Source organism: Aythya marila, assembly GCF_965140915.1.
Source record: "Aythya marila genome assembly, chromosome: 15".
In the NCBI taxonomy this organism is placed as follows: domain Eukaryota; kingdom Metazoa; phylum Chordata; class Aves; order Anseriformes; family Anatidae; genus Aythya; species Aythya marila.
The window spans coordinates 790,247-912,142 of NC_139056.1; the positions used below are offsets into that span (position 1 = coordinate 790,247).

A 121,896-nucleotide genomic window follows, 5' to 3' on the forward strand; every position below is an offset into this window, starting at 1 on the left:
CTTCATTCTGGAACCTTCGTTTTGCAACGTCAGCCTCCCTCTAAAGTAGCATTTTCTCTGCAATATATTATGCTGTCTAAATAAAAGCATAGTTAGAAGACTATCTCAACATATTCACTATGTTTATTTAATTCATTTTGAAGTTTGTTCTCTGATTTATTTATTTTGTAAATGGAAGAAACAAGACAATTATTTAATGGGCCACCAGCCAGCCTTCCTCTGCCAGCTTGATGGCACTCCATGCTGGGGTGCGGGAAGGACAGCTTTGGCAACCCCTCTCCAGTAGCTCACCCAGAAGCCCCATAGATACTTGTTTTGCTTGAAAGAAGCTTATAACTCTGCTTGCACATTTCCCTTCCAAGAACCTGAACATTTTGGGTCAAATCAACGTTTGATATTAAAAGAAAAGCATTTTAGCGAGAGCAACAGCAGGTTTTAATTTTGCTGATCTAAGCAGGTACATGCTTTTCCACTCGGTCACCAGCCCTAAAAAGTTCCCTTACATTCTGTGTAAAGCGCTACACTTGCAATGGGATTCTGCAGTTGTAAATAACCCTGGCCTCACACTTCAGCTCAGTGATGCAGGATAAATATCCCACCTGCTGGGTAACAGCCCACAGTAGTGGTGCACAAACCAAATGCTGATGAGGACTAAACCATAGCTCTGAAGGCTCCCTTTAAACTGGAAGTTGATGAAGTAACCACAAACTGAATGATAAGTTTGCATTACAGAGGCAGCAGAAAGCAGCAGCAGCTGAGACCATAGCTCAGAGAAAGCATGTGCCTGGTGTACAGGGCCAGCATGTGCTGAGAGCTTTGAGCAAGATTTCATGGAAGCTGATGTGAACCTCAGCCAAGATGCTGTGGTCTTGTTGCCTGTCCCTTCCTCCCCATCTCTCTCTCATGCCAGCAGTAAAGTTCATGTGGCTCTATAGTAAAAAAATTTGGTGAAGAAAGAAAAAACACATTATTTTTTGTGTGTGTGTTTTTCTTCCAGTTAGAATTCAGGCAGATCAGCTCCCTGAACACATTCACTACAGTCAAGGAGAAACATTACCAATGCAAAGGAGAGGAGGAGCAGGGCTGGGCAGAAGGGGCTGCCAGGACCCACTGCAGACCGGACGAAGCTCATGTGGCATCATGCTGCTGTCACTTGATCCTGCTTTATTCACAGAATTGAGGTGTTAAACCTTTTTATCAATAAGAAAGTTCACTACGTCATTTCCTCAGTTATTTGCACAACAAAAAGACAAATCTTGAATGTTGCCAATCCCCAAAGGCTCAGGGTGGGTGGCATTCCCCTTATGGACTATGTCTTCAGACCCTCTAGGTTGAGGGCAGACAAACCTTTCCTCTGTGCTGTATCAGCAAGCTCTTGATACTAAATAGACAGTGATGTGAGGGGAGAAGAATTTCTGCTATGGGAAGATGACATCTAGCCAGAGAATGTCCAAAGCTTGGAAGCCAGTTCTTAGGAAACAGGCTGTGAGACATGGAAGAGGTCAAAAAAAGCTAGCTTGTCAAACACACATCAAGAAAGCAAAAAAATAAAAATGTGGTTGACAGAAAGTGGACATGTCTTGATACGCCACTCTTGAAAGTGGAAAATGATTGCTGGCTGGCCAGCCAGGTCCTAGATCATCAGCCAAAACAAGTGAAAGAGATTACCACTTTATAAAAGCTGAGACTGGGTGGAAATCTGCACAGCCACACCTGGAAAACCACACCTGGAAAAAGCAAGCTTCAGGCCTGCCATCCCACCAATGCAACTATGTCCACAGTCCCAACATATTTCAAGATTGTGACGTCTTCCTTGCTAAGTGTATTTCCCATCAGACACAAAACAAACAAACAAAAAACCTGTCTGAAGAGGAACAAATAGTAAAGGCAAGACAGCCTGTAACATACAGGTGAATTAGGGGGAGAAAACATCCTTCTCTACATGGTTTTCATGCACTGATCATCACACTCTGTCAATAACTGGTATTGTTGTAAGATATTCTGCAGTAAATCCAAACACTTCATGTTGCCTCCTTCGATTTGGTATTCTTCACTTCCCATTTTGTTGTCTCCACAGCATTATCAGCTGGAAACGGACATGCTTGATGATTTCTGAGACCTCAGATTCCATTATTCTGTCACAGCGCTTACTAATTATAAGTGCTTTGCCAAATATCTGATGTTTTCACTGGCTGAAAGCCCATGTTTAATGGGCTGATAAAGAACAAGTGCTGTGAGAGAATGGCATGTGATTGGTTACATGGGGCAACTGAAACTGTGCCCTCAGGAGGTGCCTGCCTGAGCAAATGGCATAAATGATCCTTTCCTGGGTGAGAAGCTGAATGAATGCTTCTCCAAGAAGAGATTTTCATGTTTAGCTATTCCAAATGCTACTAAGACTTCTCCTTCTAAGCTGAAAATTGAACATCTGTGCTTGTTGCTCTCCCACGACTGCCCTGACGTGTCTTCAGTGGCTAGAAGACAAGCCAGCAAACAGTCCAAATGAGTTAGGCTCCAAGATGAAACTGTGTTTGGCACAAAATCTGTTCTTCCCTTTACAAAAAAAGGGACAAAAGACAATGTGATGGTGTCCTTGAGCTTTGAGTACTTTTTGGTTTTAAAATTAAATCTTTTCTGGAATACCATGTCAAAGTACATTAGCTAAATGAGGGGTTAAAACGAGAGAGCAGAAGACAAAACAGCTCAAATAAAATGGTGAGCAGCAAGATAATTTAAGAGAGCAGCTCAAGGACTTCAGTGGTATCAAAGGGTTGTTCTCTGAAATAATTCAGCAGCTGTGCTGGTTTTAGCAATTTGTTGGCTTTCTTCACTTTGTTTCATTTTTCAAAAATCCTTGTGCTGGAGTAAAGGGGAGGATATTGAATGGACTTTAGTACATCTGGCTCCTAGATTTCCTGGGCCTTCATCCTCTGAACTCTTTCAATGGCTAAAAATGCCCTTTTCTCAGCTACTGTAGATTGCACAGATGTAATGGTTTTAATTTGACATAGCAGCTGAGTGGATGTTCATTCAGTAGTCTGATGGCAGGCATTTGTAGGAAGATTTCCAGAAGAACCGAATAACCTTTTTCCTTGAAATCAAGCAATGTCTTGTTCCTAATAAAAATCACTTATTTCTCAAACTTTCTTCCACAAAGTCTTCACTTCTGCTGCACTAAATTCAGAAAGTTAATACTGCAGAGATAGAATGGGGAGGAAGCAAGGCAAAAAACTATACCCAGTCCTGTCACTCAAGCTCACCAGAGGCTTCTAGGAACTGTGCAAGCGATCAGAGAACTGCAGCACAAGCAATAGTATGGGCGTGCTCTGGAAATGAATAAACACCAGAGCTGGGTTTCTAGACACAGTCAGTTCCTGACTTTTCCTGTTGTTGATTCTGTTCCTTAGACCTTTCAAGTTATTTATCGTTCATCTTACTTGCCATCTCACTCATCTTCTTTTTGTAGTGTCTTCTCAGAAATCTAGTGTTTTATTCTGTTCTGACGGGTGAGAAGGGGAACAGAAGCTACCACCACCTGGAGGTTGGTAAGTAATCTCTCTAAGGTAAGGTTATCAATCTGGGGGTTACAGACATTTTGTAGGCCTGTCCTAGTATTACACAGAATATTATCAACCCAATTCTGTTCATGATACTAAGGTTTAATCCTTTAACCTGTGACAAATATCACCACATCAGCATGCAGCATCACATAAATGTGGAAGTAACTTCTGTGAAGGCCATTTAATATAATCAGCCAAAGTGAGCACCAACATACATGTAACTCATCCAGACTAGCTAATAAAAAAAAAAGTCTCCACCTACTTTGTTTGGAATTGAAACACCACTTCGAAAAGGAACAAATATATGTTATAATACACTTTCAAAAATGGTTTAACAAAAAGTGCAACTACAAACTAAAATAACTTTGCCATGACATACCTATTGCAGTGGTGGGTATGCTAGAGCACGGTGCAGAGGGGCTCACCCCCTGCTGTGCCTGTGTATTAAGCCACTAGTATCAACAGGAAACTGAAGGGTGGGTGATCAGAATAACAACTTGTAGTGGAGTCAGCTCTAGGTTCAAACTCAGGTAACACTTCAAAATCAGTTTAACACTGACTTCAGTGAAATTGCTGAAGTGACAAAGTAGTTTCACTTTTCATTCTCCGGGTTCAGCTGTCATGCTCACTGCCTGGGAGGAGCTCAGTTTCTATTTCCCAGCAAGAGCCTCTTCGCACTTAGGTTTCCTGCACTCCATCAAGGATTGTTTCCCGAATGAAAGATTCTTAAACGTTTACACAAGCAGTCCCCAGCTCCTCCAGAAAAGCAGAGACAGGACATAAAACTGTTAGAGAGCATTCAAAGGAGGGCAACAAAGCTGTTAAAAGACCTGGAGGGCAAGGTGTATGAGGAGCAGCTGAGGTCCCTGCTTCAGCCCTGAGCAGAGCAGGCCGAGGGGAGGCCTCATGGCAGCCTGCAGCTCCCTCACAAGGGGAGCGGAGGGGCAGGTGCTGAGCTCTGCTCTCTGGGGACAGCGACAGAGCCCAAGGGTACAGCGTGGAGCTGGGACAGAGAAGGTGTTAGGGAAAAGTTATTTACCAAGAGGGTGATCGGGCACTGGAACAGGCTCCCAGGGCAGTGGGCATAGCACTGAGCCTGTCGGAAGTCAAGAAGCATTTGGACATCACTCTCAGACACACAGTCTGATTTTGGGGTGGTGATGAGAGATGAGGAAAAGGCTGAGGTGCTTAATACCTTCTTTGCTTCAGTCTTTAGCAGCAAAACCAGTTGCTAACTGGATACCCAGTACCCTGAGCTGGTGGAAGGGGATGGGGAGCAACCATTTCCTCATAATCCATGAGGAAATGGTTGGCGACATACTACAGCACTTGGATGTATGCAAGTCGATGGGGCCAGATGGGACCCACGCGAGGGTACAGAGAGAACTGGCAGAGGAGCTGGCCAAGCCACTTTCCATCATTTATCAGCAGTCCTGGCTATCAGGGGACGCCCCAGTCGACTGGCAGCTACCAAATGTGAAACCCATCTACGAGAAGGGCTGGAGGGTAGACCTGGGGAACTATAGGCCTGTCAGTTTGACCTCAGTGCCAGGAAAGCTCATGGAGCAGATTATCTTGAGTGTTATCATGCGGCACTTGCAGGGTAACCAGGCGATCAGGCCCAGTCAGCATGGGTTTAGGAAAGGCAGGTCCTGCTTCACAAACTTGATCTCCTCCTATGACAAAGTGACGTGCTTGGTGGATGAGGGAAAGGCTGTGCATGTGGTCTACCTTGACTTCAGTAAGGCCTTTGACACCATTTCCCACAGCATTCTCCTCAAGAAACTGGCTGCTCGTGTCTTGGACTGGCGTACGCTTTGTTGGGTTAAAAACTGGCTGGATAGCTGGGCCCAAAGAGTTGTGGTGAATGGAGTCAAAGCCAGTTGGAGGCCGGTCACTAGTGGCGTCCCCCAGGGCTCGGTACTGGGGCCAGTCCTCTTTAATATCTTTATCGATGATCTGGATGAGGGGATCGAGTGCAGCCTCAGTAAGTTCGCAGATGACACCAAGTTAGGGGTGTGTGTCGATCTGCGCGAGGGTAGGAAGGCTCTGCAGGAGGATCTGGATAGGCTGGACTGAGGGGCAGAGGCCAACTGTATGAAGTTCAACAAGGCCAATTGCCTGGTCCTGCACCTGGGGCGCAACAACCCCAAGCAGAGCTACAGGCTGGGAGATGAGTGGTTGGAAAGCTGCCTGGCAGAGAAGGACCTGGGAGTACTGGTGGATAGTTGGCTGAATATGAGCCAGCAGTGTGCTCAGGTGGCCAAGAAGGCCAACACCATCCTGGCTTGTATCAGAAACAGTGTGGCCAGCAGGGCTAGGGAAGTGATTGTCCCCATGTACTTGGCTCTGGCGAGGCCACACCTTGAGTACTGTGTTCAGTTTTGGGCCCGTCACTACAAGAAGGACATCACGGTGCTCAAGCGAGTCCAGAGAAGGGCAACGAAGCTGGTGAGGGGTCTGGAGAACAAGTCTTATGAGGAGCGGCTGAGGAAGCTGGGTTTGTTCAGCCTGCAGAAGAGGAGGCTCAGGGGTGATCTTATCGCACTCTACAGGTACCTTAAAGGAGGCTGTAGCAAGGTGGGGTTGGTCTATTCTCCCACATGCCTGGTGACAGGATGAGGGGGAATGAGCTAAAGTTGTGCCAGGAGTGTTTTATAATGGATATTAGGAAGAACTTTACTGAGAGGGTTGTTAGGCATTGGAATGGGCTGCCCAGGGAAGTGGTGGAGTCACCATCCCTGGAGGTCTTTAAAAGAAGTTTAGATGTAGAGCTTAGTGATATCATTTAGTGGAGAACTGGTTAGTGTTAGATCAGAGGTTGGACTAGGTGATCTTGGAGGTCTCTTCCAACCTAGATGGTTCTGTTATTATGTGAGCTTGGGTTTGATCCCTGTGGGTTTCTTCCAGATCAGGGTATCCTATGATCTGCATCTATTCTTGTTTACAGTGGACAAATGGCTGCAAGGGCATTCCTTCACAGCAGTTATTCAGACCAACACATCAGTTTTAAATGCTTACACACACACTCTGCACTTTTCTTAAACAGTGTAAAGTGCACAATTTGTGATGGGAAACCACAGAGTTTCATGACATAAGCCATGTGTCAAAAGACCACTGGCAGGGAACACATAAAACAGACTTTATTTTTCCCCTACCAACTGTATCCAGGATACTTCAAAATGCAGAAGTCTTGGTATTTTAGTGCTGGACACTGTATATTTAGGCTATTTTTTTTTTTTTGTTAACCTCACTGACGGACTAGGCCTGACAAAAATAGTACCAAGCATTCCATGCAAGCTACTTCTTCCTTTCCTTTTTTTTTTTTTTTTTTTTTTCCCTATGCTTTACTTTTCTGCACTTTCACATCCATCTCATGTCCACCAGAGTAGGTTGTAACACATCCTCATGACGAGTTGCATCAGTATGTATGAGGTTGTAGAAAACTGTAAGGTAAAGGCAGGAGCAAATGACATCTTAAACTTCTCTTTCTTTCCTTCTTTCCTTCTGGAAAGACATGTGAAGCTACATACCCCTGAATGCATTTTAAATGTAAGCTTCTGCCTGACTAACTTGACATTAAATATCCATGTCTGGAACACAAACAGAGGGACAGATATCCATAGGAGTAACTTGCAGTTTGTTCCACTGATGGACAAAAAAAGGATGATTAGCTACTTTTTCCATTAAAAAATGTTTTTTTTTTTTTTTTTTTTTTAACCAATTTATCTTGGCAGGACAAGGACTCTGTAGTGGGTATACTGTCTTTACTTTAAAAAAAAAACAAACGCTTTTTTTCTTTTCCTCATTTCCACAGAAAATCATATGAAGGATAAAAAAAAACCTTTTGCCTTTTTATCTAAGAAATGGCTATGGCCTAAACCAATAAGTGAGCTTAAAATTAGTACTTCTAATGTGACCACTGAGGCATTTCAGACTTAATTACATCTGAAGCAGACTTAACCACCCATTTCTATTGAGTTTCACACAAACGATAATAGCCCCTCTAGCCGCATGGCAACACTACAGTTAACCACATCCTAGAGGAGCTGGAAAAGAAAAAAGGCAGGGGAAAAGAATACCCAACTTCCTCACGCAGCTTCCCACTTCAGCTCTTGTTGGCTTACATGTAACAGAAGTCGGAGATGCAAAGAGAACATTCCTGAGGCTGTATGTACACATGTGCTTAGGATAACTCTTATTAGTCTTCTACTTAAACAGTATTTTTACTTTAAAAATCTGTGCAGATTTTACTGAGGACCAAAAAAACACCACCCCAAGGCAAAAATGGTGTTGTTAAACTTAGTGCACTGCTATAAATGCAAACGAATGACACCTGTTAATGAGAAGTATACATGGTGAAGTTAGTGGCCCTACAGAAATCTCGCCCCTGGACCTCCTGTTAGAGGCCAGCTACAGCAACATGGAAGTATTTGTGGCGTGGCTGCACCGCTCCAGGGATGCTGCTCTGGGACAGGGAACAAATCCTGTTCCTGCCTCCATCAGTTTCATCTTTCTTTGAGTGCATCAGTGAATGAGAAAGAGAAAAAAAATATATACTTTTTATACACTTAGATCCTGTAATCAGCAGGGCTATAAACAGACTTACTCATTAGACAAATAGCCAAGATACTCTGCAAACTCAAAGCCTTTGTGGTAAGTGAAAATTCCAGGACTTCCTTTGCGTGGTAGGTGGTACTTGATGCCCTTGCCTTGCTTCTCAGTACTAAGATACTCTCACACAGGCAGATAATTACCTCTCATTTTACAAACCATCTCCACTGCATAAAGTTCAAAGCACACAACTCCCAACCACCTTCCCACTAGTGTGTCTTCCAGACTGGCTCTGGCAGCAGCATGGAGCAACAAGCCACCCGGTTTGCTCCAGTATTGCAGAAAGTACACTAAAAGCCACATACTTATTTTATGCCTTGTAGATACTGCTTTTTTGTTTGTTTGTTTGTTTTCTGGGATTAAGCAGGCTGAATTACAGATTTCCAATCTGATCTGTTTCTTCACTGCCTGCTTTAACATAAAGAACAGGACTTCATAATGGATGCTGAGCTAAGGAACCATCCTCCCAGGTCTCTGGCACCGGAGGAAAGAAACTAGCAAAACATGGTGCAGCTGTTCCTTCTTGCCTGCCAGGTAAGAGTTGCTAGAGATCTTCTTGGTTCACTAAACAAGTGATTAGTGGATTTAACACCTAAAAATAAAACCAAAATATCCTGCAAGAACATGTTGCTGTGCAGACAGATCTGAAATTGCTCCAAAACAAAGCCTCTGCATGCTGAACTGAACACACCCACAGGGCTGGAGCTCTCACCTAGTCGCAGGGTGTTGGAGCAAAGGGTTACAGGTTTACAAGGTGGATGCAGCTGCAGATCTAACCCCCAGTGTAAGTTATCTTTACAAAGGCCCAGCTCAGAGTTGTAGAAGCATGTCCCAGCCTTCTGGTTTCAGGCTTTTATTTAATGATGAAATTAGAGGAAACAAACAAACAAACAAAACAAACAACAACAAAAAAAAACTCGACACACAACAGTCAACAACTGACCTAACTCAAGCCTGATCTGAATCTCCAACACCAATGGAGGTAGCATGTTTTGTTTGTACTGCAATATCTGAAAATTGCGTATTTGGAGAACAAACCCTATTTTAATTCTCGGGATTAAGAAATCCTGTGGTTTTCATTTCTATTGTTTCCTTAATCTACAAGTAATTCAGCAAAATGACTGCTCCATGTATATGCATGTGCCAACACTGACATGCCCTTGGCAGAAACAAATTGTACGTCTGCTTCTCTATTTCCTGACTCCCTACATGGTTTTCTTTGGAGAGCAGGTAGAGTCCACTGAACTCTGAAAGACACATACCTCTGCTCTGATTGGATAGCAGAACTAACTTCTTACAAGATTTCCAGCAGAGTATTTTTGGGCTAAGGAAGGTTTGTATGTAAAGTTACTCAATACGATTTGAATGAAATACTGCCTCATTAAAATAAATAAAAGATCAATTTCTCCATTTCTTCTATTCAAAGAGCTTGAAATTTTGTTCATCCAGTGCCCCCTATTTTTTTTTTTTTGATTTAGATACTTCATGTGCAACCAAACCATGAATTGTGTCTGAAACTCACCTGCAGCGCCCTTCAGGCACAGCAGCTCTCTCTGGGGGTAATGTACTGCCTAGCATTATCAGCACGTAGCCTGAGCAGGAAAGAAAAGAGAAACAATCCTAAAGGTATGAATGCTTCTCAGCTACTGCTCCCATGAGGCTCTGCAGAAGAGTAGCTGAGCTGATTAGGGATCGTTAGGGATGAGCTGATCATTTTGGGTCATCATCAATATTTTTCTGAATTTTGCCAATTACAGAGGAGATTTCTGGGGACAGGTAGCTGTTTTTCAATCAACTCTTGTTAACAGCTGATATTCCAGACCATCCTCATCCAGGCCATCTGAGCAGTCAATCTCAGTCTGCCCTATTGCTTTTGTCAAAATATTCATTTACTTATCAAAACTTGCTATTCTAATAGTACTACTTGGAAAATAGTACTACTTGGAAAAGCTTCCTCATATCCAATAGAGACTCATCAGGTATTATATATAATCTCTCTTACCACTGGAAACATGATACATTCATCAGTAAAGGATTTGCTTTCGGTTCAGTTCTTGACTCTTCCACAGACATTGCATACAATTTTGAGCAATCAGCATGTGATTTCCCCATATTCAATACAGAAACGATGACAGAGGCCTCCCTGCTGCAGGCCACCACTGCAGACCGTAAACTCTTTGTAACAGGGATTGTCTCTTAGTTCATGTCTGTGCAGCACCTAGCATAGCACCAGTTCAGCTTCAGGGTGAGATGCAACAGTAGGAAATGAGATTTTCTTGAATTAGCTTCTTGTCATCCAGCTCAGACTCAGTAAGGAATTAAGAAAGTACACAGCATTAAGTGTTTCAGGTCTTGAATTACACATGAATAAGGTCTGTCCAGAAATTACGGCTTCCAGAATTAATGGAACATTAGCAACCAGATGAAGAAATCCCGCCTACGCACAGGGGTGCAATCTAGCACCAGGCTATGGCAACTTGTTTGGTTTCTTGAAAGTACTAAAATCAACCGAGTAACATCCCTCGGTTATATGCACTTCATTCACTCAGGATAGTGTTAAAATTATTATTCTAAGCAATGCATAAGAAGTGAGTCTTGATTAAGTCTCATTGCTAGTAGTGCCTTACAGGACCTGGTCTGATGGCTGTTTCTGTTTCCTCCATTTGAGAATATCTGAAAACAACTCCACAAGGAATTCTCTATTTCCTTCTGAATCCAGACTTTCTCATCCCATTGCAGTTGTTCACAGCATTTTACTGAGCAATCTTTTTCTAGAGTACAAAACTCTATGTGAAAAGTTGTACAGCAACCAAGCTATCCATGAGCTTTGACAGCTATTCAGAGCTGACTGTCCAACTGGGGTTGTTCAGAGTTACTCCTATAAGCAGCTGGATCTTGTATTTGAACTGTGTTCAAATAGAAGCCAGGTTTCTTTTCAAACATCAAAATTGTTATCACAAATGAATCAGATTGAGCAATATTGAACCATTAGAAATTATCACCAAAACTTAAGTCAAACACTGTAGGAAGATTTTTTTTTCCTCTGACATTTTGAAGCTGTTCAGATGATTCAAAGCTGTGGCACAAATGAAGAAACACTAGTTTTATTGTGGTGACTTGGAAGTTACATCATTCACCGGGAACTAAATTACCTGCTGCATGCACCATGACTGGAATGGTAATTGTATTACCATTTCTTTTTTTTTTTTTTTTTTTTTTTTTTTTTGTCACAAAAGGAAAGTCTGCAGAGATTAACGCTTATGCTTAGCATCAACGTCAAAGCACCTTGCAAACACAAACTAAAATCCATGACTGCCCTGTTAATACTTAAGTTTGATATCAATGTATTTGTAAAAGGTAAACTAAGGAGCAGACAGGCTGAGTGACCTATCCAAAGCCCTGTTTTGCTAAAGCAAAGGTGAAGCCTGCTGAAGCCAGGATAACACATACACCATGCACTTCAAGAGAAGATCTAAATGCAGCTACAGAAAGTCAGCTCTGATTCCCTACAGCAGTTCTGATTTTCTTGTCTGAAACAATGGAAAAAAACAAAACAAAACAAAAACAAAAACAGAGGAAGCCTAGCTCCAAGCCTGTGGTTCAAAGACATCTGTGGTTTTAGAGAATTCAAGTTTCCCTCCTCCACAGAACATCTAATACAAGGATTTGTTCACAAAGAAACTTGCTAGACCTATTTTTACCAAATTTTAGCCAAGCAAGAGTATTTCCCTTCAAATCATTTTGGCAGCTATGTAAGAATTACAAGTTATCTAGCAGACAGTAGTTGCAAACAACGCTTTCGCAGGAAAAGCCTTGAAGCTGATAAACTGTGATAAGCAAATTCAAGTGAACTGCATGATGGAGAAGCAGTAAAGCAAAACTACTCAAGTTGTTCCCAGGAACTCTGGAATTAAGTTACACCCTCTCACATCAACAACTGAGTTTGCATAGGATAATATGCGCATGGTGTAGAAAGAGTATGACTTAAGTGCATGTATGGCTGCGAGCAGCTGAATCTGATTTTCTTACAGATGACTTTTTTTTCAGCGTCAGTGGAATAACTGATATCCTGAATAGCAGTCAAGATATACACATAAAATGCAATATACTGATGTTTTTCTCTTCAAATGCCTTGTCAAATTATTTTGGTTCTTTGTATAACTTAGAAGTCTTTTCCTTGAAAGCTTCACATCTTTACTTTTAATACCAGAAGCGAGACTGACATAGAACTAAACAAAAGGTTTCAACATTCTTACTGGAGAAAAGCCAAAATTAAACAGCAAAGTCTGTGACCATTCAGACAAAGCAAAGGGAATTTGTTCTGAGCTTTGACATGCTACTATAAAAAATGCACAGACTGGAGGTTCTGCCTGAGAGATGCCGTCAGTTCTGAATATTCAGAAGGTACAAGCATGTGAGCATTGTTACATGGCTGTCTTATTAAAAATTCTGAAGTGAAGAAAATAATCCAGTAGTTCCAAGTTTTTCTCTTAAAATATAAACCTTTTGAACTCTCATCTGCTAGAAATGCATATAAAATCTGAGGTGGTTATGCACAAAATAAGACCCCAATACCACTAACTTCAAAAATTTTTTTAGCTTTTTTTTTTTTTCCTTTTAACCAAAATTATCCATCAAGTATTCAAGATTTTTGGTGTAAATTCTTGAGTCATCCCAAAACAATTGACATGTATCACCGTCACCAATGAATGCTTAAGAGTCAATTTATGTTTTAAGTAAAGTATCTCTACTTTGCTGTCTTTAGGAAAAGTGCAGTCTGGAGATGGCCAGAAGGCAGAAACAGAATAACCACAGAGGTCAGCTTCTTGGGGCAACACTTGCCCCTTTACACCTTTGTCTTGTGAACACTGAGTGAGACTCTCATCTCTCAGGTTATCCCGATCTAAAAATTCCCATTTTGCTTGCTGGGACATTTTTGAGAAACAAGAATAAGGGTAGGAAAAGGCAGAGGTCATTTCACACGTGGTTATGTCTTGTTTTCCACGCCCAGGTTCTAACTAAAAGAGCTAGAAGCAAGCTGGTTGTCCTGCCTTTAGCCAACCCTCTGACCTCAGGTGTTCTCATCCTTACCAACAGTCGGCCACAACAACCCCATAGCGCACTACAGGCGTGGGGAAGAGAGGCTGGAAAGCTGTGCAGAGGAAAAGGATCTCGGGGTGCTGATTGATGCTCACCTGAACATGAGCCAGCAGTGTGCCCAGGTGGCCAAGAAGGCCAACAGCATCCTGGCTTGTATTAGGAATAGTGCAGGCAGCAGGACCAGCGAGGTGATTGTCCCCCATACTCTGCTCTGGTGAGGCCACACCTCGAGTACTGTTTTGGGCCTCTCACTACAAGAAGGACATCAAGGCCCTGGAACACAAGTCCTGTGAGGAGTGGCTGAGGGAACTGGGGGTGTTTGGTCTGGAGAAGAGGAGGCTCAGGGGAGACCTCATTGCTCTCTACAACTACCTGAAAGGAAGGTGTGGGGAGCTGAGGGTTGGCCTCTGCTCACAGCTAACTACTGATAGGACTAGAGGGAATGGCCTCAAGTTGTGCCAGGGGAGGTTCAGGTTGGAAATGAGAAATTTCTCCTCAGAAAGAGCAGTCAGGCATTGGAATGGGTTACCTAGGGAAATGTTGGCATCACCATCCCTGGGGGTGTTCAAGGAAAGGTTGGATGTGGTGCTTAGGGATGTGGTTCAGTGGGTGACATTGGTAGTAGGGAGATGGTTGGAATAGATGATCTTGAAGGTCTCCTCTAACCTTAGTGATTTCTATTCTATTCTACTGGGGAGGAATGTGTTAAGTTAACAAGCAAAAAGTAAATCTCACATTTGAAGAAAACCACAACATATCAGATTGATTTCATTTAACTTTAGACTAGACTGAAATCACAAGGTGGTACATAGGAAGTATGCCCAAATCATAACATGTCCCACATGGTATTCATGTAGATTAGCAGATGCAACAAATTGGTAACAAATTCCAGAAATTGTTATATGATTACTGGCCAAATAAATATTTTTACAATGCTTTGCCTTCAGTTATTTCTATTTTGTTCAATCTACACGTAAGTATCAATAGATAAAAATGAATTAAAACTAAAATCTAACTATTGTACTATGTAAAAATCCCTCCCCTGAGTAAGGCATTCAAGTTCATTTTAAACTACATGTGATTGCTTTGATGCTTTGTATACTTTAACAAGGGCCAGAGACCAATCTGCAGAGCACCGCAGCAGCACCGGGCCCTGCTGGAGACCCCCATTCACCCGCCTAACCCTCCTCTCCACTCTGCCTGAGCAGAAAGAGCTGCTGACTGAAACACTGGCAAGGTTTTGGTAGCAGGGGGCCATAGGGGTGGTTTCTGTGAGAAAGATCTAGAAGCTGCCCCATGTTTGGGAAGGGCCCCGTTGTTTTCCAGAGCTGAGCCAATAAGCGATGTTGTTTGCGCCTCTGTGAGAGCATATTTAAGACAGGGAAAAAAACGCTGTGCCACACAGCAGCCGGGAGAGTGAAGGGAGTGAGAAACAGCCTTGCAGGTGCCAAGGTCAGTGTAGAAGGAGGGGGAAAGGTGCTCCAGGCGCCGGAGCAGAAGTCCCCTGCAGCCTGTGGTGAGCACCGTGGTGAAGCAGGATGTCCCCCTGCAGCCCATGGAGTACCACGGTGGAGCAGGGTTCCATGCTGCAGCCCGTGGAGGAGACCACGGTGGAGCAGGTGGGCCTGCACCGACGGAGGCTGCCGCGTGTGGAAGACCCCTGCCGGAGCAGATTCCGGGCTGGACCTGTAGCCCGTGGAGAGGAGCCCACGCAGGAGCAGGTGACCTGGCAGGAGCTGCTGCCCGTAGGGGAGCCAGGTTGGAGCAGTTTTCTCCTGAGGGATGGACCCTGTGGTACGGACCCATATCTGGAGCAGTTCTGGAAGAGCTGCTGCCTGTGGGAAGCCCACGCTGGATCAGTTCATCAAGGACTGCATCCCGTTGGTGGGACCCCACAACACAGGGGACGAGAGTGACCGAGAAGGAGCGGCAGAGAAGAAGTGCTGTAGACTGACCATAACCCCCATTCCCCCGTTCCCCTGCGCCGCTCGGGGGGAGGAGGTGGAAGAGGGTGGATGGGGGAGGAAGGTGCTTTTGGTTTCTTTCCTTTGTTTCTCACTTCTCTAGCTTGTTAGTAATGAGCAATAAATCTTACTATCTCCTTATGCTGAATCTGTTTTGCCCGTTACAATAATTATTGTGTGATTTTCTCGTCCTTATCTCAACCCTTGAGCCCTTTTCACATATTTTCTCCCCATTCCTCTTTGAGGAGGGGGAGTGAGAGAGCGGCTGTGGTGGAACTCGGCTGCCCACTCGAGCGGAACCACGACAAACACCCACTTGGTTTTCAGAAAAACTCCACTGGTTTTCTGAAGTGATTGATATCATCAAGAACTTTGAGGCTCTCCAGCACTCTTCTCTATGAAGACCTGGGCAGGTTAGGGAAGGACAGCGGCTGCTTTATCTGATCCTAAGCCTCCCCCCTTAGGGCTAGAAACCAAATCTGAAACATTCTGGTGGCAGATCCACACAATTGTGAATCTGTTTTTCAGTCTTTTCATTGATGTTTTTGTTCTTACTCATTCCCAACCTCCCCTCACCAGAACAACCACCTGTTTCACTTCTCCTGTCCCACAATGGCTGCAGACACAAAGCCACAGCTAGCCTGCCCCACCAAGCAGCATGCAGGCCACGGGCACCTGAACAACAGCTACCTACACTGGTGTTGCTGCTCCATTAGTCCCCAGAGAAAGAGGAAAAAGACCTTCAATAGAAACCAACAGAAAAATGCCAAACCATTTTACGTGCTGGAACCAGCAGTGAGTCACAACACTGCTAGACTCTAACAAACCAGAGACAGAAGCAGCACTGCAAAGAAAAAGTCCTCTAAGAAATAATCACAGGGAATTTTCTGTTCAAGGATCAACTGCATTAGTGATTTATTTATTTTTACAACCCTTGAGCAAAAAAAACACACATGTGCTTCATAGATGTTTCCAAAAATTGTTGAAGTTCTCACCCTAACCATAATCCCCCGATTAGTATCCATCAGTAAGGGGTATCTACTGCTAAGACAGATGCTACCCTCCAAACAAGGATATATTCCTTAACACCTCCAGCTTGTGGCAGAAGGATTAGGATACTTATTCACTTTTAGCAACCTTACATTTAATATTCACCTTCAGGATATTATCCTAAATGAAGGAAAACTATCCAAACCTAGTCCATTTACTAGGGCCCTGAAAAGAGTGGGAAAATTTAGTGTCATTTCCACGTATTAAAAACAAAACAAAAATACCTAAGTCTTACAGAATGAAGTATGTTGGCATAAAAAAGTAGCTCTTCCTGAACTGCATGATTTAAAATTGTGACAGAAAGTCCCTGCTATGGTTTACATGAGAAAATTATAAAATTATTAGAAATTAGAAAATTATAAATAGAAATGAAACAAGAATATATATATATATATATATATATTTTAAACCAGCCTCCTACATGAAAGAATCATAGAATCATAGAATATCCTGAGTTGGAAGGGACCCTTAAGGATCATCAAGTCCAACTCTTGACACCGCACAGGTCTACCCAAAAGTTCAGACCATGTGCCTAAGTGCACAGTCCAATCTCTTCTTAAATTCAGACAGGCTCGGTGCAGTGACCACTTCCCTGGGGAGCCTGTTCCAGTGTGCAACCACCCTCTCTGTGAAGAACCCCCTCCTGACGTCCAGCCTAAATTTCTCCTGCCTCAGCTTAACCCCGTTCCCGCGGGTCCTGTCACTAGTGTTAATGGAGAAAAGGTCTCCTGCCTCTTGACACCCCCTTACGAGGAAGTTGTAGACTGTGATGAGGTCTCCCCTCAGCCTCCTCTTCTCCAGGCTGAACAGGCCCAGTGACCTCAGCCGTTCTTCGTACGTCTTCCCCTCCAGGCCTTTCACCATCTTCGTAGCCCTCCTCTGGACACTCTCCAACAGTTTCATGTCCTTTTTATACTGTGGTGCCCAGAACTGCACACAGTACTCGAGGTGAGTCCGCACCAGCGCAGAGTAGAGCGGGACAATCACCTCCCTTGACCTACTAGCAATGCCGTGCTTGATGCACCCCAGGACACGGTTGGCCCTCCTGGCTGCCAGGGCACACTGCTGGCTCATATTCAACTTGCTGTCTACCACGACCCCCAGATCCCTCTCTTCTAGGCTGCTCTCCAGCGTCTCATCGCCCAGTCTGTACGTGCAGCCAGGGTTTCCCCGTCCCAGGTGCAGGACCCGGCACTTGCTCTTATTGAACTTCATGCGGTTGGTGATCGCCCAGCTCTCCAACCTGTCCAGATCCCTCTGCAAGGCCTTTACGCCTTCATTTGAGTCCACAACTCCTCCAAGTTTGGTGTCATCAGCAAACTTGCTCAAAATACCTTCTATTCCTACATCCAGATCGTTTATAAAAATATTGAAAAGTACCGGCCCTAAAATGGAGCCTTGAGGGACCCCACTGGTGACCGCCCGCCAGCCTGACGCAGCCCCATTTACCATAACCCTTTGGGCCCTGCCCGTTAGCCAATTGCTCACCCATCGTATGATGTTTTTATTTAGCTGTATGGTGGACATTTTGTCCAGTAGGATCCTATGGGAAACCGTGTCAAAAGCCTTGCTGAAGTCCAAAAAAATCACATCAGCTGGTTTCCCTTGGTCCACCATACGGGTGATCTTATCATAAAAGGAAATCAGGTTAGTTAGGCAGGACCTACCCTTCACAAACCCATGCTGGCTGGGACCAATGACTGCTTTGTCCCCCAGGTGCGCCTCAATAAGTTCGAGAACCATCTTCTCCATGATTTTACCAGGCACTGACGTGAGACTGACAGGCCTGTAATTGCTAGGGTCTTCTTTCTGACCCTTCTTGAAAATCGGCACAACATTTGCCAGCTTCCAGTCTACCGGGACCTCTCCAAATTCCCAGGATCGTTGAAAAATAATTGAGAGAGGTTCCGCGATGACGTCCGCCAGCTCTATCAGCACCTGGTGATGAATCCCATCCGGACCCATGGGCTTGTAGGGATCCAGGTGGAGTAGCAAATCCTGCACACGTTCAGGGTCGGTTGGGAGTTTGTCATCCCCACCGTCCCGGTCCTCCAGCTCAGGGCACCCTGGGTCCCGAAGCCCATCATCGGCATTGAAGACAGAGGCAAAGAAGGCGTTAAGCGTCTCTGCTTTGCATATGTCATCGTCTGTGAGGAGACCTTCCCTATCAAGGAGCGGCCCTATGTATTCTTTAGTTCTCCTTTTTCCGTTCACATATCTAAAAAAACCCTTTTTATTTTCTCTCACAGACACAGACAGCTTCAACTCTAGGTGTGCTTTGGCCACACGAACTTTCTCCCTACAAACACGAACAGCATCCCTGTATTCTTTCCATGACGCCTGGCCCTCCTTCTAGTAGCGAAACACTCTCTGTTTCCGCCTAATCTCCATTAGAACGTTCCTGGTCAGCCACGCCGGCCTCCTGCCCCGCCTGCCTGACTTGCGATATTTAGGAATTGCCTGATCTTGTGCTTCTAGGAGGCATCGCTTAAAGAGTGACCAGCACTGGTGGACATCGAGGCCTTCAAGAGCAGTTTCCCAGGGGACCTTGCTGACTAGTTCTCTGAGCAGCCTGAAGTCTGCTTTCCCCATATCTAGGGATGAGGTTTTGGTGGCACTTTTCCTTCTGTCACCATAAATTTTGAACTCAACCACTTCATGGTCGCTATGACCAAGGCGGCCACAAATCACCACATCTCCCACCAGACCCTCTCTGTTTTCTAGCAACAGGTCTAGGAGGGCACCTTTCCTAGTTGGCTCTGTTAGCACCTGCACCAAGAAGTTATCGTCTAGGTGCTTCATGAACCTCCTGGACTTGCTCGTGTCAGCCGTGTGGCACTCCCACTTAACGTCCGGCAAGTTGAAGTCCCCCATAAGGACAAGGGGAGTTAATCTCGAGGCCTCTCTTAGTTCTGTAAAGAATAATTTATCGGCGCTATCGTCCTGGCCAGGCGATTTCCCTCTTGGGTTTTAAAGCCTTAAACAAAAATCAAACTTTCTTTCCAAAACCTATGTAAAAGCAAGGAGGATGAGGACAATAGGAAAATTAAGGAATCCCTTTAAAAAACTGTGAGATGAGCTAAAAGAGGCCAATACAGAAGTCCCCATTATTTCCACTTTGACCATTTTCACAGAATTCTCCATTATTTCCACTTTGACCTCAGAGAATATTTTCTCTCTGCTTCCTGGCCTGTGAGCTATTATGGGAAGGTCAGCTATTGAAACTGAAACGCTGAATGCTAGCCACCGAAACACCAATGAATGTATTCACTGTCACATAGTCAAAAAGCAAGTCTGATCTCCATAATTCACCGCTCCTACCCACTACTCAGCCTGTCCAACTCACGCTGTCTCTCTGCTGAGGAATTCACCTCCAAAGCTGGTTGTTTGGTACATGCCGCTGACTAGAATTTCCCATGCAGGTTATTACTCATCTCAGCCCGATGTGTGACAAAAACTGCAAGAGGAGTGACAAAACTTGCAAGAGGAACTCTGTTTTACTGAGTGTGTAAAACCTGTTGCAGTGAAAGCCGCACACAGTTGCATTCTTCCTACACCTGGCCTACAACAAGATGCAAAATAGTCAAAGGAGCACTAGTGGGATATGCAGTCTTGCAAATTCTTGTGATTTTATTATGACTCTTTTAATTATGAAAACTTTCTTAAAATCTGGTGGTAGTTGCACACTCACCTGCAAGCAACTTATCTCTGAACTATCAGAACTTGACAAGTACCTGTTACCACCCACTGAGATAATTTTGGCTTCTTCCTTCCCCTGCTCAGCAAAATGCAATTTTGTATATCTCATCTAATAGCCTTAATTAGTAAATTAACAATATTATAGTCTTATCTAATTAGTAGTCTAGCAGGATGCATCAGCATTAGAGCCTGTGGGTGTGTGCAAGCACAGTTATATACACACAAGCAACAGCCACGAGCAAGTCCTGGTTATTGCATGGTCTGCTGGCTTCTTTACTACTTTTGTTAGAGAGAGGGCACAGGGAAATGATTGCCCTCAATGTCAGGGGCTGGGCAGGGTTTTGCTATTCAGGCCAGGAGAGGTGTGTGCATGTGCATAATTATCACTACACCCAGGATTTCTTAGGAAAAGTGCCTGCTTCTGTCCTTTGTAGACCCTGCCTGTCTTTGCTGCCTTCAAGTTCTTGTCTCCGGGACATCAGTTGGCTTTCTGCCTGTCCCCCTCAGCAGCTCCTTTTTCTACTTCTGGCAGCCCTGACTGTTGAGGCAGAGCAGGCTCTGACCACCTCCAGCGATGAGCAGTAGCCAGCTGCCTCCTTGACTCACTCAACCTTCACCATGCAGTTCTAAACCACAGCTGGAAACGAGGAGCAAGCTGGCACAGCTGCGGCACTCACCACTCCATAACCCAACTCTGGTGACTGCCACCAGATCACCATGCCACTTCCCAGCCCTTTAGGAGCAGAGCAAAGTCGACCTACCCAAAGCGCTACTGCAATAAATCCAGATGTCTGAGGAGAGCCTGGGGGGAGGCTGCTACTAAGACATACCCTCAGGTAGCTCCGGTTTCAGTTAACTTCTTGATTTGGTGCTGACATTTGTTCCATTACTTCACCTTCACATAGCAGTCTCCCCAGTGCAGTCATGCTTACAAGCCCATTTAAATCATCAACAACAGCAATATCGTTGAAGTGAAGAGCAAAATGTTTCCAGGGAGTAAGTGACCCATTTTGGAAGAGCACATTTCATAGTGGCAGAGGTAGGAAGCCTTGGGAAACATGCTGCTATTAACAACCATATTAAAATACGCCTCCTCTCTGAATTTCGTAACAATTGATTTAATAAGTTTTTTGGCAAGAGGCTGGAATACATTATCATTCCTTGCTCCTGTGCCAATTGCATTAACTTTGCTCAAGACAATTGGGTCACTACAACCGCCCTTAGTACCCACTTCATGTAAGTTTTCAGCATAACTTCAAGTTTTAGACAGTTCTGTAAGACAGCTTCTCAGCAACCTAAAGCTGCTTAAAATAAATGATCCAAAAATGAGTGCAAATTTACACAAAGTTGTCTTTGTCCAATTAACCTAAAGTCAAAATTTGTTTCTGCAGTAAAGTAATAGCTTGTTTTCCCATCCTGCATCACAACATTTATTGCACACTGTAGATGAAAAAAAATGATGTGTTACTAGGAAACAGAGACTGCACATTCATCTGTCCTGATCACTCATCCAGACAGGCTAAATAAAATTAAACTGTGGCCTGTGTGAAATATAAACCCTTATTTGGGGCAAGATAGTGAGGATGGAATGATGAGATCAGTGTTTTCTGTCCCACAAGCTCAACATTACCCAACTTTGTAGAACAAGTCTCCGAGGACAGGCAAAAGCTTTCAACATATTTAAAAAAAAAATAAATCTCAATCTTATGCCTGAATAATAAGGCACTTGTCAATCTTGAGATTTCACCTCTAAAAATCAATTTTAGAGAACTGGCAGCCAAAGCACTCATTATTTCAGTATCTAGACATTTGCAGATAATCCTTGCACTAAAACCAGACACAACTGAATGCTGTCCAGGCAGGCTGAGCTAGCTGCTCCCCAACAGCTCAGCTGCCCTGACTCTGTGTGAACATTTGCCTGAAAAAAAATCATCTAATTTTGCCAGGGAAGAGTTGTAAACTCCCAGTGTTGCAACTCCCACCATCTTTCCTTACGCAAGAGAAAAAACATCAGCTTAAAATTCAACAGCCTTTTTAGGGAGTACTCACACAAATCATGAGCTTGCATTCCCGTCGACATTCAAAAATATATTTATAAAGAGCTGAACAGCTTTTGCCTACCCACAAGCTTTAAAGCTCTTACACAGGTTAGGGAACTAATTCTTCTGCCCCAAAGAGCCAGGTCCATGCAATGCCATTGAACTCTTGCTTTGATATGAAAACATTGACCAGCAGTTTGAGAGTCAAATAACAAAGACATCAACCTCCAACCCACCTTTACTTAGACAAAAGCTATTTGGATAAAGACAAAGTCACTTTGATAAAGACAGATTGTATGTTGACATGCTTTCAGTTTATTTATAAGGACTACGTTGGAATTAATTATCATAGTGATAGTGGTGTGGATTTACCTACTAAAGAACTGGTTGCACTTAGATATTCACAGGGAGCAAGATGAGATTGTGCAGATGCAGCATTGTGTTTTGTCAAGTTCATTTTACCCCAGTCAGGAGAAGAAAGTGCTTGGGGCTGTGCTCTTCATTCCAGCTCTGACCACTGGTAATACAGGGCGAGATACTGAACCTGACTCAACATCCAAATCTAAACAGATCTTGTACAGAAACAGGGGAAGCGTTACAAGACAAAAGGCTGCAAAAGTCCTGAGGTATCAGAAGGATACAGGAAGCACAAAACAGTTTCAAGCGGAAGGGAGGCCACAAATCCAAATGCTGGTATCCTCAAAGCAGAGCTAGTGGCACAATGTAGAGAGACCAACTGCCAGGAGGAGATTTGAGCCCTTTTTCCCCCCATGCACCATAGTTTAATATTTGCAACTTACAGGAAATTGCAATATTGTCTCCTGTCTACAATACCTCCATTGCTTATTTCATGGTACACGATTTAATTTCTTCCCAAGAAAGCTTCTGGACCAATGCCTAGTTTGAGAAATGACATTTCACAAGGAACATACATTGACTGTAATTAATTCCCATAGATGGAGAGTCTAATTAACAAGAACCCAACTAATAACTCCGCTGGATTTGATCCATGTATGGAACTGGCAACATGCACCAGAGAAAGAGGCAGAGGGTGTGAGGATGTATTTGTGGAAGAAATCACACATAACAGGCAAAGGGGCACTTTTCAAGTGGTTCACAACCACTTTAGACGTTGCCCAGCCACTCTTAACCCTTGGTCTTGTCTACTTTCCATCACCTATACAGGCTTCTTTTCTGCTCTCCCTCACATGCTGCCTTTCCTGCATACACAATGCAAAAATGCTTTGGCTATTTCAGTTTTCAGCTTAAAGATTAGAATGCCTAACACTCACATGCACCATTCTTCTTACGGGTACACTTCTGCAAATTGGGCATTTCACTGTTATTGGATGCGCATCAAATCCAGTGACACAACATGAAGGGGAAGTTCTCAGTAACACCATTTTTATTGCCAAGTTCCATTTACAAAGAAAGATCAATTGTTCATTCTTGCCCAGGTTTTCCATAGCCATGACATATGATTAATGCCAGCAAATACAAACTCAGCTATATAAATCTGGATTTCAGAGACATACAAGAATGCTTTCTAATTTCACTCCCTTCCCACTTATTTACATTTTTTCTTTAAATTAACATCATATATTGTCACATTTACTCCAAATTTCTAACATAACTTACATTAAATAATTAATACTTATTGCCTGTAGAAAAGACATTTCAGAATTCAATTCACCCCATGTTTGGGCTTTTTTCCTTTTAAATGTAAGTACATGTTCAGGACTTTTTTTTTTTTTTTTTTAATGAAGTACATTTCAGACATTTTTGAAATATATTTCATAAGAGGAAAGACCTTCATATTCATTAAATGCTTTACGTACTATTCAAAGCCCAGATACATTTATTCTAGAAAAATACATTTCCCTTTGCACTTAAAATAATCAAAACCAGCAAAACAATTCAAAATGAAGTAAAAAGTTTGCAACAAAATATCAACACACATTCACAAATGGAGATGCCTGAAGTTAAAGCTTAAAATGCTTCCAGCAGGTCCCCTGAACTTGTTGCATTTATTCTTGGTGCTATCACTGAGCAAACCAAAGCTCCTAGAAATTCTAAGGAATTGGCAAGCTTGAAGCTATTCTCAATCCTTTTCAAAATTAGCTTCATGTTTATTGTAACTATTCCTGCCACCATTAGTCTTAAACACACAAAAACTCAGACTCTCTCCTCATAGAGACTTAAGTATCAGATGGCCATTATGTCTTAAGCTCGCTTTACATTAGTGTGGGTACCCATAACCAAAGTAGCAGAAAAAAAAAGATGAAAAAGTCTATGTATCTTATGCTCTTAAAAGAATCCTGGGAACACTATGTACTAGCCTGAACTTCGTATCATCGAGTATTCTTAGTTGCTTGCTTCTTAAGCCCTTTTTAGTTACCTTTTTAAATAAACACACTCCACACATTCATTGAGGCTGAGACAGTCACAACAATGACAAGTTTTTCATATTCATTAAGAATTAACAAATTCTAGTTAGCAAAACAATAAACAGATACCGCCACAGTGCACGTTTATTAGACATGCAAAACTTAGCTTTACATTTTTAAAGACATTAGCAAACCTAAAATAAATTTTAGATCATCTTGCAAAACAAATCAAGTTTAAGCAATGTGCAGACCCTTAAAAATCTGGAGAGATCAAAATAGGGAAAATTCTGTACAAATGTAATATAAAAATATTTTTCCATATGAAAGAACCTTCTGTTTGAGACTCAATTCAGACTTGCATCTCCCATACCTCTTGCTGCTCAAATAACCCTGAACAGCAGAACCCCCCCGAGCATTTTCCCCTGCCCACCTCCTGCAAACCCCCACCCTGCACACCCTGCCTGGATCACCACCTGCTTTGCAGGAGGCAGTGAGGGTTGGTACGCATTTGGGATTCATGCTGCAAACATTGGGAAACAACAGAGCAGAGCAGGTGAATGCAGGAAAACCCCTCAAAGTGCAGTGGCCAGGTGAACAATACCAAGTTAAGCCAGACATGGGTAAACAGTGATGTACCCAAAGGCTCTTTCAAGAAGACAGACAGAAGAGCTCTGAACTTCCAAAATACATAGAAATGCCTAAGGTTTGGTTGTCTGAAAATGAGTAGGAAACTTAGCAAGGAGACATACTACTTTTGAGGCAAAATGCCCAGATCCCATTAATGTCCCGATTGGCTGTCTCTTCCCAAATCTCTGATTCAGCTGTAGGACCAAAAGACTCAATTTCCTAGCTGACAGCTACCTGTGCAATGCTCTTCTAAAAGCGACTCCCCATTTAACTCAAGCTGCTTAGTGAAGACAACATGTGAATACTTAGCAAGATTTTTTTTCTTGGAAGAGTAGGACATACACATCAACAAAACTTCATTAGGCTATGGTGTATTTACCTGCAATACCTGTGCAGAAAAGAGTGACACGTTACACGAGCACAGACACCCTGTGACTGAAGTGCTAAATGCCATGGAGTGGCTTCACACTTACAGTTTGACCTGGTTGGCTGATAGCTTACCCATGTCTTCAAGCATACAATTTTACATTTCATTTACTTCATGAGGAAAAATAAGTCCATTTCCTACCAGTAGCATGACAATCAGTTGCCAGGCAGGTTTTGAACTCCTATAGCTCAGTGGTAACCAGCTCATCGTAACCAGCCATGGCCTCTTGCTGCACGCATGGCAATTCTAGCTACTGGCATCTTACTGCAAAATAAGAAAAAAATCTCAGTAACTTCAATCCTAAGGATTGCTGATTTTGCTGGAAAGTACTTTAACCATCAATTTTAAAATTTTACCAACAAAAATACTTCAAATCCCCAGAAGAAAACATTATTTCCCCCTGTATTCTGTTGCTATGGGGGCAAAGAGCTGTATGACTGACCTAAACTTGTAGGACACTGACTTAAACTCTGAATAGTAATGAGTTTTAAATTCTGGAGAAGCAATAAAGGTCTTTAAATGCCACATACCTGTACTTTAGCAAGAGCATTTCAAGACAGTAAGTCAATTCTGGAAGATATTAACATTTTTTCTTCAAGTGACTTCAAGGAAAATTCCAGCTGTGTTGTAAAGCAAAGAACACTGAGGTGTCACTTTAACAGGTGTAATTTTATATTTTAAACCCAGCTTAATTTAAGGAACAAAATTCAGAACATTAGTTTATCATGAATTAGCTGCAAAGAGTACAAACAAGGTCAGTCTTTACAGTATAATTCACAATTTCACATGAAACAGTCTCCAGTATTAGTATACATATGACTACATTTCTAGTGAATTTCTTAATCCACATAGCTCATAAAAAATAGTGCAGGAAGATAAATGTTTGGTTTATTCCTGTACCAAAGAATTTCTGCAAAAGCCAATTCTTGCACACAAGTTTTGCACAGCAAACATTACTCACTAGCAAGGCGGACGTTAGAGCTGGCCACTAATGCTTCCTTCCCACTCTTTTCTTTACCAGATTGCCAAACAGACATCCCATGTGCCCTTCGCAAGGAAAAAGCACAAGTCTCATCCAGTGCTGTCCATGGGATGACAAAAACAGAAAGGCGACCTGCAAGAGGCAGACACCTCACAGTGACAGCAACACATAGCTAAACAAGTTAAACGAGTAACATCTTGGTAAAATTTAATAAAATGAGACTGCGCACAAAATAATGCGGTAACATTTATTATGCCCTGGTGTCTTTGGTGCATCTCCTCAAAAAAAAGGGAATAACAGAACTGTTTTATACGATAGAGTATGGCTGAAGGTAAGGCATAGCCTCTACAAACACGCTACGAATTCATCACACAAAATTCCAGCATTTTGCTCTGGACCATTAGTGAATTTATTTCAGAGCGATTCTTGTTTCCTTCCCTTCTCTCTGCAGCATTGCGCTGAATTAGTGAGCCTTCTGAATGGTCAGTCATTTAGCTGTTGTTCTCAGCTCTAACTTGGTATTTGGGTTTGGTTAAAAAGAAGGATGCTACCTTGACTCAAATTGACTTTTGTTTAGATAAGAAATTGTATTTGTGGCTGAGGTGCTGATGGTTGGTTAAGTTTCCTTTTTACAGTGAAAGGGGGATAAGGAAACAGCCCTTGAGTTTTTCTGATAAGAGACAGATTATGATACTCTTTGAGGAACTGTAGATTAATAACACCATACTTGCAGAGATAAGATTGTCAGATGACACATTTCAGTAACTTCCAAACTTTTACGTTATTAAGTCTCCTAATGCAGCATGGAGAATATAAGTTGTATAATACACATATGCCTTAATATTTTCCTACTAACAGCATCTCAGTTGCTTCCTGTGAAGCTCTTGGTAGACAACCGGTCATGGGACTTAAAAGCCACTCCAAGGCAATGAAAAACAGTCGGCTTTCTTTCCCTACATCCCTTTCTTGTGCAGTATGACTCAAGGGTGAAATTATGCATGCCCTTTAAAAAGCTGCTTTGTGCATACTCCTCATTTTGCTAGAACTGAATTTTACATTAGATAAAGATAGATCAAGGCTTTTCTGTCTAAAATTAATTTTAATTAAGGGAACTAGGCCTTTACAGTTTCATTTTCTGTAATCTAGGTGAAGAGTTAAAGTTAACAACTAACAAAATACTTTCAAATTAAGCAAGGAATCATTTTTTATAATGGTCTTTAGACTATTACTGTGGCTACAGAGCAATGCAGCAACATGCTAGAGAAAGTCTAGACCGCAATAAGTTAAGCTAATAAAACATATTTATGTGTTCCTTATGCCCAAATTGCTATTGATGTCTCAGCTTGTTCAGGTATGTGTACATTAGCCACAACAGTACCTCCAGTGAAAACTTACCCCAAGCACATGAAAAAAAATTAATAGTGGCCTCTTAATCCAGCAAGGCCGAATTCTCCCACACCCTTAACAGTGCTAAAGACTCAGATTTCATTTTAGAGTTTGAGCCATTCTGGAATGGTCAGAATAGTGGCTAGTTCAATTGAGATGAAGCAGAAGCCACAGAAAACCAGAAAAGAACAAAGCTGCATGCAAAAGCTGATAATGGAAGAAAAAATGCTGGCTTTCAATAGCTATATCCATGGTTTTCAAAGATTAAATCATTACACAGAGGAAAAGATGGAAAAACAAGCAAAGTGATACCTGCGTATTATTCAATCTCATATAAATATAATATTTAAAATCAATTCAAGCATTCCATCTGACAGCAAAGAAGAGATACGGAAGGACTGAAAAGTAGGTAAAAAAACCTCAGATTCACCTATTTGATATGAAATCAATATTCACAAAGACAATCAGGAAACAGATGGCACTGATGACTGGAATACAAAGTAAAGTAAATAGTAGACTTCAATCTTTGAGAGCCAGAGAGCATTCAGTGTTATGTGCAGACCAATAATGAAACACTGCTCATCTTACTGCTAGCTTAAATGAACACACGTGGAAATTGATCAGAAAGCTTGAACTCCATTAACTTTAAATTCCATATAAAGTCAGCATAGAGCTACAAACTTTACTCCACAATCTTCCTCTACTTACTGTCAACTCAGATTCAGGATCTAAAAGGTAAATTTGGTAAGGCAAGTATAAAGTCACAAACACTTTTATATTGTAATTTCATTTAACAGTGATAATCTCCCAGATGGGAAAAAAAATTCCTGTTCATTTTCAGACTTGCAAAGGAATTACTGGTTAGATGTGGGGACCTACTTCCTACAGGAATATGAAAAAACCCACATGCCAACAACAACAAAAAACTCTAGCCTCTTTAGAGTAAAACTGCTTCTGTCTGCTTCCAGTCGTCCTTCAGTAGAGAAGACATCATAACTCCTCAGAGGTGTAGCAATTTGACTGTCAGCAGTGAACACACAAGCTATGGCAATCTCTTAGAATACTTCTCATCCCTCTGTAGCTGGTTAAGCAAAGACTGGAAAAGTCTCAAAAATCCCTTACATTAATCTGCATAAGCAGTTGTCACATTAAATTTCAGAGTTTTACCTTAAAGCTTTTTTTTTTTTTTTTTTTTTTTTTTGAGATGTATCTTGCTTTGAATAAAACCTTGAAAAATATTACATGTGGAAAACACAATATTGAAGTTTGGAAACCTATGAATACAACATTTAAAGGGGCCAAGCCTGCTGGTATCATACAGGCCTACAAAAACTGAAAGAGATCAGGATTAAAAAAACATTCATGAATCAAATGAAAGTGGTATGTCTGTACTATAGTATATATATATATTTTTTTCCTTGTCAGTGGGTATGTCTCCAGTTTCAAAAAAGTAGCGGTACATCATCCTGAACCAGCTATCAAAAATTTTCTTCACTTTGCCATCATACTGTAGACCTTTTACAATTAATTTAGTTACTGCAGCTGGAGCTTTATTTTTATAATAAAGTAGGTGATCTGAAGTACATTCACATTCTTGTATATCAGAAATAAGTGTGGAGATACCCAATCCAGATTTGAAGATTTTTTCTCCAGTTTAAATATGCCAAACTTCTGATGCTTGTCCTAAAAACTGCCCACATGCTTCACCTGTGGGGCTCTTCTTGCAGACCATAGCCTCTGATGCTCCAAGAAGTATCTGCGCTCCCAATCAAGAATTTGATTCACCTTTTATCACAGTCTGCAGGTTGGCTTGAGTCACACCACTCTTCCTCTGTCTCTTTTACCATGTCAACTTCACTTTCAGATGGCAAAGGTGGCTGAGGAATGCAGGTGAATGTACGAATACTGTGTGGATCAACCGGTGGGACCAGTGTAAGTGACTCTACACTTAGTGCATCTGTGTTATCATCTGATATTAACGATATCGTGGGCTGCTGTGCAGGAATCAGGCTAGGGGACAGGTTTGCTGTTTCTATGTCACTGTTTCTTACAACATTCTTGCTAGACTTTGAGACAGCTGGAAGAGTTTCGTCAGACATCATCATCTGACCAGGAATGGTCATGTGAGGCTGCTCTGGAGCTGAAGGGTCATCTATTGAAAGAAAACACCAAGAAACAATCAATATTCCACTTAGTATAGACATTGCTCATTAAACCAGTGTACTTTGCTTATGAGTATTTAAGAATACTTGGGTGGAAAACTGTTCTATGAAGCACAATATTTAAATTATGCCAGCAATAATAAATAATGGTTCACGTTATGAACCAGAAAATCTACATCTTTAATACTGCAATATACAGCAGTATCATAAATATTCCTAGAGAAAGGAAACAGAGGGGAAGAAGAATAAGAAAGCCTCCCCAGAATTTAGTATAGACTAAAACAAATAACCACTCCATACCAGGCAGCTCTTGAGAAACAGAAAAGAAGTCCTATGTAACTAATTTTCCCAAGAGGAGACCTATTCTTACAAAGACTTGGAAGTGATTCTCTCATTCCATTCTCTGCATTCAGTTTGAAGTGACATCTTAGCCATAGAAAGTGGAACTATGTAACAACAGGAAGGAGAATTATGTGCATACTGTAACTGAAAGGTGCTGCAAAATAAACCTGTTTTTACACAGGCTTTTGTTTTATGAAATTTTGTGCTCATAAGTATGGAGCATACAACATGGAGAAAACTGGCAATAAGGCATTGCATATCACAGAAACCTGATATGCTGGTAGCCCTTCCCATACAGTGAAAAAAACATTAACAGCTACTTGTTTTGCCATTTTTTTTTCCTTAAAATCCTTGTAACTAGCGAGAGAACTGCTTATTTGGCTCAGATGGATAATAAACAGAAAGGATCAGGGGGTACCACCTCATATGAGCAAGTATGCCCACACAATTTTATTTTTTTTTCTTTTCAGGCTAGAGTAATAGATGCCATTCAAGTTAACAGGTATCCAGCTTCAAGGCATTTAGAGCTCTTGTTAAAAATCAGCATGTGTTCAAGTGTACAGGCATCTGCAGAAAAGTCTACAAGGCAATGTAGTGAATACAGAAGCTAAGATTGTTTTTTAATGCACAATGACAACCTTAGAATATTTCTGTTTCAATATGATTCCAATTATTCCTGTAAAACAAACAAACAAAAAAGCACATGAATATAAGGAAGAAGAAAAGAAAAACAGAGCTTAGAATGGAATGGATATCAGTAAGGTATCAACAGTAAGATATCAGTAAGATAACAGTGAGAGACAGTTGTGTGTTTTTTTTTTTTTTTTTTTTTTTAACCTTTCTGGTAAGATAACCCCAAACAAAGATGTATTCTCACTTCAGAAAATCACTTGATTTCATTTTTTGCTGAATCTGTGGCTAAAGCTTCTCCCTTTAAGGAAAAGGAAACTTAGATTTATTTATTTATTTTAAAGAAAGCAAACTCTTTAAACAAAAAGGACATCACTAGTTATTTTTGAAAATAAGGACAAATTCAAAGTAACTGCAGGGTTTTTTTTGGGCTATCAAGAAGTTTTAGTGAAAATGTGGTGATTGATAACAGGAATGTGATGCAAGGCTTGCACTGAGAAGCCCTTCCTTTTGGGAGGATGACTTCCTCATAACTTTCATTCATTGAAATTCTGACAGACATGCATGTTCTTCTGATATGATATATATGATATAAATTATATATATATATCATATATATCATATATCCTTCCACATAGGATATAAATGACTGTTAAAGTGGCTCCCTTCTCAATACAACAAAGCAAACAAATATTTGAAAAATGACTACATAAAAAAAAAAATCTGGTGTTGATAAAGTTTATATCTAAAAGTCTGAAAATGCATTCAGAAAAAAAGATAAAAACATATCAGAAAATGTAAAAGCAGAACAAACTGAGCATCTAGTATTTCAGCTACAGTATTTTATAAATAGAAAATACAAAAGCAGAGCTCTATGCTATTTTGTCTGTTTTATTTATTATTGATAGCAGTCTCTCTCTCTCTCCCCTACTTTCAATATTCCATTAGTTGCTGTCAGAGCTGCTCGTTAAACGGCAGCAGGGACAGATATGCTGTAACCCAGCACAGCGTTACTGCCAAAACAACCAGGGAGTAGCCAACTGCCACTTAGTCCTTGTAGGGGCAGAAAGCAAGTATCAATATAAAATGAGAGAAAAAAAATAATATTCTGGACAAGGTCAACAGCTCTTGCTACTGTTTTACAATATACTATCCCTTCTGGACTGTGAGAGTGGCACTTGCATCTTTGTGACCAGACTCTCAGGGATCAATGGGCACTTCAGGTGTATACTTAGCTTGAAACTGGAGCTATAAGCTTGCACTAGATGAGTTATCTCCCCTATCTTTTGGATATAATGACAGAAAGAAATAAATAATCAGACTATAGATGAAGGAAACTAAATGGAGTACAGAGATCTAGCATCTTAGAATGATAATTTGGAAAATAAAGAGGTATTAAAAAAAGAGCACCTTCTTGATGTAGTAAGGTTTCATGTACAACATCTCCCACTTAACTGAATACATCATTTCAGAGCAATGATTACCAATAAGGAAACCTTTGAGGCTCAAAATTTGAAAGCCTTTTGAACTCAGACAATTCAGAAAAGGATCCAAATAGATAAACACATTTATGTATGACCTGAATTCTCTGAGTCTTTGAAACTGGGATAAAGAATTGAAAAGAAGATGTGCCCTAGCTGGAAAAAAAGCTCAAGAAGGGCTTATTATAAAAACATCTGTCTCTAAAATCTGGATAGTTACCAAGCTACTAATTCAAAAAAGTTTCAAGACACCCAATATACTAGGAGATTAAGTTCCTTACCCATTATTTGGAACTTCTATCTATACTGGACATAAAAATACTACGTAGCTTTCAAAAAAACTTAGACCCCTAACGCTTGGTTCCATTCAAATTTCACTTTCCATTTCACTTTGAATAGAAGGAACAAAAAGAAATGTCATTTTCACTAATCACTAAGACATACTTTACTCTTAAATATCAAGGAGTTATCATCTAATATGGGAAAAAATATTTCTATTTACCTCTCCCCAACTCACATGCGTTTAAGCAGGAATGCTCAGGCACAAAAAAAAACAAAGCCAGATATGGAGTTTAAGTATCAAACAAGATTAAAAAACAGGGCATTATTTTGCAAGACACTGGACGTTACCAGCTATCTTTCAGGGCACTGTTTTGCAAGACACTGGACATTACCAGCTATCTTTGGTTGTGGTGGGCTCAGCAACCTTTTTTTTTTTTTCCTCCCAACACTCCTGTAAAAATAACCTTGGTAACACTATAGAAGAAAATCGCTCCACTTCTGTTATATTAACTTATGTTATGATGGTCATTAGGGAAAGAAGACAGAAAAGAAAAGAAAGAGGTAAGAATGAATACAGTCTACAGAAAAATGTCTTAAACCGTACAGCAATATACTGTGAAAGGATAACAAAAATATAAGTAACAGCACACTAAGGGAAAAGACACAAAATAAAGTCTAAAAATGAGAAAGGATGTTTACGTAGTATTAACAGAATAAAAACTGCTTATGCCATGGAAGTGAAAAATATAAACTAGATTCAAGTTAACACAGGTTATGTAAGTGACAATCTGGTATGAGGTCTATTTCCATCCTTTCTGTATCTACTTCCCCTCCCCACTCCTTCAGGCAGACAATTAAACAGTCCATAAAGCCATCTGCCCAAATGTGATGACAGAAAAAAAAGCTAGCTTGTATCATCACAGTCCAAGGACAGTCTTATGCTGAACACTTCTTCATTTTACCCGAGTTATAAATAGATTTCCTGCTGCCAGTCAGCTACCTGAATAACCATCCATTCTGAAGCCTGTGCTTGCTAAATTCCACTACAGCCATAACTGCCCCTGTGCAGATGAAGACATAGCTGCTTTGAAGCTGGAGGCTTGATAGATCATTTGGCAGTAAGCAGAATTTCAGTTTTTGGCAAGACAGCCAAGAAATATGGGAGAAGCTGTAAGTAGGACTTTCAGAAACAGCTAATTATTGCTGCACAATTCTCCCCAAAACCAGTACAGTCAAATATTTATGATGCTTTTCTTCAGTTTCCTACCTTGCTGTCACTGCTGCAAGCATGGAAACCAAGTATGCTCTATTAACTGTTATGGGCTTTTCAAATCTTAGGGAGGAACCTGCCTGATTTGATATTGCGTGAGTTTCGGTTGCAGCTGCTGCTTGAAGACCTAAACCCAGTGTCCACCGTGACTGTCAGCCTCCGACAGACTAAACACCCGCCGTCGTCCTTTCCTGCCAGACCTTACTAGAGGAAAACACATCAATATATCATACCAAGGTTTTAACAATGAAACAAGGAAGGGAAACTGGAATGAAGACAAAGGATAAATGTTAGAGTAGCAACAAGAATAAACGACAAGGACACATTCATAACTGCTGATATCTTGCACATAATTTGACACCTGAGTCTTTTTAAGTTTTGGAATTACTTTTGCAGCTGGAAGAATTAACTCATTCATTTATTTAGGAATAAGTGAGCTTACATGAAGTTATTTTTGCTTACCTATCTAGATATGTACATAATGCAGTTTGGATTACATCTGGCAATTCTGACAGCACTTACACTGACACAGGACTGGTATGCATTTGCATTATGATCTACTCACATCCTCTAAAAACCTTAGGAAAACCTCTCCATTGCACGTTCTGGTGATAGAGTATTTTTCTGATTCCAATTGGCAATACATTACATGAGGTGCTCTCCTGAGTAGGTGACTACTTCAGACTGCTCAGCACTACCAATCTAAGATGTGAAAGTGAAGTATTACACTTGGATTATAACAAAGCCAAATGCAGCACTTTAAAAGATAACAGCAGTTAAGATGATGATGCCTAGTATGTAGAAAGTTTTATAGAAAGAAACTTTCTAGAAACATAAATACTTCCTCAGCTAATTAGAAAATTACTCCCATTGGAGAACAGCTCACAACACGTTTACATTACTGATCACAGAGGAAATTGTGATGGTTTCAGTAAGATGACAGGCACTGTTCTCACAGGCTCTCTGTTCTTAAGCACTCTCTGGAATACATGTATTTTATTTTATAGACTGGTATCCAATTTATTTTCTGCAACAGGGGACAGCTCTTTGTGCTTATTTTAGACCATTTCCCATTAATATCTGCCAGAAGCATGAAATATGGCTTAAGTGACATAGAAGATCAATGCTTTCTCAAGTCCTCAATATCCATTGCTCCTGTGTAAACATTTTCTTAAGTATAGAAGCCAATTGCATTTTAAAGCTTTAGGCAACTTAAAAAGTGATGAAATAAATTGTGAATGACATTACATATATATAAGACTGCTAACTTACAGTAACAGCTTCTTTATCTTAATCCTTGGCTTATATAAAAATAAGTACTTTCCAGAAGTGCATGGTTCCAGCAAGTGCAGCCAAGGCAAGACCGTATCCTAAGCTTAGAAGCTTATAAAGTCTGCCTAGCAAGAGAACAGTTTTACCCTAGGCACAGCAACATTTCAAATGTATGTGTTCATTAAAAAGAGACTGTAAATACAACAAAAAATACCTAACAGGATAGCAGCATTTGCAAAACCTGGCAGTACTTTTTCTGTCATGCTAGAGACACTCTTTTCTTTGAGGGATGGCTTCTCCTTTTTCTATTTTAAGGAACAGAGGGCTAATTTTAACTGCCAGATACGCGGGAGCTGTCAGGCTTTAAAACTTCTGTGCTACAAGGTATTGTGGCAGTTACTATGTAGGATTCAGGAATTATAAAAGTTTATTTTACTTGTGACAAAGCAGTTGATGCAACTATTGTTCTCTTATAGCAAATGAAACATGCTCAGCCAAGTGGTCCTATGTTAGTTCAGTTACACTCCGTTCTTGCATTAAGACAGTGTGATATTGCTTGATGCAGGTCAGAGTGATAGCAAGGAAAATGTTTTTACAAAACACAAAATATTTTTTTTACAGTAATACATTTTCAAAAGCTCTTTTATTGTTCAATATATACTATTTTTAGTGTATATATATATATATACACACTAAATTTTATATTTTATATATATTATTTTTTTTCCTCAACTAACAAATATGCAACTTGTCTTTATTTTGTTCTCATCTATCACAGTTTTATGTAAAGTCACTCCATGCTCCAAATCTTGTTCCCTGGAAGATCTCTGTGAAGATTATAAGTACCATCTCAGATATATCAAACGTTGAACAGCCTAAATCTGTCAACAGACAGCAGCTTAGGACAGTAGCAGTAATTACAAGTTTACAGCAGAAGCAGCTGTCATGGTTTAAGATGTTGTCCTTAAGGAAGATAGTTGAGGTAGTTTCCACGACATTCAATTATCCATCTCTCCTTTTTTGTTAGTTGGCCTTCTTCACTGAAGTTCTTGAGAAACCTAGCATGTTCTTCACAGTCAGCAACCTGTTTAGCTGCTAGAAGAAACATGGGAGAAGGGAAGGCAGAAGGAATAGGAAATACCTGTGTTCATGTGCGTGTTTAGAATAGAATGGGAAATGAGAAGGGACTCTTACGTGACAGATGGTAGCAGCATTCAAGTGCTACCTCGGGGCATAAAACAAATCTTGGTAACTGCTTGCTGTTAATCAGCTACTTACTTCTTCCTCCTTGAAGGAGGTGACAATGTTTCTTGTCTTGTCACTTCATATTAAGAATCACAGAATCATTAGGTTGGAAAAGACCTTCATGCAAGCCTCCTCTACTACTTCACAGCAGAATAAGGCAAGTTAGGGGAAAAAGTCACCTAGTTTCACACTGAAGTAGAGAAATACAAACAATTATTTCAGTAACTCAGCTGAGTGGTCAGTAAGCACTCATATCAAGACACTGTCACTTATTTTTCAGCAGCATACTTCTGTTCAGGCACAAGCCTGCAGAACAGTTGTCTGGACAAACCAAACAGATTCCCTCTTTCATGCTTGTGCTCCTGGCAGCAGGTTATAGTATAGACCACAATTACATATAAATACTACAGAAGGGAGAATATTCATTACAAGTTTGCATTAAACTGGTCAAATTAGTTAATGTTGAAACAATTCTCAGGAATAGACCAGAATCAGCATAAATTGCTTTGATACTTAAGAGCAGCAAGAAGTGTCAAAGCACCTACACGGGTTAGAGACATCCCACTGCCCTGTCCCCCATCCCCAACACCCTGCACCAGAGCCTCGGCAATTTTGGCATCCTCTCTAGTCTGCACTAAGGACCTAGAGGCACTGTCAGCTACTCAGCTGTTACCTGTTTAAAACATTACTTGTTCAGTACTGGCTGCAACTACATTATTAGTTCAGTTCAGATGAACAGAGCAGTTTTGAAGAATCCAAGAGCTTAGCTCAAAATTCATCCCTGCATCAGGTTAATAAGAGTTGTTGACTTGGCATTAAAGTAGCTGAAGCACATTCTCACATTAATTTCCACTGACCTTGCTGAAGGTTACTACCTACCCCCACAGTGATATGGCACAGAACTGTATCATCACAACTAGTTTTCCTAAAGCATCTATCAATGTCCCCAGGTCCTGTGCCAAAAAAAAATAATACCAAAGACTGTCTTCCTGAATGACATGTGGCATTTTGAACATGCTTCATGATGAAGGTCACACTAAATGTGGACCATTCATGCAACTGAATTGGTAAAGTGCAGACTGGAACCAGGCATTTCAAAACTTTTATTTTAAATTAAAATATGCTAGATGAGGAATTGAATACTACGAATTTACTCAGCTCTTCACAGAAGTCAGATTACATGTACTTTAAAGACCTCTGTCTGAAGTATGTAATATACTCTTGCTGCATATTACATTCTATGAACTAACATGTTGCTTACAACAGCAGCTAGAATTTTAAAACTATTTTTATTTCCTTTACCACAGTTTTCTCTTCGAAAATTACAGACACCTTTCAGAGGATTGAAATACAGCGAAGAACATAGTAGCTGTGCCTTTCTTACACAGCTAGGGTGAAACGTGTAAGTGAAACAAGTACTTTCTGTCTTTAATGCCAACCTATATCGAGACTTCTGATAAATCATACCACTTCTCTGTGTAACGTCCACGTATCTAGTCTTCAGAGGGTCTGGATAACTGATCACTTGCCAGCAGAGAAAATAAAATGAGATCCCTCCAAAGTTTTCAATGGATTGCATTACAAAAATACCTTGAATTTCAATCTGGAGTTGCACATATTTCAAGAGTATTTTCACTATATGTTAGTCTATAACAGTAATTATTGTGTTTTATAACAACTGGATGCTGGAATGCTTTACAAACTGTTCATAAACTTGATAAGCAGCTTTTGCTTACCCTTTTCCAGTGGTACTTCTTGTAAGGATAGTCACTTCAGACATAAAATGTACACTGATCTCCTGACAGTGTTCAGTGAAACTAAGGCATTTCATGACCTACAAAACACTAAATGCCTAACAAAGATTGCATCATTTCCTGTAAAACTGCAAAAAAGCTTTATCAGCATAAAACTTCCAAATGAAGGCAAAATGGTACATCTTAATGGGGGAACCATAACAACCATTTCAAAGAGTGATCAACACTGCAAGTGACTGCCAAAGTGAAGGGGCTGTTTGAGAAGTTTTTGCGAATCTATTTTTAATAACCAAAAAGAGCTAGAGTAGGGTCAGCTCTAGACTGAAAGCATTTCAATATGCATCCTTCAGAATTTACTTCTTGCTTACCCTCCAGCTGGAGGTTCTCTACGTCACATACCATTTGTATTTAAAAACAAATACCATTACAGGATTCCCCAGAACCACTACAGGAAAAAAAAAAAAGAGTGAAGGCATTTCATTTCTCTGTGTAGTGTTAGAATCCTAAATAACTACAGCTATTTCAAAGTGTCTCATATTTGGCCTCTTGTTAAAAATTAACAGAAGTATCAGATAAGCATATGATTATACAACTGACTGAAAGCCAGTGTTGCCCAATTCATAAAGATGTTTTATGTGGAGATGAACTTATTCATTAGGGCAAACAAACAACAGCATGAGTTTATGCAAAAACAGTATTTCTGTTTAAACAAAAAACTGTTTCAAATCATATGTGCTGGGAGACAAATCAGACAACAGGATAAATTTCACCAGTATTTAAGTACACTTGATGTACACAGTGGATAAGGAGTTCCAAAAAGCTGAATAGATCATTAAAAATTGCACCACAATTTAACCAGTTTAGGTAAATGATCAGGTGATCTGAAAACAAACCCCTACCCTGTATTTAATTTGATAACACAGGAAGTTAATTTTTCAGTAACATTTAAAATACTCTACATCCCTTGGTGACTACGCTGAAAATTGTGATTTAATACCTGATGGGCTCTGTGCAGCAGAAGGAGTGGAAGCTGAGCTTGCAGTCACTGAATCACAGCGCTCCGTGCTCCCACTGCCACTGGAAGGTGATGATAGTGGTGATGGATTGTGCTGATTTATGCACTGGGCTACAGCAAAGCCTGCAAGATAGGACAATGATGTTCACCAGTTTGTAATTAGCTTCTAAGAGTTCACCTACATGAAAAAACTGAGAAATGGAAAGAGAGAATACTGCAAAGTGGTGTTAACTCCATCTGGTGGCCCAGAGGATGTACCTTCTTCATCTCAGATGCCTGATAATCTGAATGTGTCTTACTCAAAACACGCTAATTACAAGTGCTGATCAATGAACAAGGAAACACAGGTTAAATGATACAAAACATTTTACAACACAGTTTGCACAGTCAAAGCAAGTCAGTTTGGGGTATATACAACATATTACTCATGGATCACACACCTTACCATAAGGAAAACGTTTAGTTAAAAATGAACAAAAACTTTGAAGACAAAGCCTACACCAACTTTTTTACTGCAGTAGGAGCTTCACAAAATTTCAATAATCAAGTCTAATGCTGGTACTGGATTTCATCCACCTTCTCACAAACCTAACTTTCTCCAATCTGAAGACAGAACATTTATACAGTGTCTGAAAGCATTTATTCTAAAAGTGTTCTTTTGTCTTTCAGTCTAATATTTGCTCAAATCCTTTCATTGTAACATTCTCTTCTTTCCTAACAGTCTAGCATTCATTCCTTTCTCATTCCTCCACAACTCCCTCTCTCCAGCCAATTCAATCTTTGACTTTTGACTTTTTTGACTTTTGATTTTTATTAATTTCCTCACTTTATCTCCTTCCCTCTTCAGATATGATGATTTGTGTACTTTTCCCCCTTAAGACGCAATTTCAGAAAGTATTATGAACCTGCAGCACACTGACATCTGGGAAAGGAGTGCTAGCAAGGCACTTAGATCCCTGTTTTTTTGCACTAAAATCCAATTTGACCTCTTGCACGAAACTAGCTCTCCACAGTCTACCTGGTTATGTCTGCAGAGCACACTGCACTGTCTCCCTGTGTAAATGAATACTGATACTCTATCATGAAATTGACTGATCAAGTATAATCAGAGGGCAATGAAAATAGAAATTTTCCCTGATTCTTAGTTATTAAACACTAACATCTTCTCTTATCGAGAAAATACATAGCAAATGCTATTTTATAGGTTCCTAATTAAAAGGCCTGCACGTATACATATATTAACTCATTGTATTATATGTCCCACTATAGTTTTGCTATTGTGAAGCAGCCAAAGCTAGCAGATACAGTAGAACAAGAAAGGAGTGTGATCTTCGGCTCTCTTACTTCGTGCTCTGTCCATCCAATTTTTTATTTTTATTTTTTACAGTATCTTCTACAATCTGTAACTCAGATTTAAATCAGATCAGGCAATGGTGTTTTCCAACACTCATGATGTATCATCTAACATTTTCCCTCCTGCTCTTTTAAGTGGGCAACAGCCAGTTTTCAGGAATATTCATAATTCTAAAAATAATAATAATAATAATAATCATCACAACAGAACAACAAAGAATTCCCCAGAATACCACTGATTTCTGAGAAATCCAGAGCAGGAAGTAATCTGCATGGTACAGACTGCAGTGCTGAACTGTGAAGAGCACAGAGAAGTTTTGTCCAAGAAGTGCTTATATCAAAGCTAAAAAATAGAACGTGAAATGTGAGCTAGATCATTGCCCAACCTAGCTTTCTTACAGACTAAGATGTATCAGATCACTATAAATAACACACTGTGGTTAACAAAATCACTGAGAACCTGCAACCCTTTCACATGAGATTACAGGATTTTTTCCTTCAAGGCATGTAACAATTTAGGTTATTACTGTCATTTTCCACTTGTTTTTCCAAAAGAATTCCGTATCAGGTTTCAACATTTCTTCCGAGCACATTTTTCCCTTGGATGTGATTTTTCAGCTGACTTTAAGTTAAGAGTTTTCATAGTTTTGCTATTACAGAAGTCAATTATTATCTTGAATCACATCAGTATTAGGAAAACATACATGAATCGAGATTTTAAAGGTCTAGCATCTACTTAGAATACCATGGAACTACCTCCTAGAACTTTAACATGATTTTAGAGAGGAGTTCATGAACTGCCCTTCCCACACAATTCCAGCGAAGACAACCACCACTGCACTGCTCATACTTAGTTCATCTCGTGCTTTCTTTAGAAGATTACACTCCTCTTGTGGTTCACTCAGCAACTTTCCTCACAACAATGTGCTTAGAGCAACTCCTTTATGTTCAGCAAGGCTTTCCTTTGACTGACACATTCCTCCCAGCATTTGGAAGCTTTTGTTACCAAAACCTGAAGTGATGAATAAACAGCTCTTCAGAAGCAGACGTGCTTCTTGCAGTGACAGAAATATCTTCAACATGAGCTATGGGTCATTTGCTACCTAGGACACTTAGCTGCTTCTACAGCCCTCCTCGCTGCCCTGTGGAAATCATTAATGAGAAAGTTTACCTTTTACTGGCAGTTCCCTCAATTACTGACAGTAGCCACGACATGTACGTACACTAGGATTAACCTAACACCACATAGTGCTTGCCATCTTCACTGTATAGTGAACCCTGAAAAGGGAAGTACAATCTGACAGGTAGGAGAAAAATCAAATGCACCAAACAATACTTGATTCTTCTTTTAAACAGGGAATCTCTCAGAGTGCTGGATGGATGTTTCACCCTTTATAGCAAATGTTCAGTATGGGGTTTCAGTTCGCTGGTTCTGGGCAGGAGGCAGCCAGAAGTAGTTTTTTTTTTTTTTTTTTTTTTTTTTTTTTTTTTTTTTTTTTAACTACAAAAAGCATATGAAAGCTTTGAAACAGACATGGCAAATCAGGAAAATGATTTTAATAGCAACATGTACTGACAGGCTGTATTACAAGGAAAAACGTCAGAATGGATAGAGAAAGCAAGTCACGCAGACAAAAGCTGATATATACTAGTTAAGTTAGCAATATGACTTTCTTTGTGGTCCTACCGCTTACCTTCTACCACCCATCCTTGGATTCAAGATCTAGACTCAAAACCACGTGCAGAAACACAATGCTGTCTGAGCTGCTGTAGTCCTTGCATCATCATTCTAGATAGGTGAAGGCCACTTTCACCAGGCTTTTTCTCTTCTTTTAAGCTACTATTCCTCAAGACCAAGATAATCACCAATTGAAAGAATTACATAACCACTGTCCCAGGAGACATCTACTTTAGTTAAAAAACAGTTTGATAAGCACCTCATTCTTCCATAAATGTAAATAGTTCCATGCGTTATTCTTCTGCCAGAAACCAAGCCATCAATCTTCTACAACCATTGAGATAAATTAAATTGAGGTTATACACAGTAGCGCCTGATGATGTGCAAGAAGTTAGCCACAAATTAAACTACCTCAAACAAAGGACATCTATGGCACTTGGAGCCACTGATATATACATTTTTAAATAAACATGCATTGGGTTTCTTACACAATACTTTGTGTTTGGAAACAGCTGTTAGGGTGGGAAACAAGGAACAATCAATGGGCTTGTGATCACAAGGGAGACAGAAAGCCATCTGTTAAAGTGAAAGAAATGTTTTTGGAATAGCTACTAGTGCCTTTGGTAGAAAAGTGCTTACATCAATTTATTTTGTTTCGTTCCTGGGGCTGTACAAGATTGCACCCATGCAATGCATTCCAGATCCACAAAAGGTTTTCCCTGTTTTTATTTCAAAGGAGGAGAAGTTTCCATCCTCACCACAGTGGAGAAAGCAGACAGTGCTACTGTAACTATATAGGAGGAGCTGACCTGATTCAGCAAGACTACTTGTGCAAAGGTTCTGCAGAACAGAGCTCATGTTTTATGGATTTAATTCTTAAACCGAAGCATGTGTTTGCAAATTATCTTACAATTTCTCTCCCTTCTTCCCATGAAACAACTGTCATGACAGGGTTGCTTTTTCAGCTCCTCTTTGCAGACCCGTAAATCTAGTGCAAACTCTCAGGAAACCACCTCTGACAGCACAGCCGGTTTTCATGCCATAATGTTCCTTGCTACTAGAAACAGATTAAACTAGAGCAGGAATGGTAAATTCTACAACAGCAGTTTCTTATTGTATGTAGATAAACAAAAAAAAAAATGTAGCCCTCTCCTTCAAACAGAGTTTCACTTGGACAATTCCCTACAGCAAGAGGACGTCTATAAACACAAAGCAGAACTTTGTTCTCTTCTTTCCTATAAAGGCCAAACTGCTAAAAATATTACAAAAACCCTTTCCCTCCTTATTACTCCCCCAGTCCAAAGCAAGATCCATTGCTTGATGCACAACCAGGTCTAAGACAATCTTACAGCAACAGTCCTAGTGTGTTTTCATGCAAATGTTTCCTGAATGGAAATATTTAAGCACTACTTCTTTGGCCACCATATGTACAGACTCCTTCAGTCTGTGCAACTGCAGGTAACTCACGCTGTCTGAAAACATGACGTTTTCTGACCCAATAGCTGAAAATAACAGCCCTTGATAAAAGAGAATCCAGGAGGGACTCTTTGCAGTCCATACAGAAGTGACATTTAACAAAAGAACTTGTCAACTTGCGAGTCAAGAGGCGATGGCAGACAGATTTCCTGGGAAGCTAAAGAACAAGCTCATAAAGGCTCAAGATGTTCTCTAGTGCTGTCAAAATGTAAATATTTATTTCAAACTGCAGTAACTGCACATGGTAGAATAGGACATAAAATTGCATCATACAGGACTGGATGCAGAACTTTCCTAAAATATATCTAGACAACAGCTTGTGTCAGCCTCCAAACTTCTGTGTTTATGACTATATGAAATACAAGGTCACCTTTTTCCAGGGGCACTCTCCTCACTCAGTAAAATGACCAGAACTCAGAATGGCTAAACATTCAAAAGAAACTCATCTGCATGGCCCTAGAACTTGGAGTGCCCATAACCCTGCTCGTTTTGCTTGCACAAGATTATTAAGCTTCTTCCTCAAAGGCCACACTGAAACTCAATAGTTTTTTAAAGTTTTTAAAGTGCCATAAAAATGTGAAACGACTGAATCACTTGGAAGACATGAATAAAGATACACCTAAATAAGTATTATTTCTTCGACAGTTCACCCAGCTTAAGAGTTTCCCACTCCCTTTCTCTCCTGCCCCCATATAACACTTTTAGTTGCATTTGATGAACCATCTATGGTTCAGTTGTTCTGGTAAGCAGATCACCATGAAAATAGATCATTTCTTGCTGTAATTTATTTTAAGAGAGTACTGAAACTCAACCCACAACCAGTTACCAAAGTAACTGGTGGGATAGCAAACAACATTTGCATGACTGGCTGCTGTGCAGGACAGCTGAGCTGAAAATTGAAATTGAAATCTGCCCTCTTGCTGAAGATGGGGGAATCCCAAAATAGATTTCGCTTGTGCTAAATCTTTGTGCATTACATGAATATTAATTTTTCACAGTTGCAAGCACAAATACAGTTATTTTTGTCCTACACCTATGTCAACACGAAATGGCAGTTCATTACATTTTACCAATTTTGAGCTGAGGGAAAGATGTCAAGCCTAAAGTAGTTCCATTTTTGGTAGGGATTTAAGACAAGAATAGCTAGATATTTTTATAGCACACTGTCATTTCAGAGGAAACTGTCACTGATTTCACTTCCAGGTGATTGAACTCTATAGATCCAGCTCAAGCCCCAAAACACTACCTAGAAATTGGCAGCTTTTTCTGACCACCGTAAGAACTATTTACAGTCATTACACAGAAGTCTAAAAACTTACTGACTTTTAACACTGAAGGAATCAAACTATCCAAGCTGATAATCAATTTCTCTTCAGAAGATCACAGAACAAAATCACAGAATTGTTTATGTTGGAAACGACCTTCAATATCAGCAAGTCCAAACGCCAACCCAACCTTTCGAATCCCATTGCTACATCACATTCCTTAATGCCATGCCCCACATCTCTTAAATACCTCCAAGGATGGATGATTATATAAGAACTGGGATTCTAGAGGCATATCCTGGGTAGGGTGGATCCCTATTTGTTGCAGTTATTTTACGTCAGTAATTTAAAAGAGAAAAATTTACTCTAAGTAAGCACACCATGCCCATCTCCACATAGGTAATTTCTGAACGAAAAAAGTCCCATGCTGCTTATGAAAGCAGCATTCTAATCCTGCTCTGTTTTCAGAACTTTTTTTTTTTGCCAAGTTTTTGCAAGCATCAAATGCATGTTTAACTTTTTATTTTCAATGTCACATAATTTACTTCCTAAAAGCTGTAATTCTGAGGTCAGATCAGAATCAAGATAATAGTTTCTGGAAAAGTACAGTGTAGAGGCTCCCTGCATAAGGTACAAGAAACAAAAGGAACAAAAAAGACAAAACTTTGCCAACAGCAGAGTGAAATTAAGAATCAGAAAAGCATTTAAAAGTTTCATATACAAGGGATAATTATGTGTAAATGCACCAATCCTAAGGCATTCATCATGATTTTACATTTAGAGTTTGCACTAGCAAAAATGTTGAATAATACTAGGGAACAGAATGGAAAAAGCAATCAACAATACAACAATTGCAAGCAGTTGTTTCTGAGAACCTCTGTTTAGGTTTGACAGATTTTTCAGCAATGCCGTTATCCTTCTCTTCCTGTGTCCATTCAATCATTTCCCATAAAAGACACTTTGAAAAACTACTGAGTTTCAGTGTGGTCTTTCAGGAAGAATTTTAATAATAATCTTGTGGCAGACAAACAAGCAGCAAAACAAGTTAGTTCAAAAGACTTTGGTATTTTAGTACTATTTTAGAAACACTGCTTGCTTTCTTCAAATCATTTTGGAAGAGTTTAGCTGATAATTTCATATAAATTCCAGATTCACAGCACCCCTTACTCAGAATTATTCCCTTGCTGTAGCATCATGCATAATTGGAAAGGTGAAAAATAAAGCATGACTGTCATTCCATTGTGTTTTATAGCAAGTTAATGCTCATCACTTCTTTAGCACTCAAGGCAGAATAGACATCCCTTTTTCGTGTTTCCTTGGCTTACACCGACTCCCACATAAGGCTGTCTTAGAGAGTTTTCTTGGTATTTGCACGTATTCATCTTCAAATTCTCCAAAGAAAAAAACACATATACGTTGCATTTTTTTGTGTGTATATATTAGCCATAGCTACTTATAAACAGGATTTTGAACAGTTTGTAACGCTGGAATTTACATTATGACACCACTGTAATATAAACATACAGGGATATATTAATAGTAAATATAAGGAGTCAGGACTGCCGATCATGATTTCAAATTCCAGAATAATGAAATACTTAAATATTGCTGTCCAGCTGATTAGGGTAATACTATTATTATTTTGACAATATATTAATTGTAGTATATTTGTTAAAATAGCAAAATCACTCATAAAATATGTGGATAAATAAGTAAAAATCTATAATTAAAACTATCAAGAAAGCGTATGGATTCACAAAAATATAGTAGTTTTCAACCTTGCATTCTTCATCGCTGTTCTAAAGAACAGCTTCCTGTGTATGCAATACCCAGGTGGTTATTGTATTAGACTTCACTCTAAGTCAACATTTTGAACTCTGCACTGAACTGCAGAGCATTTCCATGATTCAGTTCACTTAATGTGAATATAAACAGGAGGGAAATGCTTTCAGCTGGTATACACAAATAAGATGAAGCTTCATAAAAATTCCATACATAAGAATTTAAATCGTTACAGCGAGTAAGAGTCAGTGAGCTCTCGAGTTCAGGTGGCAGCACACCTACCCATGTTAACATTTTACATCATTAGAACAGGACAAGCATACTCAGCTATATAATATAGAACACTTTTTAAAATAAAGGCATGTGCCAACCAGTAAGCTAGGTGTGAGGGGTGAATAATCAGAGGGAAGTATGCCTTCAATTTGAGTTTTGCCAATATCTCATGAGGGCATTCTGGATATTTTGCTGTAATCTGTCCAAATTTATCAAATTTTGTTTCTTTTATAAGCTACATAACGTTTTATTTCTTGCAGCACTCCTGTTCTTGAAGTACAAAGCTTCCAATGATCAGTTTGTGAGATAGAAGAGTTCCTTACTTTGTTCATTACAGGAAAGGAAAACACTAATGTCCAAGTACAAGTATCTCAACACAGGACGATGGGAAAAGGATACAGCAAAAATGAACACCCATTACAAAAAATTAAGATGAAACATGTCAAGAAATCACTGAATTTGCTAATGGGAAAATATTCAATTTTTTTTTTTTCTTTTAAAAAAGAACAATACAACTGCTGATGAGGGATTTTAAGTATGCTTGTAGAAGGTAATTGAGGGGAGGGAAAGGTAAGTCTTAATCACTCAAAATACTGTAAATGGAAACCATTGACCAAGAACAAATATTCTAACCAGGAAATTCTTCCAGGAAAAATCTGCAGAAGAAAGGTGAGCAGAATTAATCATGGCTACAGGAATTAAAACAATACCCAAGAGCTTCCAGAGGTGCCTTTGTCACTACTTTATGACTTCCAGTTGTAATAAAGCTTAGTTACAAACACAACTATTTCCTTTCCGATAGTCATGATTCTGCTCCAACAGAACTTGCTATTTATGACTAAGGTATTACTGTAAAGATGCACCTTCCCAGTTCCTTGCAGAAGATCTTATTTCCCTAATCACAACATTTCACAAGACAGTGTTTCCTTCATAAGCTATGTATCAACAGTCACCCTTTTGCTATGTTCTATGTAACAGCAAATTTCACACCAAACACCAGAATACTTCTGGTATTGCAATACTCTCCACCTTTACAAAGTGCTGTTCTGCCTCAGAAAAATGATGCACTTCAGTCTGAAGAGATTGTTTAAATCTAAGAAATCCACTTACAGCCTCATAGAGCTGAAGAATAACTATTAACAGTAAGAAGTTTTTCCATTAGGAAAAAAATATACAAAACAAATTGGTTACATGGAGCTCAATTGCCAGTAGCCACCGATACTTTAACCAGCATTAAAAAAAATGATAAAATGACATTCTTAGTCTCCCCATTTTGCCATGCAATGACAATACATGATGACTGTAGCTTTATTCACAATCCTTCTCATCAATTCAGTGTACTTAAGCAACTAGTTTCTAGAACAGTCATCAGGACTTGATTCTCTGCCCCAGCTGATACGCCTTGCCAGAACATCCTCACCACGAGTGATACTTCACTGAGACATTTATTTTAGCTGTCCCTTAATGTACAAAGGAACTCATTGGTTAAGTATGCCACAATTTCTTCCATCAAACTCTGAGAAATGGCAATAACTGCTGTAGTTCAAATGGCATACTGTTAAGATGAAAAGTTAATGAGTTAATTCAAAAAGCACATCAGCACTGTAATACAAGAGCCCAGAATTCTCAGTCTCTCTCAGAATATGGGGAGATATTATAAAGTGCTGATTTTTACTAAAATTAATCCTTGTAAATAGTAGATTTCCCAAACTGTAAATGGGAAAGATTCTGTTTCCACTCCTGTTTATCAAAAAAAAAAAAAAAAACTAGCACTCCTGCATATTTAACTCAGTGTCAATAGTATCTTCAATTCCTTGCACATGAATAGTAATTCGTATTAAATAAATCATGTTTGCTGTATCTTGTGTAATCTTAGTGCTGTCAAATTACCCTATTAGCCACTTCTGCTTGAATACCTCTGTACAGAAGTGATTTTGTTCCAGATCATTCTGATGATAGGAAGAATAGCATTTAGCTCATACCTCAAATCTGATGACCAGACAACGTAAGTAGATAGAAAAAAAAGGAAGTAGAGTTGGGTCATTTAAAGCAGCAGCCATAACTAAATATCAAACTTGGGATGGTTCACAGAATATTAATCAGAAAAAAACAAGCTGAGGTGATAAACAGTTAGCTCCCATTATTCTCGTAAAGGAATTATTAGTACAAAGGAATTTAAAAAATGGGAAACAAAAGCAACTACATCCCAGAATCCTGCTGCATGGGACACTTGAAACATCTCACACTAGTTCTCACGTTGAACTCCTTTGTTCCGTTTTGTTTACTGCTGTCACCTGGCTGCGCTTTGCTGAAAGCAAGGGCTGCTGCTGCTCCTTCAGATGGGGCTGGCTCCATCCCACAGGTCACGTAAGGTATCTGCCAGCCCCATGCAGGTGCCTTGTATATCTCAAGACATATTAACAGGCACTAAAACATAACTAATGAACCCACTTGCCTTGATGCAATAGACCACATTTCCAGCAAACCAACAAAAAGCAATACATCTGTCCCTTTGAAAAAAATTGAAAAAATTTAAAAAATTAAATAGTGACATAAAATGTTTCTAAAATGTTTCCATTCATTAGAAAATTAGAATTATTCAGAATCCAGTCCAGATGTTCCAAACTTCAGTTTAGTACTGAAGTAAAATACCCAAATCTGATGTTCCTGTGGTGGTTGTGGTTGATGACAAACGTGGAAGGGTTGATCAGTCCTATAACACAGTTCCAAAATAACTTGTATACAGCATTCAAATGTGCTGAGCAATTCATAAAATTAGTAAGAAGTGCAGATGCTCATCACCTGTGATCAAAAGAATCTGTTTCCTTAATGTGGATGGATACAGTGATTAAATTCTGAAGGGTTATAAACATGTCAAGAATGCCTTCCTATTAATTAAAAAAAAAATAATCTATGATCTTATGCCCACCTGTAGGGCTTGCCAAAGAAGAACATTTTTAGAGTGTATAATATGCTTCTAGTGAATTATAGGTAAAGAAAATTTTAGTTCGGCTATACATGTATATCCATATCCAAGCAATCTCAAACACTGCTTAAACAATACTTGGTATTTAAGCTTTCCTAGAACTATTTTCAGGAAGCAATGCAAACTTTACATAAACTCTCACCTACCTCCCCCCTCCTCATTTAAAGGGGGGATAAAGCTTTAAAAGGAGCCCATTTTTCTTCCTCCAGATTTTAAAACTGAAAGATAGTCATACTTTGTTTGTAACGGCTAATATTTACACTATTTTTTCTTGAACCTTTTTGCCTTGAATCTGAATATTTTCAGCATATTTTACAGTATTAACAAAGGAGAAAATAGAAAGAGACATCTATGGATTTAATTTGTTTTTTGAAAAACAGGTTCACAGCAGGAAAACAACCGTAGCTGTTAAAAATATTTAGATATGTTAATACAGGCTTTCACCACACACTGAGCATATAAATATCAGCATAGAACTTGTATTTGAAACTGATATTTGAGTTTGCCCGGAGAACAATCAATTTACTTTAAACATAAGACCTATGTTTACAGGAGACCTACCAATTCTACTTTTTTTCTTTGAAAACAATGTAATTGTTTACTTGAAGAGTGCTTCAAAAGCATCATATGAATACATAAGTAATATATGAGATGGTGACCAGCCAACTACGCTGTCTCTGAAGCACTCTAACATTCTGGCATGGGCATTAACCTAAAACAGACCCTGAAGTGTATACATAGCTATGGCTTCATGATAAAATTGATCAAGTGAAGGACTTTGCCTCTGTTCTTCTTTCATAATAACAGCCAAGCTTTTAAGGCCAGTCATTAGGGATGAGTAACAGCAATTGCATAACCCGTGATTTATAAAGGGTGTTAAGAAGGATGCACTGAGGCATGGTCTGTTATATGCCACTTTTCACCCAACTTCCACAAAACCCAGTTTTAAACTATTACCATTTCTCCCCACATCCACCCAAGTAACAGGAAGAACTTTAAAAACAGATTTTAACTTCAGACCTAAAAATTAAAAAGCAACGTCGAGCACAGTTTGACTGCAATGAGCTAACTGCATGCTCCCTGGAAAAGTACAGCACTATATATATATATATATACATGGTCTGTTCTGAAAGTAGTAGGACTGGCTTTTTCCTGGGCGAACGGGCTGGTGAGAGGCGGTCTGCGCGCGCAGGATCGGTGGAGGGGGATATTGGGAACGCTGGGAAAAATCGGCAGTCGGCTGTCGGCCATTGAAGAGAGCAGATCGCTTGTACTGTGAACACCTGTCAAAATGCCTCATCACGGAGAATCATGGAGCACTTACTGGAGCAGCGATACGCAATCAAATTTTGTGTAAAGCTTGATAAAATGGGCAAAGAGACTCACAACATGATTAAGGAGGCCTATGGTGATGTTGCCATGGGTAAATCGGGTGTTTTTCAGTGGCACAAGCTGTTCCGAGAAGGTAGGGAAAGAGTGGAAGAGTGGACTCCGGACGCCCTTCGACCAGCAAGACCAACAAAAATGTGTCGCAAGTGAAAAATTTACTGAACCGTGATCGCAGGATGAGTATCAGAATGATTGCTGATGACTTGAGCATTCCTCAAACCCAAGTTTTTGAGATGGTGAAAGAAAACTTAGCCATGAGGAAAGCGTGTGTGAAGTTTGTGCCGTGAGTGTTGTCAGAGGAGCAAAAGGCCAACCTGAAAGTGATCTGCCAGGATCTTCTTCATCATGTGAATGAGGAGCCCGACTTTTTAGACAATGTAGTGACCGATGACAAGACGTGGGTGTTTGAATACGACCCGGAGAGTAAGCGGCAGAGCACGGAATGGCACACCCCTGCTTCCCCATGCCCCAAGAAAGCAAGAATGAGCAAATCCAAGCAAAAGTCCATGCTCATTTGCTTTTTTGATCAACATGGAGTCATCCACAAAGAGTTTGTACCACCTGGACAAACAGTTAATGCATTTTTTTATGTGGAAGTCCTCACAAGACTGCAAAAACGTATTGCTCGTGTCCACCCAGCCATCGTCAACAATTGGCAGCTGCACCATGACAACGTGCCGAGCCACACAGAGTTCCGCGTAGTGGAGTATCTTGCCCAGCACAAGGTGGCAACGCAGCCTCAGGCCCCCTACAGCCCCGACTTGGCCCCACCAGACTTTTTTCTATTCCCGAGAATAAAATCGACACTCAAGGGGAAGCATCACGCATCAGTAGAGGTGCTTCAAGAGGCTGTGACGAGGGAGCTAAACAGAATTCTGGTCCAGGCGTTCCTGGAGGCATACGAAAACTGGAAAACTCGTTGGCAGCAGTGTGTAGGTGCAGAAGGGTGCTACTTTGAAAAATTCTAATCGTTTATTCTATTCTCATGAATAATTTTTATTTATTTATTTTTTTAAATGAGTCCTACTACTTTCAGAACAGACCATGTACATGTGTATGTACAGCACTACGTGCCATATGACACAGAAAATGTACCAGAGAGCACTGAAATAAGTGGTCTTAGAACTTTAAAAATCATTGAGAAGGGAAGTTTAGAGAATTCAATTAGTTACACTAAAATTCTCCAAACTGAGTGCCATTTGCAGGAGGAATTAAAACAATAATGTTGACAATTTCTTAGATCACTCTAGCTGCAAAGCTTTGACAGGTAACACTGTCCTACTCAAAAGAGATGATTAGTTTTCTAAAATTATTGCCAAAAACTCTCCTTTAAATCCACAAAAAAAAACAAACACACCATCACCAGGGAAAGCTTAACCTTTTTCTTACAAAGTATAATCAAATCAACTTTCTACTGCTGTTGCGTTTCTCATATACTATACGAGCTTTGCAAAAGTCAAACATCACTGAAAGTTGTAGCATTAAGAAACGAAAAAAGGAAGCTTGTACCTTAACTGAATTATAAAACTTTTCTCTTAAAGTAAAAATAATTCCGGGCCTGATTAAGGGATAAATATGAACGAATTCAAAGCAAAATCATGTGGAACTGGGAATCCTCATTCATTCATCAGCAAAATTGAGATGGTAGGGGTATTTGATATGCATTTTGTAATCGGATGTAAAACAATATATTAGCACATCTGTATGTTACTACTGGCTGCTACAAAATGCCTTCCAAAAATGTGGGATTTGAAAAACTTCATGTTGTTTGAGTGATTTGTCATAGCTGTTACCAAACGAAAGATTCAAAATACTTTTTTCTCTGGATTTGTATGTGCGTACTTTGAAAATCTTCAGTTCCTGGAGATCAAAGTAAGTATACAACTGTTTGAATCAACTGGCCTGTTGTCTCCCCACTCTCTCCCCTCCCCCCCCCAAATCAGCAGATGATGTCACTTGTTATGACTACACTCCTCTTACAGAAGGTTGATTCTGTAAAGCTGGCATCTTTCCAACCACACCTTTTCCATGAAAGTCTGAAGTCAAACAAGGAAATACATTCCCATCATACATGATGAACTCGACTTTTGAGATATACGACCAGCAATCTGAAAGCTTTTGATTTCTCTTCTCCATGCTCAGCACTCAGGCAAGTTGATCTCCGAGTCAGACATAAGGCACTAGAACATCTATTTTCTAAGTAGAGGATTTGGATTTTTTGATCTGTGAATCACATTAAAAGAGAAATGCTGAGTTTTGTCAAATGACTGGCAGCTAGTAGTAACAAGATTACGTTAATTTGTACTAATAGAGCAAAATTAAGCAGTTTCAAAGCGATACAACTTCAAAATGACTCAATCCCAAAGGAGAAAACTTCACCATCTGAATTAATAGCTTCTCAGAGATCAATTTTTGAAATAGAAAATAGGGAATTAAAACAGAAAAAAAAAAAAACAAAAAAAAACAGGACTGACTTAGAATCATCCCTTTAATCCCAATTCCAAGCTAATGTTTTAAGAGTAGTTGTGGCCCTTTTCTGTCTTGTTAGCTCTGAAGTAGATGAAGCAATGCACAGTATCCAAGCTGTCTTTACAGACTGGTGAGAAACTGCTGATAACTTTAAGATGGACCTATGCACAACTGACAGGTATGTTGCATAAATACTGAGTATTAGAAACATGATGATTCAAACTAATTCAGTTTGTAAATGATGACAAAGCATTAAGGCACTTCCAGTGTATTTGGAGAAGCTGCCATGGATATATTGCTCACAACACACCTGGAATACACACCCAGCTACTACTTGTCCTCCTAAGGCTAATTTTTTCCCAAAAGTCTCATTCTGGAGTTGTATGTTTAGTTCAGCTCTTGCAAATACAAATTACAAAATCTGTTGTAAGGGCAGTCTGAAAAAAAAAAAAAAAAAAGCAATTTTAGTATTTTCCAAACTTCTCCATGACTGAATAAAATTGAGCATCTTGGAAATCTGGAAGTTATTTGTCTTGTTCATGTTCACTAAATTTTCACAGAATTTAACAGAATTTTCTAGGTTGGAAGAGACCTCAAGATCATCGAGTCCAACCTCTGACCTAACGCTAACAGTCCCCACTAAACCATTTCCCTAAGCTCTACATCTAAACGTCTTTTAAAGACTTCCAGGGATGGTGACTCCACCACTTCCCTGGGCAGCCTGTTCCAATGCCTCACAACCCTTTCAGTAAAGAAGTTCTTCCTAACATCTAACCTAAAACTCCCCTGGCGCAACTTAAGCCCATTCCCCCTCGTCCTGTCACCAGGCACGTGGGAGAACAGGCCAACCCCCACCTTGCTACAGCCTCCCTTGAGGTACCTATAGAGAGCGATAAGGTCGCCCCTGAGCCTCCTCTTCTCCAGGCTGAACAAGCCCAGCTCCCTCAGCCGCTCCTCGTAGGACTTGTTCTCCAGGCCCCTCACCAGTTTCGTCGCCCTTCTCTGAACCCGCTCAAGCACCTCCATGTCCTTCTTGTAGCGAGGGGCCCAAAACTGAACACAGTACTCGAGGTGCGGCCTCACCAGAGCTGAGTACAGGGGGACGATCACCTCCCTAGCCCTGCTGGTCACACTGTTCCTGATACAAGCCAGGATGCCGTTGGCCTTCTTGGCCACCTGAGCACACTGATGGCTTATATTCAGCCGACTATCCACCATCACTCCCAGGTCCTTCTCTGCCTGGCAGCTCTCCAACCATTCCTCTCCCAGCCTGTAGCTCTGCTTGGGGTTATTGCGCCCCAGGTGCAGGACCCGGCACTTGGCCTTGTTGAACTTCATGCAGTCGACCTCAGCCCATCGGTGCAGCCTATCCAGATCCTCCTGTAGAGCTTTCCTACCCTCAAGCAGATCGACACACGCACCTAACTTGGTGTCATCTGCGAACTTACTGAGGGTGCACTCGATGCCCTCGTCCAGATCATCGATGAAGATATTAAAGAGGACCGGCCCCAGCACCAAGCCCTGGGGGACGCCACTAGTGACTGGCCTCCAACTGGACTTGGCTCCATTCACCATGACTCTTTGGGCCCGGCTATCCAGCCAGTTTCTAACCCAACGAAGCGTGCGCCAGTCCAAGCCAAGAGCAGCCAGTTTCTTGAGGAGAATGCTGTGGGAGACGGTGTCAAAAGCCTTGCTGAAGTCAAGGTAGACCACATCCACAGCCTCTCCCTCATCCACCCAGCGCGTCACTTTGTCATAGGAGGAGATCAGGTTCGTCAGGCATGACCTGCCTTTCATAAAGCCATGCTGACTGGGCCTGATCGCCTGCTTCCCCTGCAAGTGCTGCATGATGACTCTCAGGAGGATCTGCTCCATGAGCTTTCCTGGCACTGAGGTCAAACTGACAGGCCTGCAGTTTCCCGGGTCTGCCCTCCGGCCCTGCTTGTAGATAAATGCTTTATCAGCTATTAAATTTAATTTTAATTAAATTTTAAATTATTTTTTTTAATTAATTTTTTTAATAAAATTTAATTAAATTTTATTAAATTAAATGCTTTATCAGCTATTGATAAATGCTTTATCAGCTATTGCAAACTTGTGACCTTTAAAGCCTCAAAATTTGAGGTTTCAAACAACTGAACATAACAGGAAGAACCACTGAATTCACATCCAATAAACAATTTGTATGTATTAATGGCTTGTATTCAAGTCATAAATTGAATATGTACCTTCCTCCGTCTACACACACGCTGCAATATCTATACACGTCTCAACAGATCTGAACAGTTACACGCCTGTGGATGTAAAGCTTTGTGGATGGAAGCACCTTCTACAGACCTATTTTTTTTTCTTTCCAAGTACAGATGTCATCTCTACATTTTGGTAAACACCTAATATCATGGGTGCAGAAAACTTTATTGCATTTATCAACTATTCTTACAGAATCTTGATGTAAAGACTCAGGAAGCTTTCTGCTAAGACAAAGACTTCCCAGCCTTATTTAAGGTAAAATTCAAAGGTTGAACCATACTGAACCGTTTGACTGTACAACAGATCTGTTCTCAGTCCTTGCACTCAGAACACAAGTAGTCAACTATGACTAAATTGCTATTTCAGAAATAAAATAGTCAAGCTTAAAAACAAGCTTTTTAACATTGGACCAGCAGACTTTTAATAATAATATGAATTCTGAGAAAAACAAATTTAAGGCATATGATAAGGCCGTGACCATGAGTTACAAATGTGCTTGCATTCACATCTCTAAGGGAGAACTAGGACAAGGAGTCTGAGTTACGACCCCTGGCTACGCTAGTCATCCTGCAATAGACATGAGATAATCACTACTTAAGGGGTAGCTGTCAGAGCATTTCTAAACATTTGTTAATCTTTTTTAAAAAATAAGTATTGATATGATAAAAAGACAGATAAATTACAATCAAACTAATTTAAAAGGCATTTGCCACACTTCAGGGAGAAGACCTTCCACTAAACATGTAAACAAGCTGTTTTCATTCTTTGGTATACAGTTTATAGCAAACTCTTTTCTTCAAAAGGAGTCTAGTTAGAACTTTCAAAGCGAGCTTCTTTGATTTATTTGAAACACATCAGGAATTTCATGGTAATTAATGCTGATCTTACCTGGAACTTTATCAACAGATGCAAAAACAGAGCGTTGCACTGTAGGATCACTGCTACCACGTCGCGCCTGATCATAAAATCTAAATGGAAGGTGTTGGGATGCAGCTGCAGAGCTGTGTCCAAAACCCATAACTTCAGTTGAAGGCTGAACAGGAAGATCCAGGAGAGCTATGTTTAATTATAAGTGATAGTTGTTGTTACTCAAAAATACATAAAAGAACAAGTAGATCAAATAAAATCAATAGCTTGCCCAGAATCTCAAGACTACACCAGACTGTTTAACTTGCTTGCATTTACCTCTTAATTGCAGTTGCAATTGCACTGGAAAAGGAGAAAAGATTTCTGGCAACTTTTTCTATCATTGTTGTTCACACCATGGTAACACTAAGCTCCAGAATACAAGTGGGCAGAAACAAGGAAACAGTCAACTCCTAGTATAGTTTGTGGAATGCAAGGAGTTTTTTAAAAAACAAACCACCACCTTCCATTTTTCACCATATGGGTAAAACCATTCATAGTTATAAGTGAACATTGCAGAAAGCAATGGACAAAGGACAAACTGCTTTAAACTGGCAAAAAAAAATGCCTTTGCAAGGCACTTCAATCTAAAATTTTAGGTATCAAAATAGACTTGTATTACACTTGTATCAGACTCTTTGCTGATTACTTGAAGTAACTCTCTTTCATTTCTTCACATGTATTTCCTCTAAACACAGAAAATCTAGCTGCTGATACTCTTCTTAACATTTTAGAATGCTCGTCACTACAACACCCAAGCATTAATCATTATAATTAACACCATCATATGTGATCCCTTCCTTGGAAACTAGACACTGGTTTGCAGTTCTGTGCACATTTCTCAGTTTTCTAACATATTTTTTCTAACCTTACATCACAGGGTGACTTGCTATGACACGTAAGTTTCATTTCTCAGAATCATTTCAAAGTAACTGTTTACCTGCTATTCTCTGCATTTTCATACGCCGAGCTTGGATACGACCTTTTGCAAGACGTTGTTTTGCAATAATGCAGCGAATGTGATCAGAAAAAATAAAGGTTGCTTGAAGGATAGGAAAGGGCTTAGAATGAGGGCTTGAAGCAGGTTTATGAATTATTATGTTCAGAGCTCTACTGTCATCTTCCACTCCTGTCACCTGCATATCCTGAACAGAAAGAGAGGGCAAATAGCTAATGAAAAAAGTTAGCATTTTAAAACAGTTTCCAGGTTTTTAAAAATAACAACAATAAAAAAAAAAAAACTATGCAAGTTGTACAATCCTGAAATTCAGTTCTGCAGTAAATGGCACTCCTAAAGATTAAGTAATTTTAAAATGCAATTATTTGAGCATACAGAATTTTCAGGAGACATATGTCTCTTTAGCCAATGTTAACGACAAACTTTCTAAAGTTTTTAAAATCAATTAGATAAGCACAAATAATTCTGAAGTTGCAAACTGTCACCTTCTCTACCCTTGTACGATGTTCAGAACACTGAGAAGGTTCATTACTGTGACACTGAAGGAAAACATCTGGGACTCAATCCTAATTCTATATCATTTCAGTGTTCAAATGAACATACCCCAATGTATACTGGGGAAGTTACCACATTTTTAAGTGTGCCTCCAGTTGTCTATAAAAACATCTTCAGAAAAACAAGAATAGTTTAAAGGCAGGAACATAAAAAGACTAGTAAGAGAAGAAATAGGCAAGCAGGGCACGAACCTTAAATATATAAACTAATTTTGTTATTACTATTTATCCTACATAAATAGAGATTTTCAGCTAAGAAAATACAGTGCTAAGATTAAAGCCTCTTACCTGCAAAAGGCCTGCAAACTTAACTACTCCCCAGCCAAGTCTGGCAACATCTGGCTCAACCAAGCTCATCTGGTAAATATCCACAGCCAGGAATCTTTGAACTTGACCTCCATCTTTTGTTATGACTGTACAAGCAATTAGATCACTGTTATCTGAAAGAAGGAAAAAAGTTATATAGCTACATAATTTAATGATTCTGGGTTTTGGTGGTTTTATATGAAAACAACTTGAATACAAAAATCATGGAACGGTTGAGGTTGGAAGGACCTCTAGAGTTCATCTGGTCTAACCCTGCTGCTCAAGCAGGGCCACCTAGAGAAGGCTGCCCTGAACCACGTTCAGACAGTCCTGGGTCTGGACCATATAATATATACAAGTGCAATCATCTTTACAACACAAGCTAAGAGCTACTCATAAGATGTACATTACAACACACTTCTTTCATTATCTTTTAGTATAAAAGGTCACTTCACTTCAGCGGTAAAATTGCACCATGTTGATTTCTTTTACTTAACAGAAGTCTCGAGTCTTGTTGAAAGGCCACAGATACTGTCCAACATATCTGCAGGTAATTATATCTACTTCTTGATAAACTTAGGCTCCAATCTGAGGCAAGTTCCATTTCTAGAAGCCTGAAGAGTTACTCCTCTGACTGTTGGAAGCCTTCCAACTTCAAGACTACATGGACTTTCATGGTAAATTGCACTTTTTGCCATTAGTTAAATGAGGTTATATCTTTTCCTTTACCCACCCACATTGTACATTTACACTGAATAATCATATCCTCTTTTAACCATTACAGTGAAAGCCCCTTTAAACTACAGATCTCAAAAAAGAGTTCCCTCCCTTCCTTTCCAAACCTCCTCATTGTATGCATACCAGTTCAAACCCACAGTTCTTGAGAAGTGACTAAATCCTATTTTTTACACCCAAAGTCTTCTGAGTCCCACGAATTGCACTGTCACCTCTCCTAACAGACCTTTGCTAATCTATGTTAGGTTTTTATTTCATCAAGTTGATACTTTCATTCACATATTTAATATACACAGCTCTTTTTCTCCTCTCTCACCTCCAACTACTACTATTTATAGCAAGCAAATTCAGATCTTAAAAAACAAAACAACTGAAGACAAAGCACTACCGTAAAATTTAATCAAAGAACAGAAAGGAAAATCATTCATTTATTAGGCAACTGTTATGGGAATCGCTTGACTTTATACAAGCCAGTGTTCTCCATTTATGTTATTGTTTCTAGTTCACAGCTGCTGCAGGGTCATATGCTATAGTCATCCTATGACGAAAACAGAAGAGAACGTGGTTAAATACATTTCCAGTGAACTCATCTGAGAATACAGTATCACTTCTGTTATTATTAACAGCAATGCTTAATTTTGCCTCATGCAAGATGAGGCTTCCAACTGTTTGGACACTTTAGTGCCAAGATTCTGGGCCCTAAATGCAGCTCTCCAAGAAAAACACAAGTCTCAGGAAATACTGCCTAGCAAGGAGAGCTCAAAGTCTTCAGCTGTCTGCAGCAAGAAAGATGTATTTTCACACAAACTATTAGCCTTGAAAGACTGTTATCTGAAGTCTTGAAGAACATAACAGCTACTTTTAGGGGACTGTCTAAATAAGACCATCTTTAGGAGATGGTCTAAATATCAGTCTAAATATCTGAGTTGCCTCAGAGCTTGATGTTTAGTGATTCCATGATTTATAGTCATCACAACTCTAGAAATCCTCGGCAGGGATCAGAAACTTATAGAAAATATTAAGCACACTGTGTATTTAGCTGGCAGTCCAAGATGAGCTTTTACTCATCTGGCAAGCTACAGATAGTTACTGTACTGCCTCCGCACTTGACATAAAGAACTTTTTCCAAAAACATGCAGCCTTTTTGGTAAGAAATTCTGCTTTACTGCTTACTGGGCTAGACTCACTGCAAAGAACTTCAGAACTTCATACAAGGTCCTTGACAAAACTATAACATACTCCCCACACTCACCCCAAGAATTTACAAAGCAATTTCAGACTTTACATATGTCCTTTGAAACAGTTATATATACCATACTCTCTGGCCCAAGTGTTTTTGACAAGCTGTTTCAACCACATTTTTGAACAGTCTAAGACTACTTTTGTTTCTCTTTACAATAAACATCTCTTCCAGACAAGTTCAAAACTGTTCTATCGCTTATAACTGCCATCTCTAGTTTGTCCATCAGAATAAAATCTCAGTTCACGTATTAGTCCTCTTCATCAGGACTGGATACTACCAACCTTCCTAAGGAGGTGAGCACTGTTCTTCTTGAGGAGGTGAGCACTGTTCCCTTTAGGAATAGCAGGAAAGAACAAAAAGAACTGCTAAGAGTGAGTTGCCATCTGTTACTGCAAGAAATACTAACCACTTTAAAAGAAGAATTCATCTTTAAAGTGCTTCTCACCACCAGTTTCAGATAAAGAAATAGGTCTGAATGATATTACTAACGGTAAACGCATTTAAAAAAAAATGTCACAAGATTCACTGGAAATATAGGAAAAAGAAAAAAAGAGTTAAGATAACCTTGGAAAAAGGGAAAAATACAGAACTGTATACAGATGAATTGAGAAGATAAATGGAGGAGAATGCCAGGGAGCACATTTCAGAATGCAATCCAATAGCGAAGTAATTTGAAAGTTGTTTTTTTTTTCTTTCCAAGAACAATGTGAGATGAAAAATCTGAAAGATCTTTTTTTTTTTTTTTTTTTAAATCAGTTTTAAAGCTCTTTTTTGAAATAAAACTTGGAAAAACATTACTAACTTTGGAAAGAACACAATAATCTGACCAGGTCTGAGTATGCTTGAACAAAAATCTAGCTATCTAAAAATATGTTTACGAAAATAAAATTTGCTCTCGTCGTCAACACAATTTTAAGAGCTATTTTATTTATTTATTTATTTTTTACCATTACCATTGTTTTTCCTCTGAAGATTTATTTCTGAACACCTCAAAATAATTGAAAATAAGAGAACATACTATAAATGCTGATCATACTTGGAGTACTGCAATCAAGCAGAAGCAAGCTTGTTGCTAAACTTATTTACTGTGAATACAAGACTAGTGATTCCCAGGCAGAGGGACTCCATATTGTAGCGCTGTTTTCTGCAATTATCTTAAAACTGTTAAGCTGTACTTTTAATAATTATTTAAGCATCTTGATTTATTAATTACTGTTACATAATTTAAACACCTTGATTTCTACAGGCATAAAGTTGTAAAATACCAATCTAGCATTTGCTTGTAGTAAGGAGGCAGTTTAAGGTATTGTAAACCAAAGCTAAAAAAACAGCACAGAACACAGCACCGTCTTAAGTAAATCATTCTATAATTAACTATTAGTAAACCAGCAAAACTGTTCAGTTAAGCTCTTTCACATCACTAGCAATAAGCACAAATCTGGATGTCACATACACACTACAGATGAGTTATGCCAGGAAGTCCAGAAAAATCTCGCCTTTATGAGGATGTTAAGGAGTAACTGGATGTCCACATTTAAAAGGAAATCTTTTCTGGAATCACCTATAAAAGATACATTTTCCTCTCAGATGCGTGTCAAGTTTCAAATATATGGAAAAATAGTTTTCTTGTACAATGTGTGTTAGCACTCACCAACTTATTAGTATAGGCAAGTGAAAAAATTGAGTTTCCAGAGTATCTTGAAACCTTCACACTCAGTTCAGTGTTTCAAGGCCATCTGGAAAATACACAAGACTAGTGTTTATTAGCATCCATAGCGATGCAGGAAACCAAAAGCAGGTATGATATCTCTTCTGCAAAATGTACGCCTGCACTGTTAATGTTCATTAAATGGACCTGAAAGTAACTGGATATGTACTCAAAAGGTAAGCTCTTTCTTGGAAGATATTTGAATGGAAATATTATTATATGCTCTTCATAAACCCCTCGTCAGTATCTATAAATAAAAAACTATGATGTTGGGGTGGGAAATAAAGAAGATCACAGAATTATAGAACAGCTCAGGTTGGAAAGGACCTCAAAAATCACCTAATTCCAACCCCCCTGCCATAGGCAGGAATGCCACCCACTAGATCAAGTTGCTCAGGGCCTCATCTAACCTGGCCTTGAACACCTCCAGGGATGAATGATCCACAGCCTCTTTGGGCAACCTGTTCCAGTGCCTCACCACCCTCTGAGTGAACAATTTCCTCCTAACCTCTACTCTAAATCTCCCAAGATGAAGCCAGTGGTATCCAGTTCCAGGACAAGAAGCATTAAGCACAAATTGAAATACAAGAAATACCACCAAAGCAAGAAAAAAAAAAAAAAGTGTTTTTTTAATAATTGTGGAGGCAGTCAAACACTGAAACAGGTTGTCCGGAGTTGCTGAGAATCACAGAATCACAGAATTTCTAGGTTGGAAGAGACCTCAAGATCATCGAGTCCAACCTCTGACCTAACGCTAACAGTCCCCACTAAACCATATCCCTAAGCTCTACATCTAAACGTCTTTTGAAGACTTCCAGGGATGGTGGCTCCACCACTTCCCTGGGCAGCCTGTTCCAATGCCTCACAACCCTTTCAGTAAAGAAGTTCTTCCTAACATCTAACCTAAAACTCCCCTGGCACAACTTAAGCCCATTCCCCCTCGTCCTGTCACCAGGCACGTGGGAGAACAGACCAACCCCCACCTTGCTACAGCCTCCCTTGAGGTACCTGTAGAGAGCGATAAGGTCGCCCCTGAGCCTCCTCTTCTCCAGGCTGAACAAGCCCAGCTCCCTCAGCCGCTCCTCGTAGGACTTGTTCTCCAGGCCCCTCACCAGCTTCGTCGCCCTTCTCTGAACCCGCTCAAGCACCTCCATGTCCTTCTTGTAGCGAGGGGCCCAAAACTGAACACAGTACTCGAGGTGCGGCCTCACCAGAGCTGAGTACAGGGGGACGATCACCTCCCTAGCCCTGCTGGTCACACTGTTCCTGATACAAGCCAGGATGCCGTTGGCCTTCTTGGCCACCTGAGCACACTGATGGCTTATATTCAGCCGACTATCCACCATCACTCCCAGGTCCTTCTCTGCCTGGCAGCTCTCCAACCATTCCTCTCCCAGCCTGTAGCTCTGCTTGGGGTTATTGCGCCCCAGGTGCAGGACCCGGCACTTGGCCTTGTTGAACTTCATGCAGTCGACCTCAGCCCATCGGTGCAGCCTATCCAGATCCTCCTGTAGAGCTTTCCTACCCTCAAGCAGATCGACACACGCACCTAACTTGGTGTCATCTGCGAACTTACTGAGGGTGCACTCGATGCCCTCGTCCAGATCATCGATGAAGATATTAAAGAGGACCGACCCCAGCACCAAGCCCTGGGGGACGCCACTAGTGACTGGCCTCCAACTGGACTTGACTCCATTTACCATGACTCTTTGGGCCCGGCTATCCAGCCAGTTTCTAACCCAACGAAGCGTGCGCCAGTCCAAGCCAAGAGCAGCCAGTTTCTTGAGGAGAATGCTGTGGGAGACGGTGTCAAAAGCCTTGCTGAAGTCAAGGTAGACCACATCCACAGCCTCTCCCTCATCCACCCAGCGCGTCACTTTGTCATAGGAGGAGATCAGGTTCGTCAGGCATGACCTGCCTTTCATAAAGCCATGCTGACTGGGCCTGATCGCCTGCTTGCCCTGCAAGTGCTAAAGAAGTCTCCATCCTAGAAGACTCAAATTCCAAATGGTGAGGAACCTAAGCAACCTGCTCTAGCTAACCCTGCTCTGAGCAGGGGCATGGACTGGGTGACCCCCTGATGTCCTAGGATAAGGTTCCCCAAGTCTTTGTACACTTAATTAAAAAAAACAAAAACAAAAAACTTGAATACATAGCCTATATAAAGTCTGTATATATGGTAGAGAGAGTGAAGAAGGAGATTTCACCGTGTTAGCTTTCCAGTTTTAGTACAGAAATAACTTTAAACGTATCAGCATTTATCCCTCAGCCATGGCATTTCAAACATTTGTGACTAAGAGAATCAACTGTCTGAAACCAAGATCATAGCATCGAGGCTGCCGGTTGGAGCTGCCAGTGAACCTCACACAAGCGGTGAGCTCCTGAATAAGGTTAAAGAAGCCACCAATGTGAGGCACCTACAAGCTTCACATGCAGTCTAAGACGGGTAGTTACCACAGAATATGTAAACGCAAAAGCTAAATGCTTTAAAAATTGTTTACAGTAAAAAAAAAAAAAATGCTGAAAAGTAACACTATGTCATGCAAATGGCAGCATGCCCAGCAATATGAAGTGAATTTTTTGAATATGTGACTCATTCCTAAACGTACAGTCATATACTAGACCTAAGAACCTTGCTACTACACATAAAGGTTTACACCGAACATAAGTGCATTGAAATATTGAAATGCTTCTTATAGGGAACTTTAAACTATCTCATTAAGCTCCCCTAAAAACCTCAGCATCACATTCAAGCAAAACAAAACATCCAGGTTGATAAGGTGAGTTTTGCAAAATTCTTCAAAATCAATACCATTGCTGAAATTACTGGATCTTGTTAACCTCTATTCCTTCATGACACTAAATGTTGATGAATGAGAATAATTTCTAGAGATACCTACATGTTCAGAAAAGAATTGAAAAGCTTTGTAATAACAGACTGAGAATTTTTTAGATTGCTAATTATATCACCACCTTGAAGGTACCTAAGGCAAGCAATTTGAATTTTTGGGCTGTTTTGCCAATTGCTACATCTCTTCCTAAAATATGGCACCTATACAACATTTGTGTTGCACAAGTGCAACATTTACGTTGTTAAGACAGAAAGGATGAGAACTTCCTAAAATGAAGGTGTTATCAGATAAAATATAGAAAAAGAAAAGATTTTCCTATTAGGGTTTCTGCATGTTAATGTATGCAAATATACTCTGCTGATCTCTGTACTGCATTTTGTTTAAGTTTTCAGGTCTAGCAAAGCATATTTTTTTTTCCCCTTTTTTGTTCTTTTGTGCCTTGATACTTTGATGCCAATTCAGGTCTCAAAATGGTCTCTAGAACACCAGAATTCATGTTCCACAGATAGGGCAATGGAAACAATTTTTCTTCTCCAGGTAAATGCACGTGCATATACAAGCGAACGTATAAACAAATTTACAAATAACCACTTCAAGTACGTGCATACAAGCACCATGTAACAAGCAGTTCAAATACCATTATTGCTTTAGTCTGTTGGTGAATTCTGATTTTTTTGAGTTACAGTAGAGCTGAAGGCTATAAAATGCCTTAACAGAGCAAAGGAGTTTAAATCTACAAGGACTGATGTTCTAAATTAATGGTAGAATTTAAATCTTATAAAACTTCTTAAACTTCTTGCAATAGGCATTACATCTTTAAATTAAAGAGCATTTTATTCAAAATTAAGCTAAGTTTACAAGTAAACAGTTGTCATTGAATCCTTTCCATATAAACGCTTAACTAGTTGTATCCTACACTCAAAAAAGGAAATTTTGGATACCATTAAATACACAGAGTACGTAGCAATTAATAAGCAATTACAGACATGTAATTAGAATTGCAAGGACTTATATATAGCAGAATGAAGGATTAATAACATATGGTCTAGTTACAAGTTCCAATAAAAAGACAATTTGTATTCTGCATAAAAGCAACTGCCTTTGAAATGAGGTGTCATAAACAGAGAAACAGAGATACCTACAATGAACTGCACACAACACCTGCAGAGCAGTACACTGAATTTTATAACACACTTTGCTGGACTAACAGGCAAGCAAGGACAAAAGGTGTTTTTTTGTTGTTGTTGTTTTTTAGGGGGTGAGGGTAGGAAGGTGAACAAGTAACATTTGGAAAATAGTATTTCAATCAGATCTACCTTTTGTTCAGCATGTTGTTAGAAAACCTACTTCGTAATCACATTTCCAGTTAATTTAAGAAGAACAGTTTTTTCAGTAGAAGCTGAGTCACTATTTCACTTCACTCTCTGAGAGAGAGCCAACATTACAATAAATATGTAACTCATCTGAAACAGGAAACTCAGTTAATTCTATACTACTAAACCTTTAGCGAGTCAGCAGTAGCTTCATTATGGACAACTTTTTTTTTTTTAACCTCATAATTAATAATTGAGAACATGATAAACAATATCATGTGCTGCTCATTTTCCTCAGGAAAGTTTTTTTTAGGAATTTGTCTTCCTTTCAAAATAAGCAGCAATGAAAGGTTTCAAAACTAGAACTAAAACCTTCAGATAGAAAACAGATTTCAGAGCTTGTGTAATGGTAAAGGTTTCTAAGCCAACAGCTGAAATTAAAATAGAGAAAAAATGAATACCATTTTAACTTTTTTTTTTTTTAAGTACAGATATAATTTTTTTAAAAACCTGCTTCTGACAACGTTTTGTTTGTGGTAATGGTGGCAAATTACATGAACACTTTACATGTTGCTCTACCATTTTCTTGCTAAGCACATAGATCAGTTCCAATCTATTATTAAAAAAAAAAAAAAAAAAAAAAAAGCTGAATATACCTTAAACAGAAACCAAAAGGGATTAGTTTTCACTGGGGTCACTGCTTAATTCACCGAGCCAAAATAATACCAGTGAGAAGACAAAAAAGAATACAACTATAGAAGAGCACTTTAAAAATATTTCCCCTCTGTTTTTTCTTAAATCATTTAACTTGTATAGAAATTTAACAAATGGGAAATGACTCAACTATGAGCCTACCATACCACCAACCATGCATCTACCAAAAATGCAAACATTAGACTGACACCTTGATATCCTTTCACTTTTTGAAGCCTAATACCTATATTCACTTATTAAAAGCTTATCCAATAAGCTTGTACATTTCCATGTGATCGGGTAACTGCTTGCATTTAACAAATAAATGAATGTCCTCTGACATTCAGCGTTGCGGACAACTGCATTTTCATCATGTAAATTCAGTAAGTCTTAATATTTTTTAAAATGTAATTATAATATATATAACATATTATATAATAATATAATAAATATATATATTACATATATAGTATGCATATATATATGTGTATATATATATAGTTTAATCTTACTTTTGTCCATTAAGCTACTGCACAGCACCTCTGATTTCACAAAACTTTTGCTTCAGTAACTTTTTCAGCGTTTTTTCCCCTCACACAGATGATTAACATTCTTGATGGATGTGATGCACTGCACTGTTTCTGAGATACTGCACATAATTCTGTAACATCTATTAAGGTAGCTAGAGCAATTCTTTTTCTAGTCACAGCAGGATTAACAAACACTTAACAAACATACAGAGTCAAAAAAAGTCTGAAGTATCAAACTTTTCCCTTCTTTTGTAAGACACCTTCTAAAATTAAAGCCTGGCAGATACAAACACTATTTCCTCAATCACATGCTCTCTAAAGCTATGGATGCTGCAAGTTTTTAATCAGCTAACTGCCTGAACAAAAGTTAGCTGAGCACTTAAGCAATTGGCTAACACAAATATGTCAAACTCTTAAATCCTGATTACATAAAATAGGATTAATAGTGTTTAAATTAAGCACTACTTCCCCCCCAGCAAATTCCAGCCTAAAACACACTTTCCTGCATATTCTAAGCCTTTGAACAAAAGCAAGCATCTTGCACTATAGTAGGATTACCACAGAACAGGACAAGTTTCTGTTTCTCAAACAATGCCAGTGCTGGAGACAGTAAGACTACAGCTTTAGGATTCACGCCAAAGTTACTCCAGTACAGCACTATTCAGTAACACTTAAGGTCATCTAGAGCTGCCTGTTTTGACATTAAGTGAACACAGGTATGTTGAATTTGCAGACACACAGTATACTTCATGATTCTATTCCTTCCAACTTTTTTTTTTCCTTCAGTGTGGAGAATACAGTAGTTTCCCACGATACTGCAGAAGAAGGTATTTTGCCTTTACTTCATAGTATTACTTAACATCCCAAGGTCATTCTTGGCATTGCAGAGTGATTCCCCTGGGGAATAGCTCAGTGTGGAATGTAATTATGGGAGTGAAAGTTTCCATACAGCTTTTTAAGTGTCACAACAATTGTAAATAAAAAGAACTCCAGGGGGAAAACAAAAACCATGTCAGTAAACAACTCAGTGTAGCTGCTGGAAGTAATTACTTGCAGTCTTTTGAAGTTCACGCACGGTTTAAGAACACCTGTGCATTTTAAATAGGTGAAAGCAGAACAGAAGAAAATGCTTGTATTATCAGTTCATTTAGAAAACTAGTATTTGCACAAGGATGTCAGATGACTTACTCCAAATCCCTTATGTGATAATAAGTAACCCAGGGTTTAAATATTAACAGTCTCTTTAAAAACAAAACAAACAAAGCAAAAATAAAACTACAAAAAGTGTTCCAAAACCAGCAGAAGACAAACATAATGCAATCATCCTTCGTAATCAATTACATAACCAAGATTAACGATTGATGGTTTTTAACTTAGTGCAAAAAAAAAAAAAAAAAAAAAAAAAAAAAAAAAAAAAAAAAAAAAAAAAAAAAAAGCCAGCAGTTTTTCCATGCCATAGAATATTTGGGAAACTGGGGGACAACTTACTCAGGTCAAGAACATCATCTGTCTTTATCAGATCTTCCTCCCTTGTCAGTGGTAACTGAGTTTCTGGCTCGTCTCGCAAGTGCAGTGATAATGAACGGAGCATAAAGAAAACTCTAATTGCCTTGAGAAATTAAAAAAAAGAGAATAATAAAGCATTACTGCACTCAGTAGTACATATTTTAGCACAATCTTACAAAAATACCCACTTTTACAACCCTTAAATTTGTTGTCATGCAGTATGTCTTTTTAAATGAAGAAAACAACGTAATTTAAAAGTTTGCTAAAGATACAGAGAAGTTGAAGCACTTTATTTTCACTAAAGTAGAAGCAGCCAACCTTTTATCCCACTGGCACACTTAAACACACAGTGACTGACAGGCAAATGCTTACAAGAGACATTTAAGTGAAGACTAAAAAAAATGTCTTTTTAAATTGGCGTTTTGAGACTGATTTTATTTACATGACCTGTATTCTACAGACAACTAAAATCAACCTTCACAGACTCTCACGTTTTGAATTTAAAACAGTAGAATAACTAGAAGTAGTATGAAAAGTTACTATGTCTACAAATTTGAGAGGAAATAGTGGAGATTCACTAGTTTTAATTTTGCTGTATTCATCAACACTAACCACATCTAAGAGAACATTCTCAGAGACCTTCACTTATGCTCCCAAAAGGTCTACAACAGGGCAAAGCATACTGAAAGCTGTACGTAAGGACTTTCAACAGCTGCTCTGTGAAACTGATATTCTTGTTTTGATTCAGAAATTAATGACATAAGGTATTTAAAATATCAGATAAAGTGGCAAAGAACTTTATTAGTCACATTTATTAGTCACCACTTTATTAGCCACATTCTGAAAGGCACCATTTATAACCTGTTCTGCTAGAAGAACTGCATTTTCAGTATAGCAAATGAAAAATCCCTTTTTAATTCTACAAGGGTTTGGTGGCATATTTTTCATTTTTTAAAAATCAGCTTCCTACATAGGAATCCTGTGGCATACTGTGTTTGTTTTTAATTCAAACGGAAGTCATCACTCAGCCTTTCACTTTCTTTCCCTCAACCCTCTTTCCTTCCTACAGTGTTAATTTTCCTTGCATGTATTCCTTGTAAAACTATTATCACTCATCTCAAAATCTATTTACTGCAGAATACAAGAGCAGGAAATTAGCCTTTGCAAGAAAAAACAAGAATTCAAGAATGTCAGATGAAAAGGTAACTACACTGTGACTCCCACAACACTGATAGCCCTCAGTTTGCTAACAATATCAATTTAAACCAGGAAGCACGATATCCGTGACTTACTGTAACACCTTATTAGATCTCAATGTAGCAGCAGAGCAGTCCCATGGACTACAACTTTTTTTCAACCAACATCTGCTTTCTGGATCAAGTAGAAACAACTATAAAAGGCTACCTACTTTAAAGAACTACATGTAATAAGGTATACTTTGTGTCAATTCCTTCATTTAAACATGCATACCATATGCAAAGAAAGCACCAATGCACAGACAGACCTACCAATATTTCATTACATTCCCATGTAATAGCATCCTCAGATGCTATTGTTAAAAGCCTTTCTCAAAGTCTTTGCTTGCTATGTACTCCAAGATGCAGAGTTCAAGACCCATATTGTTCATTACTTCCCAAATAGGTACATAAATGCATTTGCACTGTTCCAGGTGGCTGGTGACTGTCTAGATAACAGTACTATCTATAGGACTATAGAAGTCAGAAGCAAGAAATGCAGCTAATTATTTGTAACTGGAATATCAACAATTCAAAAAGAGTATCTCTATTTGGGAAGAATGCTTCATCAGGCAACAGTAGCTGATTTCAGAAACTGTTCAGATACAGATTATTCAGAAATTCAGATTATGAATTTCTGGTAATTTTAATGTTTTAAGTCTAAAGGGCTAACTGGTTGGATTTTGACAATTCTTGATAGAAATCTGATTTCTGAGAGTTCCTCCTAAAAATGTTAAAAGGAAAAAGTCACTTAAAGGAACTTTCTATTGTAAAAGAAGTGAAAATTTAAAAAGATCTGATCTCTAAACCAAGAGCTTGTGATATAATCAAAGAACGAAACTTCTTCACTTGCTAGCAAAATAAAGCTTTACAATTTTAATTTTAATTTTTTAGTATCATTCCACAGGAAACTCAGAATCGAGTCACTATTCATTTGAAACTGCCAACAAAACTTCCAGCAGCCTAAGCGTAAGCAGGAATGTCACACGATGCGCCAGAAGTTCAGAATATTGTCACTGCAATTCAGCGTAGGAGAGGCTAAGCAAAGCTTAGCCAGAAGAAAGTAACTGTGGCATCGGAATTCTAAGAAATTTTAGAAGTTCTAGAGCAATGTGATCAGGGGAAGGAGTACTGACAAGAAAAGAACACACTCTAGGAGTTTCTGCTGATTAAAAAGACATTTCCATCTCTAAATTATAAGGATATTTGTATTTCTTTCCAAATTTCCTGTAATTGAAGCATTTATTTCTTAATACATAAAAATACAGAGCAGTTTCCATCAGAAAGTGTTTCTAGATACCATTCTGTTTAATGCCTCAGAGAAGTTATTCTAGGAAGCATTTTTACTTTCTAAGAACAATACAAAGAATAAAAAAAAAAAAGAAGGAAATTCACTATATTTTATCAAAAAGTTGCTGTGATAATAATAGTTGTACAGGTCAAGAACTGATTATCCCAAGAAAGTAAATACCAACGTGGCTATTCATGTCAGTATCACCTCTAAAATTTGTCAGTCAAAAAAGGATTTTACTATCTCACTCAAAATTTCTATCCTGAATTGCTTTGGAAGATGAACACTCCTGAATAGAATTATGTTTTGCTACGTCAGGAAACACAAACAATACGAAGCAAACCAACCTTCCTGGGGAGATTCTTATTATAGGAATATAATCAAAGACTGAGATACCAGATAATGAAAGAAAACAGACAATGTATTAAAGCATGCCATCAGAAGTCTTTTATGTACATTTCTTCACTGAAAAAAAAAAACAACAAACAAAAACCAAAACCGAAAATCACAGCACAAGAACATATTGAAGTACCTAGAAGCAAGAAAATAGAGATTTCTCCACTGGGACAGGTAATTATTATATGTTCTAAAGGGATCTGTCATTAAGTTTTTATGATTTTATGGATGAAGCTTCCAACCAAGCAGCTTTCAAGGAAAAACATTTTTATTTGTAGAATTCTTCAAAGCTTTTGGCATTACACTGTCATTAATGAAAGAAAAAAAGCCTTACTTACTCTTCGTGTTCTTTCCACATCTCCACAAGGCAATCTTTTCACAAAATCAATACCAGTCAGTGGTGTCCCCGTTGGAGGCAACAAAATGGAGGCATCCATCATCAAGTACTCTACATTCATGGGTTTAATCTATAAAAATATTTTAACATTGATTATTATACAGAACAATGAAAGTTTACATCTTTACTTTTAAATACAACCCATGACTGCATACACTGAGAGGAAGGGGTCTGAGTTGTGAGAATTTGACACCATCCACGTTATTTTAAGCTTTTTACATGCAATTTCTATATTTGCTCACTGTTCCCTAACACTTTTAAAGTTTCCATATTGAAAAACCACAGGAAAAAAAAAACACTGAAAGATTAGAATAGAAAAGCCATTTCATGAGTACTAAAAAGCAAAGTCTGTCATGTTTGATTTCAAGCTTTGACTCAAATTCATAACTTCAATCACAAGAAAAAAGTTTCTTGTATCTTCTTCTCCCCGGACAGAAAAAAATCTCTAGTCTCCAACAATGCAGTAGCTTGCAGACTAGGCAATTCCTTATGTTGTGTCACTAACAGTCTCTCCCTTACATGATTGTTTATTTGCTTGATTAAATGATGTTTGAAACATCATTTAATCCTTCTGCAGCTTTGGACAATTTCATCTGAGGTCTATTACACACAGGAGCCATGAGGTTTTTGCCAGAAAATCAGCTGGAATGACTAAAATAAACATAAAACCCCTTCACATAGTTTGTACAATATTCTGTGCAGAAGTGCAGTCACACGGGCATTCTAAAACAGCCAACAGTAACTGGAAGCATTCCTGATCACTTTTCCATGGTCACATACCATGAAAGAAGTAGACTAAGATAAAATCCACAATTTTTACATCAGTCTTGAACTGCTGCTCTGCAAAAAATACAAGCTCAAAAATGGTCTATACCCAATCATTCTAACCTCAGAACCATCATTTTCAGTGTCAAAAATGCTGGATTAAACAAAATAAATTAATTTGGAGAAAAATACAGAAATCTAAATAGATGACAAATGAGAACACAAACTTGAAATTTCTATTTATAATGCCATTCTTATGACTGCATACATTGTTTTAAACAACATTTTTCTTCATAAAGATGAAGAATGTGGGTAAAAAAATCATTGAAAACCAAAATACAAAGGACTACTGTGTTCAGCTTACTTGCTCCTGTAAACTGTCATCTACAGTTGTTACCGAAGGCACTTTTTTTTTCAGATAGATCAAGTACACTTCTGCTTTATAGAAGCTCCACACCATGTTATTTACATACCTCATCTAGTAAGACTACTTCAGCGTTAATTTATCATTTTAATTAGCACAGCACATTCTTTGCTAGCTAGACAAATAAATATGCTTTAAGGAAAACAGAGTTAAACTTCCAAGGTGAAGCTCTATCTTTTAGAATAAATGAAAAAAAATCTGCAGTCTCAGAAATAGAAACACACACACAACAGAACCACCTACAAGCATACTGAACTTGTGATATGAAAACAGTGAAAATTGTGGTGGCAGTTTTCACACTAGAAACACGTCAGTACTTAACTACTAAATAATTAGATATTGATTATCCAGTTCTATTACTTGAGTTTGTAAGATACTGCAAGGTGCTTCCCATATTAAATGTTTTTTTTTGCAATACACAAACTGTAGATTGATCTTTTTCAAAAAAGAAAAGATACTAATGCAACCCCTGCACAACAGCTAGAAAAAAGGATGCCTGCACCTGATAATCTGATTTTTACCCAAACACTAACCTAACAATTTAAACAGTCAATTAGTTTTAAAAAGCATTTACAGATTAAGTATTAACTGAGATTAAGGCTAGCAATCTGTTAAAAATTCCATGACAGTGCCCCACAAGCTGTGCTGTGGTGCTGGCACTATATCTCCTTGATGGGACAAAGGCTCCCAGTTCTCCACTAGTAAGTAAGGCGGCACCACGCAAAACCAAAACTTTGTAAGGTTTCAAACAGACATAGGATGATTTTCATCACTTTAATAACTGGAAAAAAATGAATTAAATGTCTCAATCCCTAGATCAAGTGGATTTTGTATACTGGCTTTCAGAAATTATGAAATAAGTTAAGGGGCTGTGGAATTTCATAAATGATTTATGGAGATGTAAGACAACCTCTCATAGAGGAAAAGACAATTTGCTATTCTACTCCTAGCATAAGGATATCAGTCTATTCAAGTAGTTTTCAGTGAGTACTTGCTCTCGCTCCTGTGTTATTGGTTTGGAAAATTTCAGGGGGCTGAGAAGGGTGTCACTTACCGTCATACTCCGGTATTCATCTTCAAACATATCCAGGAAAATTTCTTCTCCCTTTCAATAAAAAATAAGAATAATAAAGGAACACGGACATATCATGAACCCATGAATACGGTTATGTAGCCATGTTTGCTCTTGTTTAAGTGTGCATTGGCTGTAGGTGGCAAGGTTTGGGCAGCAGGGGTGGCCTCTGTGAGGAGAGGCTGGGCTGTCCAGCGCTGGACACAGCCAGCACCACGTAGGCTTGACAACCCACCACACGGGGCAGCAGAGCCAATCAGTGTCACTGGGGGCGCCTCTACAAAACAGATCTGGGCAAAATCCAGCCCAGGACAAAAGGTGGGAGATAGAAGAGCTGGGAACAAAAAAGTGAAGAAGTTGAGCTTGGGAGAAGAGGGAGACATAATAGAAGGTGTTATTTTAATTTGTCTGTTTCGCATTATCCAAATCTTTGTTAATTAGCAATTAATTAATTTTCCTCAAGTCAAATCTGTTTTGCCCATGGCGGTAATTGGCAAACAATCTCCCTGTCTTTACTTCCACCCACAAGACTGTTTTGTCAGCTTCGTATCTCCTTGTCATGTTGAGGAGGGGCAGTGCATGAGCAGCTGGGTGGGTGTCCAGCAGCAGGCTACGGTCAACCCACCATGAATTACCTTTTTTTCCTAAGTTAAAAATAACCCTGCACCACCTTCTTCAGAAGAAGAACTCAACGAAAATTGGAAGATATTTTAGGCACCTGAAACCTGTTACAGATTTACTGCTCCTTATGTAGAAGTTCATGTCTAGGGCTAAGTATTTTATTTCTCTCATTGTTTACAACATTAAAAAAAGCAAAAAGCTGCAGAGGTCTCAAATAAAAAAAAGATTAATTAAAGTTTTAGGTCATCATTTAGACAAGACATAAGCAAAAAGTAATGCCAAAAAGAACCACCTTCCATATTAATGTCAATAACAAAGTCCCAGAAACTTTCTAAGAGTGTGGCTCTGTTCCATGAGCTATATAGCAGTTGCAACAAAAAGCACATCTACTCGTTTGACCTCCGTTGCAAACTCTATGGGACTTCTCACATCGTTTTTGTGTACATCAGTGAGGTATAGAAAGGTAAGAAAAGAGAAGAATCCTCCAAACACCTTCTTCGCTATAGTAAACACGTGGTTCCCATATTTAAAAAGTGCCTTCAGCGCTGACAATTGGCTACGGAATTTCTTTTAATTCTGCATGTAACAAATTTTATTAGCACTTCACGTATATACCTTATAGAAACGACGAAGGAGATGAACACTTTCTTCTCTTGCACCCTAAAAAAGAAAAAATAACTGTGTTTCAGGTAGTAAATAGACTCTTTACTCAAAGTCATAATTGAAGAAAACACACCCCAAACTTTGTACAGAGAAAACTATCTGTTAATATTCCCATTTCATAGCCTTCAGCCCAGAATTTGATCTAGCACTGTTCTTGCACTTACACAAATACAGCTTAGCTGAGCTTGTTTGTTTCAAAAGTAATTCCCTTTACACTGCTGAGACATTGACATACAAGTTTCAGAAAAAAATGAAACTAACTTTTCAAGTAGAGGTAATTATCAAGGAAACAGCAAAGCTGAGAATTGAATAGGGGGCTATTGATTTTTTACTTTCACAGCACAGAATCACCAATAGGAATATGTTAAAATTTCATATGCTTATTGCAATCTAAAACGAAATATTTGTGCAACTCAAAGACAAGTAATGCTGGAAGTGGTATCTGAAAGGAAAGTACTAACCTCAAGGCATGCAAGGTGAATGTCTTTTATGATGCTGCCATTTTTAGAAAACACAAGCTGCTTCAGCAACAGACAGCCAAGTTCTAAAGTTGCCAAACGTATTTTTCCATCTATGAAAAGAGAATTTCAATATACAAAACAGTAGCATCTGTCATACACACCCTGCCTGAGAAAGATGGGTGCTGATGCTGACGTACAATGTAGATAGCTCTAAAAACAACCAGAGGAGTAATTGGTAAGAAATTTTAAAACAAAACCATGCGGCAATAAAGGTGAACATCATCAGAAAAGCCACTGAAACTAACATCTTAATTAACTGGAAGCACAGGTTGAATTACACTAAAATGAGGGAAGAATCATGGATGATTGGCACAGATAAAGCTACAAGATGAAATGAGGTTTTGTATACAGCATTCTAGTAAAGTATAGCTTTTCCTAAAGTCCAAGGGATTTTGGCACAACCCACGCAACTGAGCCATGTTGGAGCAGCTCCGAAGAACTGCAGCCCCTGAGAAGGACCAGTGTACAATCAGTACAGGAAGGACTATATCCCATGGGAGATCCCCACACTAGAGCAGGGGAAGAGTGAGGGTGAAGGAGCAGCAGAGACTGAACGCTATGGACTGATTCCTAGTCCCCCCTGTGCTGTTCATGGGGGAGGAAGCAGAAGAATCAGCAGTGAAGTAGAGCCTGGAAAAGAATGGGAGGAGATGGTATTTTTATTATTATTTTTTAGTTCTTACTGCTTTACTCTGTTATCTAGTAGCAATAAATTAATCTTCCCCAAGCCATGTCTGTTTTCCCCATGATGGTAATTAGTGAGTGATCTCACTGTCCTCATCTTGACCATATTTTTCTCCCCAGCTTGCCAGGTGAGAGAGTAGTTTGGTGGGCAATTATTTATATATACACCTTTTAATCTGTAACTAGCACATCAGAAGCTAATATTCTGTATATCAGTCTTGTATGTCAAATAAGCATTAGATTTTATTCTGCAGACAATCAGAACTTGACTGTGAGTCAGTTTCAGGGGAAATCAGTTCCACTCATTTAAAGTTTTAGCAGAAGTGCAGGGGAGAGGAGCTGTGGCTTGAACAGAAGTTGTGTTTCTATGGAATAAGAAACTGAGCCTTCTACCCCTCATTTTACAAAGAAGTTGAAGTTAAGGAAAAAAAAAAACATTTTCTGCAAAACAAAACTGAAAATACAATCTGTGATTAAAAGAAGATCATGGGAAAGTTTGCTAACACCTCCAGAAACAAATGACACCTATAACACCTATAAACAAAGGACATCAGTTATTTCTTCAATATATTTTTGAAGACTACTCTTTCACTGGAACTACAGTTACAAGCAAAGGTACCATACATCAAGTTTTCAGGATGAAATCCTACATTAAGCTGCAATTACTAAACATCTCACCATTCCTTGCTCAATGTTTTGTTTATTCAAAAAAAGCAGAAAGTGGGAAAATTAAAGCAGACCCTTGTGAAGTTCTGAGCATAAAAACAACTAGGTTACTCAGCAACTGAGGAAAAAGTTGTGTTTGTTTTTCACAGCTTTTATTTACTTATTGTTCAACAAAGAGCATGTTAAACAGATTTCCTCCTCATACACAGGCAGCTAAGTAGCTGCTTTTTATTTAATTCATTTTTATTTTTTTTTTACACCTGCAAACATTTCAGCTTGTTAAAAAAAATATTGTAAATGTGATACCTGGTTGTGCAGCATAATTCATTATCCTGATGAGCCCTTCTGCAAGTACATGATTATACGAATTTCTCTCTCCAGCATGCTGAGCGGGAAGTTGAATTCTCTCCAACTTGACTGGGTCAATTCCTTTTGTAGGGAAGGGAGGTAAGTTAGAAAACAGGACTATACGTCAAGGTAAGTATTTAATAAACTGCAACAGTTTTCTTGGAATAGTGTAATTAGTGATACAATGAAACTCAAAACCAACTTGCATAGTTATCACAAAGAAAAGGAAGAACAAAGACTAAACACATTTGTGGAATACAGAACTAAGAGCCTTAGAAAGAGCCTAATGGGTGAAGATGCTCCAATCCCAAAATGGTTAGTGACATCCAAACTCATCTTTCCTCAAACTATTCCTGTTTAAAAGAAAAAAACCAAACAAGGTTATTTCTCAGAATACACTGATTACTGATAAGACCTTGTAAAGTAAAAGATAGTCATGGATTCTTGAGGAACTCCTTGTTCTTGTTTTAAGGAATGGTAATAAAAATCCATATAAAACAGAAGATGACTCGATTGTGGTTTATAGTTTCTTCTAACCCTGAACTTTTAGTTTACACTAGGTCATCTGTCACTGATACTGAAGAAAGAGAGGGAAAGCGAAAGCATTTAAGCAGAATGTTAGTGATCACAAAAATCTAACACCTTAAAGAACTACAGTTTTCCTTCTGAAAAGTAAAGATCCTTTTAAATAACATTTCTTATAGATCATCTATAAGCAAACTAAGCTCTCACAGAGGAATGTCATCATTGCGCAGCAGAAACACATTAAGGAGACTAAGATGACATGATGGAAGAATGAAGCAGGACTGAGCAATTCCTCAACAAATTGGCCAAACTGAAATCACAGTGAAAAAAATCGGTGTTCTACCAGCATCTTTCATTTGGTTGTCTGCCTGCCAGGGATGCAGAATTCTGAATTCCTGAAATACAGCACATGCTCTAGCAGCATATATGTAGGGCTCCATTTGGGATAAAAATAACTCTCAGATGCAATTTGCAAAGAATCTACTTAGCTATATATGCATTCCTCTTGGGATTCTTTCTTCCTGTTCATGTGGGTATTTCTTGCTGGTGAGAAACATACACATATTCATTAAACCCATTCAACAACATGGACCAAAATATAGATTCAGTGTCAAACTGGAAACGCCCCAGCCAAAAGCCACAGAAGGGTCTCTACATGTAGTGAGAGACTGAGAAGGCTGCTCCTTTAGAAGCAAGGCCTGAAAGCAGAGTTTTCATTGAGCTAGGACAATTCTTTTTTTTTTTTTTTTTTGAACATGTTCTCTGATAGTCTTCACAGAGTACCAGAATTAGAAGACTGGGGGGTGGGTGGGATGGGATGGTGGTCAAGTTCAAAGTGACCAACAAGAGAATCAGAAACATATCTGAAACAGCCAGGATACTGAAAATCTGCAAGTCACTTTCCTTTGATGTAGAGACGGCAGCCCTGTGTTACGTTCAATCACCAGAAGTCATCCCAACTTTCTAGTTCATCAACAGTTCGAGCTGATTCAAGTGCTCACTAGAGCATTTATTGCCTGTCAGACAGACAGTGAATATCTAGACAGATCCTAGATAGGCGAACTCCTAGAGATTTATTATTTCGTGAAACTGAGGAAACAACTCTGTCACTCCATTTCTGGAGAGAAACCTTCAAGCCTCTTTATAAAGAAAACGATCCCTGGCCCATATCTTGGGAAAGACTGCAGGCAGACATATTCTTGCTTTCTGCTGAATTCAGATATAAACATTGGCTGTAGCTCAATCCAGAGGCATCTTCAAAGACTGACACTGAATCTGGTTTAGAAATCTCTGAATTCTGGTTTAGATCTGCAAAAGTTCCTGAGCTTGTCAAGAACAAAATTGAGCTCTTGCACCAAACAAACACTAGAAATCAACAACTTATAAAACCTCCTCCTCTTCAAGATGCAGAGACACTGATAATGTAGCCCTCACATCTATTACATGGCACAAGAGAAATCAGTCAGTGGAAGACAGTGAAGACCAAAACTGGATGTTATTATCTGTCTAGCACCTAAGATCTAAGTGCGAGGATGGGATGAGGGGAAATAACTTCCAAAGAGCAACAGAGTAATGTAAATTGTTGACAAGGAAAACCAGTGAGTATAGCCTAAGGAATTTTTCACTTAGAGACAGTTGATGTGACTACCAAAGATCGAAGTGTAGATTTCAACCCCTTAAATATATAAGAGGTATTTGCAGTTTCAGGGCTGGAAACTCTTAGCCTTTAAAAGGTAGGTATTTCACTGCCTGTTGTATTTCTCTTGGTAACCCTGGAAATTTAGTGAAAAATAAACAGCATAAGAGATTGCTGAAACTAGGCAGCAACGTGCAGCATTTACTGCATTCCTCACTGTTTACAGCAACACTACAGATGTAAGCAAATAATCTTTGAAATGATAGATTTTTTTTTCCTGGGAACAGGATATTGAAGACTGAGTTTAATTACGCTGAAATCAAATACAGTGGCCTGAAGGATCTGTTATTTTATAGTCTGAAATAGAATAATTCTCAAGAAATGTAACCCTGGAATATAGCCTTACTCCCTTTATGACACAAAGATTTCTGGGGACACTCTGAAGCTACACAGTTATAACTACTGATTTTGACTAATCACAATTTCAGCTACAGAATCACAACAGAAGAGAATCCATCTTTGAAATGGGGATTTTCTAGCACAGTGACACTCAAAAGTCCCTCAGGGGCAGAACACATTTTCCTAAGAAAGTGTACTGGTTGCAGGATTAGTTTGTTGGTGGGCAGGGAATCAGAGATGTGCAAGTTAGTGGGCTAGACCATGGCAAGACTGTTGTTGCTAGACCATGTACAAGACTGTTGTATCATCTTTGGTGATATTAGTTGCATTACCAGCTTTTCCCATAATAGTCTGTCAAAACCCTGAAATTATCCCTGAATTGCAAATAATTTCATAAAGTTACTCCTTCATTACCAGAGAAAAACAAAGCCATCAAGAGACTGAAGAAGAATAGGAAGGATTCAGCTTAGCTATTTACACCATGAGTTCTCCTTCTTAACTCTTATCTCCACTCTAGTTGACCTTGAGAGGTGCCTTGAAATGAGAAAAAATATCCTTCCTAGAAGCTTGCTAAAAAAGCTAGCCATAATCACCCCATGGAAAAGGCTACATATTTTCAAGTAATATGAATTATAACGAACTTCACTTGTAACATAGTTTTGCTAGTTTTTACAACAGTCCAGAATCCATAGGAGATTTGCGGAATGTCAGCATTCTATACCATAACAAAACTCAACTTGTAAAACCTCCTTGAGCCTTCAATCAATTATGTCTCGTTAAGACATTGTGCACACTGGATGAGGAGGTTGTTGAGGACTTAAGACAGCACAAAAAGACTTACTGAGAGACTGTCAAAGCTGAATAGAAACAGGCATCAGCCAACTGTCACAGTCAGATCTGATTCTCAGGCCTTGTGCATTTATGTAGATGTCTATAGTACACAAATATTTACTATGTACACATGGGGACAAGTTTTACAACATTTTATACTTGAAGTACATATAGCAATCATATTACACGCAAAGTGGGGAAGAATGCTACCCAACATATATTTAGATTGAACACAGAGAGCTTTATCAGAATTTAAAAGATCTAAAGTGAAATATATTTCTATGCCAATTTCAAGAAACCAACAAAGAAGAGATATTTGATGTTCACAAAGCTTTCTACCAAAACCTTCCTAAAAAGGAGATCCTTAGCAGCTGTTTTTTACTTACAGCATACTTATCCCTCCGCCATATCATGTAAAGAATTTCTCACTGTTTAAGACTTGCATAAACAAACTACAAGCAGATTGTACATGTCTAAAACCACACGTCTCATTTACTTTTCTCTGGAAGAAGAAACATTGCTTACCTTTATTGTGTGACATTGCATACAGAAGACAGAGCACAAACAAGGCATAGTAATCGTCTTCAGCACAGTCCAGTGCATTATAGACCATATCAAGAAAAGGCCTGCAGAAAGGAAAAATGTTGAAGTGGTCAAGAAAAATCATTTACAGAAAAAATCAGTAACTATCATTAGCTACATGTGGAACAAGAAAGAGAATCTACAGCAATGCATATTTTTAGACATTAAAAAAAAGTTAACCTGCTCGAGAGTACTCAGATCAGAGCCATGTCTTGTATTACATTCTGACATTAATTCAAATGTTTTAACAGGAATTGTTTCACAGTACTTTCCCAAGAGCTACTTGTTCATACATTTACTGGGTTTGTTCGTAGCACTTCTATGTATGCATGTAGAAGCATTGTACAGATTAAGTGTATATACACATAATTAGCTTCAAGGAGCTATCACTGTTGCATAAAAAATAACTGACTGAAAATCCACGTACTAAACAAGAGTTGAAAAGTTTTTATGATCACTATAGCAAGTAAGCAGTTTTCACAAATGGTTTGGAGGAAGATACATGTTAAGTTATTCTAAAGCAGTGTACTGGGTCTGGCTGGAATGTTAACTTTCCCTGCAGCAGCCCATACAGTGCTGTGCTCTGCACTTGTAGCTAGAACAGCAGTGGTATCACACCAGTGTTGTGTCTGCTGCTGACCAGTGCTGGCACAGCATCAGGACTCTCTCTAACCATCCTAGGGGGTGGACAAAAAAGTGAGAAAGGAACATCACCAAGGCAGCTGACCTAAACCAATCAAAGGGATATTCCATACCATATGATGTCACACTCAGCAATAAAAGGTGGAAACAGGAAGAAGAGGGGAGGGGTGGGCTCTCGCTGCGAAAACGTCTGTCCTCCTGAACACCAGCTACATGTGTTGAGGCCCTGCTTCAAGGACGTAGTCAAGCATCACTCATTTGTGGGAAGTAGAGAGTAATTTCTTTCCTCTGCACTTCCATATAGCCTTTATTTGTTTTGTTTGTTTGTTTTCCTCCCTTTTTTCCCTTTCCCCCTCTCTTTTCCACTTTCACTTTTTTTTCCCTTTAGTTAAATTGTTTAGTTAATAATAATCTTTCCTTTATTATTATTATTATTTCCCTTTAGTTAAATTATCCTTATCTGAACCCGTGAGTTGTTCTTTACTTTACTTCTTCCCCTTCTCATCTAAGGAGGGGGAGTGAGAAAGCAGTTGTGGTGTTTAGCTGCCTAGCATGGTAAAACCACCACAAGCAGTCAAAAACTTTATAATGAATAAGGTATAGGAAAGAAAAAATGAAGAAGGAAAGAACATTTGAATGTAAAAATGAAAGCTTTGGGTTGCAGATGAGTTTTGTTTTCCTGGGTTTAAGCACGAGTGATCTGTGACATAAACTCAGGAAGATACAAACAGTGGTGAGGTCATCCTTCACCTGTATCCTTAACAGGTAAGAAAAATCAATTTAATCCAGAAGATGTTTGGGTAGATCAAATATGGCCGAGATTCAGCTGGTATTAACCCAACCTTAACTGCAAGGCAACTTGGTTTCTTGTCTTAAACTGGCTTGCATCCAGCCAGCTCAAGTAAAGAGCACAAGTAGAAATTAAATTCTTTGATGCGCTTTCACAGGATAAGTGGACAAAAAAAAATGAGGAAAGCCTCAGAGTCAGCAGAAGATTGAAAACAGAATTCCCACCTGTTGATTAAAGTGATAAAGGAATAAAATCCTTATGCTACTTAACTCAACAATAACATTCAAAGCCATAAAACAAATATATTTTCCCCATCTCTAGATTCAGCAGACAAGAAGCAAAAGGTCAGAAGAGGTATCAAAGATCAGCACACAACATACTTCCATATCTATTTCAGACTCATGTTACCTTCATGGTCACACTTTATGATTTCATCTGAGTGGCTTATGTAATGATGTACTTAGCACTTCCTTTCAGTTCAATACACATTTGTGTTCTCATTTACTAAAACAAGGCTATCACAGGAATAACACACTGTTCCTCTGCACTTTTCATGACATCACATCCATGTGTTTGTGCATTTCTGAAGTTGTATTTCATGCATCCTCTATAATACACTCAATTGCCACTAAGTTTTTATTCCTCTTTGCCTGAGTTTCACTTTGCTGTTCATATCTTAGACAATTTTCCCATATGATGGTCCTATTGTAGATCTCATGAAAGGAGAATCTAGCTATTTGAGTAAAAACAACATAAATAATTAGTCATGTTGAAAATGAACATTCTGAATAACAACCAAGAGTGACTGCAGCCTTAAAAGCACTTCTTAAGCAATGAACAACCCTTACAAGTCTCATGACATCCTGAAACAGGGTGCTTTAAACATAGTGAAGAGTTCAGACTCAAGGTTGAAAGAAGAAACAGGGTCAAAATATCAAGGTTCAAGATTATTAAAACACTTAAATACTAGGTAACTTGTCAGACCAACAACTGCTAATAATTAACCTAAAAGTTGACCTATGATGTTAAACTAATATCATTTTAATTTTAGCAAAACCAATGCTTTAGGAGTCAAAAGCTGCAGTTTTTATACCTGTTCCAGTTTGTTATGTCACTCCCAGAGGCAGCTGCACTCTTTTCTTCATCTGTTGTATTCTGTTCTGTCACAGCAGAGATAGACAATTCTGACAGTTTACATCTCTCCATGATTACCATCTCTATTTCTGAAAAACAAGAATTAGTATTTTCAAACATTTTTTTTACAAACTCTTTCATATTTCCCACTTCTCATGTGATGCAACTGATGCAACTATATAAGATGTATAACCACAACCTCAGAAGGATTAATCAATAATTGGATGTAGGCAAATCTTCCCAATAGAAAAAAAAGCTTTCTTGTATTTCAATATGAAAGAAAACATTAATAATGTGTCCAGTAAGTAAATAACAGTAATCTCCTTCCCCTCTGAATCATAGGAAGAAAACACATAGAACATCTTTTGGAAAAAAAAAACAAAACACAATTTTGTGAAAACACTGGTGAGTGTTAGCAGTGGGAAATTAAGCTTCAGAGAGGGTGTAAATGGATTTCTACATCATAGCAAACAAGATACCTAGTCCTAAGTGATTCAGACCAATTGGTTTGAAGTAGAAATACTAGAACCAAATCTAGCATTTGCTTAAGAACTTGGACAAAGATTACTAGATAACACACCAGTTTACACAGTATATCACATCATACTTCCTTAAGATTACGGTGGACAACATATCATCAATTATTTGACATCATTTATGGAAAAAGAGGATCCTGGAAAGTCTTATCAGAGAGACTGATTACCTCAACAAAATGCAACCATGTCTGTAGAAGGCTGTCAAAGCACAAAAGGTCTTGTTTTCTACTCCTTGCATGCAATTCTGCCACTGATTTCTCAATATATGCCTAAAGTAAAGACTATTTTCTGATGTACAGCTGTCTAATAGTTACTAACTGCTAAAATAAACAGTTATGATGTGGCACTCATCCTATAAAACCAGTTAAGGTTAGAGTTAGATCAAAAATCCTGAAAATGGAAAAATCTAAGGTAAAAGATGTTTTTAATTTTGAACTATTAAATATCTTCTAACATGTATTATTGCTTTTAGCATACTTGAACATTTATCACTGAAACATGCACAGAATACCATCTTACAGAGGTGAAGTGCCTACACCATTTGCCTTACTGCAGAAAAGTTAAGGAGTTGAAGTCTACTTATACATGTAAATGCTCTATAATCACATACAACACCAAGTGCATGCATCTGTGGTAAGAGCCAAAGCCAGAAGGAAGATACAAAGACATTTTAAGGTTTTTCAATCAGACTAGAAGTATATGTTCTGATAGAATCGTTTAACCTGAGAAAAAAAATGCAGCCAAAGAGACTAAAAAAAGAATATTCCCACATTTACCTAGTGCAGCAAGAGAACAAGCCACATAACAGATCAAAATTAGGTGCATACGGTAAATAAAAATATCCAAATACAAGTACCATCTTTGTTTGCTGGCATACTCACCTTCATTTTCACTGCTTGTTCTGATGCCTTTTGAACTTGCTTCTGTACCTTTGGTTTTATCAAGGTCATCCTGGGTATCATCAGATCCTCTCTCTTCTTCATCTTCTTCGCCAACATTTTTATAGTTGGGTCTTTTCTGCACCCTCTTCTTCCCTTTCTGTTTGTTAATTTCAAGAGACCTCTCAAGCGTTTCTGTTGGTTTTATGAAACATCTGATACTTGACTTTGTCTGTAAATATTAAGAGTTTATACTGAGCTACAGCAAGACATTTTCAATTTTGGTTGATAAAGAAACTTTAGTTCACACAAAACAGGGGTTTTAGAGTGTAATTCAGCATATCACTTAAATTTCAAATCACTTTCAAAATACAAGAAAGCAGACCTCAGATAAACTGTACTTTTACTAATGAGTTATCTCCAAAGCAACATACCCTAAAAATTTGTCAATAAGCGTGTCATTTTGAAACAAGGAGATTCAGAATTATACGCTTTATCAATGCAAGGTTCTTGAAACTGTATTATCCTTCTTTGAACTTTGCTTAACAGTTGAGGCAGTTAGTACATACAAAATTACAACACTACTCACAAAAAGGATAAATGCAGCAAAATCAAGTGTGTATCAATAGCGATGTATTAATATTAAATACACTGACAAGAAAGCAAATGGTACTCAATCAGTATGTTTTCCCGACGATTAATAGGACTAAAACTTGGTTTCCTATCCTTTTGCAGGTTGTTTTTGAGCTGCAGTGCTTTGAGCTCCCTTCACACTTGTTTGTCCTGTCAGCCAGATCATCGGTGTACATGCTGCCTCTCACCCAAAGTTACACAAACACCAACCACCCAAACCTACCTGCTACTGAGAGGTGAAATAACCCCAGGGCTTTGTGCCAGCACAGGTCTGTACTGAAAAAAACTGTTACAGAAACTTCATTACCTTTCAGATCTTGATGCTTAACTCATGATTAGATGACACCAGCTAAAGGTTTCAAAAACGGGAAGCAATAGTAAAGAGTTAAGACTAAATACAAAACTGGAGTTCCATGCCTGGCCTTGTATATATCAAGCGCAGCAGGCACTGAAGATGAGTGCATCAAAGAGACCTCAGAAAAAGTTTGGAAAAAAACCCTCTCTTCAATTAATAAGGAACATAAATATGTTAACCAAAAAAAAAATAATAATAATAATAAAAAAAAAATATATATATAGGAGAACTATCTATCTATATATATAGGAGAACTATCTATCTATATATATAGGAGAACTATCTATCTATCTATCTATCTATATATATATATATATAAAGGAGAACTAAAGAATACATAGGGCCGCTCCTTGATAGGGAAGGTCTCCTCACAGACAATGACATAGGCAAAGCAGAGACGCTTAACGCCTTCTTTGCCTCTGTCTTCAATGCCGATGATGGGCTTCGGGACCCAGGGTGCCCTGAGCTGGAGGACCGGGACGGTGGGGATGACAAACTCCCAACCGACCCTGAACGTGTGCGGGATTTGCTACTCCACCTGGATCCCTACAAGTCCATGGGTCCGGATGGGATTCATCACCGGGTGCTGAAAGAGCTGGCGGACGTCATCGCGGAACCTCTCTCAATTATTTTTCAACGATCCTGGGAATTTGGAGAGGTCCCGGTAGACTGGAAGCTGGCAAATGTTGTGCCGATTTTCAAGAAGGGTCAGAAAGAAGACCCTAGCAATTACAGGCCTGTCAGTCTCACGTCAGTGCCTGGTAAAATCATGGAGAAGTTGGTTCTCGGACTTATTGAGGCGCACCTGGGGGACAAAGCAGTCGTTGGTCCCAGCCAGCATGGGTTTGTGAAGGGTAGGTCCTGCCTAACTAACCTGATTTCCTTTTATGATAAGATCACCTGTATGGTGGACCAAGGGAAACCAGCTGATGTGATTTTTTTGGACTTCAGCAAGGCTTTTGACACGGTTTCCCATAGGATCCTACTGGACAAAATGTCCACCATACAGCTAAATAAAAACATCATACGATGGGTGAGCAATTGACTAACGGGCAGGGCCCAAAGGGTTATGGTAAATGGGGCTGCGTCAGGCTGGCGGGCGGTCACCAGTGGGGTCCCTCAAGGCTCCCTTTTAGGGCCGGTACTTTTCAATATTTTTATAAACGATCTGGATGTAGGAATAGAAGGTATTTTGAGCAAGTTTGCTGATGACACCAAACTTGGAGGAGTTGTGGACTCAAATGAGGGCGTAAAGGCCTTGCAGAGGGATCTGGACAGGTTGGAGAGCTGGGCGATCACCAACCGCATGAAGTTCAATAAGAGCAAGTGCCGGGTCCTGCACCTGGGACGGGGAAACCCTGGCTGCACGTACAGACTGGGCGATGAGACGCTGGAGAGCAGCCTAGAAGAGAGGGATCTGGGGGTCGTGGTAGACAGCAAGTTGAATATGAACCAGCAGTGTGCCTTGGCAGCCAGGAGGGCCAACCGTGTCCTGGGGTGCATCAAGCATGGCATCGCTAGTAGGTCAAGGGAGGTGATTGTCCCGCTCTACTCTGTGCTGGTGCGGCCTCACCTCGAGTACTGTGTGCAGTTCTGGGCACCACAGTATAAAAAGGACATGAAACTGTTGGAGAGTGTCCAGAGGAGGGCTACGAAGATGGTGAAAGGCCTGGAGGGGAAGACGTACGAAGAACGGCTGAGGTCACTGGGCCTGTTCAGCCTGGAGAAGAGGAGGCTGAGGGGAGACCTCATCACAGTCTACAACTTCCTCGTAAGGGGGTGTCGAGAGGCAGGAGACCTTTTCTCCATTAACACTAGTGACAGGACCCGCGGGAACGGGGTTAAGCTGAGGCAGGGGAAATTTAGGCTTGACATCAGGAGGGGGTTCTTCACAGAGAGGGTGGTTGCACACTGGAACAGGCTCCCCAGGGAAGTGGTCACTGCACCGAGCCTGTCTGAATTTAAGAAGAGATTGGACTGTGCACTTAGTCGCATGGTCTGAACTTTTGGGTAGACCTGTGCGGTGTCAAGAGTTGGACTTGATGATCCTTAAGGGTCCCTTCCAACTCGAGATATTCTATGATTCTATGATATATATACATATATATATATATAAGATCAGGAGAAAATCGGGAAAGAAGCCTTACAAATCAAGAAGCCAAGTTGTTTCTCTCAAACACCTGACTTTAGAGGTTTTATAGGAATACTGAACTCAGTTGTACTCTGAAACAAGCCACACAGTATGAAGAATCTTTCACAACACTAAAAACTACTCAACCCACAATGTCAAATTTGCCACACATCTTTCCCTGTAGCCTCTCCGATATATTTTTAACTGTATTGTATTGAACTGTAACATAAGAAAATTATTAAACAATAGGGGTTACAACCACATTACTTTTTATTGATGGCTTCTGGTCACGAAAGTCCTAAGAAAATTAAAGAACATATTAAGTCTTATTCTTTATGGAAAAAAAAAAAAATTGTAGTATGCACATTGCAAGAAGCATTTAGATTTTTGCCTCCCTGCATTTACTTCATACAATTGCTTCACAGAATTCTGTGACTCCTTCATTAAGAGTGCAGGTACTTAAAATCCTTGTATTTCTAATATACTTCTACTAACCATATGAGCAAAATAACAGAAGGGACCATTTGACAGTGATATGCTTGTAAGCACTGAACCATAGTTTGGTCTACTGCCAGAAAGAATGCTGAGAAGAGGTCAATATATATATATATATCCTGTGTTGCTAAATATAGCATATTAAAATAATCTAAAAATTCAGATTTAAAATTAGTTTATCCAGTATATAGTTTGATTACACATTTTAAGATATTTATTTCATATTTTTAAAAGTGTCTTTTCAACATATTTTCAATTATTTTACCAACGTAAGTTGCACAAACCATAAGTACCAGTAACAACCTCTTACGGGAAGGAGAAAGTAGGTTAGACAAGAAACACAAAATAGGTAGAAGTGGCCCACATCCGAATTATGCAGGAAAACAGATCTCACAGGAAATAAGGTAAAACTGAGTGTGATAACTGCTAACATGTTTAAATCCATTCTGGTGGCAACACATATTCAATGCTCATCATGAGAAAAAAAATTCTTCCGATACCATCTAATAGCAGAAATAAAGTGAAAAATATGTAAAGAGAAGTGCATCTTAATTTGCTGTTTCGAACTGGAGAAGCTGCTCAACAGAGTTTGAGCAATCATTAATTCCATATGATGTTCTGCAGATCTCCATGAGTAGGTTATTGCCAATGCATAAGCTATCAGCAGTTGAATCTGTCCCTGATTTTTTTTCCACTAAAACTTCCAGTAAAGAGTACCATTTGTTCCTGTACTACCATCGTTCCTTCACCTTAAATAACTTTGTATATGTTGTATTTATGCACAACAACTGCAACACTCCTTAACTTTCCTTTTGTTAGGCTAAGTATTCTTTGCCTATTTAGTCACCTATTATGAGGGCAGGTGACCCAGCTTCTGGTTATCTCAGTCCCTACTCTCTACATTTCATTCTACTTTTAACTCATCTTGTTAGGAAGATGAATATAGACATTAGATTCTTACCTACTTCTGCTTTTAGAAACTGCATGTTAATTAGAAACTGACAGTTACACTTAAAATATTTCAAGACATCTCTGCTGCTGGAGTTAAAAGTGTTAGGTACACTTCAGGGGTAACTGGCACTCACCATAACCAAGAATTATCCCTCGAACAAGCAGTTTAGGAGAGTATCAAAATGATTACCATGGGAAATTATAACAGAAAGGAAGTAGTCAGAGATAAATTTAGATACAAGAACAAACAAATCTATTCTCAGACAAAAAAAAAAAATTCATCACTTTTTTCTATTAGCCTCAGAACAAGCAATTCTATAGCAGCTCATTAAATAGCTCCTATTATTCAATGAAACTGTCCTTTCTTTGCAGCAGAATGCACCACAGCAACAACTTTGCTACGATTCTGACACACATAATAGTCCAAAAAATAGTCCTTGAAATTACTAGCATTGCTCAAAAATCATCTTTCTGTTCTAAGAAGTCTTATCACAGAGCAATGAGAAACTGTCTCACCTTTACCTACAGCTACCTACACCTCTGTAGCTACAACTTAATTTAGTCTCAGCACACTGAGCTGTACATCAGTAGAAACTACCACATAGTTGATGAGTATGAACAGCTACTGTTCATACACAGACAGCAGCTCCCTTGATAGCTCCATCCCTGGAAGCGGGGCATGGAGCTCTTCCCCAGATTATTCCCTGTCCTTTCTGCAAATAACCAGGTTCCAGCAGTACACTTGCAGATCATACATGCTTCCCTTTTAAGGTTTCATTGAAGGACAGAGCTGAATTTACTAAAAAATAAAGCTTCCCTCATGGAAGTTTTTTCCATACCTACCACTCTGCTCTCTTAGTAACAGAGAACCATGTTTTGCTAAGGATTTATCCTAGAAAGCCAATACCCCTCTCATTTAAGTAGCTATTCAGGTAGGACAGAACCCCCAGTGTATATAACGTGAGGTCACATCTTTAAGACCAGTAAGAAGCAGCAACATAGACAGTATTACAAACAAAAGAGAGCAGAGGAACAGACATTTATAGGAGCCCTCTAATAACCCTCACATTAGTGTAAGCACACAAACACATGCTACAGGTATTTTGCAAGTGTGCACAGTACCTGTGACAGGAAAAAAAAAATCTCACTCCTGATATGCTGAGATATGCTCCCCACCCTTTCACCACAAATTTCCTAGTTACAAAACTACTTTTGCACAAGTAATACAACACTCAGCATGCAACTAGGCGAAGGTCAGACGTTTCCTAACACAAATAAGAGACTCCTTTATCTCGAAATACTCAGTCAGCTCCACCATTCCACCTTAAGAGTTTCTCCTAAAAAAAAAATTAGATTCTAAACATAAAATGTCATCTATATAAACACTAGAAGCCAAAAGCTACTGGCAAACATCAGCCCACGTAACTTCCATCACAGAATAGAAATAAATTGAGAAAAGTTGACTTGTAAGAGTTCTAGCATATGTCCCCCTTGAAACTCTGAGCTATAGCTGCTAATGGGAAAGGATGTTTACAAGAATCAATCTACTCTTTGTTACAAATTACAGATGAAGTCAGTAACTCTTAACCGAACAGTCAGGCCTTAGGGGACAAGTTCACCCTCTAGACAAAGCTACAGTCAGAAGCCTTTTAACCTAAGTAAGGTCATACTCCCTTATTATTACTGTCCCCAAATAGGCCTTTAAAATTAATAAGAAAGCACTTCACAGTCTGAAGCCAACAACAAAAGAGAAAAATCATATATACAACGATCTCAGAAAAACACTAACAGCAGCATCTAGCAACATCTACCTCCATGTGATTATATCTGACAGTAGAAGGGTAATGACAGTGATACAATTTCCATCTTTTTGTGGCTTGCCTATGTTCTCCTCTTTGCACTGATGGGCTTTCACAGGTCATCAGTTTTACTACTAGAACACTAGGAATATTCAGATAAATTTATTTCATTCTATATCTAAAGGATTAACCATAAAGCCAGTTATATTTTTTAAGGCTCTCATTTCTACTATAGACTGTGTAAGGGAATAATTGTATAGGAAACCTGCGATGACTGATCCTTATTTCAGTAGCAAAGAGTCAATAACCAAAACTGACCATGGACTTGATTATAAAAGCATCCTATCAAAGGCGCTAGAAGACTTTGCAGTGTCTGACCACCACAGCAGAACTAAGTATTCTTATCCTGATTGTGTTTCAAGTTAAATATCTGCCTCTAAGAAAGGAAAAATTTCAAAGATTATTTGGCCACTTACTGTGTTTTTCTGAATATCTTGCTCAACTTTAGAAGAAAACACTGACAGGTCACCATTAAGTATAACCTCAGCCAATGAGTTCACCAAAGGGGCATAATGTATAATTAGAAAAACCTATTAAGACAAGGATAGAAAGAAACATCAGACACGTATTACAAGACGCATACAGTTTCATAATTTCAGTCATTAAAAGTAATTTTTTGACCTTGTTGACACTTATGTTATCTTGACATTACTGTATATGTAAACACTGACAGGTCATGAAATTTGCTTCAAAACACAATCAGACATAATCCTCTATACAGGTATTTGTCCTTTCCCTACATTTTAGAACTACCTACTTTGAATAATTTTTTTAATATTCTTCTTTCCTTCTGAGATACAGAAATTCTCTGTCATCAGCTTTATGATGAAAGCCATGAGATATTATAGCCAAAGAATGCAAATTAAAATTATTCCATAGAAATTGTTTTAGGAAAACATGTAAATTGATGATGGTACACAGCATCCACTGACCCTTCTGCATGCCAACAACCAGCAGTACTCCAGTTCCCTGTTGTGCATGTAATTATTTTGCAGTAATTCATCATGCAGCAGGCTAAACTGGATCAGAAGCAGCTTTTCTAGCTATAAAGTCACAATTTCTAGCTCCAAATCAGCAATGTAATACAGGAATAAGGGCGCTACTGCCTGTAACATCTAAGCACCTACCCAGAAGCATTAAGGTGCCTTACCAGAATTCTGTTTACACTGAGCACTCTGTTTTGAGGCAAGGTGTACAAGGTTAGGCTTAAGGCAAACAGACTTCCAGACAGAGCCAGCTCAGGTCCAGACACAATGACCTTGTATCAGCTTCCATCCATTCTCTTCACAGAAATAACACAGCTGAGAACCTAAACAGTGGTTCTAACTGAAAAATGCCTTAATAATTTCCAAATCAGTAAAGCTAAGCCTTGTTTTAACAACACATAGCTAAATAGGGTGTCCACAGGTTTTCTGATTAAAGACAGACCCATCCCATACCAGACCTTCAAAAGCTAGGTGATGATCAGCATACAGCAGTGTATGCTGATCTATGTAGAACTTTGCGAGGTTGTTCAAAGTGTTTTTGAAGTCTGTTGCAACTTCCTAAACTCAAGCTTATTTTGATTCAGTAAATATAGCTTGACTGTACGCAGGAATATTTTGGCATAAATACCTTATATGCTCACTTTGAAATAGCAATGGATTTTCACCTGTTAGTATGACACTCTCAAGCACTTGACTGTAATATGTGAGTAATCCCTAAAAAAATGTGTCTAGTATGAGTAACAGAAATAGTCAGATGGGTTTTCAGATACTCAGTCTATATTTTTCCAGTTCCCAATCCAAAGAGGGAAAGAGATGCATTTCTGCCAGTTACAGAAAAGTAGCTTGATTTTCTACATCCCATCCTATCCTGGCACAAAAAATCCATTCCCAATTCGTTATGGTTAGGAAAAGATTCATTTTTCTTTATGAAAGAACATAGATGTAAATCTTGAAGTGATACCTAGTCAATACTTCCCCTGAGATCAATGACATTAAAAGAGTTCGAAGTATAAAACACTATGACGTAGATCCCTTTAGTTACCGGAAGCTGTTGCTCCCAAGGTTTTATCTGTGGTTAATAACTCCCATAACACCGCAATGTTTAGGTTCAAATTCTAGGTTCAAATTAAGCATTAAGTTACATTTACCTGACAAATAACATTTTTTCAGAAAAAAAAAAAAAAAGATAAAATTATGGGCCAGACTACAATAAAATGACCAATGCAAAATCAAAAGTTCAAAGAAAAAAGTATAAATTTTATGAAATACAAATCAAAACTAACTTCAGAAAACATACTTTAAAAAATTAAGTCTCACAGCAATGTGCAGAAGACTATAGGAAGACAATATTTGACGTTCTCTACAATCAAAAAATGCACAACTATGACTCTTAATTTGGAAAAAAACACATTACAGATTAGAAATGAGGTGGGACAGGTGAAAATGAGAAATAACAGGTATTTTTATAATTATTCCAATTATTGTAGAGCTACGGATTTAAGGTATACGCATGATGAAATTTAAGAATTGAGAAAGTTTGGGTGTAGACAAGTTTATTTGTTTACTTTTAAAAAACATGAGATAAAAACACAAAGCATAAAACAGATCTGTTTTTCAAAGAGGGAAAGTTCAAACCTAGTATATTTCACAGATTTAGGCAGATTCAAAGTGCAATACAGCATCTAGCTAAATTTCACCTCTTATTTTTACAAAGTCTGTCCTCAAATGTTGCCTAGCTCTATTGTGCACTGTTTTATCAGGTGTTGTACATAACCTACAATGAATGCTCCAAAAGCTGCCATGTGTTATGGGATCCTTCAGAGGAATGGTATTAATTGAAGAAGCTACTTACTCTGTCTACAAAAGGAACAATTAACTTATTCTTTACAATATCAAAACTGGCAAGTCTTTGACAATGTTTGCCAAATTTTCTTTAATATTTTTGCCAAAATAGTCAAAACACAGTAATTATTACAAATTATAACAGTACTGCAAAGCACATTCTGAAATAGGACAAAATAATTTGAATACGTACTTGAGAAAGAAGATAGAGAGAAACTTGGAGACTTATTTTTGGACGCTCCCCACCCTAAGGAAGAAAAGTTATGAGAAATGACTATTTATTTACAAATAGCATTAAATAAAACATTTACACTGATTAAAAAAAAAAAACGTGTAACATTTTATTGTTCTACATTCTATCACAAAATGTTCACTAACCACTGTTTACCAAAAAGTAAATTTTAAAGATCATCATCTCAAACGAAGACTCTCCAATTAAGTATTTTACTCTAAACACCTAAGAAATGGCTGTTGATCACTTCCTTTCATGGTCACTTTAGTAACATTTTAACAGACAAGTACCTAAGGAGTATGTTGGTTTTCCTTATGCAATTATTCCTTCACAACGATTTCTTCTGATAACATTCATTAAAGAAATCTCTGAAAATTAGCTACTCAAAAACAACAGAATGTTATCTATATAAAAAATGTTTTTGGCAGATATTTCAATAAACCAAGTAAGCATTGATGTACAAAAATAGTTTAATTATAACTTTCCCATACAGTCATCTCATTTAAGTTGTTTCAAAATACAAACATAAGCATCAACAGTATTGAACCTACTACTGAATACACCTTTTTAACAAATCACTATGCATATTGAAAGCAATTAATTACTTTACAACTTAAGTATTTGCAGGTATTAACTTACCTTATCCTGATTTACTAATGAATACACATAGAGGGGTAGAAAGAGCCTATTAAGTAGGTGGTCTGTCAGAACATCATTTAAAAATTCACAATTAATTATAAGGATATCATTAAGGTAATGCAAATGATCAAGATGTTCTGCTACCAGGTCGCTCAACTTGCCCCTATTTCTGTGCCTGAAAAACAGAGCAGAAAGAAAGTCTCAGCTAAGTAAATTTTAAAAACTTAGCGAAAGAATTCACGTACTTCCCTTCCATCAATTGTCTTGTACAGATTGTCAACTGCCTAAAGCAGACGTTGCCAGTACATTCCACTAGTGCAGCTATAAAACAGTATTCAGGCATATGATTAAGGCTGCAAGTATGTTTCTCCCCAAGTTCTCAGAAATAGTACTTTTACAAAACTTTGTTCTTTACTGCCAGAATCTTTTCAGAAGCCGGTTATAAAAAATTTTTAGATCTGTTTCCAAAACCAGATGACATCTGATTATTTAACTTCTGCCTTTTCATTTTAAGAAAGTATCAAACAGCTGCCCAGTATAACGTGGGTAAGTAGTAAACCACAGACAATCTGAAGCAAGAAAGTATTTCCATAGTTGATAGTGGTGAATTACATAGGAATTTCTGTTATGACTGTTCACATATAAAGCAAAGTTCATCTTTCTTTCCCCTAGAGTACCTTTACAGAGAGCTGTTCTGCTAGGATAGTACACAGAAGAGAAACATAAAAAGGGAAATTAATAAGATTAAGAAACACAAAGTACCTTTAGTATCTTCTGAATATCTACTAAATTTAGCAAAATTACAACAAAAATGAAGCAAAAGCATGTTGCCAAACAATATTTTACTTGTACGGATATTAGCACAGATAGGGCACACAGCACTAACCAATATTAAATCTAGAGCATCGCTAAAATAACTTTGTGAGAATGAAAAGCTTGGAATGTCAGCAAAGAAACACATTCAGAATCTAACTTTGCAGACTACTACAAAGTAAGGAGAGCATTGATGTCTGGGAAAAGATATTTTTATTCAATACCCGTCATTTATAAAAGCTTACTCTTCATCAGTCTGCACACAGTTATCCAGTTCTATCACATGGCTTCCAATAAACCAAACAAGGTTGGAGAAATAAGGGACAGCAGTTTTATCTCTAATGTAATGCAGCATAGGTTGGTTGTCCACTGAAGAGAAATTGTAAAAGAGAAAAATCAGTTTCCATTCTTTTTTTGTTTTTAAGAAACAAAAAGCATCTTCTGAATTTTGATTACATACCAACTTTTCCACATGAGTTTATACCTGATATGATTTTATGCATGAAATGGACATCTACAAAAGCATCAAATCAATTCTTAATCGGCTTGAATGAGCCTCATATCAAGATATATTTACATGTCTAAAGATAAACAAATCAAGTAGAATTCAGAAAGGTTTGTTTTTTGTTTTTTTTTTTTACCACATTCTTTATTAAAAAGACAACAAAAAAGAAGAACAAAGCAGTAATGCTAAAAGTCAGGCTAGTTAGACTTACATGACACTGCATTAAGGAACACAGGAATCATCAGTGAAGGAAGGGCAAAAGAAACAGACAACAGTTAACAGGATTAGGAACTGGGAGAGTGACATCCTCCAGAACGGTTTAAAAAGCTAAAGCACATAGCATCTAAACTAAGAGATACAGGGTAGGTGTTAGATCAGAACATATGCAAATGGGTAGTCAGAGAACTATGAAACCTCAACATCTGAGCTGTGTTTTTCAACTTTAATCTTTACATCACTACAACATTCAATGAGAATTCTAAACAAGTGTATTTTTACCATAAAAATATTTAGTCATGGAAATAAGCACAAACAGGATAACAAAGCCTGCACTTCCCTCTTTTTGTGAGCACGCATTTGGTTCACAGCTGGTTTAAGCAGGAAACAAGTACCAAGTGCTCATTTCTCAATGTACAAAAGAAAAATCATCCCTAGTGGTCAACGCTACAAAGAACCAAACTACTATAGAGGCTATCCAGGTTATGAGCAAAATAAACTGTTTATGGCTTTAAAATGATCCTATACTTTTTGATGAAGCCTGGCAAACTGTTATTGATAGAGAGTTGTATAAAGTCAAAATGTAGTTGTATTAAATACGGATTAAAAGATATTAAGTACTACACTGAATATATTTCACATTGCATACTAACTTACAGCATATTGCTTTCTGAAGTAGATTATGAATACATACCAATTTTTCCCCACTGAAATCATTGTGGTATTCTCAGTCTATTACAGAATTTATGAACCCAGACAAAGATGTAGTGGGAAGTGACTTCTGAAAGTTGGCTAGTGCAAACCCATTCTCAAACCAAGACTAACTTCAAAGTTTAATCAGGAACTTGTTGAGTTTAATCTTAAGGAATCTCAGGAACTTGCAAAGTTTAATCAGTCCTTGCTGAGTTTTGAAGATCTCAAACAATACAGACTACTCAACTTCTCACAAAAAAAAACAAACAAGAACTGCTGTAATGCTTCTCTATTCTCTCCATGATTTTTTTTCTCCTTACGTCCTACTGGATTGTCCAATACTGTAATTTGCTACTGCAGTCTCCCAGCCTTCACTGGGCACCTCTGTAAATAGCCTTTATACTAGAGTGGCTGCAGCATCTAGGAATTCTACAGTCATATTCTAATGCATTTTAACTCCAAAATAAAGTGATATAACCAGTAAGGTTACTGTTTCATATATTATAAAACTCAAGTTCATAAGAAAATAATTGATATTCTGCAAGCACTTTTTTCCCTCACTTTTTTAAAATACAGCCATATTCTGACCTCTGTTTGAAGGGAAGCAAAAGTTTCTTGTGCATACTTGATACTATTTCATTATGCTTCTTAAACCAATTTCATCTGTGAGGAGATAAAACTATTTACAAGTACACACAGCAGGCTTAGGATTTCTTAGGATTTTGCTTCATAAAAATCAAACTATGTACCTGAAGTATGTCAACCTGCAATGTTTTCAATCTCATAACACAAAGAAAACTCCCTTAAGCTTAAAGAACTTAAACTACAATGAAACAAGTTTTTTGTACACATGCCTTTTGTTAATACAGAAACCATACCTTTGTAGACATTTAAAGTTATAGTCCTAACAGCGATCCTGACCATGCTTTCTGGGTGGTTAAAAAATTTAATAGCTTCTGTGTACAAAGCGAAGTCATTAGTGTGCTGCAACAAGAAGAACGAAAGCATTATGAATTAATTAACCACAACACGTACAGAATATTTGTTAGAAAATATTATTCATACAGAATTCCATTTATTTTTCAAATAAATTTACCTTCTACTTAAGAAACTGAAATTATTTCACAATGCACAATCAGTTGCTTTTGTATCTCTGAATTAAAATGAATTGCTTTAAGCATCAAGAGGTTTCCATATTAACTCTCCACATAGCTTTACCGCCCTCTTCTGGCAAAAAATTACACGGATAGAAGGCCTATTTCAACTTTGGCCTTTGATTAATCAGGTTTTCTCAGACTTTGGCTAAGCATCTTAGAAATGAGCGATGCAACAGAAAAGATCCTGTTCATAAAAGCACAGAAAACAAGGTATAAGCAAGTTGAATTCTCAATGAAGCAGACATCAGAACTTCTGAAGCAGTCCAATATACCACTAACTTTGAGATTTTATGAACTACCTTCTTTGTTATGCTTCCACAGAGATTCTCACACCATAATTATCAATTATTGATACTACCATTATAAAAAAAACTCAGGACAAACAAGTCATGCTCAGACAAGAGACTAAACAGAATATGTGCCAAATTGCTGCCCGCTTTTGATTAAAGTCCTCTCATCCTTGTAGTGTAATTCCTTTTTTTCCCCACTCACCTCATTGTAAAAGAAATGTACAGTGTGATTGTTGAGCTTCAGGGAAAGAGTTTTCAAAAATGATATGTAATATGCCATGATCTCTTCATCAGAAAAGTCAAATTTGTGGACAATAATAGAATTTACATAGTTATTAGAAAGCAAGTAGTCTGAAAAACAAGAGACATCACACAGATTAATAAAAAATCATTAAGCTAACTACCCACATTTAAAGTACCAGCTGGGAACAAACTTATTGATGCTTCAAGACATCAGTTTTTAACTAAATAATTCAAGTGATGGCTGCATGCAGTAATGAGCAAATTATTGTTCCCTACAGATATCTTTGCTCCAAAGACCTTGAGTCAACTGAGAAGGGAATATACTTTCTCAATTTAGTAGTAAAGAACACTTACAACAACATAAACAGCAGCATATACATACAGAGTTCTCTCTTTTCCTCCCAAAGTCACATCCTTGCAAAGGCTGTCATACCACTTTTTCAACTTTAGTCATGGAGTACTTTTAAACAATTATTAATTATTTCTCCTCTTTGTGTTTCTGAACTGAATGCCAGTCCCAATGATATCAGAACAGTTCTAGTACACATTAGAAGACAGAGCATAAGCTGCATGAATAACCTGCAGCAGCAAGGCAAACTTCAGACCACAACTAATTTAAAGGAAGAAACCCTTGAAATACGTAAACTTTTTCAATAGTAACCAACATGTACTGCTGCACTACTGAAAACTTACACTAAAAACACATCTTAAGAGTCAAATTACAACATCTGAGATTGTCTTCAATTAAAAAGACTATTAGTAATACATAGAGATGGTTATTCTGTAAGGGGTCACTAGGACTAAATTGCATTAAAGTCAATTCAATCAAATCTTGATCACCTAATCCTAAACAGTTTTAAAATGTGTCCTTACACAGTGACGTTTCATGACTGATGTTCTCAAAAAGGATGTTCAGAGTCTGCAGCAGCTGTACACACACATAACGGCCAGACTTTTGACGCAAGATGTTCAAGAAGAAAACAAACATATTCTTCTCCAAGAAAAAGCTAAAATTAAGTGAAGAGATGTCGTTAAGTCACTTGTTGTATTTAATGAAAAGATAATTTTACTAGGATCAGGGTTGATTCTAGGTATGTCGGAGAAAGCATATTTTACATTTATGCAGAATTACTGTGCGAAGTCTTCTGTGTAAGATGGGTATCAACAAAAACCTTAAGAACTAGGGCACTTACACACAAATAATGCAGTAAAAGGATGTCAAAATGTAAGTTGGATATACTTGAAAAACAAAAACACAAAATCTTAACTTTCCTGCCTTGATATCAGTTTTGAAGGAGAGAGTTTTTCCAAATTAGATTGTTTTGTTTAATAGTCACTTGCATCAGACAAGGAACAAGAAGAGAAGGCAGCAAATCAGAATCAGGCACTTCATGGTTTATTGTTCAGTTTAAAAAAAGAAATGAACACTTGAAGCATTCTTAAACTAGAAATGCATGCAATTTAAAAGAGAGAAGTATGGACTCTTTCCTATAAGAACATCACAAACGCAAACCTATGTTTTAGTTGTTTTTTTGCATTAACTATAGAAAGAATTGCTCATCCCTAAAATTCTCCCAACAAGAGAAGGCAGTGAGGAATGTAATTAAGTTTCAGTATAGATATGAATTATCAGAAGTTTTCTTAGTTCACATCATAACCCAATCATGTCAAAATCTTGTAAAACTAACCACTCCCTAAGTAAGCATACCAAACACCTTAGCTTTCCTTATCTCAATCACAGAATGCCTTCATAAAGGACAGTCTTGAAGCAAACAGCCAAGCAATGAACATCAGATTTGCAACTATGAACATTCATTTTGAAGTTATTTTTCTATCATTCTGTTTTACAAGGATTAAAATGATACCTAAACAGATACCTAACAGAGTTAGCTGTTTAAAACCAGGTCCAGAGGTGAAGCTGCTGAGGAGTACTTACTCAAATACTGAGCTGTCATTCTGATCTCCCCATATAAGGATCTCTGTTATGGAACGAATAGTCTCTACCAGTAGGTTGCGGTTGTGATCTGTTACTGTTGTATTTTTTGTCAAAACATGATACATGTACCTAAAGGAGAAAAAATTACAATTAATTACATTACCCTGCCACTTCCATGTGCACCATACCGTGGCTGTCTTTACTCAATAACTTAATGTAAATATGCACATACACATACATGATTTCTAGTCATTATACATTTTTAAAACCTCCAAATTTCCTTTTAATACCAATGCAGAGTGAAAATAAATTTTAAATAGCATGTGACAAACAAAACCAACCCCAAACTAGCCAAGTGAGTTACAAATGCTTATGCATATATTAACACAGAAAGAAACATCAGGCAACACCTGTCCCATGGTGTTTCTTATGGTAACAGTGAACTTCTTAGGAACCACCTGACAGTTAAAGGTGTGAAGAGTAAGGGAAAAAAAAAAAAAAAAAAAAAAAACAGATAAGCATACAGTAGCCAACATGGAAAAGCAATTCTGGTCAAGAGGCTCATGCAGATCTAACCAGAAAATAGCCTTCCTGTTGTCTGCAGTGACACCTTACAGACCCCTGGGAGGGAATTTCATGGTCAATAATCAGGACTGCCAAACACTATTCATTCATCTTGGCCAAGTTTAATCAATACTCTGACCATTCAAGCATGGAAATAATAAATGGAGAGGTGGCAAATTCCACCTTACAGGGCAAGATATTAATGCTCTCTAGTGAAGTTTAAAAAAAAAGTACACAGAATAACAGGTGACAGGAAGCTACATAAAATTTGTAAACCTTGTATTACACCTGTCGTGGTTCCGCTCGAGTGGGCAGCCGAGTTCCACCACAGCCGCTCTCTCACTCCCCCTCCTCAAAGAGGAATGGGGAGAAAATATGTGAAAAGGGCTCAAGGGTTGAGATAAGGACGAGAAAATCACACAATAATTATTGTAACGGGCAAAACAGACTCAGCATAAGGAGATAGTAAGATTTATTGCTCATTACTAACAAGCTAGAGAAGTGAGAAACAAAGGAAAGAAACCAAAAGCACCTTCCTCCCCCATCCACCCTCTTCCACCTCCTCCCCCCGAGCGGCGCAGGGGAACGGGGGAATGGGGGTTATGGTCAGTCTACAGCACTTCTTCTCTGCTGCTCCTTCTCGGTCACTCTTGTCCCCTGTGCTGTGGGGTCCCACCCACGGGATGCAGTCCTTGATGAACTGATCCGGCGTGGGCTTCCCACAGGCAGCAGCTCTTCCAGAACTGCTCCAGATATGGGTCCGTACCACAGGGTCCATCCCTCAGGAGAAAACTGCTCCAACCTGGCTCCCCTACGGGCAGCAGCTCCTGCCAGGTCACCTGCTCCTGCGTGGGCTCCTCTCTACGGGCTACAGGTCCAGCCCAGAATCTGCTCCGGCAGGGGTCTTCCACAGGCGGCAGCCTCCGTCGGTGCAGGCCCACCTGCTCCACCGTGGTCTCCTCCACGGGCTGCAGCATGGAACCCTGCTCCACTGTGGTACTCCATGGGCTGCAGGGGGACATCCTGCTTCACCATGGTCCTCACCACAGGCTGCAGGGGACTTCTGCTCCAGCGCCTGGAGCACCTCTCCCCCTCCTTCTACACTGACCTTGGCACCTGCAAGGCTGTTTCTCACTCCCTTCACTCTCCCGGCTGCTGTGTGTCGCAGCGTTTTTTTCCCTGTCTTAAATATGCTCTCACAGAGGCGCAAACAACATCGCTTATTGGCTCAGCTCTGGAAAACAATGGGGCCCTTCCCAAACATGGGGCAGCTTCTAGATCTTTCTCACAGAAACCACCCCTATGGCCCCCTGCTACCAAAACCTTGCCACGTAAACCCACTACAACACCTCAGAATTCTGCTTAGTCAAGGAAGCATATTTTCCTATTTTTCTTCTTTCTTCAAAATAAATTACACTAAAGATTATCTCCTTTTGTCCTAAAGATGGGGATGAGAATTTTATTAAAACACAAGAACTGCTCCTTTCCTCACTTTTTTTCTTTTAAACAATAGTAAAGAAAAAAGATGGATGGAAGAAAGGCAGACAGTTAGCAAAGTAATGAAATAAAAACCTAAATTATTACATATATACACACACTACATATATTAAAAATGTAAACTACTATATTAGAGAAATTTCCTGTCATTTTATCACTGCAAGAGTTTAGTTTACTAAGCGTACATCATGTACTGCTATACTGCCATCTACTGAAATCCACGAGAAACACCTGAGCATTCAGGATTATCTGGGAAATATACCCCAGGTGTTCAGGAAGGAGGACAGGCTTTCTATGCTTTCAACCTTCCCATGAAAACTGGAATTTATCAGAACTCCTAGAATCTATTTTTGGGAAAGCTACCCGCAGATCCTGGCTCTGGGGCAGTCCTTCCATTACTGTTTTGGACTCTACATAGGCTGCTCAATGATTCAGGTTGATGTTTTAAGAATCTTCCTAGTACGATGCACTAATTTAGAAGCCCAAGAAGACAATTTTTAAGCAACACACCCGAAGACCTCAAGCAACTAAGATAAAAATGCTGGTTTTGCCCAGCTACTGCATTGTTCCAGGAAACACTATGTACTTCTAGAACAGGATTTCTAAGTATCTGGTTTGCATTACATTCAGAAATTTAGGTCAAAATCAGACATGGAATTGCAGTTTAAAAACCAATGTTTCCCATCAATTTTATCTACACTAACACTCTGAGTAATGGTACAAGGCAAAGCCATTTTACCTGAACATACTATCAGGCTGTTCCAACTACTTGTCAGGCTTAGGAGAACAAAACAAGATGGTAAACAGTGTCGGAATCTCTTTCATGCTTGAAATCAAGAAAGTAAAGTTTGTTCATATTTCCAGTTTACTTAAAACTTGCATGTGCTGGGGAATCTTCAACCAGTAACTGAGCTGCTGCTCCGTTGGCCAGAGTTTCACGTGACTTGTTCCCAGCCAGGCATGAACCAGAAGCGATTGCAGAAAAGTTTATTGTGCTTTCATGGGAAAATGCTTGCTGATCTTGCTGCCACCTAATGATCAAGTAAGGCTGTTAATGTGTTGAGTACTATACAAGGAAACCAAGAGATGAACAAACAGCTCGTGAGAGTTCACTATCCACAATCTTGATGCTCTCTTCCCTCCCTGCACAATCAGCAATGTGCTAAAGCCTACACAGCATTAAAGGTTACCCTGCCAGGCAGTGGAGGAAGTAGGAAGAGAAAAGGAAGATATGGCAGGAGGGGGAAAAGAGAGAAATTCTCTTTACACTCCTTTCCCTCTCACGAATCAATACTTGCTTTCCAAATCCAGGACTGAATCTGGTCACATTGAAACCATTCAGGGAAACGTTGATCCACAGCTCTCACACAGCCAAAACACATGCTGTACAACTGCATGAGTCACTAAGCAGCAACTCAAACAGCCCCTGCAAATCCCCTGCAATTAATCTGAGGATCACATCTTCAGGTTCCTTCTGTGGAACTGGCAGTGTGCTGGGCCGCAGCGAAGGTGGCAGTCTAAGCCTAACCACCCTTGAGAATTGCCGAGACTCTCCAGCAGAGCACACAGTACTGGGTTCTTGCAAAACCTCCCCACTGTTGCACTGTACCTGTCATCAGGACAGGGAACCACAACACGGAGCACAAACAAAGTCGCTGCTCTGAGCATGCATCAATCAGGGGAAGAGCAGATGGCTGAAGCCAGTAAATCAAGACAGTTCATTCTGCAGCAATCTGTATAAAAAATTATTTTTCTTGAAACAATGTAGTTTTCAAATATGACACTACACCTGCTTTATCCTCTTTATTTGAAGTCAAATGTTCATAGATGTGAGCATTTTTGTATATATTTCTCATTAACAAGTTACATTACTGAAACTTGGAATACTTGGGAATCACTCCAACAGCAGAACTGTGATCAGTTAAAAAATGGGAAGACTTGTGTGCCATGGCCTAACCTCAGGTGCCTACCAAATGTAGAACATCACAGACTTCTGAAAAGCAAGAAATATTTGGTTAATTTGGGCTTAATGTATTCCTGGCAATTTCCTTGATATCATTGAAGATTCCCTTGATTTGCTAACATGCTGACACACATAAAGAAAACACATGCTTCACTGTCAAGCTACTCCTTTATCCATTTACTTGAAAATGAATGAGAAAGTATGAATAAACTCATTCCTCTTACAAGACACGTAACATACTGTAACATGAGAATATAAAGTCTCACATAAACTCAGTATTTTTAATATTCTTATAAAGTCTGTCTTTACACAGTGATTTCAAATAAGTTGTTTGTGCTCCAAAATGCTAAGCCCTCACAGAAGAGGCGTTCGTCACCTCTGTCACGCTATACATCTGAAGGCTTTGGGTTCAACCAAAAATAATTTCTAATAAAATAACATGCAGGAAGCGTCAGAGCACCATGATACCACTGCAAGGGTAAGGGACTTTGCCAGCAGTTTAACAGGACAGACAAGATTCTGAATGTTTTTCTGTTAAGAAACCATGCTCAAGCCACAACTTTCTACAACAGTTCATGAGTACACTAAGTTGTATTAATGACTTTTCTATTTACTGTTTACAAAAATGCATTAAAACCTAAGAGTTCAGGAAGTCAAGCACCCAAATGGACAAACCCCAGATTTAACCATATGGCATTTGCTTCTTCGTGCTGCCTTTAACTATGTAATTAGTTGTTGTTCTTGCAGAGGAAACAATGCAGAGCATGGACTTCAGGAAATGAATCAACTGTGAAACAGGTCTTCAGCCATACCTCTTCATAGACACTGCATGTGACCAAGTTGTGAAAAATGTTTAGCACACACCTCTCACGTAAAAAAAAAAAAATAGCGTGCAAACAGGATACAATTAAAATACCAAGCACAGAAAAAACACGGAGAAATGCACTGGAAGGTAACAACAGAGCTCTGCAGAATACCTCTTACAGACTCAGAGATGGGAAAAGATGTTATTTGTGTCTAGAAACAAAGATACTAAGCCTAAACCCTGGAGCCTTTCACTCCAGCTGGAAAAACCCAGGCTAAATTCAGCTGAACACTTCAGAGATGGTTGAGTTTAAGATATTACTACTTAAATACTGGACTAAATGGCATATATCCTCTTCATCCACTCCAACGTAAAGTTAAAGTCTGTAGATAGGTGGGCAAAGAGAAAGAAGTTGCTTCTCAAGTAGGTTTGACTGCACATCTACCGAGATCAGACTATCCTCAGCTGAGGAGTATGAAAGACTTTGTTATTTTAACTGCAGGTCACAGCTTTGAAAGCAAAGAGCTGCAGAAGAGGTGTAGAGCGACTATCACAGGCAGCAGCTGAGGATTACTGTAAGGAGCCCTGACCTACACGAGGGTTATACAAAGGGGAAAAAGAGGGCTCACTTTAAACTGCTGGATGCCACCCCTAAGAAGTAGATTCAGGCAATCTCATACTGACTCTCATTTTAGACTGCACAAGCAGGCACTAACACTGGTGCTGTTTCCAGAATACTGACACTTCCTCCTTATACATTACCACAATTCCAATTACTACCCAAACAGCACAGAAGTGGCAAGTGTTCTGAAAAATAATAGTCTGAAGCACTCAAGCAGGGCACAATAACATTTCATAGCCTCTCTAGAGCTCAGTACAGCAAGGTATTAGAAAACTGGATCAAACTGCAACTATATCCACTGGGCAAGAAGACCATACCAAAAGCCCCCACATAAACAGCTTCCCAACCTGTCTTTAGCCAAGCTGATCTGTGGCATGCTTGCAGACCAGTAAACTGAACTAAACTGAATTGCAGGAGCAAGTTTCAAACTGTATTAAAACTGATAGGAAAGGTAGTTCCAGATTGAACATTTGTTGACAAAAGGCAGTAATTCTCTCAGTAGTACTAAAGAGACTTTTTTTTTTTTTTTTTTTTTTTTTTTTTACAATTTAAACTAAATTTATGCATGTTAAAGAAGAAGAAAGCATTCCCCTAGGGACAGCCCAAGTTAACTCCGCTCTTGTAACCTAGCATGATACACTTTCTATAGGCTAAGCTAATTTTTAATATCAAGGTTGGTATGTTCTACTCAACTCTCTCACAAGTAACTCAACATATGTTTCTGACAGAGTTAAAAACAGAGCTCACAAGCAAGCAAGCTCATCAAGACATGCCCCTGACATGAAGGCTCTTTGCTCTCTTTTCTCTGTTGTTTTATGTACTCTGCCTGCTACCCTCGAGAAGCCCCAGATTTCACTTACTACTAGGCAGCTACCTCTGCTGCTGACATTTGGCTAGAAGCTGAAATTCATACAAGCTACCTAAATTAACACTTCTAACATACACAATCTGAACAGGTTGAAGGTACTGGCTGCCCTCTCCTTTACATACTATTTCAGATCTCACAATTAAAGAAAACATACATAATAAACCCACCCCATACTAGTATTTTAGTAGAGAACTACATACTTCAGCTCTCAGGTAAGAAGTCAAGCACAAGCACAACACTTATAAGCCTAACACTCCTTTGCTGCCAATCAAACAGGACATTGCTTGTCCTACCCTCTGTGGCTACAAGAGAATATTTGATCACATTTTTCTTGCCTGAAAGACTAACACCCCTCTCACCAAACTCCTAAATGTAAACTCTTTCTTCCTGCTTCATCATGCATCAGCACCCTTGCTCTATCTGCAAGCGTTAACACCAAAACTAGATCTAGACCACACGAGAGCTCCACGAGCACAGAGTAGTACAGAGTAACAACCCCTTGTACATTAATTAGAACATTCCTATGTTTACATGTGAGCTTTTCCTCACAATGCCAGTCAATGACTTCTCTGTCTGACCTAGTGTGCCTTCAACGTTACTTCCAGCAGTGCTACTGCCACATCAGCTACACTACCTTGTATTTATTGACTTCATTTCCCTGTCTCTGCTAGAGTTCTGCACTGCAGTTTAGTCTTGCTGGTTTTGCACAAATCTCCAGTTTAGAGATAAGGACCAAAATCCATACATCACCTTGATAAAGTAATTGTGAGATCCTAATCCTGTATATCCTGCTCTTTAGTGTCCAGAGCCCATTCAAAACCCCTTGTACTCTGACTAATCATCAAAAACTACCAGCCACACATTTCTCAAAGAGCTCTGCATTCGCTGCAATTTCATTTAGAAAAAGCTTCCCCTCTCAATGCTCGTCTTCCCTCGCTCAATAGACCAAAAAGCTATTACAGCAGACCTCATTATTCTGCCAGCACCAGGTCCCTCTGAACTGATCAGTGACTTGGAAACTGCTTCACCTCTCCAGCGGCAGAGCCAGAAAACACTCTCCCACCCGTTCTGCAGTCAGCAATGACGCCAGGATTCCGGGTTCCAGAGACCAGCGTTACCATGCCCCAACCCAACAGCTGTACAGCTGCCAGCAGCTCACTCCCCAGGCCCCACAGCACCGGGCCTGGGCCCAGCCGCCCACAGGCCGACGGCTGTCTCAGGAAGCACCACAGATTTCTTCCTTATTGCTCCTACCACTACGCAGAAGGCCGTGGGCTTGTCAGGACTGAAGCCACACACATCGCGGCCACGATCCCGACCTCCCAGTACGGAACCGCGCCTGCCCCGAGGGGAGCTGGAGGCGAAGACGGACAGCCCCGCTGCCAGCTCCTGAGGAAAGCAGCCCGGCCCGCCACCCCCCCCCGAAACCGGGGGGCATCCCCGTCCCTCCCGGCCCCCCGCTCTCACTTGAGGTGGTCCAAGGAGTGGATGCTGCGGGCGGCCTTCCCGTGCCCGCCGCCCACCCAGCTGCGGGAGCGGCCGAACATGGCGGCGGCGGCCCCTAGGGCTCCATAGCGCGGCGGGCACGGGGGACGGGTGCCGCGGGGCCCCCGGCGCACAGCACGGCCGGCAGGGCGCACGCGCGGCCGGGGCACGCCGGGAAGCGAGGCCTGGACCCCGGGCCCGGCGGCGCTGCGGGGACTTCAACTCCCAGCAGACAGCGCGGCGCGCCGAGGGCTGCCCCTCCGCCATTACGAGTCGGGGGCTCGGCGCCGGCGTACCCTCAGGGCGCGCGGGTCGTGACGGACGGGGAGAAGCCGGTCCGGGCGCCGGGTGGCACGGGAATGGAGATGGGGCTGGATGGGGCTGGCGGTGCCGTGCCCTCTGCCGAGGGCTTTTGGTCTGCACCGCCCGTCTGGGCTTACACTGCCTGGTTTAAAGCGGGACAAGGGGAGTGGGAACGTTAGTGGCAGCTGGCTGGGGGAGATCCGCGTCAATTGAATTCCTTAAATAGCTGAAGAAATTAAATCTCGTAAAAAAAAAAAAAAAAAAAAAAAAAAAAAAAAAAAAAAAAAGTTTGTAGTGGTGTCTTTGATCGTACTTTGATACCGGCGGAGCCCTGCTGACGAACGGCAGCGCCTCGTTGCGCGCCGCTGAGGGACGGGGGCGCCCCTCGGTCCCCGGGGGCGGTAGCACTGGGGCCGGGCCGTGTCGGCGGGCCTGGGCTCGGCCCTGCGCACGGGAGCGCGCCCGCCGAGCCGAGCCGCCAAGCGGGAGGGCGGGCGGCGCGGCGGGACTGCGGCAGCCGGGCCGGGGCTTCCCCTGGAGCGCCTCCTGCCAGCGGCAGGGCTGCGGCACCGCGCTCAAGCCGGGTTCGCCGGGCTCGGCCTCTCTGCGGGGTCCGCATCGGGCTCCGGCCCCGGCGTTTCGCCCCCTTCGTCCCCCTGCCCCCCCGGCGAGGCTGCGGAGCGCGGCCCCCCACAGCTGCATGCCCGCCGCTGTGTCGGCACGGCTGGATGCGCTGGAGTCCTGGGCCTTCCATGCGCTGCTGGCGCTGCCCTATATGTTCTACGTGGGTTTGTTCTTCGTCAACGTGCTGATCCTGTACTATGCCTTCCTGATGGAGTATATCGTCCTCAACGTGGGCATCGTCTTCCTGCCCGAGGACGTGGACCAGGCTCTGCTGGACCTGGGAGTGCTCTCCGAGCCGGGCTCCGTGCTCTACGAGACGGACGGCGAGCTGGATGTCTTTGACGGCTACCTGGAGTGACGCCCCGGGGCGGCTGCGGAGCGGGCTTCCCGGGATGCCCCCGCTCCACCCGAGCGGCCCCTGCCCTTCGGGACGCCGCAGGGGAGCCGGCAGCAAACGGAGGGCTCGCAGGGCAAGTAAGTCACTGCCGCCGGCTCCTCTCGGCTGCCGGGCTCCCGGGGCCGGGCCGGGCACAGGGAACAGCCCCGCCGCCCTGCCGGGTGCGCGGAGCGGGCTGGGGGCCGGGACTGCACGTCCCCGGGGCTCTTCCTGCCCGTGTGGGGTTTGCAGCCGGGCAACAACTTCGCTAATCGGGTCTTAGAGCAGCGCCGAATGGAAGTGATAACGCAGGGCAGTATTTACCCATACACCGGAGGTCACACACTGCTCATAAACACATTTTAAATAGCCGCCCTTTAATAACTGCACTTAGATAACATGAAACCACCCAGCTGACCGTTCTCACGTTTATCGCAGCCTCAGGGTTTGCTTGATCAATTTGTTCTGTACTTCTGAGCGATGTTGGAAGCCTGGGAACGTTGTAAGGATTTTGGCGTTTTAAACCACTGAAATGCAGTTGGGAAGCGAATCAGTATTTCCAGCTGGGACACTCTGTGCCAAGTGTATGTTAATGAAAACATTCACAGTTTAAATAAAAATGTGTTAGCAAATCTGCCAGTATAATTTCTTAGCAAAATATTGGCTGTAAGTTTGAAAATCAGTTTAGGATACCTTTTTAACTTTCTGTTTGAAAATAGGGAAATAAGAAATTCTGTTCTAAGGTTGCAGACATAACCTTGGTGAACATATTATACAAATACCATGTGACATCAAGCTATTTTTATCAATCTTCCAATTTAAAAACAAAACAAAACCTTTTCTGTAATACTGTCCATCATACAGGTTAAAACTATCTTCCTAAATATTTCTGTTAAGATTCCATATAAAGCAATGGTAGCAGTTTTTGATCAATAGTTTAGAACATATAAAATGGAAATTGGTGGTGTTGGATTAATATTGATTGCACAAACACATCTGAGCAAAGCTTGGTCAAAGGCAAGTGGGAGCATGGGGAGAAAAGATTTGTGCTGCTACTGAAGAAATTCCCCCACAAACAGTTATTACAAATAAAAGTGTGTGTACACACATTTGGTGGTCCATCCCAGACTACTGGGTTAGAATAATTTTTGGCAGTCCCAAAGATCTGTAGCAGAACTCAACTCCCTGCACGACACTGTTGGCTACTTCTTGTAGCTGTCTCCTCCTCTCCCTTTTCAGTTGGGCATATAACATCCAGGCTCAGAACACAGACAATGCAATTCAAAAGTCTTCCTAAGTACCATTCAAACCAGTATCTCCTGTCTTCCAGGAAAGAAGTGCATAATAATGGAAATTTAAGCAAAACCTTTGGTGCAAAAAGTCCTAACCCTTTGCTACCCAAAAATACCTTTTCCCAAACCCCAGATCTTAAAACTCCAATGTAATCTAATGAAAAATATTAAAAAATAATTAAAAATACTAACAATTAGTAAGGGATTAAGGGATCACTTATATGCTGACTAGGATTTGTTATGATGAGCTGCATATAGTTTTCAGGAAGACCTAAGGAGAACAACACACATAAAGCTTACTCTGTGGATTTTTCCTGCTACACAGTTCAATACAACACAGGATCAGGCACAATTCTGTTCAATGCATGTATATGGGCATCTTAAAATTTGCCTTCATGTTAATAGGATGAGAAGCTCTGCAAATTACTCTATATTCTCAATTTAAAACAATGTCACCTCTATATGTGGAAATGCAAATGCCTTCACAGAGCTCAGAAGTAAGCCTTAGCCCATGCTCCATCTTGAGGTGATGGAGCTCTGCACAAGGACTAACTGTAGCCTTGACCTTTGGTTTGGAAATTGGCATGTTAGATTATTGTTTCCACTGAGAATCAAATCACAAATCTTTTAAGTTAGATCAATTGTATTAGATTAGAGATATTAGATAAATACTAGAGAACAAAAAACATGCTATTGCTGCACTTTATTTCACAGAATCACAGAATCGTCTAGGTTGGAAGAGACCTCCAAGATCACCTAGTCCAATCTCTGACCTAACACTAACCAGTCCTCCACTAAACCATATCGCTAAGTTCAACATCTAAACGTCTTTTAAAGACCTCCAGGGATGGTGACTCAACCACTTCTCTGGGCAGCCCATTCCAATGCCTAACAATCCTTTTCGTAAAGAAGTTTTTCCTAATATCCAACCTAAACCTCCCCTGGCACAACTTTAGCCCATTCCCCCTTGTCCTGTCGCCAGGCACGTGGGAGAACAGACCAACCCCCACCTCGCTACAGCCTCCTTTAAGGTACCTGTAGAGAGCAATAAGGTCACCCCTGAGCCTCCTCTTCTCCAGGCTGAACAAGCCCAGCTCCCTCAGCCGCTCCTCGTAAGACTTGTTCTCCAGACCCCTCACCAGCTTGGTCACCCTTCTCTGGACTCACTCAAGCACCTCCACATCCTTCTTGTAGCGAGGGGCCCAAAACTGAACACAGTACTCAAGGTGCGGCCTCACCAGAGCCGAGTACAGGGGGAAAATCACTTCCCTAGCCCTGCTGGCCATGCTGCTGCTTATACAAGCCAGGATGGTGTTGGCCTTCTTGGCCACCTGAGCACACTGATGGCTCATATTCAGCCAACTATCCACCATCACTCCCAGGTCCTTCTCTGCCTGGCAGCTTACCAACCACTCATCTCCCAGCCTGTAGCTCTGCTTGGGGTTGTTGCGCCCCAGGTGCAGGACCAGGCACTTGGCCTTGTTGAACTTCATACAGTTGACCTCAGCCCCTCAGTCCAGCCTATCCAGATCCTCCTGCAGAGCCTTCCTACCCTCGCACAGATCGACACACACACCTAACTTGGTATCATCTGCAAACTTACTGAGGGTGTACTCGATACCCTCATCCAGATCATCGATGAAGATATTAAAGAGGACCGGACCCAGTACTGAGCCCTGGGGAACGCCACTAGTGACAGGCCTCCAACTGGACTTGACTCCATTTACCACAACTCTTTGGGCCCAGTTATCCAACCAGTTTCTAACCCAATGAAGTGTACGCCAGTCCAAGCCACGAGCAGCCAGTTTCTTGAGGAGAATGTTGTGAGGAATGGTGTCAACCATCTATTAATATACTTAATTATATGTTTGGCAACCAGGCCACAAATTGCATAATTATTTAGCCACAAGGCAAAGACTCAGCATGTCACCATGGAAAGGAATTTGTGTTAATATCCTGGTTACAGAGTTTGTCACAGCTCTGTGACATTTGTCACCACCAGTTCCCCATGTTAAGCCATAGGCTTAGGGAGGCTTGCCATGTTTGCTTCGACCCAGAAGTACTGAGGATTCATCAGACACTGCAGGAAGAGTGGGTCTTAGTTTTATAAGGAGAGATTAGAAATATATAGGCATCACTCACTGCATAAAGTGTAAGAGTAGTGTTCTTCATGTGACTCACCACTGATTATCGAGAACAACTAAAAAGCTATGATTAGCCCTAGCTGAAACCTTGCAAGTGTACTCCTTGCTTTTAGAAAGTGCTGCCTTCCACCCAGGAGGTGAATGGCATGCACAAACAGAGAGACAATGGGAGAAAACCTTAAGAGGCAATTCTGCGCAGTGTGGAAAGGCTTATTTAGTATCAAAGAGCATATAGATCAGAAAAGTTCTGCTCTCTTGCAATGAAAACCTCAGCTGAATAAACCCAAAAGGAGCAAAATTCTGTTCTAAGCATAATTGGTGGCAGAGGTTGAAGATAGACAACTAAGCAGCTCAAAGAAGCTTCCTATCCTATTCAAATGGAGAATTCTATTTGTGTAACCTCAGCAGAATTGAGCTTACTCATGTCATCTCCTGTTTTAGCTTGAGTGTGCCAGATTCTTCATTATATTTGAAGTCTCCTGGAATAAGGTTGTATGACTGTTCTCTTTGTACTGTTTTAAAATCAGATGTGACTCATCACAAAGTACTCTAATCAGAAAGAAAATGAGCAGGAGTAATCAATAATGAAAACCAAATAGGAAATACTGGAATTATCAAGGTAAATTTTGATGTATGCCTTTAGTGAGCAGAATCCAGCACTCAAAAGCTTCTGACTCAGCACTTCTGCTCTTTGCCAACATGTAAATCCTGAATCAGTCAAAGAAATAGCTGTACTCACTAGCTGATCAAATAGTGCCAAATGGAAACGAAGGTTCAGCATATGTAAGAGGCAGTACGGCCCAGTGGAGAGGGAAGGAAGCATGCTGGACTCCTTCCTTCATCTCCGCTGGTGGCTTCTATGAGCTTAACACACTTATGTCTCTGTTCCATTTCTAAAACAGAATGCCACATAAAGGAACAGATCAGAAGAACATTATCACTGGCAGTGCTTTAGATGCACATAAATGTATTAGAAACCAGCTCCTGATTTGGAATTGTAAAAATAATGAGCAGTGATTGTTTTTTTTTTGTTTTTTTTTTTTTTTTTGTTTTGTTTTTTTTTTTTTTTGTTTTTTCCTTTTAATTTTTCACTGGGTTCTTCCCTTATTTGTAGAAATCTTCATGTGGAAAAAAAAGTGACTCATTGACTTCATGATATGCACAATTTGTCCATTTTGTTATCAGTTATAGTAATGACAGGTTTAAGAGCAGTAGATGGAATTTTTAGAACTGTGTTTTAAACTCTTAGGCATTACTAAAATTAACAGAAGTTGAATGCTCAAACTTGCCTGGCAGCTCTGTTGTAAAGGCTATTGTACTCCAGCTGTTCTTAACAGGAGTTCCATCCTAGATGGAAGAAAGACAAAATCATGGTTAACTAATGAACTAGCCATTCAACCTCGTTAACCATAGCCAGGCACAGTCCTAAGTGATTTTCTATCAAATGTCTTTGGTAATATAATGCAAAGGAGCAGGCAGATTTTTTATAAAGTTTTCTAGCAGCTGCTGTTAATAACATGAATTAAAATAAGGCACAGAAAAAGAAGAGGCATTTAGCTTAAGATAGAAACACTTAAGGTCTGAGTATTTAATTTGTTAAAACCCCCAGCCACAGGTGATTTTAAATATTTTTTTATAATCTAATTTCTTTAGTTCTTCTCTATAAAATGAAGTTTAATCAGTTTGCTTTAATAGCAGGTGATAATATCCAGTTACTAGTTTTAAGCTGCCAAAGGAATTAAAAAATGAATTCAATATAATTCTTTGTGTTTGTTTCCTCCAGAGAACTAGCAAAATGCTATTAGTCAGATGGCAACTAGCAATCCTAAAACAGAAGAATAATTTGTTTAGAAAAGTTTAGGATGTATACTTGACCATTCCAACTCTTTGTATTTCTTCCTTCATGATGATTGTAATTAATACAGAGTACAAGTGTCCCAAAGAATTAGATAGTGCACAGAAATAGCTAAGTCTTTCCATTTCTTCAAGGAAACTTTCATATTGTCTCTCTCTTTCCAGTTATGCAAGCTCGAGTGTTTTGTCTGGCCACAAGCTTGGGAAAAAATATTTGAAGAATTTGAATGATACTCTCTGTATCAGATATTAGGGGATTAAGAACCTGCCCTTTTGAGGCTTGATAGAAGGGTTTTGAGTGGAGTGGGACCAGTGGAAATGGGGAGGAAAAATTCAGCTGCAACCAGTGGCTGAGAGAAGTCCCACTGCTCAGACTCTTCTTTTGCTGTGGACCAACCAATTCACTCTTGGCGCTGGAGATGGGCACTGAGAAGCATCAGTTTTGTCACCTGCTATGGGGAAGGTCACCTGCTATGGATGAACTTTCCTACAGCCTGGGAAGGGCATCTCTTCCCTATTGCTAAACAGCATTTTTCTCCTTTGGCACAGCACATGGAGAAGAGGGTTTTGGTCACTCATGTTCTGTTCAGAAGGCAGAGAACCTGATTCCTCTTCTGGGGGAGTTGTATACTCCATCCAACCGTGATAATACAGGCAGAGACTAATGGGACCCATATATGGAAGTACAGATATAATGGAAAATAATCATATGCACAAATGATTTATCGCTGTGTAAAGCTCTAGTAAGTGACCTAAGACTATTTATTCTTTGAAGTAAGACTAGTTTTTGAAGGGCCAGAAGAAAAGAGCCAAGGCTTGCTCAGGTACTACAGCCCAAACAGGAGGTGGTATCAGAAACACATTCTTTTGGGAAGTCATGAAATAGATGGCAGACAATGTCAGGATGCAGAACAGAGTCACTGCGTTTCCTTTGGTCCAGCCCAAATCCATGACTGAGTTTCTTCTTTTAATGCTGGAGTTGTGCTCTAACAGCTGCATTATTAAATGCTTACAAGGGTTTTTAAGCTGTTGGATCTGAAATTTGAAAAAAGAGTTGCTAGCCTTTTTGTTTTCCATTTTTAGGGAAATTTTGGAAGTTTTCTGTTAAGAATTAGGTTCACATGAAATTTGAAGAACAGGCTTCTAACTGGCAGAATAGAAAGGCAAGATTGAATATCCTGGTCAAGTGTATCATTCACACACCATTTAATATCTGCCACTACAAATTACTGTCTGGGACTAGCAACCCTGCGGCATTATTTGAAACTTCAGTTAGCTTTATGCTTTTATTTGGAAGCCCAATACATTTTGCAGTGCTATTTTTAAGTCAGCCTTGGTTTCAATCCACAATGCAGAACACTAACAATGTCTGAACTATCTGCTGGTTTTAGTTGAGTTTGGAAAGCGATCAGATAAACTTCAAGTGAGTAACCCATTAGAACATCTGTTTCCCCTTAGTTTAAGAAATATGGACAATAAATAAGGATATTGAGCATATATGATTACTGTTAGCAGGGTGTTGCAGCTGATTAACATTTGATAGAAGGGCCTCATGGACACACAAGTGTTCTGTGTTCATGTCTTAGTATCTACTAGGTAGCAAACAGGAACATAGGAAGTGCTGTGATGAGTCAGACCAAAATCACCTGGCTTCATGTTCCAGCTCTGACACTGGCAGGAGATGCCATTTGAGACCACACATAAATATGACTGAAATCTGCAGCCTGTTCCCTTTGTACTTTTCATACTCCACAATGGAAGAACCAGGGATGTTAGAGGGCACACTGCTGCCCAGCCCTTTAGCAACTGTTTTCCAATTCCTTCTCTCTACCTCTTAAGACTGAGATGAGCTGCTCCCTCCCTTCCCTCGATCTTTTCAGATGTTCTTATCTTTACCTTCTTTGCTCCACTTCTTGAAATACAGGACCAGAAGTGCACATAATGCTCCTGATGTAGGCACACAATGGCTTTATATGGCTCTTGTTTTCTTGTTCTCACTATCCTTCATAATGATGCCCAAAGTTTTTTAGCAGTGTTTTTTTTAGGTGCCACTGCTGAGATAGGGACTTCAGGGTCTTGTCAGTAGTGATTATTAGTTGTAATTGCCAGCTACAACTTCTGCATCATGTAGGCAGGTGCAAAGTATTTGTCTGTAATTGCATTATATTACCGTTAAGTAAAGTCACCTGCAGCCTTTTGCCCATTCGACGTCATGAGGTCCTTCTGGGGTTCTTTGCTATCATCATCTGAATATCTGCAAGAGCTTATTTTCTGCAGTCGTGGAGGTTTCTCTGTTCATTCTCTTCTCTGGCCTACTAATGGTGTTGTTGAATAAAAACTGTTCTCTGGCATACCCTGCTACTGACTTCTTTCCTATCAAGCTCTGTTCTTTACTTCAATCTTTTCATACGCTTTCAATCCATAAAAGAACCTTTCTCCCTGTGTCAACCTGTGGCATTGGAACAGGCTGCCCAGGCTGCCCAGGGAAGTGGTGGAGTCCCTGGAAGTCTTCAAAAGACGTTTAGATGTAGAGCTTAGGGATATGGTTTAGTGGGGACTGCTAGCGTTAGGTCAGAGGTTGGACTCGATGATCTTGAGGTCTCTTCCAACCTAGAAATTCTGTGATTCTGTGAACCTGTTTGCTTTACAGCTTTCTGTAATTAATTTGTTAACGATACCATGTTCCTCAGTCTCTCCATGCTCATCTAGAACATGTGACAATTGCATTTCATTCTTCATTCAGACTCCTCACAGAGTCTGCTTTGTCTTCTGCACCTGAACTCATGGCAATCTTTCTGCCTCAGGACCCGTGTGCTAGAGGACTGGGTTGGCAGGGCAAAATGACCTGCTGAGCCACCACGCCAAGCACAGAAAGTGACCAGGAGAGAGGCTGTTTTGCCCTGCAGCCCAGTGAGAGCCTATTCAGAGAGCTCCATGATCTGTGAATAGATGATGGTCTGCTCCATGATGTAAAGCAGATCTGTTAGAACGCCCGTTAAGATCCCCAGCTACAGCTTTGTACCACAAACTCCCATTTTACAACCAGATGAACATCTTTACTGTGTAGGGTCCCCTGCCTTTACATGCTGTGCAGGAGGCCTATAAGATCTGTAAGAGGGGAAGGAGGGAAGAGCTGTCCTTCCAGAGACTTGTTCTGCAGAGCACAGATCTTCTCCTGAACTGCTGGCTACCAGGGACCTGCTCTCGGTTTCCTGTACCCCCAAAACTCTTCTTTGACAAAGACTCATCCCCACTCTGAGCTGCACCATCCTGCTCTGTGTTAAAGTCACCTGTAAGATCACAGGACCAAATGGGTCCTGTCACCACTGTCCAGCACATCCACAGCTCTGGTTCGGCTTGAAGAAGGCTTTTTCAGGCTCTGATGATGGTAAAAATCACCTCTTAATACCTGTCAGATACTTGGAACCAACCAAGGTAAATAAGGTACACTGCGATAAAGCAAAACAGTAGCAATTTTCCTTGTCAGTTAGTCCAAGAAGTTGCTCCAACATGTTACTTAACTCTATAAATTACTTACTGGTGGATCCAAAATGCTTTGAACAAAGTGACTCTAGAGAAAGAAAAAGAGAAAGTGACCAAAATCAGAGGCTGCGTCAAATGTAAGCAGCGCATGATTAACACAATTATACCACCTAAGGAACAGCGTCATTAAGAAGATATAGACGATTCAAAAATCAGTTTTTAGTGAGAGATATGTAAAGTGATATCAAACCTAGCATAAAATAGTCTATTCCCCGGCATGTCAAGCCTGGTTGCTCTCCTAGGAGCAGCCCTTACTAATTGACCTGATGGACTGTGGTTGACTGCTTGTTCTCATACCCCTCAAACCAATAGCTTCATGCCTACATTAAAATTACGCTAAGGACTGATGTGCTCTTTAACAGGAACTGTTACACGGATTTCACTGAAACGTTAATCAGGCCCTTACTTCTCAAATAATTACTATCCATGGTCATGAAAATTTGGATTTTTATTTATTTATTTATTTATAAGAAACAGCACGGTGCTGTATCTAACATAAACACTGACTTCTCTGTTCAGTTCAGGTCTAGTGGGTTACTCTGTGTTTGTTATGTGTTTCTTTTTAAACAGATGCATTAAACACCTGAAATGGATTATGACCAGGTTAATGGATCAAGTTATGGAAAGAAACTATACTCTGAAATGTAGAGATGAAAAGAAGGACAAGGGGACAACAAGAAGAGTTGTTATCAAAACTTGTCAGCCGTGATTTTTTCCCATGGTCATTGCCTCTTGAGTGTGCACTACCTGACCTGCAGTGATTCACGTACAGTTCTGGGCTTCCATAGGTAATTCTGGGATGGACTGTGTGAACAAGTAATGTAAGCTATGTTCTCTTACAACAGAAAATCAAGATGTTACTCAGTTTTGATAAACTTTTGAATAAATACCATGTCATCTAAATGGACACGCTCTACATACTGCTTAAGCAAGTTTTGCAATTGCACATTGAAAACTAGACCAGCCAGTAGTTCCGGATCAGTGATCTCTCAGGGGAATATATCCAGGAGTGCTTCAAGAAGGTTCTGTTCAGGGTAGTATTATGGCAAGAGCTGTGCTATCAAGATATTTTATTTTAATCATGAGCTTTGAAATAGATCAGACACTGAATTTTATATGTCAGATTATCTAACCAGATACTTTGGAGATTGTTTAAGCTCATGTTCCTATGTACAGATATGAAAGCAATACAATAAAGACTGACCTTTTCCATGAAAAAGAAAGCAGTCATTTGTTGTTCTTTTTCCCTTTGAACAGAAAATAATTTAAATATGCTTCCAGGAAATTGCAGTTTTCCTACAGGTGCCTGGAAGTAGTTCCATGTTACTGAGATGGCCAGCATACAGGCAATCCTGCTACATGAAAAATTACTTGAAAAATCAGACCTGAAATGAAACACCAGGAACCATGCAGTGTTGGGAGAAAACAAAC

At 39.5% G+C, this 121,896-nt stretch overlaps 2 protein-coding genes across 12 annotated transcripts; one reads left to right on the plus strand and one right to left on the minus strand.

Annotated features, from left to right (window-relative positions):
* Positions 1 to 23,416: 23,416 nt before the first annotated feature.
* CLEC16A (C-type lectin domain containing 16A) lies at positions 23,417 to 110,871 on the minus strand. 11 transcript variants are annotated; one of them, XM_082772564.1, is made up of 25 exons: positions 110,312 to 110,871; positions 105,326 to 105,617; positions 102,526 to 102,654; positions 101,463 to 101,596; positions 100,549 to 100,697; positions 99,778 to 99,883; positions 97,731 to 97,854; positions 96,673 to 96,847; positions 95,995 to 96,048; positions 93,390 to 93,503; positions 86,553 to 86,781; positions 85,095 to 85,224; positions 82,513 to 82,613; positions 78,555 to 78,677; positions 76,839 to 76,948; positions 76,330 to 76,374; positions 75,076 to 75,126; positions 72,774 to 72,902; positions 69,496 to 69,616; positions 58,916 to 59,067; positions 58,056 to 58,260; positions 57,098 to 57,265; positions 39,271 to 39,411; positions 34,083 to 34,202; positions 23,417 to 29,987 (listed from the first exon to the last, which is right to left on the minus strand). In XM_082772564.1, exons 2-25 carry the CDS (start codon positions 105,331 to 105,333, stop codon positions 29,617 to 29,619), a joined length of 3,189 nt encoding a protein of 1,062 aa, XP_082628690.1. In that variant the 5' UTR covers positions 105,334 to 105,617; positions 110,312 to 110,871; the 3' UTR covers positions 23,417 to 29,616. The 11 variants fall into 11 exon arrangements, 9 of the variants coding, with proteins under 9 accessions (XP_082628690.1, XP_082628688.1, XP_082628691.1 ...); XM_082772562.1 differs by lacking the exon at positions 105,326 to 105,617; XM_082772567.1 differs by lacking the exons at positions 34,083 to 34,202; positions 105,326 to 105,617 and adding an exon at positions 30,978 to 31,015 and having other exon boundaries at positions 29,813 to 29,987.
* Positions 110,872 to 110,951: 80 nt separating this feature from the next.
* On the plus strand, positions 110,952 to 121,671 carry DEXI (Dexi homolog). The gene is made up of 2 exons (XM_082772803.1): positions 110,952 to 111,730; positions 121,036 to 121,671. The coding sequence occupies exon 1, from the start codon at positions 111,333 to 111,335 to the stop codon at positions 111,612 to 111,614; it is 282 nt and encodes a 93-aa protein (XP_082628929.1). The 5' UTR covers positions 110,952 to 111,332; the 3' UTR covers positions 111,615 to 111,730; positions 121,036 to 121,671.
* Positions 121,672 to 121,896: the final 225 nt, after the last annotated feature.

Coding starts and splice junctions, on each gene's coding strand:
- CLEC16A (XM_082772562.1), bottom strand. CDS start 110,391: ATGTTCGGCCGCTCCCGCAGCTGGGTGGGCGGCGGGCACGGGAAGGCC. Junction 102,655..110,311: donor CACTCCTTGGACCACCTCAA/GTGAGAGCGGGG, acceptor TTTCTCCTTTAG/GTACATGTATCATGTTTTGA. Junction 96,848..97,730: donor TGTGTGCAGACTGATGAAGA/GTAAGCTTTTAT, acceptor TCTGTTTTTCAG/GCACAGAAATAGGGGCAAGT.
- DEXI (XM_082772803.1), top strand. CDS start 111,333: ATGCCCGCCGCTGTGTCGGCACGGCTGGATGCGCTGGAGTCCTGGGCC.